The sequence below is a fragment of the Salvia splendens genome, chromosome 3 (genome assembly GCF_004379255.2).
Source record: "Salvia splendens isolate huo1 chromosome 3, SspV2, whole genome shotgun sequence".
NCBI classification, from domain to species: Eukaryota; Viridiplantae; Streptophyta; class Magnoliopsida; order Lamiales; family Lamiaceae; genus Salvia; species Salvia splendens.
Window position 1 is genome coordinate 40389364 of NC_056034.1, and position 121493 is coordinate 40510856.

General features: G+C 36.6%; 5 protein-coding genes across 15 annotated transcripts; 4 read left to right on the forward strand and 1 right to left on the reverse strand.

Annotated features, from left to right (window-relative positions):
- Nucleotides 1–3591: 3591 nt before the first annotated feature.
- Nucleotides 3592–40422, forward strand: LOC121796047. 2 transcript variants are annotated; one of them, XM_042194751.1, is made up of 63 exons: nt 3592–3841; nt 5219–5300; nt 5492–5595; nt 6438–6533; nt 6653–6700; nt 7950–8000; nt 8973–9076; nt 9187–9304; nt 9598–9699; nt 9789–9989; nt 10504–10661; nt 11693–11848; nt 12498–12590; nt 12694–13045; nt 13165–13278; nt 13431–13526; nt 13968–14035; nt 14403–14523; nt 14601–14810; nt 14900–15127; nt 15198–15307; nt 15414–15510; nt 16581–16679; nt 16775–16900; nt 17042–17110; nt 17891–18319; nt 18665–18991; nt 19115–19246; nt 19333–19446; nt 20215–20399; nt 20942–21050; nt 21122–21265; nt 22038–22313; nt 22420–23037; nt 23859–24077; nt 24378–24481; nt 25073–25368; nt 25574–25658; nt 26288–26992; nt 27085–27403; nt 27509–27667; nt 27746–27909; nt 28017–28197; nt 28283–28552; nt 28648–28854; nt 29292–29346; nt 29719–29849; nt 29931–30416; nt 30504–31310; nt 31424–31500; nt 32038–32485; nt 32579–32665; nt 34426–34578; nt 34659–34843; nt 35464–36000; nt 36167–36344; nt 36422–36564; nt 36659–36785; nt 37132–37353; nt 38070–38426; nt 39012–39164; nt 39242–39529; nt 39865–40422. In XM_042194751.1, the coding sequence occupies exons 1-63, from the start codon at nt 3827–3829 to the stop codon at nt 40006–40008; spliced, it is 12639 nt and encodes a 4212-aa protein (XP_042050685.1). In that variant the 5' UTR covers nt 3592–3826; the 3' UTR covers nt 40009–40422. The 2 variants fall into 2 exon arrangements, with proteins under 2 accessions (XP_042050685.1, XP_042050686.1); XM_042194752.1 differs by having other exon boundaries at nt 12697–13045.
- Nucleotides 40423–45848: 5426 nt separating this feature from the next.
- On the forward strand, nt 45849–52219 carry LOC121796048 (eukaryotic peptide chain release factor GTP-binding subunit ERF3A-like). Of its 9 annotated transcripts, none has more exons than XM_042194753.1 (20): nt 45849–46035; nt 46120–46161; nt 46359–46430; nt 46657–46731; nt 46852–46914; nt 47317–47409; nt 47985–48096; nt 48322–48367; nt 48463–48534; nt 48971–49033; nt 49129–49283; nt 49365–49429; nt 49535–49685; nt 49798–49903; nt 50234–50369; nt 50668–50732; nt 50832–50996; nt 51238–51310; nt 51400–51472; nt 51842–52219. In XM_042194753.1, exons 1-19 carry the CDS (start codon nt 46002–46004, stop codon nt 51453–51455), a joined length of 1644 nt encoding a protein of 547 aa, XP_042050687.1. In that variant the 5' UTR covers nt 45849–46001; the 3' UTR covers nt 51456–51472; nt 51842–52219. The 9 variants fall into 9 exon arrangements, with proteins under 9 accessions (XP_042050687.1, XP_042050690.1, XP_042050688.1 ...); XM_042194756.1 differs by having other exon boundaries at nt 46855–46914; XM_042194754.1 differs by having other exon boundaries at nt 46660–46731.
- A 1430-nt stretch (nt 52220–53649) lies between these two features.
- On the forward strand, nt 53650–56226 carry LOC121796051 (30S ribosomal protein S1, chloroplastic-like). Its single transcript, XM_042194764.1, has 7 exons — nt 53650–54053; nt 54409–54684; nt 54905–54985; nt 55188–55469; nt 55547–55657; nt 55764–55850; nt 55948–56226. Exons 1-7 carry the CDS (start codon nt 53757–53759, stop codon nt 56047–56049), a joined length of 1236 nt encoding a protein of 411 aa, XP_042050698.1. The 5' UTR covers nt 53650–53756; the 3' UTR covers nt 56050–56226.
- On the reverse strand, nt 56196–70279 carry LOC121796050 (E3 ubiquitin-protein ligase UPL6-like). Of its 2 annotated transcripts, none has more exons than XM_042194763.1 (26): nt 69997–70279; nt 67608–67705; nt 67324–67451; nt 66994–67105; nt 66545–66725; nt 65121–65300; nt 64641–64820; nt 63673–63745; nt 63404–63522; nt 62967–63268; nt 62760–62856; nt 62142–62285; nt 61904–61987; nt 61698–61784; nt 61438–61578; nt 61182–61307; nt 60631–60729; nt 60192–60259; nt 59448–59514; nt 58679–58849; nt 58427–58516; nt 58141–58221; nt 57348–57421; nt 56957–57028; nt 56773–56862; nt 56196–56687 (listed from the first exon to the last, which is right to left on the reverse strand). In XM_042194763.1, the coding sequence occupies exons 1-26, from the start codon at nt 70153–70155 to the stop codon at nt 56621–56623; spliced, it is 3090 nt and encodes a 1029-aa protein (XP_042050697.1). In that variant the 5' UTR covers nt 70156–70279; the 3' UTR covers nt 56196–56620. The 2 variants fall into 2 exon arrangements, with proteins under 2 accessions (XP_042050697.1, XP_042050696.1); XM_042194762.1 differs by having other exon boundaries at nt 63667–63745.
- Nucleotides 70280–94570: 24291 nt separating this feature from the next.
- LOC121797460 (transcription factor MYB108-like) lies at nt 94571–96258 on the forward strand. Its single transcript, XM_042196223.1, has 3 exons — nt 94571–94859; nt 95121–95250; nt 95403–96258. The coding sequence occupies exons 1-3, from the start codon at nt 94694–94696 to the stop codon at nt 95992–95994; spliced, it is 888 nt and encodes a 295-aa protein (XP_042052157.1). The 5' UTR covers nt 94571–94693; the 3' UTR covers nt 95995–96258.
- The last annotated feature ends 25235 nt before the right edge of the window (nt 96259–121493 follow it).

Here is a 121493-nt window from a genome sequence, read left to right on the forward strand (position 1 = left end):
AAGGTCGAGAATTGGTAATTGGCTATGATGAAAACAATTCTGAGCCTAGGATCGAAAAAACTGCTCTGGTGCCATGAAGAAATCGGTAATATCTTTCAATCTTATTTATCTTCCAATGTACAAAGTCATACACTTTATATAGGCTACATTCTATCAATATAAGGTAAACCTAATTTACATTTAATTGGTACACCCATTTATGGAAAGCTTATCATACCATATCAATTGTGTATTATTCTCTTGATTTGTTTTCCTACATATAGAATAAAATTTAATGCCATATATATGTCCACGTAAACATAATTAATGACTGATTAAGGAAAACACCTACTCCTACATAAGTGATTACGTCTTTTGCTAATCACGGGTCGTTGATCGCAATCATTATTTTATATAACAATGATTAATGATTGATTAAGAAGTTGTCTTTGTAAAAACACTCTTTGTTTTTTATTTTCTTACCGAATTGATATGGGTTTTCTTAACTTAAAAATTGTTGCCAATTTGCCATTTAAAATTTTTCACTTTCTTTCTGTTTTGCCTCTTCAACCTTTTAAAGAGATGTAATTGTTAGCCATTCTTTACTGATCTCTATACCGAAATCACATTCTAGATTTGAATTAATTCAACCAAATTAACACACTATAAAGTGGGGATAAAATCACCAACCTCCATCCATGCTTATTAATTTGTTGTAGGGTTGGATCCACTATTTGATGTTTCCCCTTAAGCTGCTATTGATGTTTATCATCTCCTTGACCTCAAGCCTTCTATTTGATTCCTTCAATGGATCAAGAATCAAGACCACCTTTGTATATATCTATGTATAAATATATATGTGTGTGTATAAATGCCGACTATTTGTAAGCATTTGTTGGTGTGTCTTTTTCATGCACAGACCATCTCTTTATATAGGCGAGAAGTGACTCTTCGTGAAGGGACCAACGGAGGTGTCTTTCCATTTGGAAACTATATTGATCTAATATGGAAATCGACGCACCTCTTCGGTAGAATCAGTTTTGAAACTGATTAGAATTGATTCCTCACATTACACTACTGTACGTCTATGTACATTCATGTACATGCAATACTTATACATATATTACAGTTAATTCACAATTAACTGCCATAATGCATGTACTTAATGAATGTACGACAACACATATATAATCTATTAATTTATACATACATATATTTATTCTTTTTGTATATAATATAGATATTATATTATAACATTATAATTAGAGGTAGGAGAGGAGGGTTATCAATACACCCGATTCTAATTCTTTAATCGAAACCGATCCATCACGGTGTCGTCTTTAATATTAGAATCCCATTGACACATTTGAACTTGATCTTTAATATTAAACCAATCTTTACATAGGTCACATATAAGAATAAATATTCCTACGGTAATATAATGTTACAATTGGATGGCTGAAGCAATGAATTAGATAGGTCCTATTCCATGGCACGCAATATAAAATTGGTCGTATTATAAGCAAATATTATAAAAATCATCTTGGGTCGAAATCGGAAAATTCATAGTGGGTCGAAAAATACAAGATTTATCACCCAAACTTTTAATGCTTTGCAAAAAAACAACTTTATTTTCTCTTAAAAATCCCTAATATTGTAAAAAGTTTGATTTATATACAACTTGATAGATTATAATTTGACTACGAAATATTTAGCCAACTCGTTGGAACTCTAGTTGGATTATAATTTAATTGAGATGAATTATTTTTTATTTGTTAATAGTAATATTATGTACATGTTCCTAACTTGTACAATTTTCCCTTAAAAAAAATCATATTTGAAAAAAGTTTGATTAAAGTCATTGTTGGGAACACTCACATCCATAAAAGGAAATAATATTGCAAGCTAACTCAATGGACTGCCACCAAATAATACCAAAATATTGGTAATTATTTTCTAAAAAACATTGAAAGTTGGAGGCGTAATATAAAATAAATGTTATTTGTTTGCACATACATACAAGTAGACACATTCAAGGAGTGAATGTTGGCTGTACACCCAAATCTCCTGCTTATTTGATTCACACGAGCAACACCATAACAATCATTTTCTAAGTTGTCCTTCAATAATAATGAAATAAATTAGGAATACCTAATCCAATTTGAAAAGTCACTCTATCATGAGTTTATTGATAATTGAGATTTTGATGATTGAGATTTGTCGCAGAGTAAGTAAAATTCAATCCATCCCCAAAAGGCCCATATGCCACAAGCTTTAGCAGAAAAGGCCCTCATAACAAACACAATTGTAAGTAAAAACGCAAACACAAACACAAACAACCTACATAATTTTTTTAATTAAATTATAAATTATTGATTTGTTAAAAAATATCATACATCCATTTTTCACCTTGACTGCTTGCCGGATGCTAGTGCTACCGTAAAATTTTACTAAATGACATAAGTACACTTTTTTTTTGGTAAGAAAAGAGGACGTAGTTTGATTACACACTAACGAACGTAAGAAACATCTAATATATCATAGATCAACCAAATACTAAGACCCAAGGGAGGGGACTTTAAAACATGGACACCTTTATAAAAGTTGTATGCGGAATGTGATAGAAAGTCAACAGCGAAATTTCTTTCCCTGTGCACGTGACGAAGCAGCATTGAGTCAAGCTCATGTAACAAACTCTGCACTTTCCGTACTATAGATCTGCAATTGATGGTCACTTCAAAGTTCCCCACAATTATGGACACACCAGTAAAACTATCACTCTCTACCTCCAACTTTGAATACCCATATTCTTTGCCAACTGTAGCCCATGAAATAAGCACCAAATTTCGACAGTCAAAATAGATCACACTCCAATATTAACAACAAAACCATACCTCCAAGTTCATGTAGTATCACATATGAGACCACCACTAAAACATTGTTCTGATCCTCCCTTTAGCGATGCATCAATATTGAGCTTAAGAGCTTAAGAGTATCTGGCAAAGAGGGCCGCCAACTGACAAAAGTACACTTTTAAAACAAATCAAATGAATCTAAAATCTTGACACAAACTTACAAAGTTGATAGTTTGTTTAATTAACCTCCCTCCGTCCCACCGGAGATGACCAACTTTCCTTTTTAGTTTGTCCCATCCAAGATGACTCATTACTAAAAGTAGAAACCCATTTATCTCTATTTTATTCTCTATCTTACCTTACTCTCTCCACCTAACACTCAAAATAAAATGGCATAAAATCTCGTGCCCCCAAAGAAGGGGCCATCTTCCTTGGGGCGAAGATATTTTTAACAAAACACACATATTTTAAGATTTACATAAATATTACCAAAAAAAGAACAATAGTATAAAAAATAACCCTAAATCTAAACGCAAAATAGAACATAAAAAATGAAATAAACAAAACAATACTACTACGAAATATAACACCTTGTAAAATAAAATAAAAATTATATTCGGGCCGAGCAATGAATTAGGCATAAGCCCCATGAGCCCAAATAGCAGTAACAAAATGCCGATAACGAATCGCGGGTCAGATCCGACCCGTCAGCACCGCAAATGTTTCCAAAAAGGGCCAACGCTATGCTTGGAATACACAGCACCTGGAAGACCCCACCACCGTTTTCTTCATTTTTTTCACACACAACACACACTCGGGCTCCTCTCCAATTCCTCCCCGCGTTTCGCGTAATCGTCAAGGAGAATCGATTGATTACCCAAACCAGATCGAATACTCGCCCATGGCGCTTTTCCGCCGGCGATCGTCGCTTTACGCTGGAATAATCTCCTGAAAACCGTCGCCTCAAACGATCAGCAGCTTGATATTTCAACATGTTTGAAGCACATGTGGGTTCATCCTCTCGCCATTGTTAATTTTTTTAATTTTATCTATTTAATTGCGTGGTGACCATTTGGAGCTGTCAACGTCACTGATTTTGATTTATTGTAATTTTGTGTGTTTCTATTCGCCGTGGGAACGGAATGGAATGCATGGGAGATGGTTTTGTTGCGGCGGAATGTGTGCATGGGGATAGTGTGAAATGATTATCCGAAATTTTTTGATTCAATGGCGAGTGCTGTTCTGCAATATTAGGCTGGAAATCTGTGGAAATTTGATTATACAGTGGATGAAGTATTAGTATGAACACTAATAGGTTGGAATGTGTGGAATTTGATTACACGTTGGATGGAGTCTTAGTATGAAAAATAATAGATGTAAAATGTGCGGAAATTGGATTAGACGTTGGATGAAGTCTTAGTACGACTACTATTAGGTTGGACATGTGCGGAAATTTGATTATACATGGGATGACGTCTCAGACCGAACACTAATAGGTTGGAAATGTGCACAAATATGATCAGATGTTGAATGAAGTCTTAGTAACTTGTGAAAAGTCTGGTATGGTGTAAGGTATCGTTAATCTGAACGTGTTCCACCAGATTAGGTTTCTTAGTTTATGTAAAAGCAATAAAGTATAGTAAGAAAATTGGAAAATATGTTGTGAGTCACCAATTTTTGGACTACTGAGTGATTGTGATGTCTGCCTTGAAGGATTATAATCCTTGTCCATCTAATTATAGATTAAGAGGTTTTGTAGACAATATCTTGATATACATTAGCAATTTGGGATTCATATTGGTTAAAATATTGATACTTCGCTGAATGCTGATGTTAGTAGACAGAGGAAAGGACAGTGCAAAAGGACAATGAAGATAAAAATTGCAGTGGTTTGCTGCCCCATCATAAGAGTAACATACGTTCTACCTGCAGGATGAATCTAAAAACTGCTGAGGGGATAATGCGCAATATAATTGCATCAGTTTTCACTTGCTCATTTGACACATTGAACGAACAGTGCTCTTAATCATAAAATATGATTTTTGGGGTTAAACAGGTGGAATTGTGTTTGAAGCTATCATGCTTTTAAGGCGGTTAATCTCTAAGGAGACAGACGAAACCAGAATCTCTGTATTTTATGTTATTTAGTTTATATTTGCATTGTATTTTATTTCACAAGGTAACTTGATTAATGTCCTGCATTGCATTCTCTTAGTCTTAATGTTATCCGAGTGACCATTGAGTTATTGTCATCTAGCTTTCATGTTATCAGAATGATTTTCAGAGTATGCTCCTCACATTTGTTGATATTTATTCTCTGTGATGAGTCATTTATGAAATTCTTCAAGTCATTTATGTTTATGTCTTTTTAATACTTTTTAAAGGTCTTGCATTTGCTTCGGAGATACTTGGGTGAGTATGTCCATGGGTTGTCTTCTGAGGCCTTGAGAATCAGTGTTTGGAAAGGTATGTTTTTGGTAACCAGTATGATTTACCATGTTTATCATTTAAGTTCCTTTAGCATTGTAGACTTTCAGTAGCTTATTATCTTATTTCACTTCAACTGAGGCTTCAGTTTTGATAATAAACTTTGAAGAGTTGGTTTCAAGTTTGGACACAGAGGATAACGTTCAGTATGTTTTTCTGCATTTTCTTAGGTGATGTGGTTCTTAAGGATTTGAAACTGAAATCAGAAGCATTAAACGCATTGAAGCTTCCGGTGACTGTCAAAGCTGGTTTTCTTGGTACTATAACCTTAAAGGTGATTTATGGTTTGCGGATAATTTTTTTGCTTGATCAAATAATATTGCTGCAAAATTTAGGACTTGTATGAAGTATGGACCAACTATCATTAACCTCAAGATAATAAATTCTTCATCATTTACTTGTCTAGATGACTAGATGTTTAGATGTTAATGATTTCTGTTTAGCTGGTCCATTTGGTGAATTTGTAAATATTTGGTGAATCCCTTGGTGAGGTCTAGAAGAGGATTAAAGTTGGATCCATTCCACTCTAATTAACACATTTCCCTTTTTGGGATGTCTTTTTTTGGATGTCCCACTCTGTTTGAGTTGAAACATTACTCTCTCTACTTTATTCTTTCTCCTATTAACACACTAAACACCATTGCATAAAATCCCATGCCAAACAAAAAATGTGCCTCTTTGAGTGGGATGGAGAGGAGTGCCTACTAGACTTTTGAGTAGTGTCATTTAGTTTGGCCTTTACATATATTTGGGATTCCCATCCCCTTTCCGTACTTGTTTCTTTCTTAACAAATTAAAATATCTTATTTCCTTTGAACTTGTGTTGCTCTTCTCATTTCACACAATTTGAGAATGTTCCATTGATATTATGCAACCAGTACACAAGCTTGCGAATTCAGTCTAATTCTATTATGACTTATTCCATCTCGGGAAAAGAACAAGTATCTAGAAATCATGATGCTAAGAAAAAATGTGGTGTAAACTGATCATCTTCTGGGTGACTAAGATTGTCTTAACTGAAGTCTATCAGCCTTCCCTGACGTATATGTTATGGCTCAAGAATTAGGATAATTTATTGGTGTCTTCTTTTTTTTGGTTTTCTGTTTTGATCATAAGGTACCTTGGAAAAGTCTTGGCAAGGAGCCAGTTATTGTTCTCATAGATCAAGTGTTCATTCTTGCAAATCCCGCATCTGATGGAAGGTTTCTGAAGGTTCATATTATCTCATGCCTTACCTCTTGAAAATCCGGTTACATTGATGCATGATATATGCCCAACATTTGATTTATTTTTAATTTTCTGATACACTCCTGTTTTTTGTTTTATCTAAGGAAGAAGATCGCGAAAGGCTATTTGAGGCTAAACTGCAGCAAATTGATGTGAGTAGGGCTCTTTTTCTAATGTACATATATCTTATCAGATTATGAGCTGACCGCTAAACCTGAACTGTTAAACAAATGATAAAGCTTACTCATTGAACACCTTTGATAAAGCTTACTCATTAAACCTCAGAATTGGAATCTGTTGACCTTAGAGAAATTATTGGCATCTGAGCTTGGGTGACTTATCTAATTTTCCTAATACTTCACCTTCCTATAAGTAGTTTCCATCCTAGTGAAAGGATAGGGACTGGTCTTTAGCTCCTTACATTAACTTTTTTTTTTTGTATGTGGGAATCCATTTCACGTGTTGTCCATTTAGTTACTGTTTTGAAGCTTTTGCAACGGTAGTTGTACTTGGTGAATCTGGATCTTAAATTCTGAAATTTTTATCTTCATCATCTCATATATGTTTTGTTCTGGGAATGAGCGGCTGCTTTTTTGATGCTATTTCTTTTCCCTTTTCTCCATCTAACTTACCCAACCTGCCTCATATTCATAGATTGGGATATATTAGCTAGTTATCTGAATGGTTGTGCTTGAGTATGATTTAACATGATACATTTTCTTTTGTTACTAAGAAAGCTTCTGTCTTTTCAAAACTCAGTGCGATAGATTAATCAGTAAACACATATATTCTCAAGTGATCACAATCCATCGACTATCACTTTCAAAAGTCATATTGTATATTGAGAATGAGGACTTCCTTCAAATGTTTATATTATTGCAATTATTCATTTTTGACTAAAGTCCAAAAATTGGTCCCTGCACATTTGCCCTAAAATAACTTTTTGGTCCTACACATGAAGTGTGATATCTTTTGGTCCATATTTAACGATTCTGTCGAAGAGTTATGGTCTAACAATTTTTTGACTAAATTAGTACCTTAATTGCATTTAAATTACAATTTAAAAGGTGAATAATATACTTCCATATTTTTCTTTAATATTTGTGTGTTTTTTTTTCTGAATTTAAGCATTTCTGAACTTATGTAATTAGAATGATAGAATTCACTAATTTTGTCAAAATGCTGTTGGCCGTCAACTTTTTTGACAGAAGTTAGTATGGACCAAAACATACTGTCCTAAGGACCAGAAACTATCACACTTAATGTGTAGGATCATAATGTTTTTTTGGGCACCAATTTTGAACTTTAGTCTTCATTTTTACCCCATCATTATTGAATTTCATTTTCTTTCTTGATAATTATTCTCTATGTCATTGGTGACACATTTTTCTCTTGATGTAGGAAGCAGAATCAGCAACTCTTGAAGCATTATCAAGATCGAAGCCTGGAAATGTATGACTTGCACTCTGCAACTCTTTCTTCCATGGAAATTTAGAGAAATTTTAGTGCTCATGAAGTTTATATATTTGGTTTAACCTTAAACATTTTGCTTCCACTTTCTTCTTTCACTATTTTTTCCTCTTTCTGGGGACCAGTTTTATCATTTTTGTGGGGTCATCCCTTGACTATCAGTTTTTTTTTATCTAATTAGATGAAAAAGAGGTTGGCAGAATAATGCAAAGATGCTTATTGTATATGCTTCTCTCTCCTTGTTGGTGTCTGCTTTGTCTAATTTTTTTTTGGGAAACACGTGAAGTCGTGAACCCATTTTCCTTCATCCTTTTCTCATGAAAGGTTCTAACTAAGCTTGGCTTGTTTTGTATGAACCAAAACTTGTTCAGACCTATATAATTGATTCAAAGTGGTTCTTGGGAATGAGGATAGGTGCTTTGGAGAGCCATAACGGTCATTGTTTACTTGTCCATTTAGATGGGTTTAGGAACTCAAGCAATTTTAATTATAGGAGCAATTTTGTGTTAAGAGTGTTGGAATTGAGTTCTCTTGTAATTGCTGATTAGCTCTCTTGTAATTGCAGGTTTCACTATTAATTGTTTTAGGAGGTAGATGTCTAGTTTGTTGTATGTATTTCCTCTTTAATATAATAAAATGGCTTTTTTTTCTATGAGAAAAATTCATTCCTCTAATACTTTTTTTTTATAATTATAAATAGCACATAATATGTTGAACTGTTATGATTTGTGATGCTTTTTTGTAGAAAAAGTATATTAATGCAGGTAACAGCATTATCTTGTGACAATTGATTCTTTGTAGCGTGGAAAAGATATTGAATTGAAGTTCTGCTCCCATCTTCTCAATATCTTTCATTCCATCTCAGCCTTTGCATTTGGATTATAAAGCATTACATTTTTTCAGGAATTCATGTTTTTTGGCAGTGCACTCATATATTTATTTCATATTTTGCAGTCAGCTGCTGGAAATTCTTGGCTGGGTTCACTAATATCTACAATTATTGGAAACCTTAAAATCTCTATAAGCAACGTTCACATTAGATATGAGGACTCTGTGAGGTTAGCTTTTTTAATTGGAGTTAGTAACAGCTTATCATCTTGCCAATATCCTTTCTGGGCTTGACGCTCTGTCTGCATATCTTTGGTTATTTTTCCAATTTTTCATACAGCAACCCAGGACATCCATTCTCTTGTGGCATCACCCTTGCAAAGCTTGCTGCTTTTACAATGGATGAGCATGGCAATGAAACCTTTGATACAAGTGGTGCTTTAGATAAATTGCGCAAGGTAATACTTCAACTTTTTTCTTCTATTGGTGATTTCTTTTGTATGTACTCAATTAAAGGTTAAATTTCATCTGTGAAGTAGTGCTTTGGAAAATGTTAGAAAATAATTTTGAAGATTCTGAATTAAGTGAGTGCCATTCTGGAATTACTATTGCTTATAAATGCTAGCACAATACTGAAACATTGGTTCATTTTGTTCAAGATACATAAATAATAGCATGCGTTGAGTGCTAGTGGCACATAATTTCTTGAATGTAATTGGTCTTTTTGTATTCTTGTGTGGTTCCGTTATAGTCATTGCAACTCGAAAGGCTTGCTGTGTACCATGATACCAATCGTGATCCCTGGAAGTTGAACAAGAGATGGGAGGATCTTAGCCCTAAGGAATGGGTTGAGGTAATCTCAAGCTAATTATGGTCTCTCATAAATCTATCCCGTTCCTCTTTCTCACATTATTTATCTTTTTTTCTATAATGTTCTGCTAGGTTTTCCAAGATGGCATTAACGAATCTTCAAAGAGCCGGGATCCAACATCATCTTGGGCCCAGGAACGAAACTATTTAGTTTCGCCCATTAATGGAGATCTTAAGTACCATCGTTTAGGTAACAAGGATAGAGAAGATTCAAATGTTCCATATGAAAAGGCCTCACTTGTCATTGCCGATGTCTCTTTGACAATTACAGAGGTACATATCGTGATCTAAACCTCAACCATTATTATGTACGAGGTTATCGTTACCCAACAATATCTAGTCCTCGAGAAGCTGATACACACACATATATGTTGTTTGTGATATTAAAGGGAATTGAGATTTGGTAACAAAGAGTCCTAATAAATAATTCCAATTGAATTTTATAAGCTAATAGAAATAATGTTTCCATCGATTAGCATTCTTGATTGTCTCCCACTATCTCTGGCTGCATGGCAAATGTTTTGTTCATCAGTTCATCTTAATGCCGGACTTCTACTTTTAGATTTTATTTTTGGTCTTGCTTGCACAGTATAACTAGCATCCTTGCACTTTTTATTCTATCTTTTTGGAAAAAAATCAATTTTGAGTACATTATGAACAGTTCATTTGACTTTAGGTAGCTTCATTAAATGCACAGCAAGTACTGTTGAATTTATCGCCGTGCCTAGTGGTTTGTTAGAGGTCCTAGTCTTTCTTTCATTTCATACTTTTTTTTTTCTCATTTCAGGCTCAGTATCATGATTGGATTAAACTTATGGAGGCCATATCTGCATATAGAACACGTGTAGATATATCTCATTTAAGGCCTATAGTGCCAGTTAAAGATAGTGCGGCATTGTGGTGGCGTTATGCTGCTCAAGCTGGGTTGCAGCAGAAGATGATGGGGTAAATTTGATGTTCAGATGGCCGCAAATAGCTATCTAGCAATGATTTAATACTTGAACTGAACAAGAAATGCGGGTTTTATGAGTTACCTTTTCTGGTAACATCTGGGATGGATTAATTAGAACGACTGTGATATAAAGCTAGTTCAAAATTTTAGAATAAAGATTTATTGGCATCCACTTCAGAATTGTCTTATTCTCTTTGGCTTAAAAGTAATTGATGGATTTTTAAGGACCAAGAGGAATATTTTCAGGTGGAACAGAGTTGAGATGGTTTGAGTCAAATTGAATATAAGCCTATGTTTCTGATTTAGCTAGAGCTAGGAGTTGTATTGCCTAAATAGGATGATATCTATCTTTTATGGATGACTCATCTCGTGTACTGTCTTTTTCTTTGTTGATATGATTTGTTTCTCTTTTCAGAAAAAAGGACAATATATTTTACTGTAATCAGGAATAGTCTTGAAAATCAGAATTGTATCACTAACATAGGTGTGGGTGTACTTATATATACACATGAGTTCTACGAAAAAGCCACTTTGCTCTGTGATTTGATTTTTTTGAACATATTGTATGATTGCAATTTAGAACTGAAAAACAGAACAAATGTTTCAGTTTGGTGACTATGTAGTAATTCTGAAGGGTACACATGATACTTAATTTCATGGTATATCAATTAATAATGTTATAATCTTGTTGTAATTGGTGTACTTGTAGAAATGTGATGATACGTTGATATATGGTTGGTAAACTTGGTGTATGTGTCTCAAAAAATTAAATGGTGTGCTTGCTCATCATGCTTAATAGTATTTCCATCAGAAAGTCCAGTAGTATCATGAGTTACTAAATGGCCAGGATTATCGTCAAGAACTTCCATAACTCCTCTTTGGTTACTGCTATATAGCAAAATTGTTGGGCGGTGTATATCAGTTCCTGAATTCATTTGATTTAATTTTTTGGATTTTCAACATTCTGTATTTTTTACTTTAATGTTATAAATTATAAATTTTATATGATTTTGTGTTCTGACAGTTATCGATTTTCATGGAAGCAAATCAAGCATCTATGCCATCTTCGTAGACAATATGTGCAACTCTATGCTGATTCATTGCAAGGATCAGATATAGATACAGATGAACTAAAAGAAATTGAAAAAGACCTTGATGCTAAAGTTATTCTGTTGTGGAGGTATGTACCTGAAATATCCACATATACCGATTTTCCTTCCTGGATAAAGTATAAGTTTACAGAAGAATTAATTTGTTCCCTGCTTTTAGAAGTAACTACAGCCTGTGCACATAGGAATATATGCTGAAAAAGTAAAGGGTATTTTGAGATGATAGAGAATTCAAATGAATCTCTATATTGAGAGGAACACTAATAAAAAGTCGAGAAAAACAACCTGCAAGCGAACCTTCACCAAACGTCATGCACCGATAAGGAGAGTTTCTTCCTGAAAAGCAGAAACTCTGCCCACTCAACCAAGATAATTTCCATAACATCCTAAATGACTAAACTCCAGTACATGAATAACATAAAGAATTAGTGCTCTGGAAACAAAAGCTTGGTCCATCCCTTTATTCTAACACTAATAAAGATAATAATGGACAGGTTGAGATATGCGAATGCGATCCATCGAACAAATTAACATTTATAGTAGTACTATATTTGCTGCATGAGCTTTATTGCCTTTTCTTATAATTGCTTTAGGTCATTGTTTGAATACATGCTATTTCATTTGAGATGCTTAGTTGCCTTGACTGGTTTGGTTGTTAGAGCCCTGTCCTGTAATTTTGAGCATTGATTAGAATCATTATCTTTTCTGATCATTGTTTAGGTTTCTTGCCCATGGAAAGGTTGAGTCAGTAAAATCAAAGGAAGCTGCTGAACAGCAAATGCTTAAGAAAAAAGGCTGGTTTCCGGCAAGATGGTAAGTAATGCGCTGTTATATTACATTTGTATCCCATGTTAGTGTCCTGTTCGGGCATTTCTTATATGTTTTTCCTATATATATATGATGATATTTTCTCAAGCAGGCGAAGCACTTCAGTTGATGACCCTGCTAGTGAAAATTCAAGTTTATCTGGGTCAGTGGAAGAAAAATTGACTAAAGAAGAATGGGAAGCAGTCAATAAATTGCTAAGTTTTCAACCAGATGAGGATTTGGCTCAGACAGGGAAGGATGTGCGAAATATGATACACTACATGATTATTGTATCTATCAGTAAAGCAGCGGCTAGGATAGTCAACATTGATAACACTGAGATTGTTTGTGGTAGATTTGAAAATTTGAATGTGTGTACGAAGTTGAAACAAAAGACCATACATTGTGATGTGACATTGCAATACTATGGTTTCTCTTCACCTGAAGGAACCCTTGTGCAGGTCTGTTTTCTTAATATCATTTTTATAGTTGAGTTCTTAATGTCTCTTCCACCGTTTCTTCTCAGGACTATGGTTGGTTATTCAATTTTGTTTGTGATCAATTTGGCTTATTGGAACAGAGTGTCTCCAGTGAGCGGAAGGTGAATGCTTTGCAAGCTACTTTTGTGCATGCTCCAGAAGGAGAAAATGTAGATTGGAGGCTTTCCGCAACAATATCTCCATGTCATGTCACGGTAGTTCTTCCTATCACGTGACTGGTCTTGTCCCCCTTTTTGTTAGTTAGAGCATCTTATTCTTTATATTGTGACTGGTCCTGGCCCCTATTCGTTTTTAGTAGTATTTCTGTTATATTAATGAAGTTTTGTTTACTACAAAACAATTATAGGTGATCATAGAAAGTTTTGAACGCTTTTTACATTTTATGAAGAGGAGCACTGCTGTTAGTCCTTCTGTTGCATTGGAAACCTCAACTGCCCTGCAGGTAATTTTTTCTTATAATTCATTCAATCTTACTATGAGAAGCCTGGTATCTCGAGGAGGATTTCTGGCTAAGCTTATAAGGTCCTTAAAAAGATCATAGAAGATGTCTATAAACTCCTTCATAGATTGTCATTTATTTTGAAGATTTTAACAAACATATTGCAAGCTCTCAAAAAATAGGATGTCACAAATTAATGTAACTGTTTTGAATATGTACAGAGGCTTATTCTGGGAAGTATTCATATTTTAAAACTCTATAATTTTGTACAATTGAATGATTTAACTGTTTATTTGCAGACAAAAAACATCTTATAAGCCCCTAAAGTAACTTAAAAAATCTTTTCTATAAGCTCAGCACATGCTTTCAGCTTTCTTAGTGGACTGATTGCTTTACAATGTTTTCTGGTTAAACTAACCTTTGAGCAATTACTGTACCGGACAGTATAAAATTGAAGAAGTAACTCGGAAAGCTCAGGAACAATTTCAGATGGTTTTAGAAGAGCAGAGCAGGTCAGCTTTGCATACTTATTATCTAGACAGATTTCACTCAAGTGATGCCCTTTGGCTATGCTAGTTATTTGCTGTGATTTTCATTCTCTCAAACGAAGCGATTTAAGCTGATTATAGTTGTTCAATTCAAATTGATTTTTGATGATGAATGTTTGCATTATGAGAAGGGTTGTTAATGTAAAAATAAGTTTTATATTTCAATTAAGAAGCACGATATTTATTCTTTGGCTACATCTCCATATTGTTGTGCTAATTTGTAAGTGATTGGACTGCTGTTGTATCTCCTAAATTTACTAATACAATCAATAACAGTTGATGTTATAGTTTATATGTAGATTCTTATTCTAATTCAATCTCATATCATCAGATTTGCTCTTGACATTGATCTTGATGCTCCCAAAGTTATCGTTCCTATAAACTCTCGTGGATCTAATGCAATTGACAGCCATCTTCTGTTAGATTTGGGGCATTTCACATTAAAAACCAAGGTATCCCATTTTTCTTGTTCCTGGATTTGCTTATATGTCATGTTGGAATAGTAAAAAGTATTTTATCTTCTGAACAGGAGGACGGCCAGCTCCATGACCACAGCGACAATCTATTTTCTCGTTTTTATATATCTGGAAGGGATATTGCAGCTTTTTTTGCAGATTGTGGTTCCAGTACTCAGCCTTTTGACTGGGGATCCCGACCTTCATTTCCTTCCTCTTCACAAGATGCTGACAAGTTTTATTCTCTTATTGATAGGTGTGGAATTGCTGTCATTGTTGACCAGGTATATTTCACAAACATGCTATGTAAACTTTTTATCCTGTTTTGCATCTTCAGATTATTTTTAGTATTCTAATTTCTACTACTGCTCAGATAAAGGTACCTAGACCCAATCATCCATCAAAACGTATATCTGTTCAAATCCCAAGCCTTGGCCTACACTTCTCGCCAAAACGATATTTCAGGCTCAATGAATTATTGAATTTACTCAATGGTGCAATGCATAGTGATGAGCAGCATAGAGTAGAACATCTACAAACTGGTCATGTCCCTTGGAGTCCACTAGATCTGGCAACTGAGGCGAGAATTCTAGTTTGGAGGGTATGTTGATATCTTGAGATCCTGAAATATTGTTAATTCTGTAATGTGTTTGTGACCTTATTATATGCAGGGAATTGGCTATTCAGTTGCTTCCTGGCAACCTTGTTATATTGTCTTATCTGGATTACACCTTTATGTGTTAGAATCTGAAAGTTCCCAAAGCTATCAACGGTGTACAAGGTCTACATTTTATTTTGCTTTCCCTTTAATTCATTGCCATGGATTGACATTCACTTTTGCGTTAATAAGATCCCTTTTTTCCATGTCTACCATTTCCGGACTGCAGCATGGCTGGTAAACAAGTATGTGATGTTCCTCCTACAAATGTTGGTGGTTCACTTTTTTGTATTGCTGTGAGCAGTAGAGGCATGGATATCCAAAAGGTCGGTATGCCTGCGATTTTAATAACAGTACTTGCCAGATTATCTTTTGAAACATTTTATTATTTTACTTGAGACGTATTGTACATATCGTTTAAATCTAGCATAATGAACTGATGATAGTTTCGAGACTGTCCGGTGAAAGATTGTGGCTGAAATCATTTCATGCGATTTAAGTCATTGGCTTTATACTTGCTTGTCCTTGTTTTAAAAGAATAAAATCTGATTTGTCAGTACAGTGGGATATCCTAATAAAACTATGAAAGTAAACTTGTCAATGTTATCTTTTACAGTTTGGTTGTTAGTTTTCTTTAATATTGATATTTCTCTTATCTATTTAATGGGTAGGTTCATCTGTTAGTTTCTGAGTAGTTACTTCTTGGTTTGTATGTCCATTGCATGTCTCAATCTCATTATATCCCTCCAATTATCATTTTGTTATGCTTTTATATTCGTGTTTTACATGTAATGATTTGTGATCAGTTAGCTTTATTCTAGTTTTGTAAACTAAAGCTCTCATTATGAAATTTGTGATTGGCAGTATTTAATTTTATGTAAACAAGAGGAAAGACAATTTATGAAATCCGTGCGTTATTTCTATACTTGTATTTATCTTCCCTTTTAATTTGGGGTTATCGCATGTAAACATAAACGTTCGTTCAATTCTAGTTTTTCACATGAGCTAAAAATTCTGACACTCTTATCAATTGTTTTAATTTTTCAAATGGTTATAAATTGCCCCTAAATTAACGATGTGGCGGATGTCTAAAGTTTCTAGATGGCTTAAACGACCGGTGTAGTAAACGATGTAGTTGGATGTCTACATCACTTTAGCTAGTTACGATGACATTAGTTTGCCACTTCAGCTAGCTACGTTGGCATTAATTCGTTGGTAATCGACAACCTTGTGAACGACAAGAACTATTGAAAGTTTGTGTATTTGGCGGCATACATTTTAGTTCATGTGCAAAACCAGTATTTGGTGAAAGTTCATGTATTTAGGCGCACTTACCCCTTCTTATTATGGAACCTTTTGAGACTGCTTTATATATTTTTTTTCTTATGCAAACTAGGCTCTGGAGTCTTCTGGTGCCCTGATAATAGAGTTCCCTAATGAAGAGGAAAAATCAACTTGGTTGAGAGAACTTGTGCAAAGCACCTATCGAGCATCTGTGAGATGTGAAATCATTTAACTGTTTTTTTGCAATCTTCTTTTCTCTCAGAGAAAGTGCTTGTGTTATAGTCTGACTCTGTTATTTGGATGAAGGCTATTCTCGATGGCTTAAGGGACGGACTGGTTGATTTTGCTGAATCTCGGGCCAGTAGTGATAAAGCAGCTGATCTTGTCCTCAATGGATCTGTGGTAGAAACTAAACTGTCAGTATATGGAAAGGTCAGAATTGGAATTCTGTTCCTAGATGTAGATATGAATTTTGTCATTGCTTTTCATACTTATCCCTCTATTTAGTTTTAATTGAATTTTCCCCTTATTCATGGTCTGAGAATCACCATCTTTCCCTTTCTTGCTAATTAGTTTGGAGAAGAGGAGTATGAGAGAGTACAAGAAAAACTCATTCTCGAACTTCTTGCTGGTGGAGGAAAGGTTAGTAATATTTGGTTTGCCCAATCAGGCAGAGGCAGAGCTAAATATTCTTGATATTGAATACCATTTCCATTTTTTGTGAGCGATGTAAACTAAATTATGAGCAAGTGGAGTCTAAATTTTAAACAACTTGTAACATTAATTTCACATCCCCTTGGTTATCTGTGGAAATAATCAGCAGAACCTGCCCATTGTTGGCTCTTGCCTAGCCTTCCGCTGGGAGAGTATGCCTAATCAGTCACATTCCGTATCTCAAAGAATGAACCAGTTCATTATTTGTAGTTTTCAACCAAAATGTTATAGCTTCTCATCATTGTTAGCCAGCTGTGGTAAATTGGTTTGTATGTGGTTCTGTGAACTGAATCACATCCGATGTCCTTCAGTTTGGTCAGTTGACTAGATATTGAGCTGCTTTATTCCCATAATTTGACTTGCTCCTATATCTTTCAGAACCTTGTACATTCTCAACGAGAATTGTAAGTTTTAGTTTTCACTGTAAGTTTTAGTTTTCACTTAAGCTCTGACTCTGTGCAGCTTTCAATGGACGTTGAGTGTTTAATAAACTTTAGTTGATTCAATTCAAATTTTGATGTAAGCACTCTGTCTTGTTAGACTTTCACGTGTTGATATGGTATCTTTGTTGTGTGTAAATTGGGCAAGTTAATACATAGAGTTGCTAATATTGTACTCCATATTCATTTTCTTGGGACATGATGATATTTCTTATTCCGGGGAGAATCTCTTACATGTTATTGACATTGGAATATCTGATTCTCTTAGGTGCATGTCTCAATTTGTGCAAGTGATTTGACTTTGAAAGTGAAGCTGAATTCGTTGAAGATTATGGATGAACTTCAGAGTTCTCTATATGGACATTCTCAGTATTTCGCTTGTTCAGTTAACATTCATCAGCATCCAAGTAGCAACCCTAATTTAGAACAACTGGGGAAGGACATGCTTGCAGCTGGAGTTGAGGAGGATGATATCCTCAATGATGCAGATGACGACTTCAATGATGCACTGTCCGATTTTATGATTTCACATGACAATGTTGACACTATTGTCCATGAGATGGATTCGCCTAGTTTAAACTTTGTTGCAAACGATGTTTTCTATGAGGCCTTGGGCTCTGATGATTCTGATTTTGTATCTGTCACATTCTTGAGAAGGAGCCCTGGTTCCCCTGATTATGATGGTATAGATACACAGGTAATATCTGAAAACACAATGTGATACTACCTCCATCTCTAAAAAATAGAAACTATTTCCATTTTGGGCCTTCTCTTAAAAACAGAAACTTTCTATTTTAAGAAGTAGACCCCACAATCCACTAACTCTATTTCCACTACTTTTTCTCTTCTTCTCTCTTACTCTAATTTTTTTTCTCCCCCTCTCTCTTACTTTACCAATTATTCTCTCTTATTTTACCAATTGTGCATTAAAACCTGTGCCGTTTCAAAAGGTTCTATTTTTCAAAGACGAAGGTAGTAGTAAACAAGAGTAGATACTGTGCAAGCTCGTGATAGTTTCTAAATTATGCGGTGAATGTTTCAGATGAGTGTTGAAATGGCAAAGCTGGAATTTTATTGCAACCGACCCACGCTTGTTTCTTTAATGGACTTTGGTGTTGATATGAGCTCCATAAATAGTGGAGCACGTACTGCAGACATCGAAAATCCGCCAGATGATCCTTTGGGGGAGAAAGATAAGGGAGAAGAACATGAGCCTGCACCATCCATTAAGGGACTACTGGGTTATGGAAAAGGTCGGGTTGTTTTCCATTTGAACATGAATGTTGATAGTGTCACTATGTTTCTCAATAAGGAGGATGGTTCTCAACTGGCTATGTTCGTGCAAGAAAATTTCCTTCTTGATTTTAAGGTATTTAGTAATGACTTTTGGGTGTTTGAAATATATGGATTAATGTTTTTTATGGAAACTCGTAGTGCATTATTTACTTTCTGTGACATGGTTTATGATTACAAATAATTTTTCCTCATTAAGGTTCATCCAAGTTCGCTTTCTATTGAGGGTACTTTAGGAAACTTGAGGGTTTGTGACCTATCACTTGGGCCTGATCACTGGTGGGGTTGGCTTTGTGATTTGCGCAACCAGGAAGCTGAATCCCTTGTACAGGTATATAAATGTTTTGCTTTGACGTTCCTTCTTACTTCATGTTTCCAACTAATGTTGCTTCCTTTCTTCCTTTGGCCTCTTTCCAGTTTAGCTTCACTTCTTTCAGTGTTGGAGATGATGATTATGAAGGATATGAATTCAGTTTGAGTGGCCGGATCTCTGCTGTTCGTATTGTTTTTCTTTACAGATTCGTCCAGGAGGTATATATTTTGGCTTTATAATCTTCCTCTTTGTTTGCACATAATCTATACACAACTCCATATAGGAGAGGAATTAAATGAGTCCCCTGCTTATTGTGAGCCTGTGAGTCCCCCTTTTTTAATACTGCAACGGACATATAAAATTACTGAATCTGTTGTATAATTTACTGAACTCAATTTAAAAAATAAAATTTAACTGGCTTTGAAACCTGGAGAATTTTGTTTTGTTTTTTAAGTTCAGTAAATTATATAGTGGATTCAGTAATTTAATATATACGACTCGGTAATAAGGAAATAATAACCCAAAGAAATGATATACATTTATCTTTTTTTGTAAGAAACAAATTTTATTGAATACTACCACGCACAATAAGGTAACGAGATGCACACCCAGTCTCCAAAAAAAAGAAGCTTTAATCTAAAACATTTAGCTTGAATCTCCAGTACTATCATTAACAGAAAATCCTTCGATTCTCTTAAGAGTTGGGGATTCGCGTTTGCTAGGTTTATCTTCAGCGCCATATATCCTTTTTACCAAGAGGATGAAAACCCCCACCCCACCCCCTGGTATAATCCATTTAAAGACAAAATATTCAAGGGCCTGTCTAATCCATCCTTTTGTATATCAAGAAAGTAAACAAGGCCTTATAGTGACGGACTCTTCTTGGCAACTTGGTTTGCATGAATAAAATGGAAAATAAAAGGCCAGTGCATAATGTTTTTCTTGTTTACAGAAGTTTAACCATTAATCTGAATGTTTACATGCAGATAACGGCTTACTTAATGGAACTTGCCCCTCCTCGACCTGAAGAAGCAATAAAACTTGTTGACAAAGTCGCAGGAATCGAGTGGCTGATTCAGAAATATGAGGTTGATGGAGCAGCTGCCATAAAGTTCAACCTTTTGTTGGATAATCCAATTATTTTAGTTCCACGAAATTCACTGACCAGAGAGTTAGTTTTCTTTCTTGTTATTTCTCTCTGTGTTGGACTAAGGTTATATTTTGGTTCATTTACAAAAATGAAAACTTTCTTTCTGTGGACTTTCTAACTCTTTGTAACGCAATGATTTGGTGCTTCATCAAGTTATATTGCTGCTTTGATCTGTGTGGCTGGTCATATTACTTTATCTGTGGATTTGTGTTCTCTTAAATTACCTTAGACACCTTGAGTTTCTCCCCATTTCTCCACGTTATGCAGAAGAATGAAGTGGCTTTGTACGAGTGAACTAAAACACCTTTTGTATCTCTCAGTTTTTATTATAGATTTGCACTTTCTTGCCTTTCTCGCTTTAAAATATTTCCCCTTTCCGCCAGGATATGCTAATTTTGTTCTGCACTCAAGTACTATGAATGTGCTGATGCTAGTGTTGTTGGATTGATGCCGAGTGCTTTTCTTTTGATAAGTTAAAAGACTTATTGATAGATCTTTTTTATTACTAATATATTTACTTCTGTTTTGAGTGGATATGTTAATTCAGTTTCTGTTGTCTACAGTTTCATCCAGCTTGATCTTGGCCTTCTGCGGATAAAAAATACGGCCACATGGCATGGATGTCCTGAGAAAGATCCTTCTGCTGTCCATCTTGATGTTCTTGATGCAGAGGTTAATATATTTATTCAAAGTATTGCATTTTTCCAATGGTGGCTTCCTCTGATTCTATTTCTTACAAACAGGTTTTGGGAATAAATATGGCTGTTGGAATTGATGGTTCTATTGGCAAACCAATGATAAGGGAAGGAAGAGAAGTTCACCTTTTTGTTAGGCGCAGTTTAAGAGATGTCTTTCGCAAAGTTCCGACATTTGGTTTGGAAGTTAAAGTAACCACTGTTCCAATTACTTGTTGTCCTGATTTTATGTTGTCATTAGTTCTCCATGGAAGATTATGTGATTATGAGTTTTTGTTGCTTTGATGCTTTCTTCTATTTCCTACGCTTTACACCAAAACATGATGTTTGACTGTAGCTGTCTTATAAGCCCAATTTTTTTGAATATTGATGAAACTATCAGTTACTAACAACTTAATAGCAGTAGTAAGTTGGATTTGATTTGCTGATTAATTTTTTTGTCTACTGATGAAATTCCTTGAGGAAGAAATTCGGTCTTAAATAGGCCCACCCATCTATCTTGATATAGAGGACCATCTCAATATCATCGATATTGATCTTTAATCGAGCTAATGTTCTCTCTGTAGCATTTAGGCCGAGTGACTATATAAAATTACATCGATATTTTCACCAAATGCATCCTCCTACATGTGTACATAAACAGTAGGAGTTTTATCATTTGAGGGGATGAATTTGCCTTTAATTAGAGGATGTATAATATTGCTTGGATTTTAAGGTTTTGGGATTGGGTTGAGTATAGATCAGTTCTCTTCTGTGCTAGGCCATGGGGGGTTTGCTACAGTTGCTTAGAATGTCAAGATGAATTAGAGGAGGTATTTATTTGATGAAGATCCAAATATTTATTTCATATTTGTATACTTTATCTTGCAGATTACTGTAATGGCTTTATACCCTGTTATTTTAATTCGAGATCTTACCACCTTTTCATTTACCTTGACACTAGTATCCTCATCTTGTGGAACAGGTTGGTTCATTGCATGCTGTGATGTCTGATAAAGAATATACTGTCATTCTTAATTGTGCCCTCATGAACATGAGTGAACAACCAAATCTTCCTCCTGGTTTCCGCAACAGCAACTCTTCTGCGAAGGACACAATAAAATTGCTGGCTGATAAGGTGAACATGAATAGCCAGGTCCTTTTGTCAAGGACTGTGACCGTAATGACTGTTGAAATGGACTATTTGCTGCTAGAGCTGTGCTATGGGGTTGACAAGGAATCGCCTTTGGCTCATGTCATTGTGAGTTTATTTTTTATTCTTTCTTCTGTCTATTCAGTTTCTTCTTTCTATTTTTTAATTCGATGTGTATATCTTTCTTGCTTATGAATTTGTATCTTACCTGCAGCTTGAAGGTCTATGGGTATCATACAGGATGACATCCTTATCAGAAGCAGACCTATATGTTACTTTACCTAGGTTTTCAATTTTAGATATCCGCCCCAACACGAAGGCTGAAATGAGATTGATGCTTGGTTCGTGCTCTGATGTCACAAAGCAGATGTCTCCTGAACAAAATGTTGATTTACCAAATTCAACAATGTTCTTAATGGATGGAAGATGGCGAGTCTCATCTCAATCAGTTGTAGTTCGTGTGCAGCAGCCTCGTGTTCTTGTTGTTCCAGATTTTCTTCTGGCCGTTTGTGAGTTTTTCGTGCCAGCATTGGGCACCATTACGGGCAGGGATGAAATGATGGATCCCAAGAATGATCCAATTTCTAAGAAGAACAACATAGTGCTTTCTGCTCCTTTGTATAAACAAACTGAAGATGTAGTGCAGCTATCCCCAAGTCGACAACTTGTAGCAGATTCTGTCGGGATTGATGAGTACACATATGATGGCTGTGGTAAGACAATACGCCTTGCTAGTGGGAAAGAAGAAAGTGAGTCACAATTTTTCATACATCGGCCTATTATTATCATTGGGCGGGGAAAGCATTTAAAGTTCACCAATGTGAAATTTGAGGTAATATTACTTCTTCTAATCTACATGCTTTGTCCTTATCTTGGCTATTTCTTTGTTAGTTGTATTGCTAACTGGAAACTGTGTTGCCATACATTAAATATGGATTGTGGTTTTTACCTTTTCCCGTGTTGTGATGCTTCCTCTGTTGGATTTAGGAAGCAAATAAAAAAAATTACTATTGAGATGAGGAAATGTATGATAAGGAGGCTGAACTAAATTAGGGGCTAGGAAGTATGAACACAAAGAAACTGAAAACTCTCCCTGGCTTGAGACCAGTGTGGGAAGATAGGAAGACACCAGTGTACTGACTAGCTAGTGTTAGCCTACTTCTGATATGAGTCTATTTCCTTCAGAGGAGTATATACTAAGATAGGATGCAATAAAATCCCTTATTCGAGGAGATGTTCTATAAATCAGCTCCTTTGCAACAACGATCTTTTGTGTAGTTTCTCACTGTAGTACATAGATGATTGCTCTAACCTTCTAGCTATCCTGGACAAGTATACCGAGTATGTTATTGACAGCTCCCTGTGTACAACAACACCCCACCAATAAAAAATATAAAAATAAAGAGAGGCAGAGAAAGAGGGAAATGATTATGGAATATATTTTTTCAAAACAACATTCATTCAAAAACTCTTTTGCTGGACGTGTATATTTGTAATGCTGAGGGGCTATTCACTCTGTTCAATGTTTGCCATTTTAATGTCTCAGCTGCCTCTTTAACACCTCTATCTAACTTGCCTCCTGTCAGATCCATGCTAGGAAACACAGGAAGTTTGTATAAACTAACAGTGTTATTTCTGTTTGCTAATTCTTAGAATGGCTTGCTTTTGGGGAGGTATACATACATGGGCAATGATAGCTCCTACTCAGTTTCTGCAGAAGATGAGGTTGACATTTCTTATCTAGATGATAACTCTCTGGATAAAAACCGTCAAGACTCAAGGAACTTGGAAGAATCGTCACACATCTCCCACACTTCAGGGACAATTCAATCTGAATCTAGTGCAATGCCTAGTCTAAGTTTTGAAGCACAGGTAGATTTTCATAATCTATGGATACTTATTTTTTTTATTCTAAGTTCATTGATGTTGTGTTGCTTTATGTTTTTTTGCATGCATTATAAATCGAACTTGCATCTATGCAGTTGTCTTTCTACATGATCGACAAGTGTCATATTGAGAAACACGAATAATGCATAGTCTTACATTTCCTGTTTATATTATTGTACAGTTGATGTTCTGCAGTTGGGAATGAGAACTATCAGCTCTTCTTGATGCAGTTAATTTGTTTTGTTTAGCGACCTTATCTCCATTTGTTTTTCTTTTTCTTATCAGGTTGTTTCTCCGGAATTCACCTTCTATGACAGCAGTAAGTCATTCCTCGATGATTCTTCACATGGTGAAAAGCTTCTTCGTGCAAAAACTGATGTTAGCTTCATGTAAGTGTTCGATCCTCTCTAATTTAGCTCGGTTTTATTCACATTTTTGTGTAGAGAAAGACCTCCAAAAGGGAAAATCCATATATATTCAGGAAACGTGTGATGTGTGAAACTCACTTGATAAAGTCTGAACCCCTAATTACTCTAAAAATCTTTCTCAAGAATTTAGGTCTACACCCAACCTTATGTCCTGCCCAGAAAACTCATCATCCCCACCCCTTTTGCACCCGACTGCCTTGGTCAGTGATCTACTGAACCCCAAACAAAATGAGGTAACTCTGATACCAAATGATAAGGACCAAACCCTAACTACTCTTAAAAGCTAGACTGGAGTGTAGGTTTGGACCCAACCTTTCCAGACCAGCAGACTCATCTACCCTCCATGCTGCCGGACACATCATTACTGAATCGCTATTTTGGGATATAAATTTTGTTACTGTCTGATATAGATTAGATCTATCTTCATGTTCCATATATATGGGGATTGATTCCAAGTGTCTAGAACTGATTTCATTGGTCACTGAATTTATTTCTTTCTTATTCTTCTCTTGTGATATAATATAACAATATTTCTTGTTTATTTTTTGGCAGGTTTGCATCAAAAGAAGATGATAAATGGATAAGATGCGTAGTGAAGGATTTGACAGTAGAGGCTGGTTCCGGGCTTGTTGTACTTGATCCCGTTGATGTGTCTGCGGGATATACTTCAGTGAAAGATAAAATTAACACATCGATTGCATGCACAGACATATATGTCCATCTTTCTTTGGGCGTTATTTCCCTTTTACTTAATCTTCAAAATCAAGCATCTGCAGCACTGCAATTCGGGAACACCGATCCCCTCGCCCCTTGTACAAATTTTGACCGAATGTGGTCGTCTCCAAAAGGTTGTTTATTGTGTTCCCATATTTTCCGTAGGATTGTTTTATTGCTATTTTTGTTGTTGGTATGTTATTATGTTTTTATTTGGATTTTCTCACTCTGTACTTTCTCCCTCCATTGCCATGGAAGAAGTATGTAAGGAAAAGACCAAAAATTTCCCCTGTTATGAAGTCTTATTAAACATATTATATTCTATTTATTTGCTCGCAGACAACGGGTGTCTCAGCAACCTGACATTTTGGAGGCCTAGAGCTCCATCAAACTATGTTATTTTGGGAGATTGTGTCACATCACGGTATTTCTGAAATGCATATTACTGTCGTTTAGATTTAGAGTTAATTTGACTATATTAGTTTTGGCCTGCTGGAGGAGCATGTGTTACTCTCTGTATCCATCTTTTTCCTTCCTCCTTTTTCTATTTGGGTAAGCTTTAACAAAAGACCATATCCTTGATTATGGTATTTGTGTATAGAAGCTCGTTGGGTTTGCTAAGTTTTATCTTGTACTATCTCTATGCCATTATCTCCCCTGCAGTTTGGATGAACTTTGTTGCGACTTAGAGAAAGTTTGTTTGCACTGTGAATGTTCTGTTTCTTATCTACATCCCCCTCGTCCTCTGCCCTACCTTCCCTCCATCCTTGTGAAATTAGTAATGGTTTTTGTCATGTACTATTAGAAGGCTAGTCTCTACAGTTGGCAATGTAGGAGAAGTCCTTAATATTACATATCTTATATCTCTGAAAATTATGACAATTATTGGCTCTTTATGCAACTCTTTTGGTTTGGACATGTTTTGTTTGCATATGCAGTTGTTTACACTGTCATGGTCTAGTAACTCTCATCAATACATTATTTGGTAGGTTACAGGATTTACCTCGCGGTTAGCTATCTTGACATTTATTGATTCATTTTCTTGCTTTGCAGGCCCAGTCCTCCTTCACAGTCGGTTCTGGCTGTGAGTAATGCATATGACCGTGTAAGGAAGCCCCTTGGTTTTAAGCTCATTGCTTCATTTTCAAGCATTCAAGGCCAACAGACTGGTGAAGTCCCCTCAAACATTGACAATGACTGCTCTCTTTGGCTACCTATTTCACCTCCTGGTTACTTGGCGTTGGGATGTGTTGCACATGTTGGAAGTCAACCACCTTCAAATCACATTGTTCACTGTGTTCGTTCTGATCTAGTTACGTCAACAACAGCTTTTGAATGTTTACTCAATTCTCCTGCCAATCATATGTTTGAATCTGGATTTAGCATATGGCGACTAGACAACTGTCTTGGATCATTTTATTCCCATCCATCCACTGTTTGCCCTTCAAAAGACTTTTGCTTTGATCTGAATTTTCTTCTTTTGTGGAACTCTAGCCAGCGGCAATCTTCATCAAATGAATCTCTCTTGGATTTTAATAGTAAAAAAGAATCAAGCCACCAGTCGAGTAACCATAGTGAAACTTCATCTGGCTGGGATGTTATAAGATCTGTTTCTAAACCAAGTGCATGTTATATGTCAACACCAAACTTTGAACGCATCTGGTGGGATAGGGGTGGCGACATTCGTCGACCATTCTCCATATGGAGACCTATTCCTCGCCCTGGATATACCATTCTGGGTGACTGCATAACTGAAGGGTTAGATCTTTTTATATAACTTATATGTTATGTATATCATAGTGCTAGATGTATCATTTGTTGCTTATTTTTGTCTTTGATCTGCTTCTCAGCTTGGAACCTCCTCCACTTGGCATCATTTTCAAAGTTGGTGACCCTGACATTTCTGCAAAACCCTTACATTTTACGAAAGCTGCTCATATTGGGAAGAGAGGCACAGAGGAAGTTTTCTTCTGGTACCCTGTTGCTCCTGCTGGTTATGTTTCTGTTGGATGTTTAGTAACGCTACATGATGAAGCACCCTCTCTGGAATCTGTTTGTTGCCCAATAATTGATTTGGTTAGTCAAGCTAACATACCTGAGGCGCCTCTATCAAAATCGTCAAGTTCGAAAGCACCTAATTGCTGGAGTATTTGGAAAGTTGAGAATCATGTTAGTATCAGATTTAAAAAATTGTTTAACATCCTCAGCGTTTCTGCCTAAACAGTCCATTCACTTGAAGTATTTTTCGTTTACCTTACTTGTTTCTTTTTGCAGGCCTGCACATTTCTTGCTCGTTCTGACCTTAAAAAACCAAATATCACATTAGCTTTTGCTATTGGTGATCAAATGAAGCCAAAGATAAGGGATAATGTGAACGCTGAGATGAAAATAAGATACTTTTCCCTCACTATTCTGGACAGCTTCTGTGGAATGGTAGATTAATTTCCCTTGCCATGTTAACTATTGCTTAATTTTGTTTTCCTGTTTGATCTTATACTTCTTGTTTACCAGATGACTCCTTTGTTTGACGCCACAATCACCAACATCAGGCTAGTAATTCAAGGTGGTCTTGATGCAATGAGTGCATGCCTGGTTTCTAATCTTGCCGCATCAACATTCAATGTCCATTTAGAGGCATGGGAGCCATTTGTTGAGCCATTTGAAGGAATATTCAAGTAAGAATTTTTTGTTCCCATTTTATTTTACTTTTGGTCGCAGCTCAATAACTTATATGTGAACCATCAGCAATCCTATTGCGCTAATAAATCATCCTTATTTCAAGGCTCGAAACGTGTGAAACCAATCTTATCCAACCAATAAGAATAGCCAAAAAAATTCGAGTTTCAGCAGCCAGTATACTGAATGTGAATCTTAGTGCTGCCAATGTCGATACCTTAGCACAAGCCACTGCTTCATGGCGAAAGCAAAGGGAGTTCGAGGAGAAAGCAATGAGATTGTATGAGGTCTGATGATTCCTATTTTCATCCCTGGACACTCTTTCAGAACTTACTTTTTCTCGTGTTTCTTACTGCTGGCTTGCTTGCGCAGGAAGCTGCTGGTCCTGATGAATCTGTCAAAAAACCATCCCAGTTGGCTTTGGATGAAGATGATTTTCAGACCGTGACAGTGGAAAATAAACTTGGTTGTAATGTATATCTGAAAAAGGTGGAGGATGATTCTGATACGATTAATTTATTGCCTGACAATGATCATGCCACTTTGTGGATACCGCCTCCAAGATATTCTGACAGATTAAATGTTTCGGATGAATCAAGGGAACCTCAGTGCTATGTTGGAATTCAAATAGTTGAAGCAAAGGTTGTTGGCTTACATTGTTCACAAATTGATAACTCTATTTCTTTAAACATATGAAATTGATTTAAGTTTTCGATTGTCATGGTAATTTTCTACAGGGTTTACCCCTTGTTGATGATGGAAATAGTCATCAATATTTCTGCGCTTTGCGCTTACTCGTGGAGAATCAGGAAGCTAATTCGCAAAAGGTTTTTCCTCAAAGTGCAAGAACAAAGTGTGTTAAACCAGTAACTGATAAAGTAAATGATTTTGATGAAGGCACAGCTAAGTGGAATGAACTCTTCCTCTTTGAATTTCCTAGAAAGGTATGAATATCAAATTCTCTACAGCTAATTTTAACTGTTAAAATATTTGAGGCAGAATATCCAACGATACATAATACTCCCCCCCCCCCCCCGTCCCACTTTAGGAGTCCCGGTCACTTTTGCACAAAACGGGTGCAAAAGTGACCGGTACTCCTAAAGTGGGACGGAGGGAGTAACTTAAGATGAATTTCACTTCCCACTCCTCCCAAAACCCTGCCTTTGGGTTCAGGAGCTAGAAGAGTAGGCATATGAGGCTAAGAGGCAGCAGCATTGCCTTCAGTGATGCTATGCTTTACATTTTAGTTTTTACATGCCTAAGAATAGTGGGCTCTTTTGGTTCATGAGGAGGATTATTTTGGTGGAAATAATTGGTCTGTTTTAAAATTGTCTCTATTTGGTTCGCTTCAATTACTTTAAGTTATGTATAAGTCTTGTAGGGAGTGGCTATGCTGGAGGTGGAAGTGACGAACCTTGCTGCCAAAGCCGGTAAAGGTATCAGCCAGTTCTTCTTGCAACTCTAGAAATGATTCTTTACTACTTTTTTCAATTTTGATTGACACTGTTTATGTAATCCATATATTGATGTTGATGGGTTACCTTAATGTTAAACAGTGCATTTGACGTACATTACCTTTTTCATTTTTTGTGTTTTTCTTATTAATCGACCCGATGTGCATTTTTTTTTCTTTGAAGAATTGTCCACTAGAAATAAACAATAATTATTTTCATGGTCTATAATTTAACGTTTATAGCATAGCCTACCGGGATTGTACTCTTGATTATATTATGTATCACTTGAATATATCTGGGATATGCTTGTCAGACTTCCTGTTGATCTAACGCCTCCTTTTTGGTCAATACCAGGAGAGGTGGTGGGTGCATGTTTAATTTCTGTTGGACAAAGTATGGGCATGCTGAAAAAGGTTGCTTCTGTTAAAATGCTCCATCAAACACCTGATGTTCAGAGTATTACATCATATCCACTACGGAAAAAGGTTCGTGGACCGGTATCCTATCACCTTTTGGCTTAAGTTCCTAGTATATTTTCTTCACTTCTTGACTATTTCTTTGTTCAGGGCCACAATTTCGGGGAATTGCATTCTGGTTCCAACCTTTTGGTTTCCACTTCTTTCATTGAGAAGAGCATGGTTGCTGATTTTGACAATAAACAGGGAGATACAAACGGACTAGACAGAGATATGGGTTTCTGGGTTGCACTTGGCCCAGAAGGTCCATGGGATGGCTTTCGTTCATCACTTCCTCTATCAGTGATTACCAGGAAACTAAAAGATGATTTTGTGGCTTTAGAGGTCTCTATGAAAAATGGGAAGAAGCATGCTGTTTTCAGGGGTCTTGCTATTGTGACAAATGATGCAGATATCACACTGAATATTTCAACATGCCATGCGTCAGTGATTTATGATTCTTCTAGAACTAACCGGAGCAACGTTCTCGTTGAAGAAATTTTTGAAAACCAGCAATGTCAAGCATCTGGTTGGGGTAATGATGGTGACAATTGTCCATTGCGTTGGAGTACTAGGGATTTCTCATTCTCATCAAAAGTGAGTTTATTTATAACTATTTTAAAGGTCTTGGTGTTATCGTGCAATTAATAAGTTTTTCTTACTTTGTTCTTGCTTTCCCCGAAGGAGTTCTTTGAACCTCCTCTTCCCCCTGGGTGGAAATGGGCATCAACATGGTCTATCGACAAATCCCAATTTGTTGATACAGATGGTTGGGCTTATGGGCCTGATTATCAGACTTTAAAATGGCCTCCAAGTTCTCCGAAGTCGGGGACAAAAAAAGCCTTTGATGCTGTTCGTCGAAGAAGATGGACCCGTACGAGGCAAGAAGTTGATGAACGGGCCATAAAAAACCAAAATTTTCTTGATATTACCATATGTCCAGGTGACTCTGCAGTTTTACCATGGAGAAGCACGTCCAAAGATTCTAACCAGTGTCTACAAATTCGTCCATCCACTGATCATTCTGAAATTTCCTATGCTTGGGGCCGTCCAGTATCACTTGAGAAGGATTCATCATCAGTCGATCATGCTTCACTTTCTCGTCAAAGTACCATGAAGTCTGTGAATAAGACCCAAACTTCTCCACTAAGGCTGGATCATTTAGAGAAGAAGGATCTTCTTTGGTGTTGCCCAGGGTCTAATGGTGGATTATTTTGGCTCTCTGTTGGCACAGATGCATCAGTTCTACAGTCAGATCTTAATACTCCTGTTTATGATTGGAGAGTATCAGCCAGTGCTCCATTAAGGTTGGAGAACAGACTTCCTTGTTCTGCAGAATTCAAAATATTGGAAAGACTAAAAGATGGTAAAAATATAGAAAGACAGGTTGGTTCTGTATCATCACGAGGAACTGTACAGATATACTCTGCTGACATACGGAACCAAATATATATAATGTTAACTCTTCAGTGTGGCTGGGTTATGGAAAAGGTATTTCACTTTGTTTATGTGCATGAGCATGTTTCTGAATGTGCATAATACTCTTGTTTCACAAACTTATCTGATGAATTTCTTCCTTCTGTCTCTTCACGTAATATAATCAGGACCCTGTTCTTATTTTTGATATGGCAACTGCTACTCATGTTTCATCATTTTGGATGCTTCACCAGCAGAGAAAAAGGTGCAGTCTCTGAATTCTTTGATATCTGTTTCAATATTTATATTTGCCCCTTTTTCCGTCTGCTCTTACATTTGAGAAGTTGGATTTGCCTTATTGATCACGTAGTTCATGTGAAGAATGGTGTCAGTGGCACATATACTGATTTATTTTCTTTTTATTGGACGTTATGTTCTCTATACTCCGTGTTTGTTTTACAGCCACCAACTTCTCATATTGATGTATTTGGAGGCATCCCAGCAAGAACAAGTCCTCTCATCTAGTGATCTGTTGAAAAGTGATGTTAGATTGTCTGTTAGTTTTATTTAGAAGTCCTATGTGAAACTGAAGGCCCTGAGGACTTTTATCTTAATATTAGAAGTTATGATGTGATTTATGACCCCTATAACTTAGGTACAAGTTGTGAGTGCTTAAATGATCAAATGGATTTTTTATAAAAGACCCAAGGGATAATGCCCTGCCTTAATGAGGTTTGGTAGCTGATTTTATTAGGAATTGGTTTATCTTTAGTATAATTCCTTTGCAATTCCTTTGATACAGGAGGTTACGGGTCAGCGTTGAGCGTGACTTGGGGGGGAGTACGACTGCCCCTAAAACAATAAGGTTTTTTGTTCCCTATTGGATAAGTAATGATTCCTCCCTCCCTCTAACATATAGAGTGGTGGAAACTGAACCAATTGAAACTGGGGACAAGGACTTTTTTTTGGGCACCAAATCTTTTAAAAGATCTTCATCGAGATATGCTTCAACCTCAATGAGTGGGGGACATGTTGATATGAAGAGAAATATCCAAGTATTGGAGGCTATTGAAGATACCAGTCCAATACCAAGTATGCTTTCTCCACAAGACTATGTTGGTCGTGGTGGTGTTATGTTGTTTTCAACACGAAATGATATGTATTTGTCCCCAAGGGTGGGCATAGCCGTTGCTCTTCGAAATTCTGTCAATTTCAGTCCTGGGGTATCACTTCTTGAACTGGAGAAAAAGGTGATATGGTGCCTATAATTCAAAGTTTCTTTTCTGTTGCATGATTATTTATTTGACTTACATCTGTATTTTTCCATTAATTTGTCTCTTTAGCAAAGAGTTGATGTGAGGGCACTCGGTTCTGACGGAACTTACTACAAGCTTTCAGCTGCGCTGCAGATGACATCAGACAGAACAAAGGTAGAAATGGTTAAACCCAATTATGGCATTAATTGTTAGTGTTACACTTGTGGGCTATCTGCAATTTACTTTTGTGAAGTTGAATTGATTAGTTTATTCATTGATCTACTGTCTTCTTTAACAGATCTAAAGATTTCATTCTTTTTTTTAAATTGTGGTTGAGTGAGATAGAGCATGATGAAGAGGGCATTCCAGCCTTCCAGCCTCTGTAGAAAAGCATATAAAAGATAAATTCTGGAGAGAAATATATTATTTGTATTAACCAGTAGAGACTCTCGTGTATATGTAGAGAGAGTAGAAACTAGGTTACAGCTTAATCCTAAGATAAGTAGTACTCGTACAAAAATAACTTGATGATAGCCACTTCCCTCCAACTAAAATAATCCCATGACTTAATGCATAATTGGTAAAGTAAGAGAGAGATAGAAAGGAAAAGTGATTGAAGTATTATTCAAATGGGTCTCATCTTATTAGAGTGAAAAAAGCTTCCTAAAATGGAAAGTATGGAAAGTTTCTATTTTCAAGAGACAGACCAAAATGGAAATAATTCTATTTTAAAAAGATGGAGGTAGTATTTGAGAAAAGTAGACAAGTAGTAGATATATGTCATTACTTTACAAAGCACCTATATATATTACAAGTGACTAAGCTTGACTAGGACACATAACCGATTTGAGATACTTACATATAACTATATAACAGCCTCCATTGAGCAAGGCTAAGAAGAATTACGAATGCATAGTTTCTCCTATAAATGGGCTGCTGTGGGATCTGTACTGTGGGCTAATCTACCTTGCTTAATGGGCACTTGTGTTAACCTAGGTCGTTAAATATATCTACTATATAATGTTCTGTGAATTCAATAAGATTAAGATGTATGTCCTTGATAAGGGAATTATGCTAAAGTGTGGGAAAGATGGTTGTAGTAATATGATTAACATTGAGATGCCTAATACTTTCACATTTTTCACTCTGGAGTTTATATGATAAAGAAAAAGAGTAATTATTAATTTTTTATTCAACTGCATCCACTGTCGTAATATATTATGGTGGGTATGTTAAATTGTACTAGGATGTCTATCATCCTGTATCATTATTTTTTACCTGACAGGCCAAGTGCATATTTGGCTTGTCAAACTTCATGTAGGACGTAGATCCATAACTTTTTCCGGGGTAATTTAAGAGTTTTTTAAGACAAATAAATTTTTTATTGCAGTGACAAGATACCCCATTTTTAGTTGTTTGTTTCCATCTCTATGTAAATATCTTCTGTTAAAATGTTTTATCTGCCTCACCAATGGAAGTTAATTCTAGTGCACATCGATGATGGTTCTCTTATATCTCATGTCTTTCCTGCCCACGTGATGGAAGTCCAATGTGTCATTCCGGCCCACACGTGCAGGGGCGTATTATAATGTCTTAAATTCCGTCCCACGTCGACTTGGTGAAAATCCCATCTAATCTATATAAGAGCGGATAACCCTCCCCCCTTATGAGGCCTTTAAAGGGTTCAGTGGCCCATTTCTAATATCTTCCTTATCTATGTAAATATCCCTGCCAATTTATGGGCACGTGTTAATAGTGTTCTCACATGGAAGGATGATATTTATAATTGCAACCTTCTTCAGATTCCAAGGGTTATAAGGAGAAAACTTGTGTCTATGTGCATGAAAAAAGAGAGCTCCTATCTACTGAGTGCTTTATTTTCTAGATATATTTCATAGTTTACCTTTAACAAGATAAATCAATTATCTATGCAGGTGGTACATTTTCAGCCACATACAATGTTCATGAACAGAGTTGGGTGTAGTGTATGTGTGCAACAATGCGATACTGAGTTACTGGAATGGCTTGATCCTACTGGACCTCCCAAACATTTTGGATGGCAGTCTGAAGTGCCTGAACTGATTAAGGTGTGTAGTAGTCATCCATACCCTTTATTTTTTGCTTTCCTTCGAATCCGAGTTCTAACTGTATCAATCGTTCGCTGAAGCTGCGAATGGAAGGGTACCAGTGGAGTGCACCGTTCACCGTTGGGTCTGAAGGTCTTATGTCTATATGGTTGAGAAGTGAACAAGGAAGTGAACACATGGCTCTTTCAGTTGAAGTAAGAGGTGGGGCAAAGACATGCCGCTATGAAGTTATACTGCGTCGCTGCTCTTTCTCAAGTCCTTACAGGTGATTCTCAAATCTTGCTTCCTTAAATCAACTTCATCTTCTAACTGTGGTTAATCAATGATTTCACTTGTATATGATGGAATTCATACAAAAGAAACTGCGTGCTTCTTTCTTGAGAGTTATGTCAAGAAACTCTCAATCTCTATTGAGAGTCATGTCGGCTTAATGTGTTGTGGTTATAAAGCCAATACAACCTACTTTTCGGAAGTAACACTAGTGTACTTAGGTTTTTTTCTTATTTTTCTAAACTTTCTGCAAATCAGTTTTCCTATAAGCATTAAATATGACTTTGACTAAAATGATTTCCTGTCATCATTCAACTGCAAATACAATCTTACGCAAATTTTGCTCTTATTGGAAAAAAAGAATTCCAGAGATATATTGTTTTTGCACTCTACCATTTTATGCTGCTTGTACTCTTGGCCTTCTATGGTTGCCACTTTATGTTTTCAACATATTGTCACTCTTATAGAAAAGACAATGTGTTCCCTGTGGAACTTTCATGCATATTTCCTGCAAATAATTTAAAATCCACAGTGACGGTTACTTGTTAGAGCATGAATTTAAATGTTAATTCCTGCTACTTTAGTTTCTATATTTCTGATGCAAGCCTTTTGCAGGATCGAAAACCACTCTTTCTTTCTACCAATACAATTCCGTCAGGTCAATGGTTCCAGCGACTCTTGGAGATCTTTACTTCCTAATGCTTCTGCTTCTTTTTCATGGGAAGATCTTGGTAGAGAACGATGTTTAGAACTACTGGTAGATGGAGATGATCCCTTGTCATCACAGAAGTACAACATTGATGAGATCAAAGATCATCAGCCCATCCCAGTTGCTGGAGGACCTAGGAGAAATCTAAGAGTAACCATCATCAGGGAAGAGAAGGTAAATGTGGTCAAAATCAGTGACTGGATGCCTGAAAATGAAACACCAGTTCCTCTTAACCGGAGTGCTTCATCGGTACAACAAATATGTGAAAGTAACTATCAGCTTGAGCCACCACCGTTGGTCTCAGAGAGTGAATTTCATTTCAGTCTTGATGTTTGTGAGCTTGGGTTGTCCATTGTTGACCATACACCCGAAGAGATATTATATCTGTCGCTCAAAACGTTTGTGCTGTCATATTCCACTGGACTAGGCTCGGGTATAAGTCGGTAAAATTCTCAGCCATAGCACTCCAGCTTCCTTTTGTGATATGTTCATTAGATTATTTCTGTTACTTTGTCGTTATTAGTTTTGATGAAGGATCTTCCTTTACCCTTTTTAATATTGATCACAACTTTATATGTTTCTATGCTAATTTTGGATTTTATAACTCAGGTTAAAAATGAGAATGGGGGGTATTCAGATAGATAATCACCTGCCTTTGACTCCAATGCCAGTTCTCTTCCGGACACAAAGAGTAGGAGAGGACTCTGAATATACTTTGAAGATTTCAATAACCCAACAATCTAGTGGATCCTTAGATTTGTGCATATATCCGTATATAGGTTTTCAGGTGAGTATATTAAGTATAATATGTTGCATAATCTTGATTTTCCAGTGCTAAGAAACCATGGGGAAATATTCTTTCAGGGTCCGGAAAATACTGCCTTTCTGGTCAATATTCATGAGCCAATTATCTGGCGCCTTCATGGGCTGATCCAGCAAGCTAATATATCCAGAATCTTTGATTCTGAGACCAGTTCTGTTTCAGTTGATCCCATCATTCAAATTGGGTATGCATGAAGCAACATCTTGTGCAACTTTTTATTCTTCTGTTTTCGTGATGTTTTTAAAGAATAGTTTGATCGTACTGCTCTGTGTTTACAGTGTCCTGAACATGTCCGAAGTCCGTTTTAAAGTAACCATGGTTATGTCACCAACTCAACGACCAGCAGGTGTCCTTGGATTTTGGGCTAGCTTAATGACTGCTCTTGGAAATACTGAAAATATGCCGGTCAGCATGACTTCCCTGTCTTCTTCTCTATCTTACATTTAATGTGATGTTAGTGATGCTGGTCATGAGTTCAACAACTTAGGTTTCATTTCTGAGAACTTACATTTTTCATCTTTCAGATATATGCATTACTCCCTTTGGTCGCTGTTTATTTTTTCTTTTTCTCATATGTATCTTCTTTTCCGTAGGTGGTTTCATTTGATTTGTTTCTGAACATGGTGCTTGTACATGAATCATCTAGTTATGAGGACTCGACATTTATGATTTGTTAAATTGTGGATAATCTTTCAAATTTTCATGTAGAAGTGATATTAATTGTAGTGTCTTTGATATTTGCTTTAATCAGGTCCGGGTAAATCAGAGATTTCAGGAAAATGTTTCTATGAGACACAGTGTTCTAGTCAGTAATGTTGTCTCAAATATCACAAAGGATGTACTAAGTCAGCCCCTACAGCTTCTTTCTGGGGTTGATATTTTGGGAAATGCAAGTAGTGCACTTGGACATATGAGCAAAGGGGTTGCTGCCTTATCAATGGACAAGAAGTTCATACAAAGTCGTCAAAGACAGGTCTGAATTAGTTATGCCTATTTGCTGTGACTCTGAGCTCTAGATCATTATTTTTTTAATAAAGTTACTCTTGACCAGAATGGGTAAATACCATCTAACATTCCAACGTTTGTGACTTTTTCATTTTGTGTCTCAGTGTAAGCATGTTAACAAATAAAGCTCTAACTTTTTAAACAGGTTCATAAAAATGTTCTGGCTACCGGAATCGGGCCGGTTTTGCCTAGCCGGCAAGTGGGAAATGCACGTCAGTTGCACAAATGATGTAAAAAACTGTCATTTCACATATTTTCCCTGTTATTTCACAAAACAAAAAGATATGAATTTAACCCTTAAAAAATGCATGAATTCAATAATCAAATGTCGCTTTGCTTTTTTTTTAGATTCCATGTTTGCCAACTAGTAAAAAATGACCCTAATTATAGACATAAAAGTGCCAACTAGACAAAACAGGCCTAATTTGGGTTACCAAAGTACAATTGTTAAAAAAAATGGAAAGGTTGGGATCTGATTTATTAATATGCTTACATTAGGACACAAATGTGAAAAGTCATAAACATTGGAGTGGTAAATGGTATTACCCTTTAAAGAATGCAATAGAGGTTGACTAATTTCTTATTGAACACTGATCCTTGTTTGGCATTTTGTCTTCTGATGTTTGCACATAAATAATTTGTGTTGAGTATTGTTCTTCAAATTACACATTCTTTATCTTGCAGGATAACAAAGGTGTGGAGGACATCGGCGATGTCATAAGAGAAGGTGGTGGGGCTTTAGCTAAAGGCATATTCCGTGGAGTCACTGGCATTTTAACGAAGCCTCTTGAAGGAGCAAAAGCATCTGGTGTTGAAGGCTTTGTACAGGGTGTCGGAAAAGGAATAATAGGTGCTGCAGCGCAACCTGTCAGTGGTGTTTTAGATCTTTTGTCCAAAACTACAGAAGGCGCAAATGCAATGAGAATGAAGATTGCAGCAGCCATTGCTTCTGAAGATCAGCTACTGCGCCGAAGACTACCCCGGGCTATTGGTGGTGATAATTTGCTCAGGCCTTATGATGAGTACAAAGCAAAGGGCCAGGTACATTCTCTTCTACTCAAATGATTTATGACATTTTCGATTTGGTGCTGCTTTTTGGCATGCTTGCTGCATAAACTGGCAACTTAAAAATGCTTTATCAAGATAAGATGGATGATTTGTGGTATTATGTGAGCATTTTTGGTTAATCAATAACTGGGCTGAAACACGTCGGACTTGCCAGAATTACTTTTTAGTCAATATTCTGATCAGGATCAGTTAAATGGAGTTTTTATGGTTCGTACTGTGCCTGACTATCCCCTCCATTTTTCACAGTGCTCACCTAAGACAAATTTGTTTTCTTTCCCTTGTTTCACTTTCAAACTATACATCTATGAATCTATGATATATAATCTAACTTTTGAGCGGTATAAACCCAAGATCCTATCTCTTTTGCCAATTATAGGTCAGCCTAAATATTTTACCAGAGAAGGTTGAAATGCTGATGCCTACCTTTTTTGTGTATGGTATTCGGTAAATAACTATGTCAATTTTGCATTGCCGAGTTCTATTGCAAGTTCCGCTTCTGAGCTCTCTCTGTTTCTTACTTTGGTAAGTGTGACTATATGATTCTTTTTCATGATGAAGGCGATACTGCAATTAGCGGAATCTGGATCGTTTTTGGTTGACATGTTCAAGGTCCGCGGGAAATTTGCTTTGACAGACGCCTACGAGGACCACTTTGCTCTTCCGAAAGGCAGAATTGTTATGGTCACTCACCGGAGAGTTATACTGCTTCAAGTTAGTTCGATTCTGTCAATCTGCATGTTTTTTGTCGTGTAAACCATGTTTCTGACTGTTTTGTTGTGCTGTTTCAGCAACCATCCAACCTTATTCAACAGAAAAAATTCAACCCAGCCAGAGATCCATGCTCGGTGATCTGGGACGTGGCGTGGGACAACTTAGTAACAATGGAACTGACTCATGGGAAGAAAGATCATCCCATTGCTCCACCATCACGCGTTCTTCTGTATCTGCATAGCAAATCTGCTGACACAAGGGATCAACACCGAATTATAAAGTGCAATCGTGATTCTAATCAAGCATTCGAGGTTTATTCTGCAATCGAGCTAGCAAGATCAACCTACTTGCCAGACCTGTCAACGGTTTGATTTCATTTCCAACCACTTCCTCTTTTCAATTGATACAAATAGAGAATGTATGAAGATGATTCTCATTAGAGGTAGTCTTGTGTTAAGACGTCTGGGTCAAGATCCATCCGGTACGTAGCCATATCCCAATCTAAACACAACCTAACACTAACAAATTACAATATGCACCGGATATGAGCTTAATTCCGGATATGGGTACCTGTCCCATCAGACGGTCAGACACGCGTTTTTGTTATCTCACAATGCACCACTGTAGCATTCATTCTCTGCTTGAGAGTACGTTTCTAAGCATGTATTTTTCTGCTTACACACAATTCAATCTTTTTCAGGTTTCAAAGAAAAGCAAGGTGACGAGACCCTACGCTCCAACAGTCGAACATCCAAATCTTAAAGGAGGGGGGTACATAATGTCGCCACAGATGCCTTCACCCGTATCCTCATATTCATCTCTCGGATCACTGAACAGTGACTGATACAACATAAGTAGCTCATCTACACATTCTTGAAAATTTAGTTTATCAAACTACAAACTCTATAAGGACGCTGATAATCTACAAACTCTCACTCAAAAAACAGTCCCAACCACCACAAATTTCTTGTTTCTAATCTACGATGAAATTCATGTACGTGAAATAGAAACAATCAACAACCCAAGTTTGAACCAAATTTACAAGAAATGTGGAGCGGCATATACCACCAAATAGAAAATGTTTGCAGCATAGTTTTGGTTATGTCCAAGCAGTTATTGGCTGGAAAAGTTTGAGTTTATATTTTTAGTTTGATGATAAAAGAGTGTTATATTAGTTCTTAATGTTGAATGATAACATGTTGCTTCTACTTTGTGAATCTTCATTTTCAATATATAAACTGCATCATACTTTTTTCTATGTGATGATTCCACCAATATATATACGGACTATAAAAAATTGACAACGAAGTGAGATTTTTTTTATTGACATTGTTTTATTTATGTAATAAAATGTGGATTTGCTTGATAGTAGTATTTTTTTTCTATGCAATGCAATGGCTTTGTATATCTATGTTTATAATTTCTACCTGTTTTTCAAATTTGTTCTATTTTTTTAAAAAATACTAATTTTATACTTACTTTTTAAAATATAAATAAATTTATACAAATATATTGATGGTGATTGATCAATATTCAAAGTATTGAAGAATGAAAAGCTTGTCGCAGTGGAAGTCAGAGAAAATCAAACACTTCGGATATTGCAATAACATCTATTAATCTTTTTTTCTTAAAGATAGCATTATAAATCTAATCAAATAAAAAATGTAGCAATACAAAAACACAATTCCAGTTATCAAAATCAGAAAATCCCTAGAATCAAATGAGAAGTTTAGTTTTTTTTTAAAAAAATAAAAATAAATTATGTATGGGAGGAAATAGTATCGAACACAAACAATCTTAGTTTTAACAATACCAAATAAATTTTTCTTAATTTTTATACCTTCTATAATTGAACACAATGCTTGTTGCCCCCAAAACCCTAAACTCCACCGAATTTGCATGTTTCAAGTTAAGACCTACATTTGGGTCATTTTGAATGAATAACAGGTAAAGTGTGGTCTTATATCACATATATTGTATAATTTTTTTAATTTTACGTGTTTGTTGAGTAGTGATAAAAAACGGCTTAAATATGGAAGAGGCCAAGAGCTGATGATTTGATGTTTGTGGTCGCCGAGTGTCCCAGCGGTCAACCAACAAGCCGAGTGGCCCGGTTTGGAACGCGCCTGATCGAGCAACGTAGCCGTCCACTGATCAAGGGTTAGCGAATGAGCATCTAATGGACACTCTTGCCGACAGAGACTATGATACGTGCATATCTATATGAAGATTCTCATATCTTTATTAATAAATTAATTAGCGATTTATCATATCTTTTACATATATGTTTAGGATATTTTCTTGTTCCTTAAGTTAGGGTATCCACTATTTATAATAGTGAACATTGTTATTCATTTCATTCAATTCAAGAAATATCAAATTATCTTATTTTCTCAATTTTATCGTCTTCTTTAATTTTCTGCAAACACTAGTTTTGGAGCTGATCCCGGGGAAAGCCCGTGACGTCCACCTTTATCCTTCCGGCGTCGACCGCTCGTCGTCGCCGGAATCTTGTTAAAGGAGTGCACCCTTAACAATTGGTGCTTTCATTGTGATCTCACCCCCCAGTTCCTGTCGTCATGTCCTACAACTACGCCGCCCACCACCGTATACAACCACCGCCCGATGCGGAGTTTCCCTACTGGCTAGCACAGCCACACAGCTTCCACAGCGTCGTCCAGCCATGACAGCAGTCGTACCAATTCGGTGTGCCCTTGTAGGAGGAACCGGCGCTGCACAACCAGCCGTCACGCCCCGAACACCCAACCCTGGCAGCAACCACCCGATCCGCCGGATTGGCAACACAACTCACAACCGCAACAGTTAGCTTCACAAGAGCAGGATTGTCAGTTGTTCGGAGGTCGTACGATACCCATGTGTTCCTGCCGGCGGTAACGAACCCGGTGCTGTCGTCGGTCGTCGAATCACCGCCCCTGGACCCAATTAAAGTCATGTTCGGACATATGATGACAGGTATGGCGAGATTGGAGTCGCTTATGGACGAGATTGACGGACAACAGCACGCATACCACGAACAGCCATCCTACTGGCCGGTTACAGCTGCTGCCCTGCAGTCGCCCTTCACCTACAAAGATCCATATAGTCTGCCGCCGTCCGACACTGATCCCTATAGTCAGCCGCAGTACCACACCAATCCCCACACGCAGCTGAGTCCAGCACCGCCCTCAACCGGCTGGCCGCCAACACCCCCGCAACATTCACTGTCTTGCTGGTGTCCACCGACAGCCACGCCGCTGCCCACTGCAGTTATCCCGATCTCAACCCCTGCCAGTGGGTTTGCTGAAATCCAACATTTGCCGCGTCCGCCGCAGCAGGCCCAATTTCAAATTTTTGCTGAACCTATATGCCGATCATGGAAGAGGTTCGAACAGAAGAATTGCCTCCGATTGGGGTGATAGACGAGGAGGATGGCTCAATTGAGGATGGATTTGATTATTCCACCTAGAAGATTCTTGATTCTTCTGCTGGTTTTTGTGGAGTTGAAAAGGCTGAGAAGGAGACGAAACCCACTCAGGATCACAAGTGCGAGGAGGAACAAGTTCAAGGGCAGTTTGAGTGCTCGATGCAACTAAATGCTTTTCCAATCAAGGTTCTTCACGCTAAGGTTGATTTGGGTAATTCCATGAGGTACAACACGTCAATGGAATTATTGAGTGATTCATCACATGTTAAGAATGTTGCAAATATGAATCATCGATTAACATCACTCAATGCCGGTGCCCGGTTGATTCCTCCGCAAAATGACACTCTATGCTTGAGCATTCATGGACGCATTCACAAGATTTTAGAACTGAATTATCATGTCCATAAGGGTCATCCATTTGTGATTTTTGATGGAGATGATGCAGGGAGACGCTCAACTATTCGGTGTATGTTTGACCCAGGAGGATTCCTCGACGCGCATCGTTGCTTCATGGTTCCCACCTTGAGGACAAGGCGGATTTTAACCGTGGGGGAGTTGATACGAGCATATCTTCAATAATATCCCCATATCTTTATTAATTAGTTAGTTATTGATTTGTCATGTCTTCTCATATTTATTAGGATTATTTTCTTGTTCCTTAAGTTAGGGTATCCACTATTATAAATAGTGGACATTGTTATTCATTTCAATCAATCAAGAAATAACATATTTTCCCAATTTTATCGTCTTCTTTAATTTTCCGCAAACACTAGTTTTGGAGCTGATCCCGGGGAAAGCCCGTGACGTCCACCTTTATCCTTCCGTCGTCGACCGCTCGTCGTCACCGGAATCTTGTTAAGGGAGTGCACCCTTAACAGACTATGCCTTCCAAGTACCTGCATGAGCATTCAATGGCCACTCTGAGTATAACTGTGAACTTTTGGGAATTATATGATGTAGGCGGCAAATAAGATCTACTGAAAGTGTTTAGAGGGAGGTGGTAAGAAATACACATTGGAGGAAGGGGCACGTCCCATCCAGAGAAATGAGGTGATGGAGGAAGGGGCACGTCCCATCCAGAGAAATGAGGTGATGGATGAGAGGGTGAAAGAAATAGATAAGAGGCATAGTGAAATTGAAAATGAAGATGACACAAAACTTAGATAAAAATATAATTGAAATCAACAAAAAGAATTTAAAAATAGGTTGTTCAAAATGGTTTGTCATGCAAACTGTTTTATGTGCTAAACCGGAACAGACAACCTGCTGGTTTGCGGCTGAATTGATCGAACCATCCGGTCAGTTTTTTAAACATTAGTGTCATATTTTGTTAAATAGACTGAAATAGCCCACAAGGAATAAAATGAAAATGGCAAAAATGTCTCAAAACAATTATAGTTCTATCTTCTATCAATGAATTATCTTGAAAATCCTTGAGCAATATTGAAAAATGATTTTATATATAATTCCGTCAATCAATCGCCTAATACTCCCCCGGTCTCACTGCAGCGAGTCACATTCTTTTTTGGATTGTATCATTGGAGTTGAATCATTTTCCTCTTTGATAAAAATTACGCATTTAGTCTATACTACTATAACTCTATTATATCATTATATACTTTCCCTTCAATCATACTTTATCTACTTTATACTCAGTCATATAATTAACTAAAGGGTCACGGTAACATACATATAGTACTCCAATCCACAACTAAGACCAGTCATACACCATTAGATTTTAAAATGAGTGGATGAGATTAAAGCTCACAGGTTTCAATAAATAGTAGATAAAATATCAACAAAAGGGTAAAACAGTCAATCTGTTACTCCCCGTTCCATAGTAGTGGAGTCATTTTGTCATTTTGGTACATCCATATATAGTAGTGGAGTCATTTCCCTTTTTAGTAAAAGGCAACACATTTCTTATCACTTACTTTATTCTTTCTTACTTTATTCTTTCTTCATCTCTCTACCTTTTCATTTCCTATCTTAATTTTATGTTTACTTAACTCACTTAACACAATTTTTTCTTAAATCACGTGCCGAAAAGAAACACATCCACTACCGCAGAACGGAGGAAGTATAATATAACATTTTTCATGGTTTTTTTATATAAACACAATGACATGAGAATTCAACACAAGTACCCGAAAATATCAACACAGTTTTATTGATATTGTACATGCATTATATTGAATTTTTTTGATGCATTTATTGATATAAATATACTTATCAACATATACGAAAGCTGAAATACTCCACCCGTCCTTGAAAAGTATGAATATTTGATTCGGCATAGATTTTAATGAATAACTGGTAAAGTAATAAAATTGTTGATGCTTTCCAGGGACGGATGGAGTAAAAATTATAAAATTTAATCATCCGATCATCGTCGGAACATATGCAATTAAGATCTCGTTAGAATCCTTATAAAATTCCCTTCAGTTTGATACATTTTTTATGAAAAAATAATTGATATTAAGAGAGTTATACAAATTTAAAATTCTAAGAAGATTTTGAGGAGATAGTAATTAGTAAGTGGTTAGTTTTAATTACTCCCCCCATCCCATTAAAGATGACTTACTTTTCTTTTTGGTTTGTCCCAACCAAGATGATCCATTACTAAAAACGGAAACACTTTTCTCTCTACTTTATTCCCTCTTTCTTACTCTACTCTCTCCACTTCACCCACAAAATAAAATTACATAAATTTCTGTGCCGTCCAAGGAAGGGGTCATCTTCCTTGGGACGGAGGGAGTACCATTTATAAGAATTGACATTAATGCTAGTAATTATTTAAATTTAAAATATAATTCATTTAACATTATTTCAACCACTAAATCTCCTAAATTCATTCACTAAATATACAAGAATTGACATTAATACTCTAAAAGTTTATTTAATAATTATTTAAATTTAAAATATAATTTATTTAACATTATTTCAACCACTAAATCTCCTAAATTTATTCACTAAATATATAAGAATTGGAATTAATATCATATAAATTTATTTAATAACTATTTAAATTTAAACTATAATCTTTTTAACATTATTTCAACCACTAAATCTCCTAAACTCATCCTCCGCTAAATACTCGTTCCTTAATTTTTGTATCCAACAAAATGCCTTAAATCGATGAGACAAGGGTGAGTTTAGTTATTTGGGCCTCAATAATTAAAAAGGAAAGCCCACTAACAAATTTGGGCCTTAGAAACCCTACCCGCTACCCCTCCCCACCCCCTTACCCAAATCACGAACTAGTTTACTCCCTTCTGAATCATCATCAACACCTCCACCGCCCCACCCCCAAAAAATCTCCGTTCCGCAGCCTTCTGTTTCTACTCAATCGAATTTGGTTCACTTTCCTACTTTCGAACTTACTGCGATTTCGTATCACTTTTCCACCAGCCATGTCGGAATCGGCCACCACACATCCGACGCAGGGTCCGATAGCTTATCCAATTACGCTTTGTTGCTGAATTCGATTTGTTCTTTTTTTTTTCGCTGATTGATTTGTGCATTTTGTAGATATCGCGGATGATATCAAGGCTCTGCAACTCGATTCAGCTGGTATGTTACTTTTTATTGAAAAACAATTTGTTCCTTTTTCTGGATAGTTCTTCTAGCATACGATCTGTCTGTGTATTCAATTTCTGTAACTTGCTTTACGATGCGTATGACGAACTGTTCTTGTTGCTGTTATTAATTTGTAAAGGTTAACACTCATGATGCCGCTTGTTTTTTTGTGAATTCTGGTTGAATTTTAGCAGAGGATACTGTGATGGCTAACACAGAAGACTGGAAGCATGACATAGTTGTAAATCCCGATACCGGCGGAGGTAGATAGTGACGAACATGATTTTGTGGTGTGAAGAATACTGTTAAAATTAATGAGTTATTTGCACCAGGCATTGCTTGCTACCGAATCTATTATTTTAAATATATGTGGCTTAATAACAACCTTCTTTGATACTCTTTTTGGTAACTGGCTGTGACATGCAAATTACGTGTGTAACTTGATTTCACTTTTTGTTTTTTCTTTTGGGGCTCATTGGTGATTGCTAGCAGAGGATACTGTGATGGCTAATACAGAAGCTTGGAAGCCTGATACATCTGTAAATCATGACAAGACGGATGTAGGTATGAATTAACAAGTCGCAATTGAGCTATGTGGACCTAGGGTAGTTTGATATATATCAATCTTGTTGGTGTCTTACTATCTCTCGCTTTATGTTTCTCAAATTTTGTTGATTGCTGCAGAAGATGCTGTGATGGCTACTTCAGAAGATGGGAAGCGTGATACACCTGATAAAACAGATGGAGGTAGGTGGACCTGCTAGTGTATAATTGGTTTGCTAGTATATAATTGGTTGTATTCTGACTAAGTTATATGCACTGTCCCTATCTGATTAGCTTACATACTTAAAGATTCTGTAAGTGCATTTTTTTTGGCACACATGGGATTATTTCCTACAACTCTTTGGTTCAGCCTATGTCGAATTAAGACTCGTCATGGTAGTTTGTTGATAATTCGTAAGTTATAGCATGTTGTAATGTATTTCTGTATTCCACTAATTTATGTTTTTATCCCACCTACCTCAAAAATTATGTACTGCTAATATCATACGAATTAATCTCATCAGTCCTCATGAACTTGTTACTTGTTTTGTTTTCTTTCTTAATGCTTTTGTTTATGGATTTGTTTTTCCACTTTCTTTTATCCAGTGAAAGAGAAGGAAAGCATTCCTTTGGATGATGTCGAGGATGGTGATGAGCAGACAAAGAGACACTTAAATGTTGTATTCATTGGTCATGTTGGTAAGAGGATTTCCTTAAAAGTCGCAATTTATAATCCTTTCCCCCATAACTGAATGCTATCGTATCGAGTTCTACATTTCAAGAAAGAAAAATCAAGTTTACATCTAAAATGCATCCATGCATCATACTTAAATGTAAGTATTCTGATTGATTAGAACTATTTTAGGGAAAATAACATTGATGATGTATCTGTAGTTCCTTGTAGATATATAATGTATGGTCAGAACTATAATACTCCCTTAAGTAATTGGGCTGTCCTGTCAGTTCTGTAAACTTGGCGTTCTTTGTGGACATCCTTCTATGATAAGGAGTTTTCCATTGGTTTCCACTAATCTTCACAAGAGATTATTCAGTATATATTCATTATTTTTTAACTTTCATTTCCCATGAGCTATATCAATAACGTGTTGTATGGGAAAACTAGATGCTTGTTTTCCTCTTTTCCTAGATTGAGGATCTGAAACAAAAAATAAAATATTAAAGTAAGGATAAAGAATCTGAATATGAAAGTTCATGTAGATCCACTTTAGATATCATGTGGCAGTATCTTATTAGAAGTCTTATTTTTTCTGCAGATGCTGGGAAGTCCACAATTGGAGGGCAAATTCTTTATCTCAGTGGGCAAGTTGATGAACGCACAATACAAAAGTATGAGAAAGAAGCTAAGGACAAAAGTAGGGAGAGTTGGTAAGTAACTTCAGTCGAATCAATTTAAACCAGTGCACTGTCTCACATATGTGCTTGTATTTTGTTTTGATGCTGAGAGATGTCACTCGTGAATCCTTTTGATAAAAAATGCATGTGTATTATTTGTGTTATCATTTTTTCTGGTCATGGACGTTGATGGTTTCACTCAAAAATCATAACTTGTTTGGTCATTCGCTACTAAGCATTTTGTTGTAAACGTATCAGGTATATGGCATATATCATGGACACAAACGAAGAAGAGAGGGTTAAGGTATGTATCTGTGGTTTAGGCTGTTTTAGACTATTCCACTTACCCTTGCAGCCATGTATTTTTTAAAATAACTCATATTTTTTCCCAATATATAGGGGAAAACTGTTGAAGTCGGAAGAGCTCACTTTGAGACAGAAACCACAAGGTTTACAATATTGGATGCCCCGGTAACTCCTAAAGTCTCATAATTATTACTCTTTTTCTTAAAAAATGTGAAATATCTAGATGATATTGACACAAGCAATGATCAATCATATATGTTACATCTCTTTGGTGTTACCTATCCTTTGAAATTGATGTGCTCAGAAATAGGGCCTTTTTATGCTGATAATGCGTAGTGATGCCTATAAATTCAGTGAACAAGTTGGAATTATGCATACTGTTCAAATTGGTTTTGATGAAATATCTTAATTTTTTCTTCTTACCGCCAACTTTAGATAAAGCTATTTCCCCATTTCATTCATTATTGCACAGTAAAGCAACAGTGTATAATGTTTTTTGCTTGGAAGTACAATATTAGCTATTGGATCAATTTGGAAGGCAGCCCTTTGTTTCTGGTATTCTGCTGCCTCAGCAAGAGGTCTTTTAACACTTAATTTCCAGGGACACAAAAGCTATGTGCCGAACATGATCAGCGGAGCATCTCAAGCAGATATAGGTGTACTAGTAAGTAGTGCTTCATCATTTTGTTATACTAGATGGTATATGTGATTCTGTGTAGTCTCTATTACTGATACATGTCGTCTCATCTACACTCCTAGGTGATTTCAGCTCGAAAGGGAGAATTTGAAACTGGTTATGAGAGAGGTGGACAGACACGTGAACATGTCCAGCTAGCAAAAACCTTGGGAGTTTCTAAGCTTCTTGTCGTTGTCAATAAAATGGATGAGCCTACTGTGAAGTGGTCAAAAGAGAGGTGATTTAGTGGTTTTGATGATTCTCTTGTTTGTCAGATATTATTTTTGTATGTAATTTTCTTATGTATTTTATCTTTCAGATTTGATGAGATTGAGTCAAAAATGTCTCTATTTTTGAAATCCTCGGGTTATAATGTGAAAAAAGGTAATTTTCCTTTGAAAGTTTATGTGGTTTCAAGTGTGCTTCTCATTTGCAATTTTCGTTTCTCCACTTAATTTACGTTTGTTTGGGTAAAATATAATTTTGCAGATGTTCAGTTTCTCCCAATATCTGGTCTTATGGGCACAAATATGAAGAGTAGAATGGGCAAAGATATATGTCCATGGTGGAACGGTACATGTCTTTTTGAAGCTCTTGATGCTATCGAAATTCCACCACGTGATCCTCAAGGTCCTTTCAGGTGAAATATGAGTTTTTTGTTACTCTCCACTCACTTTCTTATTGCACACAACTTGACCTTTAAATCTAGATGAACTGGTACTTTTGTCTATATAAGCTTTCTTCTTTGGCAGAATGCCTATTATTGACAAATTTAAGGACATGGGAACTGTTGTCATGGGGAAAATAGAATCTGGAACCATCCGTGATGGGGACACTATGGTAGTCATGCCTAATAAGGTGCCTTTTCAAATGCATATCTTCATGTTCTGGTACATAAGATATACTCCATCCGCCCACAAGAAGTACGCAACATTTACTATGTTGGGTGTCCACGAGAAGTATGCAAGTTTCCTTTTTCGGATATGATCCCACACTCTACTTAATATTTTGACATTAGAAACTTCTTAAACCAAACTTTTTCCACAATGGGACCCATAGTTATACCCTACCAATCATTTTCTTGAAACCTATGCCCATCAAATGCTGCGTACTATTTGTGTATGGAGGGAGTATGATAATTTTCTTTAGTTTGTAGCTATTAGCTAACATTATAATATATTGTGCCAGGTACAAGTTAAAGTTCTTGCCATTTTCTGTGATGAAAATAGAGTGAGGCGAGCTGGACCTGGTGAAAACTTGCGTGTCAGGTTGTCGGGGATTGAAGAAGAGGATATTATCGGCGGGTTTGTTTTAAGTAGCGTTGGTGAGTTTCTTGGTTTGGCTTTCTGTCATTCTCTTCCTTTTCAGTCTTGTTTATATCAGGTGTTCTTTTTCTTCACCAAGCACCAATATCCTAATCTAATTTTGATTGGTTTAGACATCTTGATTCAGACCTGCAGCAAGCTTATTCTAATGTGAAGAATTGATTTTGTGGATATAAATTTATGCTTGAATGCAATTATCACATTTACAAGAATTCGATTGTATTGATTAATTAAAGCAATGAAGTTCGGTGTTGATCTGTGCTTAGGTTATACTAAAAACATTTTATGCTTTTGCAGCAAGACCAGTAGCTGCTGTATCAGAGTTTCTTGCTCAGCTGTCAATTTTGGAGTTACTCGACAATGTAAAGCTTAAAATTTATTCACTCGCTTCTCTTCTCTTATTTCCGTTTTTTGTTTTCATGATCTTTGGTAACTGTACTTGCTGTCCCTTCCATCCTCAGGCAATTTTTTGTGCTGGGTACAAGGCTGTTCTACACATCCATTCTGTTGTGGAAGAATGTGAGATTGTTGAGTTGACACAGCAAATTGATCCAAAAACCAGAAAACGTTTGAAAAAGAAACCACTTTTTGTTAAAAAAGGTGCTGTTGTGGAATGCCGCGTTCAGGTATTACATTTGCAGCTCGGGTTACTAATTATATCCATGTGTCCTTTTCTGGCACATACTTAATTTGCACAATATAGAATTTATATTATCTTGTTATTTGTAGTGACTATAAAATATAGAATTTTGAGGAGTATAACTAATTGACAAGATAATCTCCTTCTAAAATATTTATGTTGTAGCTTTATGGATGACATCTGTGTATTCACTACCAAAATATTCTTTTGATTCATTCCCTGTATAGGTGAACAACATGATTTGCATTGAGAAGTACTCGGACTTTCCACAGCTTGGGCGGTTTACTCTCCGCACTGAAGGTTAGTGTGGCATTATGTACTGCTTCTACTGGATTGGAACTGTTTCTCCAAGAAAATTATAAGTTACCACTCTTAACAATTTTTCACAGGGAAAACTGTTGCTGTGGGAAAAGTAACTGGGCTGACTTCAAGTGAGAGCGCCTAACAATTTTGTCCTGAGAGGTGGTTATTTCTGACTTGTTAAATGTCATATTACACTGCAGCTTCATGTTTGCTGATACTGCCATATTATGTTGAAGTTATAAGATAGTTTGGGGCTTGCAGCTCCGACATCTTCCGTTGTCAACAAACCGTTCATATTTGGAATTATGAAAGTGTATTTGGGACATTCTTGTTAGCTCAAGAGGACTGGCTATGTGGCTAGATTGTTTTTTTTTTACTTACATTAGACTATTTAAAAGGCCATTATTAGATATTCATGAGCTGTAGTGACACTATTGCTTAAATACGATACCTTGGTGTGCATAAAAATGCTATCGTAATATTTTGCAAGACATAACTATTTCTTTTTCTTTCTTTCTTTCTGGTTAGCTGGCTGATTTCTGAGCTTTGTGGTGAAAAGAGGCAACATGACGGCACCTGGTTCTAGTATCGTCTCCTTCGAATGAATTTGAGGGTGATTGGAATGAGATTGTTTAGTTGCTCTTTTCGGTGGTTTGTTATTAATTTGGTTGAGAGTGTAAGATGTGGCTCAGTTGTAAGCTTGTGCGGTTCTTATTTATCCTAGAGTCCTCTCCATAGACAGTTTCGATATATACAGATTATGTGGTCGTATTTATTATGAACTTGCTCCATGTTTCCTCTTTTGGGCTTTGCTCAAAATTGGACTTAGATGTTTATTTTGGTGTCGGAATTAGTGAAATAAATGTGTTCTGGTTGGAATATTGAAATATATTACTATTATGTTAATTTGTTAGGTTGATACCAATGTAGATGTTACAATATTGTATTAATCCCGTTACTCACGGATTTAATTCTTTTCGGATTAGGATTAGTATGTTCGTGTTGATTGAAAATTTCCTAGTTTAAGGTGGGCATTTGATGCCTACTTTATCGGGTGGGTTTTGTGACATTATTTACTTTGTCCATCGTGTGACGTAACATGCGAATATGGGAATAAGAGGCATTTTAATCTTAAATTCATTTCAATGACAATAATCTGTGTTATTGATGGCAATCCTAATCCACTACTTATTATCATTACTAGGATTTTGACGATTCAGTTGATAAACCTAGTTAGCTTAGCATAATTGAATTTTTTTGAATGGCATTGTGATTATTTAAACAAATTTGTTAATAGCCAACCGTTGCTAGTTATGCTCATTGTTAATACAACACGAGCACAAAGATGTTAAGAAATACTTCATCTGTCCCACAATAATTGTGACAATAATTGTGGGACGGATGGATGGAGTAGTATTATTTCCTTTATAGTCCGTCCCACAACAATATGCACTTTCTAAATTTGGATATTTTTCTCTCTCTAATGAGGTGATACTTATTCTCCACTAACAATACTTTAATTACTTTGTATTTCTACTTCTATCTTATTTTATCCATTGTGCATTAAAATTTATGCCCAATCCAAAGTGTATATTTTTGTGGAATGGAGGGAATAGTAAATATATTTTTCTCAAACCGTAAACTTTCTTCACAATTTCGAAAGATATAACTAAAAGGAAAAATGGTAACATCCACCTCTCATGAATCGACTAAACTATAATGCTGGTGCAGTTTCATTTAAATATTTACTATACTCCCTCTTCCCTCTGTCCCACCATAAGCCATACACATATTCGGACATAAAATTTGAAAAAAAATGAAACTTGAAGAGAATTAAAGAGTGAATAAAGTAGTGAAGAGTATAATATTAATTTTTTTTTGGTAAAAACCAAATGACTTATTTTTTATGTGATGTCTTAAAAATATTCCATCCGTCCTACTTTAGAAGTTCCGGTTGACCATTTTTGGGTGTCCCATTTTAAGAGTCTCAATTGGAATATTCCATACACTAACTTTTTTCAATCACATTTTATTATAAAACTAATATATAAAAAGTAGGATCCATATTTCACTATTTTTTTTACCAATTTTCCTTTACGTATATTAAAAATCCGTGGCGAACTCAAATAAGACTCCTAAAGTGGGGAGGAAGTAATACTACTCCTTTTGGGTATACATTAATACATCCCTTTCAAGCATTCAAATGGTCCAGATATTCCTGCATGGGCCAAGATCGTACCGGGCCCATTATATTGAGCCCGCTTATTTTCAAAGTTCAGAACAAGAGTGGGCCCCACACGCTCTCCTCCTCCTTCCTCACCTTATCTCACCTTAGCATTTCATAATCCAGAAATTACATTTCAATTTTCTCTCTCACACACACAGTCGAGCATTCTCCGCTTCTCCTAATCACGAGGAATCAAATTTGAGCGCCGCGACAAGCATGGCATCTCTGGCGCAGCAAATTGGCGGTCTGAAGTGCCCGCCGTTTTTAGCAGGTAGGAAGAGTAGCAAATTCTTATCCAACTCGAAGTCGGTGCTTCCGAGGAGGAGAAGCGTGATTACAGCGGCTTCAGTCATTGCTAACGCCCAGACGAGAGAGAGAATGAAGTTGAAGGAGATGTTCGAGGACGCCTACGAGCGCTGCCGCACCGCGCCAATGGAAGGCGTCTCCTTCACCGTCCAAGACTTCAATGACGCCCTAGAGAAATACGATTTCACCTCGGAAATTGGCGCCAAGGTCTCAATTCTGTACCTTCTTCATTCAATTTGTGGATTCTGTGTTTGTGGTAGCTACTCTATTGACCGTTCCCGTCATGTTTGTAGTTTATAGGATTGAGGTGACCTAGTTAGCATTTCAATTTCGACTAGGAACTCGATACATTTGGTTTTCTGCCATCAAATTTTCTAGCCCTCAGTTGTTAGGCTGAAGCTTCAAGTTATGCTGATAACCACAAGTTTCACATGTAGCAATCTAATTTCGTCTTTCTGAGTTGGTGTGAAAGTAGCTATTGGCTATCATATGGAGAGAGAGAGAGAGAGAGAGAGAGGGAGAGGTTGATTCATCTTGTTTGATTTTGGGTTTGGATTTTCAGGTAAAAGGAAAGGTTTACAATACAGACTCAAATGGAGCATTGGTAGACATAACTGCAAAGTCGTCAGCATACTTGCCTCTAAGAGAGGCATCCATCTATAATATCAAACACATAGAAGAGGCCGGCATTGTTGCTGGTGTAGTTGAAGAATTTGTGATTATTGGAGAGAACGAGGCTGATGATAGTTTGATATTGAGTCTTCGTTCGATTCAGTACGACCTTGCGTGGGAACGCATCAGACAGCTTCAAGCTGAAGATGTTGTTGTGAAGGGTAAGGTGAGTAAATTTTACAATTCTACCAATTAGAGTTTTTCTTTGGTGTTCTCTGTTAATCTTATTATTCAATATTATATATATAATCCATTTGCTGTCATTTTGATCCTTCCTGTTCAACACTTCCAACTTTTCTGATAGCTTGCTATAATCTGCGCTTACTTCCTGCAAAAAAGTTATGACATCATTTCACTCACCTTTTCTCTTTGGCTTCAATGAACAGGTAGTTGGTGCTAACAAAGGTGGTATTGTGGCACTAGTGGAGGGTCTTCGTGGTTTTGTTCCATTTTCACAAATATCAACAGTTAAATTCTCTTCCGTCCTTGTGATTCTTTATCATGGTCAAATGTTGTTATTTGGTTGCTGTAAATTTTTTATCCGATCACCTTATTTTGATATCCCATGTTTATCAGTTTTCAGTGATCATCACAAAAGTATCAATTCAGGTTTATATTTAGCTCATTCTATGCTTAGATAAAGGTTAACGTTTCTTGATATTGCATCAGAAATCGGTTGCAGAGGATCTTCTAGAAAAAGAACTTCCTCTTAAGTTTGTGGAGGTTGATGAGGAACAGTCGAGGCTAGTCCTCAGTAACCGCAAGGCCATGGCTGATAGCCAGGCACAGCTTGGAATTGGTTCTGTAGTAGTCGGCACTGTTCAGAGCTTGAAACCTTATGGTGCCTTCATTGACATTGGGGGAATTAACGGCCTTTTGCATGTCAGCCAGATAAGTCACGATCGTGTCTCAGATATAGCTACAGTTCTTCAGCCTGGTGACTCTTTGAAGGTGCATATCGCCATTTTTATGTCCCTGCAACATAGTCCCAAGAGTTTTATATTCAACTCTCACATCTTTCTTTGTAGGTTATGATTCTTAGCCATGACCGGGAGAGAGGTCGCGTGAGCCTATCAACTAAGAAGTTGGAGCCTACTCCTGGTGACATGATTCGCAACCCCAAGCTGGTTTTTGAAAAGGTTAGATTCACATGGCTTGTCCTGCAAAATATTCTGCAGCATAAGCTTATTGTTGTGCCTTGGATACTATTGTCGTGTGCATGAGTATTGTGGTTTGTGCTGACAGGCCGAAGAGATGGCTCAGACATTCAGGCAACGAATAGCACAAGCAGAAGCCATGGCTCGTGCTGATATGCTAAGATTCCAACCTGAGGTAATGGGCGTTCTTCCTTGGGTTTGTGACATGGGATAGGTTTGGTATGTTTCCTAAATAGTGCATGTCATGTTTAAGCTAACCCCTCTCTCTCCAGAGCGGATTGTCTCTGAGCTCTGAAGGGATCTTAGGACCTCTGACTTCAGAGCTGCCAGAAGACGGTATGGACTTAAGCGACATCCCCCCAGCGTTAGATTAAAGAACGACGACCTCATCTTATTCGTTTTCTTCTACTTCCTATTATTTATTGAAGGGGTTTTAACCTTTCAAATATGTAAATCGATCTACCATCTTCTAAATTGCATTGTTGTTTCAACTTTAACTTTATTCAAAGATTTGGCAAAATTCAATAAAGCATCTGCTGGTATTGAACAAATTGTTCATGTTTGCATATAATAACATGGTTCACTGTGTAGATGGATACCAAATTGAAATTACTTACACTAAAAACAGTTTACAAACAGGACCACTTGCGCAGGTCCTGCTGCAATACCCAAAATATACACAACTGATGCTCCCCCAGCCATATTTATACAATCATGGTAGTGTCTACAACGTCTCGCTAAAATTGCAATCAATCCCCACCTGCAAACGCGTGTGGTTGAGCTCTACAGGACTGTTGTAGCAGAGCGTGACTCATTACCTTGAGTCGGAGTTGTGTGGCTGTCTCCACGGAAAACTGTCTCTTCTGTTGGACAGTTTACAGTGAGTCGAGAACATGTTAGGATAGCTTGAAAGCAATCTTTTTGCTGGATGGTAATCTGCCTCGATCAACTCAAGTCGAAGCCAGCATCAGAGTTTATAGCATATACTAGTTTCTGCTCCATTTGCTCTTTACTGAACAAACAAAATAACCATTAAACAAGACCCCTTGTCATTAGCAATAACAACTTAGCAGAGAGGCGGCTGAACTTATACAAACCTTCTATATGGAGGAAGTTTGAGAAGATTCATGCAAGTAGCAGAAGTTGGCAACCGGTCGAGAGCCTCCTCAGATGCATTACCAGCAGTCCTGTTGGAGAAAAGAGGGGAACATATGCATATGTATAAGAAAATTGTACATAAAAAGATGGAGTAATTATAGGAAAAATGTATTATGGTGCCACCTCTGTATGCAAAATGTAGGTTCCAAGTATTTAAATCCAAGCAAAGGCCCGCGAGAACATCCGGTTGCGAATCTGAGAGCAGAGATGAAGAAAAAGTGTTACTAATACCACAACATGGATGCAGCAAGTATAATTACATGGTCACTGACCAATGGAATCCACCACAACTTGCAGTAGTCAAATTTCAACCATTAAAGTTCGATATTTAAGATAGAAACTTAAATAAGAATTACAGGATAACATTTCTTCACATTTTGTACAAAAAGGAAGTAAACAATCATTACCAGGATTATGCACTCTCATATACACTGACAACATAAAATTACATCCGACTTTACAGAATAGCAAACGTTAAATAATGCTTCTAAACTGGATCAGATGAAAGACTTACTTCAAAAGTTTTCTCCGATTTTCCAAGCTAAGGTTCTGAATCACTTCCCAGAACATTTCGATAACATAGTGGTCCTGACAATAATAATTTTGAAGTACGTAGTTAGACAGTTAAACAGACAACGAACAAATATAAAGGCCAGCAGACACAAACACTAATCTTTAGAGTGAATTCGCCCATCAGGAATGGGAATAGAGCAGAGCGTATTTGGGAACTACTTTAAAAAGTGTGTATGTGTGTATATATCTGTAGATGAAATTGGTTGTTAAAAGAGGAAATATAGGTATAACACAAGATTTGGAAGAACAGTAGGTACTATTCCTATGAATACAACAACAAACATGAGTAAAACTCAAATTGAAGAACACAAATCTCAAAGAAAACAATACTCACTCCATCCCACAAAATAGTTCACCTTAGTGTGTTTTGTGAGTAAAAAAATGGTCCGACTTTGTTGTCTTTTATGTTAGTAAATGTAGATAATGGTGGGCCATGTTTGTTTTGTTTTTTTGTAAATAGGTATGCAAAATGAGGGTAAAGATTGAAGGAAAGGTGTCGAGAAAATGAAAGTTAAGAAGTGTGCACTATTTTGTGGGACATCCCAAGAGGGAAAAGTGTGCATCATTTTCTGTGACGGATGGAGCAATAACTATCAACATTCTTTGCATAAACTCAACACCCAAGAAGACAAAATAACAGCAGGGGGATTTCATTTGCAGTTTGCAGAATTAAATGACAAGGTAAACACAATGAGAGAATCAAAATAGTTGAAGTGGAACCAGAAAAAACTTACTTCATGATAGCCTCCAGTGTAATTAGTGTGAGCTCGAAGATCTTCCACATCGAATCCATCTACTGAACCAGATATTAGAAGCTACAACAACAACAACAACAAACACGCATTTAGGGAAGCTATGATGAAATTTCCTACTGAATAATATTGTGACCAATGAAAAATACATTTTTTTTCTCTAGAATGGAAAATCAGCAAGAAACCAATTAAACCAAAGCTAAACAATTTTCCGATGAATACGGAACAACCCTATTGTCAACTTAAGCAATACATAAACTCAGTTTACCTGAAGTTCATGCTCATTAAATATGTCAATCCACTCTTTTGGTATTAACTGTTGGAATCCTTTCAAAAAATGTGAACTTTGTTGACGTATCTGCACAACAGTCCCAAGAATGGAAGAAATTGATATCAAGACGAGCTTTAAACAATTTGATCTTATTGTTCTGGAAATATTTCGTAATTTCCCCTTTTACTTTTGGACGGCTTGACATGAATATGAATACAGAGCTATAGACCAAATCCAAGAAGCATCTACCTGAAAGTTCAACCGATGGTTGGCTACCAGATGAATGAAAGTAATGACATTCTCATTCGATACTCGTTTGCTTTTTCCTTCTGGAAGCAGCTCTTCTTCTGTTTGCTCACCATATTCGTTGTTATCGATTACAAAGTACAATTCTAACTGCGTTTTGTCACCCCCATAGTTCTGCAAGTCATCATAAAACATGAAATTATAAAAAACATAAATAAGACTGAATTTGATACAAAACCCTACACATGTACAAGCTTAAGGGAATACGTCCTTGCATATCCATCACCAGGGATTTTGTGCGTTTCAAGAGATTTTTTCTTATAATGTGATTTTAACTTCCATTATTTGTAAAAGCAGCTGAAGTACAAGAAGCATACAGTGGAGGCCACTGGAAGCCTATATTCTATCTCTACTTTAGCATCTCTTAATAAAATTTCCGCTACCCCTCGTCATATTTGGAGTCAGTTTATATAAAATAGCCATTTTGCAAATCTTCCAAGCTTTATGATTAGTTCCAGCTAGAATAGTGCAACTATCATTCAGACAAAGTCTTCAAAGATCAGATGATTACATCTTTTCCCTGTTGTCTAAGACTTGATTTGGGTAGGCTTAGCAGCATAATTTTAATTTTAAAATAGTAACTTGAACTACTAGGTACAAAAGATAGGGTATGTTTTTGAAGGAGAAAGAGCATGTGAACTCATTGGTACTAGAAATGCATGAGGTGATACATCATGATATTTATTAGTAAAGGAGGTGTTAAGGAAATTACCTTCAGGAAAATCAAGTGGCGATACAATTCTGGATCCAAGGAAGGCAAGTCATTTAGGTAGTTATACCTGAAAAAAATGAGCTACTCAATATATTGAACCACACACCAAAGAGTAATTTTCCCGATAAAAAGTTCAGAGACTATGAATCCACATTTCAAGAGTGGAATACGAAAAAATTGCAAAAAGATGTTAGCAGTCACTATTAACCTACCAAAATTGTGCTATGAAGGTGCAGGACAATATAGTTGCTGTTAATGGGCCCCAATAAAGCCAGTATTTCTTATCTCATGACAGCAGAAGCCAATTATTAGCCCAGATCTAAGAACCACATGTTTGCAATTATATACATACCCTTTTATATCAAAGACATGCACACCCTCATGCTAATAAAGTTACAACCTCAGTACAGATGGTAAGCTTTAAACCTACTGCTAAAACACTCGAACAGAGATTTAGAGCCTAATAATAAAGCAACTGAAGAGTAAAAATGCTGCAGGATATCTGACAGCAAAGTGCTTTAACCGGATTTAGAACAAGGGAACATCCAAATGCTACATATTTAGAAGGTTCAACCTTCGATCACAAATGCCCTACTTCCCTATATTTTTGGATTTCTTTCCAGGGAAATTGTCTTTTCGTACATTCATGACTCATGAATCCACATCAATTAGAACTAAAGCATAGCTATTAAGTATGTAGAACAAGTATATTGCATATATACTAATTCTACAGCAGGAACTTACTTTTGCTTCAATTTGCTCAAGAAGAATGTTGCAAATGGTATATCAACCAGAATGCCCTCGAACATTGCCTAAAAGCAATTTTGTATCAGCATATCGCCAAAACACAAGTGAAAGTAAATCTACTCACTGGAACACTGATGAGCATTTTGCCAGGTAAGTTAGGTAACTAATCGAATACATACAAAAATAAAAGTAAGTTACATAAAATAAAAGACAACAGGAAAAGACATCAATATTGATGAAGAAAGAAAGCAATGACAAGTAGAAAGCAGAAGAACATCAATTCTCCGTCAACTTTAGTTTAGGCATCACAACTTGAGCGTGTAAAGTAACTCCTCAACTCAATTCTTATATTTCAGTAAAAATCATGACGTTGTTAACGACAATCAGGAAATACTAAGTGAGATGTTAGCAATCCAAGCCATGAAACCATTAATACCTTAGCAAGAATAGTTCCGAGAAAGTGAAAATACTCAAGATGCTGTTCATGTACCAGTCCAGATCCAGGATTTGGGTACAGGAGGTGATCCGCAGTTTCCTGAACATGCAAGCCAGCTCAATACGGAAAAAAGAGAATAGAAAGTACCACATAATACAAGACCATGTCATATAAAAGGGGGGGAATGTAAGAAAAAATAAGAAAAAATAAAAGCAAGCAAAGGCACATCAATTTCTCAGACTGGTTAGCTTAAGAATTTATACTTCATGTGTTACATCTTCGTAGGGCCAAGATAAGCATAACTCTGATTAAATATGTAAGGAAACAATAGGGTACAGAGGACTTTCTGGTTAATTGTTATCACTCATTCACTACTGCCACTTCAGGCAATCATAAGTGTTATTACTTGGTAAGTAGTCAAATCGCATCTTAGTATAGCATAAGTACAAAAGTTGGGCTGCTAAATTCATACATTGACGTATACAGAATACAAGCACATCAAAATAGTAACATAGATGAAAAAAATCTCTCAATCATGAATAATTCACAACCTTAAACAGTCCATACTGGATATCAAAAGCTGCCCGAGTAATGTTTTCCATGAAATCTTTGAAAATGCCTCCACCATCAATACCAGCCTCCTCAACTCCAAGTTCATTAACAAAAGTTATACGGATCTGGATGAAAAGAACAGGAAGATTATATAGGAAAGGGCATTAGATCACACAATAATGCAAAAGTTAATAATGTTGAGCATATGTTGCCGAGAGAAACAGGCACAACATGCAGAGATATATAGAGACTTACCACTCCCCGAAGATCATCTTCAGCCAACGCATTTAATTGGCTGAAGGAATCCTCTAATATATGATCTCTTCTTATTTTGAATCTGTTTCTGGTAAAAATTGAATGAGCACTATTTCTCTCTTTCATAGTTGCTAGCTGTGACTGCAGGAAGTCAATATCAAGTGGTGGATTAAAACAGACATAGTTCTACAATATTTATCAACATCTATCAAAGCTACATTAAAGCTAAAAAGGAAACATAGCACAACTTAAACACTCACATGAAATATTTTAGCTCTGCTTGTAAAAGGTACCAAGAAAGGAGCCTGTTTAAGAATGTCATTTGCCCGTGTATTCTCCGTCAGTGCCTGAGATGATTGATCGTAATATTGGTCAGTCAGTAAGTAGTTGTGGAGGAGATGGTAGCAATAAAAATAAAATACTAATGATTTTAATATTGTATCCAACATCATTGACAGACTATCACCTGAGACATAAATAAATCACTGGGAACATCTGCATTGAAGTCGCTAGGGGAGGTAAATTCCCGTCTGTTATTCCAGTCTTGCAACTGTAAACAATTTCGGTTCAGAATCACTATATGGAGCACAATATAATTACACATGCACAACAACAGTAAGATATATCTAACAGAAACACTCAAGTAATACTTAAGATAAAAAATCCTAAAATCTGTAAAACTCTGAGCATGAAACCTAATGTACCTGTGACATGAGCTCAGAAGCAACCACACAAACCCTGTGTTGAAGAAATTCTATGGGCTGCCTCTTCATAGCAGAAGGACCATCACCAGACTTTGAGAAATCAGGTGTTACCACTGGATTAAGCCAAAGAATCTGCCACAAGGCCTATACAAAGGAAGGAATATTGAGTTAACTTTAGTAACAAATGAAATAAGAATATTAAAGCACCAAACTATACTATAGAACCACACGACTCATGACTGATGAGTGATTATTTTTCTTTAAAAATATTAGTCTACTAAGGCTCCAAAAGCCTCCAGAAAAATGATCAAATAAGCAGAAACTAAATTTTCTATGGACTATGAAACTAATAACTATTAAGGCTCAGAAATTCCAGAGTATGGAAGTTTCTGCCCTCACTGATCTGTTTGTCTCCTTTCATAGTATCATGGCTCATATAGCAAGAACAACTGTTTATCGAGTCAGGACATAGTTCTAAAGTGACATTACTGGTCACTATTCCTACGTACTATCTTAGTTAAGCAACATGATATGTAGAAGTTTGAGTTAACAAGCTAGACGACTTAGAAACTTAAATGAAGCTTTGTACGGAAAAAAAATAGATGGTACAGCATTTACCTGTCTCAAGATGACGATTAACAATCTAATATCCTTCAACGACAGTGGCTTCTCTTGTTCATAAAACTCCTCATTGTCAACAATCGTTAGCATGTGCCTAATCCACAAGCAATAAGTTATCAACTTAACTTAAATAATAAGCCAAATATAATTGGGTGCATATTATGCATTGCAGAATTTTTGGAATCAACAAAAATGAATGCATACTTGTAGACAGGGCAGAAAACTGCTAATGGCAGTAGCCAACCAGGAGCATTGGCAGGCATATAAGCTGACCGTCCAGACAAAGAAGACCATGAATTATTCTCATTCAATCTCTTCATGAAATTCCATAGGATGGGAACCAGCTCTGTCCTATAAGCTAGCACAGTCATAATCCGCTCAAGGGGCAAAGTGTTGAAAGTCACGTGCAGAAAAGAACAAGCCGCATCAACAGCAGCCACCTCTTTGTCATCAGGCCTGCCTTTACGTGAATTTGTAGGAACAAGCGCACCCAATAAGGCATTAATCTGTGTGGTGTAGGACAAAAGAGAGGGTGAGAACGAGAGATGGAGGGAGAAACAGAAAGTAAACATGTTATCTAAACAAAAGCAAAAATAATATTATTGTATCTGACCATACACAAGATAAAACATCTTGCGTACCAATTGTAGAAGAAATCGAGAATCTAAAGCATTAAATATCTGCTGTTCCAGGTCCCTGTTCAAAGTAATTTGTGACAGCTCATCACCAACCAGCATTTCATCTTCATTCATGGAAGAATCTGAATTATGGAGAAAAATGTTATAATGGACCAGTTCATTTATATAAGAAAAACAAATGTAACTTAAATAGAATAACGACTAAAGTACTACTGTACTAGTATCTTGTATAAAAGGTTAAACTCTGCCAAGCAAATAGAACAGACCTGTACCTCCTTGATTTGGTGTTCGGAGAGGAGGAAGTGCTTGGACTAAGTATGTTGAAACGGTAGCAAAATCTATAGCCTGACAGATAGAGATCGAAAGCCATGAATTCAGAGCCACATGTGCAAGTCAACCACAGAAATGAGGGATGGGGTTAAAAACAAATCAGAGCAATCAACTTCCATCAGCTAGAAAGAAGGTAATGACACAGAATTCTAAGCAAAATGACAGTCAAACTATGGCAGATGTAAATGTATGGCTCCAACTCACAAGGTGGTGGCAAGAACAACAAAATTGTTGATCGGTGATTTATAAGAAAAAATAGTTCAGGACAAGTCCACCCCCTCTGATTCGCAACCTCCTGTCTGTAACAAAGTTACATAGGCTATTGAGTTGAAGAAAATGGAGCTGTCATCGTCTGTTACAGGGACTGTTACTAAGTGTAGTTAACACTGGCAATTTTTAAATGGTAGAGGAAGTGGCATCATGCTATCTTTATTTCATAATTATTGCATTTGCTTCTATAAGTACTCCTTGAGGTTAGAAGAGGAGTTTATGTTTCGTCAAGTATTGTATTGAATGCACTATCCGGACTTCCAATGAGAAAAGAGTCACATTGTTATTACTTTTCCTCACAAACACTGTCTGACTGTCGACAACAGATTTGTCTCCATTGCTTCTTTTCTCTAACACCCTCCCCCCAAGTGATCATTATAAGAATGGGTCATTTGAGAATTATGTATACAATAAACAGAGGTAAAACACAGGAGGAATTTTGTGTGCAGAATATTTTATGAGCAGAGGAAAGCATACAGAGTTCCCATAACAAATGCAGCAATGCCACCAATGGTTATAAAAGATTCAGAGATTCAACACTTAATAGCAGCTGACAATATTACGTACTGAAAAACATCTATTAAAGCTTGTAGCATTGAGGTGAAGAGGGAATCCACTAAGTAATAGAAAGTTACTTTACCCAAGCAAATGAACCATGCTGAGCAATAGCAACCCCAGCAACTTCCAACAGATTTCCTAGAAGACAAGCATAACTGGGAAAATCACTTGATATATCACCAGGCAGAACATTGGTATGATCTTTCACACATGATACCATTTGATGAAGATAATGTTGACTCAAATGTGGTGCAGCAAAAATCTGAATATGTAAGATAAGTTAGCCAAATAGTCATAAAAAACACACATAAGAAATGTAACTATAATTTAACTGCACAGATAGAAAACATATGCAATGTGAAAACAACTGTTAAAAGTTACTTTACTAAACCAAGTATAAAGCAAGAGGTTGATATCTCCAGAGCCAGAGAGCCACTAGACTTGGCCCTGAAACACATTCACCTAAATACTGACTGCATGTAACTCGGTGAATCATGTCTCCGATGGATAAGGAAGTACTAGCGAAAAATCAAAACTAAGAGGTAAAGAAGGTAGAAACTACCTCTTTCAAGTGTGGGAACAGCCGCCACAAAAAAGGAACCACAAGTATCTGGGATGAGAAGCTCCTTCGAGGATCACTACTTGAACATGTACAAGATGCTTGATCAACATGGGAAAGTATAAGGGCAAGAAGGCTCTCCAATGAAGAGATAGTCCCCGTAGAGCCTTGCAAATTTTTTTTCTACAAAAATTAAAGCTTGTCATTGTTGCTTATTGGTATGCACTCAAGACATAAAATCTGTATGGTACATGTATATGTAACCAACTATTCATGCAGCAAATAGTCAAAAAAATGCCAGGCACCTTGCCATGTCTATATAATGAGATGATAACGTACACTTATATAAGTTTCATCGCCAGCACAACAAAAGCTAGTGGAATCAATTCAACTAAAATTAAGTTTTCCTTAGCCATTCAATTCCATGTATGTAATAACAGAGTTCAGCTACCACTAAGTGGAAAGCTTTGAACTTCAGCGAAGTATGGCCCAACTTATAAATTTTTATTTACAATAATGGAATTCAGCTTTGACTCAACTTGAAAAAAGTTTACCAAATGTAAGCATGAATTGAATTATAGAATAGTATTCAAAAGTTGGCATCGATATATACAGATCCAACTATGTAAATTAAGATTTTTTTTCTAATATATTTACCTTTTAAGGAATTAAATATTTAATTTTGAAGAAGTACTTACATAATGACTATTTCCCATTTTTACCCGGGTAAGGAAATTTTTAGTTCTATAAATGATAAGGAACATCTTTGCATATATCCAAAAGAATGAAGTTATGAACAAAGTCCAGAATATTTTTTTGGAAATTATTGGACATAAACTTTGAACCTAATCAAATTTTACTCCGCCAACAAGAAGAGGCACACATGATATTGATATATTAATGTAATTATTATCTAGGCTATATACAAATTCATGGAGATTAAGCTTATGGGACATCTCAAATGCTTCTATTCTGCATAATGAAAAGATCATACTTCTGTAGAGTGAACAAGAATCCTTTTCAATTTACTGCAGTTCTAAACTCTTGTTACTCTTCAAGTGGTAAACCATTTGCCACAATAGGTGACTTAATGAAAAGTTGTTGGTGCAGGACTGCATAGTTCTCTTCTTAAAATAAATAATTATTTTATTAAAAAAGGTCACACATTCTAAGTTGGTCAATAAATTTATAATCCCAAACCCACATTACAGTAAGAAACAAATGCGCAGACTTCATCAACGAACCTCTACATTACACAAATTTGCTTACAAGTGGCAAAAGAAAGCACCCGCACAACCAAAAAAGAATAGATATCAAATTACTTGTGTTTGTAAAGATTAATTGACCGAAAGGTAGGATAAACCACATAAAGCAAAACCTACACCACATGTACTCAATTAAAGAACAGAAAAATTCATGCTGATTACCTTCTCCAGCAGGAAAATTTCTCTGAGCATGGAGAACATGTTTCTATCTGACAAATAGCATAATATGTTACATGCCCAAGGTAGCTTTGGATCAATCAATGAAATAACAGCATCCAGTAATACATTCGCTGATTGATTGGACTTCTCAGGTGCGGAAAATAACTGATCTTTCAAACGATCCCTATTCAGATCAAAAGGATAGACTCATTAATAAAGGTAGATAAGCCAATAGCCTAATTTAACATCTTGTGATTCATAAAAGACCTGAAAATGTGATTTTCACCAATTAGGTAATAATTCTGGTTGACTTACACATAAACTAACGTCATTAATGCTTGAGACAGAAGGATGAGAATATAGGACGCTCATATATTTGACAAAATGGGAAGAGTTCAAGAGTCGATACAAACTGCTGTGTGAAAGAATTAAAAGGACTCCTAGTAACAAACCTATTTTCGTAGATCGCACGAAGGCAAGCATAAGCAAGATTTTTAACCCTGTACTCCACCAGAGCATGCTTGGATGAGTAATCCATGCCAGCAAAGAGGCTCACTGCATCACCTACAGTAAGAACAGGCAGACTAAGTAGGCAAAATCAAGCTATTAACTGAAAATAGCAAAACCAACCTCAAAACACAAATGCAAAACTGAAAATCAGTACAATTCATGAAAAACAAGGAGTTGCATGAACACCAAAACTAGGTACTAAACAAGCAAATAAGCATTTAATTTACAACAGAGAATCAAGAATGATGTGTGAGGATAAGAAGAAAACACACCACTATCACAAACAAATTCTAGAAGCAATCGGCATATCTCCACAAGGGCGGAAAAATCAGCTACATATCTCGGGTTAAAGAAGAAAAGAAACTGGTAGATAAAATCTGAATCTGGCCCAAAGCACTGCCTGAAAAGATTGATAAGCAAAATAAGAGACGGACATAGGATGAATGCAACAGAAGAACAAGAAACATTAACGGTTAGATAACACTTGAACTGAAAATAACACTGAATTAATACTCAGGACAGACATTCAAGGCAAAGATTTAATACAATTCTGCACCTGTTAACATCTTGACAATACTGCCCATAGTTCAGGAAAAAATTATGACGGACTTTGGAACGTTCACCCTCGACCACCCGTCTTCCTCTGAAGCATTTCTGTGGGTAACAATTAGTCAATATCCATAAAACTCTTGGACTTTACAGTCACAAGAACTCATTTCAAACAAGAATTTGAATACACTAACATTGATCTCCATCAAATGAGAAGACAGATACAAGTAAAATCATAATTGATAAATTGAAACAGAATTAGCAGAAACAAGTCTCGAACTTTATTAGTATAAACATCAGAAGAAATAATAATGTTCACTAATTGGTAAGGAAGGAAGAAAACTAACTCTGCAGAAAAAGGTTGAGAAATAACCTTTCACGCACCTAGCTCTTTGTAATTACATCCAATCTCCAGAACTAAATTAGATATTGCTATACATCACTATTTTATCTAGTTATACAACAATATCTAGCTCTTTGTAATTACATCCAATCTCCAGAATTGAATTAGATACTGCTATACATCACTATTTTATATAGTTATACAACAATAGCCACACTTTTCTTCTTTCTGTCTTTTGTAAATCATAAATGATAGAAGCTGTATAATATGTGAGCATTATTTAAGTAATTATGGTAAGAGAATGCATGTGAGGGATTATACATTAAAATAGAAAATAAGAACAGTAATTTGGATGGGACCACAAAATTTTACAGTCCATTATAAGAACAGTATATACTAATACGAATGGCATTCCACTCAAGGACTTTATAACTCGTTCAGCTAGCAACCACATATTCATTCTTAAGGTTTCTCCATCGGAAACACCACTAACACCATATCAATTTTTTTTGATAACGTATTTGAATAACCAAAGAGAAAAGTATTATCATGAAGAACTTTGCAGCAGAAACTAATGATAGTCATGGTTTGTGTTTCAGTGTGACATGTATTAAAGAGAGATGACTATAACCCTAAGGTAAGATAAGAACTGACGTCTATGTCTGATAACTAATTACATGCAGCTTGTTGTATATTGATGTAAATCACTAAAATTACACATCACGTACACTGGACATAAAAATTATACGTACTGTTAAGGCTGTTGTACTATTAGCCTAACAAGAAATAATTGAAGTACTATTATTTTATTCTTTTCAGTTTGAAAAGTACTCAAGACTCGGGCATGAGTGATGAGAAGGGGATTTGCAATAGTTTACAGACACCATTAGAAGAGCAGAGGGTCTTCTGAGTAAAAGCTAAATTTTAGCCCAGGCCCTAGGTCACGTACAAACATCACAAAGACAATTATATCACTTTGTAATGCAATGAACCTTCACAAGGAACTAAACATATCTTAAGGAAATAAACCTTTTACCACATTTATGTCAGATTCTCTCAGGAGAAGACAAATTCGATTATGAAAGCGCAAAATGCACATGCCTGCTTATATAATGGAAAATATTTATAACAATGACAAGGACAATATAAACCTTACCTAGGAAAATACTAGCTTCTTTCCCAATGAATAGACTGAAGCACAAAAGGTGATCCATCATTCTTTATGAGGAGTCACTAGACTCTCTACTATATTCGGTTCGAAATAATTTCAAACGAGACTAGAATAATCAAGGAAAATTAGAACCAGTGCCTCTAACAAGAGCTCCTAATGTTAGTTTTCTTAAAAAGGCTGCATTCGCTCATAAATTGTTGAAAGCTATAATGTATCAACGGTATGGAAGTTCTCATGGCTGTGATCCTAATTCCAGTTGTGAATTTCAAATATGTCAAACATATAGGAATAATAGCATTAATCCTACCTCACAAACTCAACATCACATAAGCACCCCGTATTCAATATTTTGAGGTTGGAAAGTTGGAATTACTCGCAATCAATTACTGAAGCCAAACAAAACGCCACATTTCGCCCATGCAAGCCAACAGTCAGCTCACACATCCATGAACAATCAAACATAACAAAACCATCTGCTTCTGCTACAAACTGTTGAAAGCTATAATGCATTGAATCAGTAAGGAAGTTCTCATGATCACGTTCCTTGTTCCAGATTTCCAGTTGTGAAGTTCAATTCCGACAAACATAAAGGAACAATTGCACCAATCCTACAACATAAAGTCGGCCCCTACGCTCACAAACCTTAATATTTCAATATTTTCTAGTCCAGATGGTTCAAACTCAAAACATCACAGAAGCACCTCATATTCAATCGTCTGACATTCTAATTCTCGCAATTAATCACTAAATTCGAACAAAACCACATATCCCCCACACAATTCGAAAAAAAGGTACCAATTGCGCCAACAGTCAGCTCACTCGCCCACGAACAATCAAACAGCACCAAAAATTATATTAAAAATAAATAATTATAAGAAAAACCTGAATTATCAGAGCAGCCGAATTCTGCTGGCGCAACCATAGGCGTTTGTTCCTCTCCAATCGCGTCTGCTCCAGAAGCTTCTGTCGGTCTCGCTCTTTGGAGCTCCGACCGCCCAAATCCACCCGTTTCCGCGTCGTCGGATCACCGCTGAAAAACATATTTTCCTCCTCTTCCAAATTCAGGGATCCGCCAATCCAAAACCCTAATTCACAAGGCACAAGCTAGACTTGTTGATGAAGAAATCAAGCGGAAGTCTCCTAGTCCGAAGAAAGGTATAGAGAAAAACGTGGAGTAGTTTACAGTGATTCAACAGTAACAAATTTATATATATACATAAACATTGTTTTCATTTTCCTAGAAAAGTAGCATTTTAAACTGTAGCATTTAATTGTTGCTTTTAATAAGCCCATCAAATGTTAGATTTAGTCTATCCTCTTCTGTATGGGCCTATTAATATTTTAATGGGCCCAATAAGTTTTTTGGTCCAATATCAGTGAAGCCCAAAATTAATGGTAATGGAGTAGTTAATTTATTGTACGTTTTTAAGTTAGGATGTTAATCCCGCTCGACGATCTCAATGGCCCATTTAGTATAAAAGGTTATTATGTTGTAACTTTCTTACTCGATTATAAGTTCAATCCAATTAGCCTGCAATCAGAGTAGGACTTATCTAACACTCTAATTTAAAATATTTAAATTATTTATCACGGATATTTAAATTTACTCTATCAAACATGTTAACAAAGTATCACAATCAAATTTTTTGCCACACGTTATCACATCCTATGAGTTGTAGACTGATATACACTCTCATCTCTTTTATTAAAACAAAAAAAAGGTTGTCTATTGGAGAAACCTTTGAGTATTTTTATTTTTAATCTTTTAGCGTGGATGAACAAAATTCAAAACTAAATAAATAAATATTGTTGATAACAAAGCAAATGATGGAAAGCAACCATGATACAAAGTGGAGTTAAGCCCACCCGTTGAATGTCAAATTGTAATTAGGTTTTCTTGCAAAAGAAAATTGTATTTCTATAACATGCTGCGCCATGAATAAATTTTCAATATTCATAGAAAAATATATGCATATATACATAATATGATGTCAAAATATATGACTATATTATTAGCTTTCCACAACAAACTCCTAGGTTTTGTTGTGAGTTGTTGACCATAAACAAAATTGGCAAAATGGAAAGCCAATGAGATTTGGTTTGACATTGCAATTGACCCTTTGAATTTTGTTATAATAATGGGGTTGTAGAGGAATTGAGAGTGACCATCTTAGCATGCATTATGCCTCAACTTGCACATAACTTTTTGAATATAAATATCTCATTCAAACTAAATCTAATTCCACGTTCTTCTTATTCAGTACTCCCTCCGTTCCCTTATAGTTGAGTCATTTTTCCATTTCGGGAAGTTCCCTCATAGTTGAGTCGTTTCCATATGCAGTAACATTTTTCTCATTCTTACTTTATACTCTCTCTTACTTTATTTTCTATACTTTATTCACTTTTACTTTATTCTCTCTACTTTTTTTCATTTCTTACTTTTTTATCTATTTATTTAACACACTCAACATCTCTTTTTTACGCTCCGTGCCAAAAAGTTTTGCATCAACTATGAAGGAACGGAGGGAGTACTCCATTTATCCAATGAAAATTTATTTTCATAAATTTATTGGTTTTTATTTAGACGTACTTCAATAAATATTGTACAAAACTATTCATTGTGTACGAGTTATTAGTCGTATAATATATGTATGGCATCCTAATATCTTGTTTGACCTAAACTACACAATTTATTATAAACCAAAAGCCTTAAATTAAATAACATACGAATAATGTGATACATACCACCTCCAGTTGATCATATATCTAATACAAACCATAATGTATCAAATCTATCAATTAATTTTGTTGGGTTACAAACCCATCCCACATCGGATGAGTAGGGGAAGTTGGAAGGTGTATATAATTCCTATCCAACCCCAATTAGTTTGAGGCCTTTTGGGAGTGACCCAAAAATAAATCCGTGCGGGCTTGACCCAAAGCGGACAATATCAAACTAATGTTGCAGTCGACGATCCTAACAAGTGGTATCAGAGCCCAGGTGGCTATGGGTCGTGCCTGGATGAGCCCCGGTTAGGGTCGGGCCCTGAAGGACTCAAAGCTAGAGTCGGGCCCAGGATGACCCAGGGGCTTGGGCTGGAACGACCCATGTTCGTGTCGACTGCGTTCCCGATGTGGTCTCGGTTTGAGGGGATGTTTGTTGGGTTACAAACCCATCCCACATCGGATGAGTAGGGGAAGTTGGAAGGTGTATATAATTCCTATCCAACCCGTTCCCGATGTGGTCTCGGTTTGAGGGGATGTTTGTTGGGTTACAAACCCATCCCACATCGGATGAGTAGGGGAAGTTGGAAGGTGTATATAATTCCTATCCAACCCCAATTAGTTTGAGGCCTTTTGGGAGTGACCCAAAAACAAATCCGTGCGGGCATGACCCAAAGCGGACAATATCAAACTAATGTTGCAGTCAACGATTCTAACAAATTTGATTTCAATATATCCTACCGACAAACTATGATAATGATATGTTATTTAATAGTAAAAGATATTAAAGTTAAATGTATCACACTTTATCTAATACTAATGGTTTCCAAACAAGTCGTCTATTCTACGTAATCTTGTGGTCAATTTAGAATATCAGGAATAATTAAAGTGACTTTCCATGGTCTCGAGAACTTAGTGACGGCTTAAATCATGAATTAGAAAGTGGTGCACGAAATTTCCCCTCTCAACATAACCATTAATGGAGATGATTGGAGGGAAATAAGAGAGTCGAAAAGAAGTTGATGTCGGATCTCTCGATATGACCGGATTATTTGTAGTGTCTTGGTGTCATCTTTGTTGTCCGGAAAGGTCTCAAACTATCAATTTTAGGTGTTGCATAGGAGCTTTAATGTTTGATATAATTATTTTGGACTAGCTTGTTCTCTCTTGGTTTTATTTTTAAAAGAAAGAGAGTCATTTGTACATTTGTAAAGAATAAAACAAGTAAATAAAATTTGAGAATTCAAAAGAAAATGTATGTATTTATGAAATTTGAATAGTCATTAAACCGTCCACTCTACTGTTTATAAAATGTGAGGATTCAAAAGAAAATGTATGTATTTATGAAATTTGAATAGTCATCAAACCGCCCACTCTACTATTCAAATCACCTCAAGAAATCAACTAATTATGCAAGCTGATTATAATACTAAAGCACTAATCGATACTTTGGTTATAGCCCATTTGAGAAATCTATTCATTATTAATTTAATGAAGTTGAATTATCTCTTGTCAAAGAAGGAAATGCTTAAGGAATTTTTTTTCAGTCTCCATACACGTTTGGTCAATTACATGGTGTCGTTGACATGGTAGACCTGCATGCTTAAGTGATTCATAATTAAACACAAACATATTAAAATGTAATTAATATATGTTACAAACTTTCGAATTAATTAAATCTTAATGGTCAGGCAACTTGGCTTAAGCTGCCAATATAATAAAATTAAAGTAAAATTAGACCCGCAATGTTAAATGATTAAGAAAGTAAACTAATCCAAACATTCTAGAACTATAACACTACATCTTAAGTAGTTTAATATTAGTGACATAGATATTAATTAAAAATAGTACAACACTAATTAGTTTTATACTATCCAAAATGCAACTGTGAATCAGCTTACATTTTTGTGTACCAACTTTTTGCCTACAGTTTGTCTCAATTGTGAAGAACGCCGATTTTTGGTTGTTGAGTTCATACATAGGATTTTTAGCTTTTTGGCAACTTTTCCACCATTTATTTTCTTGACAATTATTTCTAATCCAATTTTAGGAACTTTTTGAACATAAGTGGGACAAGCTTTAACACACAGCATGCACATAAAATTTATATATGATTGCTTTTTCTTTCTTTTTTTGTTCGAAAAATGGTCGGTGTTTTCGTTTATGCTCACTATTTTGCTCGAAAGTTTGCTAGCACAATGGCGTGCTCACAAAAAAGTGGCCGCAAATGGCCGGGTTTTTTTTGTAGTGGCTGATCTAGATAAATCTCATTCATGTACAACAGCAATTTATATACCAATGCATTTCTATTGTTTTTATGAGTATTGAAATTCTGAAAAACAAAATATTGCTATATTACCTACCGATTTAAATGTGCAAAAATTTGTAGCCATTTTCTTTGAGGTGCCAAAAGTTTGACTTATATATATTGGCCCTCTCATCAACTCCATCATGTGTGTAAAATCTTCTTAGGTAGCATATTATACGTCACTACTAGAAAATTGGCTTGTAATGACACTTAAAATTGTCACTAGAAAATTACTGTGCTGACACTTCATCTATAATGGCACTTATGCAAGTGCAGCACCGGGTACCTGTAGTAAGAGGTAGTGTGTAGATAGTACATCTATGATGGCACTTTTTACGTTGAAGTGCAGTAACAATATATTATAAAGTGCAGTGAAAAGCTAGTGTGTAGATAGTACATCTATGCTGGCACTTTTTATAAAGTGTGATAAAAAAAGTGTAGTGAAAAGCAATTTTTCTAGTAGTGCGTGTATTTTATATTGATGATGACATCATTGTATTTTATTTGTTATTGTGTATATCATATTCATATGGATGTGTTAGTTAATGACGTGGTAGATATTGGTGATCTTTAGTTATTTAATTTGTAATACTTTCCTAATAAATTAAGTGTTATTTTTGGATAATTAAAAAGCACAAACCATCTTAGGATGCGAGCAAAGAGTGCAAGTAGTTTAGACATCAATTTATAGTCTAATTACAAAGGTACGAGAACAAACATTTCTTCTCTTTCTCCTTGTTGGATTGTAGCTCTTGGGATATTGCTTTATCACGAATATCTTAAATGAACCACGCTATAACATATACTCTTTCTATTCCCTAAAAATAGACTAATTTATTTGGTTGACCCTTAGGATCATACCACTTCAATATAAGAAAATATTTTTCTTTCCAATGAGGTGGGTCTCATTAACTCACAAAACAATACTGTATAAAATCTCAAACCAGAAACCAAATATTTCATATTTATTGGGACGGAGTGAGTGCATATTAAAATTCATTTCGTTTCAAAATTGGTCTATTTTTAGGTGACAAAGGAGTAGAATATATATATCATAACTCTTTATCAAACATTCGAGCATCCAACAAATTTAGGAAGCACGTCTCCATGTCTTTAGGGAGACAAATGGAAATACTTCAACATTCACAATTATAGTACCAAATACTGCTAAATCCTTCGCAATAGTATGTGTTTGATGGTCTCTAGTTCTTCTTTGCAAAACACACATCTACGCTCACTGGCGGATCTAGGGGGCAAGAGGGGGCGGTCGCCCCCTCCCGGCCATTCGGAGAGCCTAAACTTTCCCTTGAATCAAGCCGAAAATAGCATATCCGCCCCCTCCGTAGCTCCGTGTAGTGTAGAAATGTACTTTGTTTCCAATAAATGTCATATAAAATGTAGTAGTCTAATGGTTTGGTTGTTTTTTTTTAACTAAGAGGTTAGGGTTCAACCCTCAACAAGAACATATTTTATCCAATTTTTTCTTTTTTTATTTCAACAATTCATATTTCTTCTTATTATCAAAATAATACCTTTAAATACTTTATGAAATGTAAACTTTTGCTAATTTGCATATATTATGTTGTTATATTTATTCTTTAGTTAAAATCATTTTTAATCTTGTGTTAATATTTCTTAGTCCTTAAGTATTAATAATTTGTGAATTCTCGTAACAAAATAAACATTTTAAATATTTTTGAAATCTAAATATTTACAATATTTTATATTTTTAAATGAATAATACATATATACAAGCTAATGCATGTTTATATTTTATTAACGAAGCTAGTGCTACTTAAATATTAATATAATATTATTTATTTTATTATTAAAAATAATATAAATTAAATATTTAATATTTAAATAATAAATTCCGCCCCCGCCATTTTCGGAGTTTGGATCCGCCACTGTCTACGCTCTCCTATTTTCGCTACACCAAGTCTAAAGAGTCTTTCATTAGTATTCAGTCATCCAATGTCACGCCCGCCCGCCCACCCCAGGGGTGTTACAAACGAGGCGATCGTGACCAAGGGACAAACATTAACAATAGCATTTAAAGATAACAGTTCATAAGAAAGGCTCAATTAGCTTAAAAGAATAATATATATCAGAGTGTATGATACACAGAGTGCAAACTCGACTTTAGCTCCAAACAAATGGGAAAAGCTCGAATAAAATAAGAGTGTCTTTTCAACAATCAGCAACTCGAGATAAAATTTTCGAGCACAATACTTGGCAAAAGAAACCATATTCAGCGGAAGCATTTCGAGAGTAGAATAATGTCATGTATGAAGACACAACATATTCTGAAACTTTCATAGACATCTTCTTCACTTTTATGCTCAACATCGCCCGCCGTCATCACTGCTCAACCTGCACATTTTTAAAACAAATGCAGGGCTGAGTACTTGGTGTACTCAGTGGACACGTGCCGAAAATATATTTATAAAAACAGATTTTGTCAAGCCACTCTTTGAGTGAACTCGGGATTTTAGGAAAAGTCCGAGAACACTAAACATTTTTCTTTTCCTTTTTCAAAAGCGATCTTTCGATCTATTTTCCTGGAACATATGCCGTATCTGACAAACCCGATTTCACTATCTCTTGTCCATTCATCATTCATCGTTCCTTTCATCATTCATCATATCTTAACATTCAAGTGCCGGGGAAGTGGTTACCTCCCACGGTCTCCCATCAATCCATTCCATTCATTGTTGCAGTCAGATAGGCATAGTTCCAAAACAAAATATGGCTTGACATAATCTTTTCAACTTTATTTTCCACAAAACGTTTTTGAAACATAAATCATTTTTCTGCATAGGTCGAGCATCATCTCACATCACATCAACGAGTCGAGCAAATCACAAATCACTCGATATATCAACACATATTTCACGTAACATCACTTTCACTTTGATCACATATAACATGATGCTTCGAAAGCCCACGTAAAAACTTCTCGTAAAAACTGTACGGTAACTAGAAAGCCCACGTAAAAACTTCTCGTAAAAACTGTACGGTAACTAGAAAGCCCACCTCGTTCGTTTAAAGCCTTCACGCTGTGCTCCTTTCTTTCTCCTCTTCTCTTTCTCGGCTACGCTCACGCCGCCACCACGCTACCGCCACCGCTGCTGTATGCGCGGCGGCTCGCCGTCGCGGTCCGCCCCAGCCACCGTCGCCGAGGATCTCCCCCAGCCGCCGACGCCGTTCCCGACAGGTAGGTGGTCGGAAATTCGTTCCTCCATCCCCTCTCTTCTCTCTCTCGGATTTCTCTCGATTGTGAAGTAAAGAAATGAAAAGGATGGAGGTTGTATATATAGAAATTTTTTTTCATAAAAGACAAAATTTTACGTCTTTTCGTTTCGATGCGACGAGTAATTAATGCGGCCGTCGTTGGAAAACGTGCCTGATGCGATGTGGTTCTTATCCAACTTTTCGTCTTGATGTGACGCGGTTCTTATCCAACTTTTCGTCTTGATTTGTTGTTGAAAGTGTATTTGATACGTGGTCTATTCTTTCGTGTATGTATCATTTTGGGCTCGTAACAATTGGGTTTCAAATTGGGCTAGGAAAGAATAATTTACTTCTCTCGATAAAAGAAACAAGGTCGAAAAAATTTTAAAGTGTACAAACAACGGTTCTTTCAAGAACAAAATAAAAAGGTAGAAAAAGTCGGGGTGTTACATCCAAGGTATTTAGTCTTCCTTGGATGACAAATCTACTTGAAGTTATGCTTAGCTGATGCGAGATGATAATGTAAAGAATATTTCGAGCTACTCTGTATGGGTAAAGATTTGCATCCATTTTATTCAATAATGAGAAGAATTAAAATGTCAACACGATACATTAAAATATCAATACATAGTGTCAACCAGTATACTGAAATGTCAACAAAATTATGTGTTGACATTTTAATGTTATCGTATTAACATTTTAATACATTGCATTGATAAATTGACAAAGTTAGCAACTTAAGAAAATTAGCAATTGATCACACATCTGTGCTACCCAAAATTACCTTTAATCAGTTTTTAAAACAAAAGGAAAGCTCTTTTTAAACTCCAACTAAATAAATTGTGAGTATTACTAGTTTAATTAATTTTTGAGCTGTAGCTTTGGATAAAACAGCAACTATGAAACGTGTCGGTGCCCGGTTAGTCTCTCACCGTTATAAAATAATCCATACTATGGAGCCCACATGGAATGTGCAATTTGATCAAGTTACAGTAATGTTGATAATTTTATCATGATTTTTCGTTTGTCTAATTATAATTTATATATTAATGCGAAGTACATTATGCCAATTTGACGAGCCACCTCAACTTTTCAAAGCCATATTATAATAATATGGCTTCAAAAGATATTTTTTATAGTAATTTAACTGAACATATATACCAAAATAGTTTAGAATTTAAATGATAATCTTTTATAGTAGTATTTATATATACATGTGTGATAAAAAAAAATTGTAATCCGTAGTGTACTTGTGAACTCTATAGTACATTTGGGGTATTCGGTTTGCAAGATTGTATTCGGGATTAAATTTGTAATGTGTTTGGTTCATAAGATTCAACCGCATAACTCAATCCTAGATGGATAATCATAGGATAATTAGTCATAGTTAACCCCCTACAACTAAAATAATCTCACAACTCAATCCTAGATTGTATCTAGATATTATTTTATCTTGGAAACCGAACACGGCCTTGGAGTATAACAAAGACATGTTTGCATGATTTGATTGGGTCATACTATATAATTATATTCATATCTAAAGCATTGCAAATCTTAATGAGACGTCGTTTCAAAGCGTGGACTAGGAAAAAAACATCAATCCAAAACATGTAGCACTGAATCTGGATAGTTTGCATCTAATCTGAATGTTGAATTCTAGTCCATCAACTTCAAAAAATCTGTTTGTTTTATCATCAAATATTGCCAAGCTGTATTATCTGAATTAGGTAAATATTAAATGAAAAATGTATGTGTCAGTCACGTGTTTATTGATTTTTAGGTCTAGTAAATTTGATGCTGCAACGAGTTAAATCTTGACCTTAGCATATTCTATTTGCCCTTGAAGATCCAAATTTTCATTAGGACAATCTTGGACTAGATTTATTGGTTGAGGTTACCTCTTCTCCCTTGACTAGCTTGGTCTATAAGATTTGCTATAGTCTACGTGTCCATGTGCAATTTATTAAAACGATAATGGATACTTATCACGCTAACTGGAATAAAGGGAGTATTATTTTAAACGTCGTTGATTCTTTATATATTTTTATAATCATCAATTGGTGAGATTTTCACAGAATAAAATTTGCTACGTAAAGAGAAATGGTCGATGTTAAATTGAGAATTTTATAGAATATGATTTGCTATGTGAAAAAAAACAGTTTAATTTGGAAGAAAATGGAAATAATTGAGTAGGAAGCATTTGTTATTTTATTGGTCATATTTTTTCTCTTGAGATAGAAGAGCAAAAAGAAAAATACTCCCTCCGTCCCACAAGAGGAGTCGCATTTAGTGTGGACATGGATTTTAAGAAATGTAAAGAATAGTGGGTTGGAAAAATTAGTAGAATATGTGGTCCACTTTTTTATATTGATTTTATAATAAAATGTAAGTGAAGTGAGTTAGTAGAATGTGAGACCTACTTATCATATATGGTAAAAATGAAATGTGACTTTTATTGTGGGATGGACTGAAATGACAAAATGTGACTCTTATTGTGGGACGGAGGGAATATCTCTTTAGCCCAAACTCACGAGTCGGCAATGACCTTCTTTAGATGACGAGTTTTGGCCCTCTTAATTTTGTTTTCTAGATCTATCAATGCAATAGAGTAATTCGTCAGATATTTGAAACAGTGTAGTCAAACTAAATCTCGAACCCGACCAAGACCCTATTCGATCTAACTCGACGATATCCACGCGTAACTCAAATCCAAACAACACGTCAGCAAGGATATCATCGTGCTTGATGTAAATTCAAGTATCCGATCAAACAGTGTGGTTGCTGTTGGCAACCCTTACTCGTCATTGTTTCATATTTGACTATGATTATGGCATAAAACATGTACATTTACCACATCCTTTTCATTATCACTAGCGAAAAATGACACGATTTCATAATTAAATGTGATTATGTGTATATAAATATTAGTTGGCTTTTGGTCCCCTCTCTCTGTTTGCAATCCAAATGTCACAAAATTGGGGGTTTGGACAATGTAAATCAACTTAATAGTCCAGATTTAGTGGATTATCAGATAGATTTTCTTATCACCTACTCAGATATCTTCCTTGTTGACTTAGAGTTTTGCAGAAACTAAACCAAATTCGAATGATTTATGTATGTGTGTGTATAATTAATTATGCGTTCAAGAAAAAAAAAACAGAGCAGGTAAAATGCATAAAAATCAAACCTACAATAATATAATCATGATGACTTCTCAATTTTCATGAGATGAGACAAATTGAAACATAAAATTTAATTTATATACGTCAACGGGGTCGTAATAAGTTGAGAACTATATATAAGGAACTTACCAATTTGCTAATTCATTCATACCAGTTGGCATTATAAAATACTCCATCTGTCCAATAATAAGAATCGCATTTTGTCAATTCGGTCCGTCTCACAATAAAAGTCACATTTTACTTTTATCATAAATGGTAAGTAGCTAGGTTCCACATTAATTCACTAACTCACATTCTATTATAAAACTAATATAAAAAAGTGGATCTCGTATTCCACTAACTTTTCCTACTCACTATTCTTTATATTTCTTAAATCTACTGTCCACACCAAATGTGACTCTTATTATGAGACGGATGAGTAAAGTATATTCATTTCTGAATCATTATCGGTTTGCTGATTCATGAATGTCAGTCATATTTTATACTGTCAACTGGCAACCGATACAAAAGAATCAGCAAACTGATAATTAATTCCCATGTTCTCATTTGAATTTACTGTTCTCAATTGATAACAACTATGGCATCAATGTATATATCTAAAATCATCTTACAATGCACATTTCTATTATTTGGTATTGTATAGAAAACAACTAGTGAATCAAGAACAAGTGCAGATGATGCAAGATTAACGATGGATTGAGGAATAAAATAAAGTTAAAACTAAAAATATGGCCATTCGGACTCAAATTGCTTTGTTTGTCAATAATTCATTGATGTGATATATACGAACATCTTAGATGAGGACATCTCATCTAGTTATATATGTTGAATCACATACAGTATAATAAATATGAAGCACCTAAATGGTGTAGTTAGTAATCATAAGGTCGATTGTAAAAACTTTTGTCCTAATTAAAATCTCGTGTTTGAAAAGCTTTTTGAAGCATGCATGATTGCATTTTAAAGACATGTAAATAATATAGGAAAATATTTGAAACTCGATCGGTTGGAGTGAGGACAAATTGTACATGTATGAAAACACCAATATTTTATAAAAAAAAGAAAAAGATAAAAAAGGGGGGCGAAATTAATTGTAAGAAAACTAATTAAGACAGCTACATGGCTACGCGCATAGTTGAAAAATGTAGAATATTTTTCAATGCAAAAGATAGAAAAAAACAGCCAATTAATATTGTTAATTAGACGAGACAATAATAATGTCGCCTTGGCCTTTTGATGGCTGTTCTTTTTTCATATTTAGCTGCGCCAACAATGCTTATAATTAAGGTAACTTCACACATTTTTATGCTTTAAAAATTTGGTTGTAAACTAGTTCATACGTATAATATTAATTTTCACTAAAAGTAGAGCTACTTCTAATTTACTTTAATATGATGAGATAGAGAAAGTCCATTCGTGCAACCACTTGAGTTCTTTTTTTTTTGGTCATAATTTGGGGTGGGGTTGGGTGGAGTGAACTCGGAGAGAATTGATATCGAATCGAGTGTATGCTTTCGTTTCCCATTTTTGCATAATTTATTTCTGTTAGTTAATTAGATTTGATTTCAGTTAGATAATAAGATTTGTACTCCATTAAATTGTTTACGGACTGTGCGGTTGTCTCATGCTCCGTCCCGGATTAGTTGTCACATTTGGGAAGATTTTATAAGATAGTAGTACTATTATTATTTAATAGTTTCTTCGTTCTATACTAGTTAATGTATTTCTTTTGAACATGAAATTTAAGTAAAATTGATGTTTAAAAGTTCATTGGAAAGAGAATAAGAGATGGAAGAGAATAATTGAAGTACGAGAGAGAAAGAGAGTAAAAAAATTAAGTTTTTGCCCCAAAAAAAAAAGAGAAGTGGAGCAAATGGCTTAAGATGGAGGAAAGGGAATGTAACTGAATTAATGATTGAGAAAAATGTAACTGAAGTAATAGTAATTAAGAAAGAGAAAGATAGTTGAATGTGTTAATGATAGTTTAATGAAAGTGTGACATTAGTCCATAACATATTAAATAAATTTTCTTTTTTGGTAGACTAGTTTTCTTGAATGTATTTTTTATTTATTTATAATATTAAAATGAATATATTGAACGACGCCTACACTTTATTGCATTAAATGTAGAAGTATAAGTAATTCTCATAATTCTAACCATATTTTCATTTGAACCACACCATGTATTCTTTGTGCGTATGCGATGGCTTTTGAATTTATTTTGTTGTCATAAGTTGAGATTTTTGACCATTTTATACTAATTAGTTAGCCATTTTTAAAAATACAGAGTTTGGTAAATATTCACAAGACGAAATTATTATACTACATGACATCAATTTGCCTATGTAATATGATAGGAAGTCAATAGTTTAGCCAATGTAGAAATGATAATAGAATTTAATTCATATGACTGAAACATAAAAGGTTCATGTATTCTTAGAATTTCATGTATGATTCCGATGGATGTACATACTCCATTTCAGCCACTAGTCTTTTGTATTTTATGGTCGTGTACACACAAAAAAAATATGCATAAATTACGTTTGGCTATTAAAAAAATTCTAAACCGTTAACCTTTCAACAAAATTGTCTTGGGATATGTGTTGAAATGTCTTGGATTAAGGGTATTAATTACTCCATCCGTCCACCACCGTTTAAAGAGTCATTTTGACTGGACACGGATTTTAAGCAATTGTTTGACTTTGTGAAGAAAATGAAAGAGAGAAAGTGAGTGGAATTTGGGAACCATTTAAAGTATTAGTTTTATATTGGATTGTGAGTGTAAAAAAGTTGGTGGGGTGTAAGGTCTGCATACTAAAAGTGGAATAAAGTAAATGTTTCTATAAATTGTGGACAAATCAAAATGGTAAAATGATTCTTTAAATGGTGGACGGAGGGATTAGTTGCTATTGGATGCACGACCTATTTTTAAACTAATTTAAGTATAATTTAGTTAAAAATTTAACGATATATAGCTAGTGCAGAAACCTATAATTACAGGTTATTAGGGCGTTGGCATTATTTTTCATTTTGTTATTTAATTTGGATTCTAATGCTATTTTCAATTTAGATTTATATGGTAAGACTTTTAACCGCTTGTTACAAAACCTGACATATGCAAGTTCGAGCTTTTTTCTCTAAATCAAAACTAAACTCTATAACCAATAATTCAATTAAAATGTTTTGTTTAGAATTTGAATTATAATGTTATCTTAAAAACAATATCCAAATACGCATGCTTTTGAGGTCAAAAAGATTATAAAAGAAAATTAAAGTATATAGTTTAACACAATGTGACAGTCTGCATTTGGGTCAAAGACGCCTCTTGACAAGACAGTTTCACAAGCATAACTTTCACATAATTAAACCTATTCAATCGTATCAACTATGGTATAATGAGTTTTAAATACTACTACTAGTATAATAAAGTGTTAATCTTGTCTTAAAGCTAGATAAAAGGGCAAGAAATTAACACTTTACGGAATATAATTTAACTCAATATTTTAAATATTTTTATGGATGGTAATTGGTAATGCTAGTGAAGTACTCCTTTCGTCCGCTATTAATTGTCATAAGATGATCATTCTCAGGTTATAAAAAATGTGAAAGAAAATGGATGAGAAAGTTAGTAAAATTTGGTCCATACTCTCACTTTTATATATTAGTTTTATGGAGTAATAAAATATAAATGCAACGAGTTATGGAATTAATCTAAGTTCATTACTAAAAAAAATAGTACTACTATTAAAAAATGAGTGCGGCAATATTGACAGATAGATCAAAAAGAAAACCAATAACAAGTAACGATGGACAGAGGAAATTTATTGAGAATGGATTTCATTTAATTTTGGTTATGTTCGACTGTCGTAAACAACCAAAATATTTAAATACAGAAATCTTGAGGATAAGATGGAATTAGTATAGCTAACAGTCTACAGTAAAAGTCAAAAGCCCAAAATCAGGCTAATCTTTTGACCCAATTAAGAGATTCACTGCATGGTCTCTTTTTCCATATTATATGCATAATTGAAGATTAAATACAATGTGAGTGTTTAATAATACGAGGAAAATTATAGAATCGATAGTGTTTTTTAATCTCACTGTCTCTTTATTTTTCTAGTGCTATAAACACATACTGCATTTTTTTAGTCGTCACTCGTTAGCTAATTAATACATTTTGGTGAAAATAGTTAAATAGTACTGCTATGAACATATATTAAATATTTTTATTGAGAAATTTGTAAAGTAAAAGAGAAAATGAAAAAAAGTGGATAAAGTATGATAGAAATTTTACTTTTAGAAATAAAATTATTTTTTAAATATCTTAAAAGTCAAAATAGTAATATAAGACTTTTTTTTTTTATAAACTGGGGAGTAAATATAATACACTGCTGTAAGTTAAACAAAATAAAGTAAAGAAATTAAAATTTTCAAGAATGCCATGAGTAAGAAAACGACAAAATGAGAAAGAAATTTAGTGTTGTGATGGTGATTACAATATTATGACTGATTAAAATTTGCAAGACTCTGTTGAAATTAAGACAGCGAATCAAAACCCACAGAGATTAGACTAACTGACAAAATCAAGTCTGCTTGATATTTTAATGGCTAATACTGTTCAAGATATTTACTAATCTTTGGAAAAAACTATTCCTGCTTTATGTTATATAGTTAATTATGCTGTTAGATAAATTATCATTACTGTAGTATAAGTTTTTGTCAATAATTAGCTTGTGTGTGGACGAATGCAACTCTTAATTAGGGAGTATTATAATTACTTTAGTTGAGATTTACTATTAGTTCATTTAAAGTTTGTTGCTTTTAAAAAAATTGGAATTTATCATTAATTTAATTATATATTTTCTCTCAAATAAAACAGAGTCTCAACTCTCATGAGTCATGAAGAGAAAATGTAAAAAAAGAAACAAAACAAAATTTAAGCTACTCTTGTCCTAATTTGTGCAAGAATCAATCATATAAGCGTTCCCGAGTAAAGAAATACTAAAATAAATTGACTAATTTATGATCCAACTTTGCATCAAAGTCAATATAATTAAAAGTATATTAGAAAATGATTGATGAAATGTGACAAAAATAAATTAATACTACAACTAGACTTACTGGTGACCAGATATGATAAAAAAAAAGGGCTAATTAAAAAAGAATTGGTGAAGGGTTTCGGAGAGAGTTTGAGCCTTGTAAGGAAAGAATTTGGGTTGATGGGCCACGTGTACATTCATATAAACATATATTTATCATATTATATAATGTACAAAAATATAATATTCTTGATTTACTTTTCACCTTTCCTTCTTTAAGAGAAGTCATTATTATTTGGAATCCCTCTAGAACCCCATTTCGGCCATATTTATATACATATCCTTTCACACTCTCCTTTTAATTTTGTTTTATGGTAATTTTAACATTTCGGATACAAAAGTTAATTACACTATAAATTATTTTCATATGTTTTTAGTGAATAAAATTGTTCAAAAGTTAGAAATTGGTGAGCATCATTTATCTAGAATAGTGATAATCTAAACAGTAATAAAATCAACACTAACGGATTGAGCTTTGAAAAATAGGTTGGATTGAATTAATTATGAGCACAACTACTTGAAATTGTTTAATTTCAACTTGTAGAGAAGTATCTAATGCATTGTGCCTCGAATTATCATACTAATACTTTAGCTGTGAGGTTATGAGTTCGAGCCCTGCAAATGGCAGTCTCTTGGCCTCCTGAGCTGTGAGCCTGTCAGCTATGGGCAACCTAGGCTGGTTTAACCGTTCTGTGTGGTTTGCAGGCTTTTGCACATGACCGGGGGTTTACCCAGTGCGCCCCTAAGGGTAGCGGCTGCGGGTTCCCACGTTATCAAAAAAAAAAAAAAAAATTAGCTGGTTAAAAAAGTGTAAAATTGATATGCCTAAATCAAATGAATCTAATTGAACGATTAGAGCTTTTAATCTTCAATAGTTGTGGAAGATACTAGCAAAAGAATATGAATCCCAGTAGAATCACTTTAGAGCTAATAATCAATGCAGAGAATATAATTGACAACAATTTAGTATAGTTAACTATTCTTACGATGTGCCACACATTTTCCTAGACGGTGCCTTTTTCTTTTACATGGTTTTGCTTATTTATACAATTAATTATGCTTAGGCATCAATAATTAAGCTTACGTCGCGCACGAATAACCATTTTCAGTCATTCGATTATGAATTAAATGCATAAACGTGGAATCTATGTTCGAATCATAATTAAGAGGGCAAAAGTTTCATTTTTGTGATGTGTAATTAATTTAATTGCTAATATAATAATTTGCAAGACCATCCACTACGGGTCTCGCGTCTCGTCCCGGCGAGACGGGACACCGGCGCGACGCGTTGCAGCCTCCATCTCGTCCCGTCTCGTCCCGCGTCTCGTCCCGGCGAGCCACGAGACGGGCTGTCTCGCCACGCGCCGAGGCGACGTGGAGCAACCCGGCGTCGTGCGTGACGCCCGCGAGTGGGCGTCGTCACGTGCTGACACAATAAATATTTTTTTAAAAAAAATTCGAATTTAAATTAAAAAAAAAATTGTAACGGTAATAATACCGTTTTTTTGTTTTTTTTATATATTTTTTTATTTTTTATTAATTTTTTTACTCTATAAATACTCCTAAACTCATCCCCATTTCACACACAACTACACATCTATTCTTCCTATCATCTAAATTTTCTCTCAAATTTTCTCTCAAATTTTCATAAACCAACTCAAGATGTCCGGCGACGGCGACGGCAACTACAGCGGTTCCGGCTCCGGCGGGTGGGATCTCAACGCGTTCGGCGATTGGGAGACCATGATCAACACATTGGGTGGTTCCGGTTCGTCAACCCATGGGACTCAGGGTTCGGCGACGCCAGGGGGGTACCAACCACCCAATTTTGACCTTGATGCATATGTCCGTCCCTCCGCCACGCGGTATTCGCAGGGATTATCCCAGATCCGGGAGGATTTTCCCGGTGGCACTGGCGGTGGAGGTGGCCGAGGCGGTGGAGGTGGCATTGGCGGTGTACAACCCCAGGCGGGCGAGGATGAGGAGGAAGAAGAAGAAGAGGATCTTGGTCGGCATCCCTACAGCAACTTCGAAACGATGGCGGTGTACAACGCCTGGATCACGGTCTCGTACGATCCCATCGTCGGGAATCAACAAACCCGGAAGTGTTTCTGGGAAAAGGTCTGCGAGGTCTACCACCAGATAAAGCCGAAAGGCTCCCGCAAGCTCAAAGTTAAAATGCTCCGCTCTCACTTTAACCGAGTCGACCGACAGATCAAAAAATTCTGCGGCATCTACTCGACTGAAAGAGGCGCGCTACCAAAGCGGCGCCACGGCCACCGATATTTTGACGTCCGCTTTGCGCGCCTACTACCAGGACGCGGGTCATCAATTCAGATTTGTTGATGTTTGGCAGGCCGTCAAGGACGAGGAACGGTGGGCCGGAGGTTTCCGCTCCAGCTCGGGTTCAACCTCGAAGCGCACGAAGCATACGACGAGTGGCCAATACTCGTCTGGTAGTGCGTCTGGTGGTGACACCGATGGCATCAACCAACCTGAAGCTGAATCCCGGGAGTTTGCGGGTACGGTCGGCGATGCTGGAGGATCCGCGCGTGGGCGCCGTCGGCCGCAAGGGACGAAGGCGGCGAAAGCGGCTAGAGCAAGGAAGGGCCGAGGCGAATCAAGCCAGCCGGCCTCGGGCTCGCGGGGAGGCTAGGACACACTTATGGTGGCGTACATGACCGCTACAATGGCGGACACTTCCCACTTCTCGTACGCCCAATTCACGGCCTGGTGGAACGGAATTGTTGCTATGGCAGCACAACTTGACCTTCCGACACCCCCTAAACCTCGACCGCCTCCAGAGGATGATTCGCCGGCGGAGTAGTTTTTTTTTATTTTGTGTGTTTTTTTATTTTGTGTCTTTTTATTTTGTGTGTTTATTTAGTTTGTGTGTTTTTTAATAAAGTGTGGTTTTTAATAAAGTGTGTTTGTTTAAATTGAATTGGGTAGAAAAAAAATTCTAAATGAAATTGAATGAATAGTAATTAAGGGACGGTATAGAGACGGTTAAGAGACGGAGCGTTGCAGGTTCCGTCCCTTAGTTAAGGGATGGAGGAAAAAAGGACAGTGGGGCCCTCAAATAGTGCTCAAATAGTAGTTAAGAGACGGTTTAAGGGACGGTATAGAGACATAGTAGTGAATGGCCTAAGAAATATTTTGAAAAAGCACATCATTGGAAAGTCTAATTTTGAATGATATTTTTCCGTGTCTAGTGAAACACTATCATAGGAAATCATATGTGTGATTATATTATATGTGGCACAAAAAAAAAAGATGTCGCCTACTATAGGAGATACACACGTACTATACAATATTTTATATAATTAATAGTAATAGCTTTTTGAAAGACAATTTTTAGTAAAAATAAATAAATTTTGCACGCGCATCATCGACATACCCCTTAGTATAATTTTTTCACTCTTCCCATGATTTAATGTCACCCTTACCTTGATTTAACATGAATTTTAAGAAATATTGTACTAATTTTATTTTTGTAAAATTTGCATTTTATATATTAATTTTATAGCAAAATATATATCTTATAGTGTAGATTTATCAACCTTTGAAAAAATTTCACGCATGTTCATTCTATTTACAAACAACTGCCCCATTTAGCCGGAGGGAAATCTTTTGCATGCGTGTAACTAAAATGAAGAATTATATGATTACTAGCTAATAGCAAGAATACATGCAAAAGAGTTCATTATTTATGTAAAACTTTATAGCCTAAAAATTCAAGATACCAGTTGCAACAAGGAAGTTTAATGTCATGGCATACAAATTTCCGTAGCAAACTAATTACTGAAAATTTGTTTTTGAAATCAACCGATACGTTTTAATTAAGTCAAAATGTTATTTATTTACGCATTAATTAACTGTGATATTGCGAAATTCATGCAAAATGTCGTTTCATATAAATAATAGTAGTATATAGAATGTCAACTAGTTGAATTTCATTCTTTCACCAACTAATATTATATAGTATTCTATCGAGGATTCTCGACAAATATTATAATTTACGTTAAAATAAAATTGAACGTCCGGTTGAGTTGTTCTTATCTTCGGAAAGCCAAAAATTTATTGAGAAAAAGGTGCATCTATTGTTGTGTAAATAATTAAGGCGTTCTTGGATAAATATTTTAAAATTTAACTGCACAGGGACTGAGAATATCTTCATACGGAGTATACGTAACAAATTATCAATTATATATTAAAATCCGTGACGAAATAAATGTTCATACTTTTTAAGGGCGAATATATATTAAAATCCGTGACAAAACAAATGCTAATACTTTTTAAGGGCGAAGAGATATTATACATAGTTCAATAAGTCTTTTAAGTATGTGTTGACTAAAGAGGAGATTATACACTGTAAAAATTGAGCAGACAATGGAGAACAAACACGACCTATGAGAACAAAGCACACATCATTTGTTCACCCTTGGGTATTCTTATTAATTTAATTTTGGGAAAATGATCAAATAATTTTATATTATTTAAAATGCTCGAACTTTTAGAAAGACGAGTTGCAGAGTACAAAGAGAAACATAAACAACCAAGACCAAGCCAAAAATGAGAACATTTAAATTAAATGTAACAGCTTATATTTACTGGTGTATTATCAAGTTTACAAGTTAATTAAGGCCATCAGCAACGCATCCCTTAGCCGTCTCTTATCTCGTCCCGGAGAGACGAGATGGATAAGAGACGGCGTTGCAGCCTTCCGTTTCCATCCCGTCTCGGAGAGACGCCCGTCCCGGAGGGACAGCTCGTGAGACGTCTCGCCACGCGCGTTGGCGACGTGGCGAGCTCCGGTTAATCCGTGACGCCCACTCGCCGGCCCGCAAGTGGGCGTCGTTTTTATCCGAAAAAATGTTTTTTTTTTTGTTTTTTTTTTAAATTCAGGAAAAATAAAAAAATAAAAAAATCCCAAAAAATATGCTAGCCGTTTATAGACGTTTTTTGTAAATTTTTATTTTTTTTTAAATTTTTTTAAGCCTCCAATCACTTCTATAAATATCAAATCATTCCCACAAATTAATTCACCATAAAAAATATGTTTTTTTATTTAAATTATGTATTTTTAATTTTTTTAGGATTTTATTAATGAGGTTTTTAATTTTTTTAGAATTTTAAGTTGTAATTTTATTTTATTTAATGAAGTGTGTTTTTATTAATTGAATTTGTTGGAAATAAAAATAAAAAATGAAATTGAATGAATAGTTAAGGGATGAGATGGTTAAGAGACGGATAAGAGATGAAGGGTTGCAGATGTTGTCTCTTAGTTAAGAGATGGAGTAAAAAGTATAGTGGGGCCCATGAATTGTTAAGAGATGAGACGGTTAAGAGACGGATAAGAGACAGCGTTACGGATGGCCTAACATGAATTTCTTATGCATTATGATACTAATAAACAAATTTTATATTATTCGTGTAGTCTAGCATTAAGACTTTCATATTATATATTATGTATAATTAACACATTTAATACTTTCACCAAGGATTAATGTAAGGGCATTCACAGTGGGGCGGACGATAGGTCGCCCGATGCCTCGGGCGCGCCATCGTCCGCCACTGTGGGTGCGCGGACGATGGACGATGCGTCGTCCTCGCCCTAAGCTTAGTCCTCGGATGAAGCGCGGACGATAGGGCATCGTCCGCCCACTATGGGCGACGCGGACGATGGCGCGGACGATGCTAACACGTTTTTTTTTAATTCGAAAATTGTGTTTATATAAATACCCCTACCCCACAATTCATTTGTAATCTTTCGATTCAGTTTTCCACTCTCAACTTAGGCTATAAAATGGATTCCGGTAAATACTCAAGTCCCAATAGCCCGATGTTTGGAGACGGTGCACGTTGGTCGGGTACACAACCTGACGAATATCGGTCGTTCGACCCCAACACGCAGTACGATCCCAATTTCAGTACGAATTCGTATGGTCTCTCTGACATGGAGCCGTCTCCAACTCGCCCTGCCGCCCCTTCCCGTCGCGCCGCCTCGGCCGCCGCCCCCTCCGCCGCTACCGCCCCCGCCAGAAATAAGCGGACCAAGTACAGGGCGTACAAGTTGGCACCTCCGGCAACGAATGAAGAGTACGCCCCCGGAAGTACAAACTACCAACCGGATGAAACCCTCGTCTTGGCGAGGTGTTGGGTGGATATATCGGAGGATCCGATATTCGCGAACAACCAAAAGCAGCTCGCGTACTGGGAGCGCATCGCGAACGCTACAATGAGGCGAAGCCGCCGACCACGTATAAGCGCCATAGGGAGCAGCTCCGCAAGCACTGGGATCAGGTGAAGAAGCTAGTCAACCTATTTGCGGCGGAGTACGAGAAGTGCTCGAGGCAGCAGGGAAGCGGCGAGAGCTTGAGCGATGTGCGCGATAGAGCGCTGTTGTCATACCAGTCCTGTACGGTGACTTCAAGCATTTCAGCATCTGGGCGCTCTTGAGTGACAAGCAAAAGTTCCAAGGCGGGATTCTGCACACCGGTGCGACGAAGAGGATGAAGACCACCGACGCTGGTGGTTACACGAGCAGTGAAAGTGGAACTCGTCCGGTGGACCTCAACCGGACGTACACGGAGGAAGGGAGGTCCGGCACACCGATGTCCTCCCGGCGTCTCATAGGCGTCAAGGCTGCGAAGAACAAGGGAAAGGCGAAGGCGACATCCTCCTCACAAGCCGCCTCCCCATCGCCAATCCCGACCCCCGACCTCGGCTGCACTTGCCTACTCGGAGTTGGCAACGACCTCGATGGCGCGGACGTTGTTGGACATGCACAACGCCCTCATGAAGTGTACGGATCCGGTCATAGCCAAATACCTCTAGGGGTTGATCGATGAGCTGCGACGGAAGTCGGGAATTTTGTAGAGTATAACTTTTTTTTTATTTCTAACTCGTGTTACTTTTTTTTAATCAATGTTGTATTTGCCGTTTTTTATTTAATTGTTGTATTTTTTAATTAGTTTGCATTTATATATTTGAAAACATTTAAATTAATTAACAAAACAATAGCAAAACCTATAGGGCGCGCCTTAGGGCGCCCCACTGTAGGTGGAAGAGTAGGAGGATAAAATACTGATGTGGCGGTGCATAGGGCGGGTTTTAGAGCGTTCCACTGCTTATGCCCTAAAGTAAAAAAGAGCATTTGACAATTGAACTCGCCTGAGGTGTGACACGATTTAAAAGAAATATATATATATATGAATAAGTAAAAAAGAGCATTTGACAATTGAACTCCCCTGGGGTATTTAAAAGAAATAGATATATATGAATAATTCCGTCTATGTTATATAGGCTCCAGATCCTAGTTTAAGAGTCCAGCTACAATTGAAGTTCAATTAATCAGGGATAAATGTGCCTTCTATATATATTAATTCGTGAAGACAGAGTAATAAATTCAATAAGCGAAAACTCGTGCAATCTTTTTCAAATATGATTTAATTCCCAAAATTTAACAGTACCAAAGACTTACATTCCATAACTATCAAACATTTAATAGGACTAATAGCTTTTATTTTGAATTTCTAAGCTAGCTACAAATTCATCAAATTCAATGAATAAATATAAATCACGTAAGTTATTTTTAGAAAATGTGTAAACGAAGTACTTTTTTTTCTTATAGAAATACACGCTGAAAATTTTTACTTTCTTACATAGGGAGTATGTTATATTATCACAACCTTAATTATTAAACCTTTGCAACACAATAATTAAATAAAAGGGGTTGGTTGAAGTATATAAATATACATATAGCTGTGTGTTAACATTAAAATGCCGACGATTAATTTATTACGATATTTATTATTATATTCCTAATATTTATACACCTCGTTAATTAGTAGGTTGATCTATTAACCATATGATGTGTATAATATATATTAAATATATAAATTACTCTTTCCCGTCCCATAAAAATAGAGACATTTTTGTATTTGGCATGTCCAATAAAAATAACTTACTTATATTTTTGTTAATTTCTTTCTTTTGAAAGAGATGAACACCATTTTCTACTAACATATTTACATAATTTTAATGATGTCCCAGATATCTCTATTTTTATGTGACAGAGTGAATATTAATTACTCCACTAATGAATAGAAACATATAGTAAATGTTATTAATTCAATATATATACATCGAAAATGCAAATTAACAATATTAGGCCGGTATAGTATTGACTATTGCCCAAATAATTAAAATTTTCAATATTTAATTTGTGATAGGAAAATATCACTAATTAAATGTCGTTATTATTTCACCAAGGCCTCCACAATAATATTTTCTAATGCCATGATAAAATCAACTTGTCAAATATATGTTTTCTTTTTGTACTTTAAAGGTGACACAAGTTTACCTTTAAATAAGTATATAAATCACAACACTATTCATTGTCCAAATGGAACCATCAAAAACCCAAATCCAAGACTTGAAAACAGTATATCACACACCAACAATTAACGATAATCGCATTATTTATAATTAATAACCATTCTACATGCCATAGCTCCTAAATAATTAAATCTAGCTATTGCACCAACACATTCTCCGTTGTGGAAATATACAAGACAAGTGACACAGTCAAATTTCAATGCAACTTGATCCGAATATACACACTTATAAAAATAAATATAAATAAAATAACACACTAATTTAAAAAATAGCCATTTTCCACACAAGAGAAATAAGCCTAAGTCAAACAGTCAACTTTCAAAGCCATCACTCGCTTAACTAAATACCAATATTTTATTACTTCCGATCCCATTTTTGAGAAAGAGAGATTAAACTAATTAGCCAACAATTAGCAATATAATTAACCATCCCCCTCTCTCTCTTACTCTCTCACATGCCACCATTTTCAAACCCTCTTCTATTCCATCTATATAAAGCCCCTACCTCTTTATCCTCATCCACATCAACACAACCCCACTTCAACTCCTCTCTCTCTCTCTCTTTCAATACCATATATCCATCACCAGCTTTTCTTGAGCAATTTCTAGAGAGAGAAAATAGGTAGCAACATGGATCAAGAAGGTACAAAATCATCATCAAGAAATTACCACCAAAGTGAAGAAGATTTGTTGGAGCTAAGAAGAGGGCCTTGGACAGTTGATGAAGATTTCACTCTCATCAACTACATAGCCCACCATGGCGAAGGCCGTTGGAATTCCCTAGCTCGCTCTGCAGGTAAATATATAAGTATTTATTTTCATTTAAAAAAAATTCATTTAAATTGATTTGAGATATGCATATGTATAAAGATCTATGTCCGTACAAGCAAAGAATTCGAGTCTAAAATCCACTAAAAAAACCCATACAAAAGGTCCAAGAATTTACGTGTGAAACTTTACCAATTATAGCTTGTTTGCTATTTTTTCCCTTCTCTTCTTTAATTATATATCTAAAATTACAATTAACTAATTAAGTAATTTATTGATTTATTTTAAGGTTTGAAGAGAACCGGAAAGAGCTGCAGATTGCGGTGGTTGAACTACTTGCGCCCGGACGTCCGCCGCGGCAACATCACACTCGAGGAGCAGCTGCTCATTCTCGAACTCCATTCTCGCTGGGGCAATAGGTACTTTTCATTTCATTTTCTCGTAAAATATACACGTGATCAGTGACCGATGCAGAAAAAAAAAATCAATCACTGGTATTCTCGAATAAAAACTTAGAAAATATAAAAAATATTTATGAGAAACTAAATTTATTTAAAATTTGAATTTCTAGATGGTCGAAAATTGCACAACATCTGCCAGGGAGGACAGACAATGAGATCAAGAACTACTGGCGCACACGTGTGCAAAAGCATGCGAAGCAGCTGAAATGTGACGTGAACAGCAAGCAATTCAAGGACACCATGCGCTACCTTTGGATGCCGAGATTGGTCGAGCGCATCCAAGCCTCGGCCGCGGCCCCCTCCGCCCCCGCCCCTTCTTACAAGGCGAATCCCGATGTGGGCCCTGCCCAAATCGCGCCCACTTACCCATCCATTGGCTGGGCCGGGGCCGGGTTCACTCGGGAAAACTCGAGCACGGCCGCCTCCTCCGACTCGTTTGGGACGCCGGCGTCGGACTTAACCGATTGCTACAATAATTATCCGGTGAGTCAGGGCGGCAATCAGGATGGCTATGATCCGGCGAATTGCAATAATAATCAATTTAGCTATGGAGATCAGTCTTTAACTAGCCCGAGTGGATTCTTCAATCAAGGGCTCGATTTCGCCGGAGAGTGGGCGATGAACGGCGGAGATGCGACGGAGAGTTTGTGGAGTGCTGATGATTTGTGGTTCTTGCAGCAGCAGTTCAATGGGAATGCTTGAGATTGATTATATATAAAAATATAAATATGTATGTAGTTAATTAATTAATCAACATTTTATCACAAAGGATACATAAACCCTAGAAATTAAAATAGGTTCATGTCTTCATAGTATTTGTGGAGAGGGGACAAGGTCTATCATGTTTGATGATATATAGTTTTTATGCTTGTAATTCTTTTTTATTTTGTTTGTGGGGGATAAATGAAAGGAAATTGTAACTTCATCATGGTGGACTGATATTCACTACAAGTGTCTAATTATTTATTTTCTTTTGTTTATTGATTTAGCTTTCATATCTTTCTTTCTATTTTTGTTTTCCAAATATTTTCATAGCGTTTTACTATTTCTGAATATGACTTTCTAGAAGGAAGTCGTATGGGCACACTTAACTTTAGAGTTCTGACGAGTATGACAAAACTAATCTAACATAAACTAAAATGATTATGTATAGCTTTCCTATTTTCTTTTTTTAAGAATAAATGATAATTTTCATATATCGTGGGTCTGAAATAGGAATACGCTTAACTTCAGAGTTCTAATGAGGGGACGACATAAGCAATCCAAGTGGAGCTAAAATGATATGTTGAGGGAAGGATGGAAAAGAAGGGGGGGGGGGGGGGGGAGAGAAGGAGGTGAAGGGGTAAGGAGTTTGGAGATGAACATGTAGCATAAGATTTGGGATTAAATGAATAATTTAAAAAGATAGTTGTAGGTGTGCATAATTGATTCCACTATCTTTATAAACATAAATGTCTTTGTTGCTTGTTATTTTAATCAATTTATTCTGTTTGTGGAATTTTGGGAACATAGCCATTGGGGCCTGAACCAGATGAGAAGCCCCCCATGCTTTTTAAGTTGTCTAGATTAAGGAAAAAAGCAATCCAATAATGATTTAAGGCTATAGAATATTCTGCAATTTTATATGCCAAATATCCCAATATTGTTATAAAATAAGACATCCAATTACTATGATCTTATCATGTCATTGAAAAAATGCCACGTGAGTGGCTTACAAGTATACACATTTAAGCATATTATAATAATCAAACCACATTATTAGTACGGACAAAGGTTCATTTTGGATGTTACAAACTTGCTTAATACTAGTGTCAATATGTGTTTATCACATAGGATTATGATACAACAAATATGTAATTAATTATGAGTTCTATTAGAAAGATTTGTTATGGTAAATCTTTTCATTTTTTAAAAACATAACCCCACACAAAGTAAACTCTATTCCCATATAGTCTATTTTTTGGGAGGGGAACTTACTTTTATTCTATGGTGTCACACATGTAAACTTCGCACAAATACAGAACATTAAGGGATAAATAATATGAAAAATATCCTAAATATAGTGATAGGATGTGAGATCCTATCGTTGATGGAGAGTGACGGAAAAGAGATCGCAGCCCTAGTTGGAGTGCTAGGGTTTGTAGAGAATTATGGTTGAGACAATAAGGTAAAATTTTATTACTTATTTCTCAAGACTCGATCTATGGGAATTCTATAATTTATAGAATTCCCCCTGCTTGATTCGGACTTACGATTCGGGAAAGAATCAAGAAGAAAACCCGAAAAGATTGACTCTATCTAGCTAAACAAATACAACGGTAATTGGGGAAAACAAATATTCTTCGAGCAAAAATAAAGCCACTAATCTAGGAGACTATTTTGGAACAAAATCCTTGTACTTGCTGGGCCGCTGCACATTGCGTTTGGGTCGCGCCTTCGTTGGCTGGGCTGGCTTCTTTCGGTCCTTGGGTTTGTTGTTGGGCTGCTCGACCTGCTCCGTGCTAGCTGTTGGTACATCGTCTATCCCATGTTCCTCTTCATGCTCGAGCGTCAGGCGTGTTTCTTCACTTGGCGTTGGGTTCCTATCAACTCCCCCATCGACGAAGGCCACCTTGTCCACAAGGTGAAGATCTGGGAAGTGTTTCTTTAGCATGGCAGTGGACTCCCAAGAGGGATGTGCACCCCCGTCCGAAGCCCATCCCACTGACCACTGCTCCTGCGGGACGCCGTCGACCAGCACCGTGCGTGATGCCGTGGCTGTAATCGGGTAGTCGTAGGGATCGCTGCGGCGGAAAGAGGTCGGGAGATCCTTCATCGCCGAAATAAACGGCACGAACTTCTTCAACAACGAAACATGGAAAACGTTGTGGATCCTACTATCCGCCGGCAAAAGGAGGCGATATGCAACTTTACCCACCCGCTCTATAATTTCATAAGGTCCAAAATAACGACGAGCCAACTTGTTGGAACTCGGCTTGCTTACAGAAATCTGACGGTATGGCTGGAGTTTCAGCAAAACGCGTTCCCCCACGCTAAACTCAACATCGCGACGATGGCGATTCGCATACTCTGCCATAGATTGCTGAGATCGTGCAATGCGCTGCTTCAAGACGCGCAGCGTCTCTTGTCGCTCCGTCAGTAGCTCCTCCACCGCTGCATTGTGAGATGGGCGGGGATACGTCGCGAAGAGGTTTGGGGGTTCTCTGCCATAAAGAGCCTGAAAAGGCGACATCCCGATGCTGGCGTTGACGCTGCAATTGAGCGCTAATTCAGCCCAAGGCAGCAATGCGAACCAGCGGGAGGGACGATCAAAAGTGAAAGCGCGCAAATATTGCTCCAATGCGCGATTAGTAACCTCTGACTGGCCGTCCGTCTGCGGATGATAGGCCTTCGTGAACTGCAGTTTCGTACCACTGAGCTTCAACAATTCCTCCCAAAAGTCGCTCATAAAGATGGAGTCTCGATCTGACAAAAGCTTGGCGGGGAACCCATGTAGCTTCACCACAGTGTCCACAAAAAGGCGGGCCACCCGGGGGGCATCAAAACCCGGTTTCAAGGCCCCGAAATGTGCGTACTTCGATAAGCGGTCCACAACCACCATGACAGCCGTGTATCCTTGTGACGGAGGGAGCCCTACAATGAAATCCATGGACGCCGCTTCCCAAACCATACCCGGGATAGGCAATGGTTGAATAAGGCCGTTGGGTTTGTCGCGGACATATTTCGTTGACTGACACGTGAAGCAAGCAGCCACATAGTCGTGGACGTCCCGACGTAAACCTGGCCAGTAGAATACCGCGGCCACACGAGCTAGTGTACGGCGCTCTCCGGGGTGGCCCGCCGTCGGCGAATCATGGCACTCTCCGAGAATGGATTGCCTGGTAAGTGAGTCGCGACTGACATACACCCGACGCTTGAAATAAAGCAAGCCGTCGGAGACCGATATGTGCGGCGGAGACTCACCTGATGCCACCGCCTGGTGTAAGGCCAGAAGATCAGGCAGTTGGGCATTCTCACGCCGAATGGTGTCGATCACAGCGGGGATCGGTCGTGCAAACAGAGCGAACAGCTTGGGCGCCGTATCAGGCCCGTCATCATCCCTGCGCGATAGGGCGTCAGCCACCTTATTTGAAGCTCCAGATTTATACTCGATCGTAAACTTGAATCCCATTAATTTCCGGACATAGAACTGTTGGTCCGGGGTTTGCACCACTTGTGAGAGCAGATCTTTCAAGCTCCGTTGGTCGGTTCGGATTATGAACTCCCGCCCCAAAAGGTATTGCCGCCATTTCTGCACTGCTTCCACGATGGCGTAGAGCTCTTTATGGTAAGTTGAGGCGACTCGGCGGCGCGGGCCGAGCTTCTTGCTAAAGTAGGCAATCGGGTGCCCTTGTTGCATGAGTACCGCACCAACCCCAAAGTCGGATGCGTCCGTCTCAATCACGAAAGGAAGGGAAAAATCCGGCAAGCGGAGCACCGGGGTGGAACTCATCGCCTCCTTAAGGGCGACGAAACTTGCTGCCGCGGCATCATTCCAAATAAAGGAGTCCTTCTTGAGCAATTCTGTCAGTGGGGCGGCTATAACCGAGTAGTTTTGCACGAACCTGCGATAGTAGCCTGTGAGGCCTAGGAATCCCCGTAGCCGTTTGAGATTAGTGGGGATGGGCCAGATTAGCATAGCCTCGATTTTGGCGGGGTCAACCTTCAACTCCCCTGCCGAAATGATGTGACCGAGATAGTCGATAGTCGACACTCCAAACGCGCATTTAGATTTCTTGATGAAGAAGGCGTTGGACTGAAGAATAAGCAATACTTCGCGGAGGTGGGATAGATGCTCCTCGGCAGAGTTGCTGTAGACCAGGATATCGTCAAAAAACACAATGACGAAACGCCGCAGAAATGGCTTGAAAATCCCGTTCATCGCTGCCTGGAATGTGGATGGGGCGTTTGTTAAACCAAACGGCATGACGAGGAACTCGAAGTGCCCATCGTGAGTACGAAAAGCCGTTTTGTGGATGTCGTTTACGTGCATCCGAATCTGGTGATATCCCGAACGAAGATCCAGTTTCGAGAATATGACCGCGGCGTGCAGCTCGTCAAACAACTCATCTGCAGTTGGAATAGGAAAATGATCCGGGGTTGTCGCCGCATTCAGGGCCCGGTAGTCTACACAGAACCGAAACGAGCCGTCCTTTTTGCGGACCAACAAGACAGGCGAGGAGAATGGGCTCGTGCTGTGTTGAATGACTCCCTGAGAGAGCATTTCCTGGACTTGGCGTTCAATTTCTGCTTTCTGAAAGTGGGGATAGCGGTAGGGCCGGACGTTGACCGGTTTGCAGGATTGTGGAAGGTGAATCCGGTGGTCCCAGCAGCGGACAGGAGGCAGGCCCGTAGGGGTTTCAAACACCCCAGCAAATTCGTCGATTACCGAGGATAGGACCGGATCCACATCAGCCTGTGGATCTTGAATAGTAGGCGAGTCGGGGCTCAGGCTAACGATCTCAAATATTTCAGACTCTCGATTCTGGCCAATAAGGGAGAAAAGATTGTTGTAGGAAATCCTTTTTGGTGGCCTGTCCTCGCCCTTCAACTTGACTGGTGATTGCTTCCAATTAAATTCCATGGTCAGATCACGAAAATCCAACAACACCTTGCCCAGATCCTGTAGCCACTGGACGCCGAGGATGACGTCCGGACCTTCCACCTGGAGTAGAAATAGGTCTATGTCGAAGCGAGTCCCCTGTAAATAAATAGGAGTGTTGAGACTCACATAATCACAGCGTAACGAAGCGCCATTGCCAACGAATACTCGAAAAGGAGATATAGTATGAATCGAAAGACTTAGCTGTTCAGCGACGGTGGGTTTGATAAAATTATGGGTGCTGCCGCCGTCAATCAACACAGATACCGGAGCATCATAAATCATACCAGTAACTCGGATAGAGCGCGGTCTGAGCTTCGGGCCGATGATGAGGACGCGGGAGACATCTCCCGAAATCACCATGTTCTCGGCCTCCTCGTCGATACTCGGATCCTCCTCATCACAAGGATTATCACTCTCATCGTCGTCGCCCATTAGGGCATAAAACTTCTTGCTACACACATGGGACCGTGAGTACGGTTCCGGACAATACCAACATAGACCCCGTTTTGTGCGGTCTGCTCGCTCCGCCGCTGATACGCGGACAACAGGGTAATCAGTAGGGACCGACGACTCCCGCTGCTGGCGAGGTTGAGAAGAAGGCAGGCGAGTGGTGTCGGCCGGTTTCGGGGCTGGATTTGTAGTCCTCTGTTGCTGCCTGGAGTCGCGAGGGTGCCAAGTCGATCGCGCGCGCGGCGATTGGCCCGTGTTTGAAGCCACGTGACACGCCGCTAGTTGCTGAGCGAGTGCAATTGCATCGCTGAGAGAGGCTGGACGTCGGATCAGCAATTCATGCTTGAGGGAGCTTGATAATCCAGCGATGAATAACGACGTCAAAGTGTCGTCGCCAACGTGTGATACCTTCCTCAAGACGGGCTCGAATTCGGTGAGATATGCCTCCAAAGACCCGGTCTGGCGTAGGGTTGCTAGACGCCCCACGTAATCCTCATACAAATCCGGATCGAATCGCCGTTTAATGTCGAGCAAAAATTCGTCCCAATCCCGATTGGTGTTGTTAGATTCCCTCCATTCGAACCATTCCTCCGCAGCCTCGTCCAATAGAAACTCAGTTAAATATAAACGGTCCGATAGTGGAGTGAAACTATGATTGTAGAACTTCTGGATCTTTTTTATCCACATCACCACCCCCTCGCCATTGAATCGGGGTGGATCCATCTTTAATTTCGGCCAAGAGTCTTGGTTGAACCCAACCGGTCTGATCGTGGTCGAAGGCGGGATCTTCCAGCCACGTGGGGTCGCCGCTGATGCCGATGGAGTTGCTGCTTCAGGAGGTTTCTTGCCCAAGTTTTCGACCGCCTTTATCAAACGGGTCATATGATCATCCATGCTCTTGTTCCACTGCGTTTGCTGCCGCTCAAACGCCTCCTGCGCGAAGCGATTCGATTGGATCTTCTTCTCATCGCCGGCGATGCGAACCTTGATATCAAACATGCTTTGGCCCAGTTCTTGAAGGGTGTAGCCGAGGTTATCGTCTCCACCGGTGACGACGTCGTCGGACGCCATGGCTGGCAGAAGTCCTGTTGTAAGGGGTAGCGGGGGAAGAGAAGGTCAATGAAGCACCAGTTGATAGGATGTGAGATCCTATCGTTGATGGAGAGTGACGGAAAAGAGATCGCAGCCCTAGTTGGAGTGCTAGGGTTTGTAGAGAATTATGGTTGAGACAATAAGGTAAAATTTTATTACTTATTTCTCAAGACTCGATCTATGGGAATTCTATAATTTATAGAATTCCCCCTGCTTGATTCGGACTTACGATTCGGGAAAGAATCAAGAAGAAAACCCGAAAAGATTGACTCTATCTAGCTAAACAAATACAACGGTAATTGGGGAAAACAAATATTCTTCGAGCAAAAATAAAGCCACTAATCTAGGAGACTATTTTGGAACAAAATCCTTGTACTTGCTGGGCCGCTGCACATTGCGTTTGGGTCGCGCCTTCGTTGGCTGGGCTGGCTTCTTTCGGTCCTTGGGTTTGTTGTTGGGCTGCTCGACCTGCTCCGTGCTAGCTGTTGGTACATCGTCTATCCCATGTTCCTCTTCATGCTCGAGCGTCAGGCGTGTTTCTTCACTTGGCGTTGGGTTCCTATCATATAGATTTAGCTAAAATAGTAAGTATAAATCTATATCATTATCAATCGAATCTAAAAAACTCAAAAGAAAGTGATTCAGCAATTTATACTTGATTTTTCGTATCAACTGATTCCAATAAAAAAGTTTTTTTATTAAACAAACTTTTGTTAAATTAATACTTTTATTTCATATGGATTTCCGAAAGGAGAGCGGTTTCCTTGATTAGACGACTTTTTCCTATTTAATGTACAATAAATTTTGGATCTACAATTAAAGTGGAATATATTTGATAACTCGAATTCAACTGAGTTGTACTCACTTAATGATGCTAAATTAACTTAATTCAAAGCTTTCATTAATTGTACTAGTAGCTGATCAAGTAGCATTTTAAAAAAAATGTCTAGTGGTTATAAAATGTTTGTCTAGTTAGTAGCTATATATGACTTTCAATTAACTTATTAGCAATTAAAATTGTCGGTAACTTTTACTCTACACCACGAGGTATTTATATTTAAGGCAACATAATTCTAAAGTGTATATATGTTTAGTTAATTGTCTCGTGTTTCAACCATTTATAAAAAAATTATAATAATATATTCCAAATAAAATTCTCATATCCAATTTTACGTGCATTTTAATTATGGAGTATTTATTTATGTATAAATAAATAAAAATAGTGTGTATTTCAATTCTGTGGCTAGAAAGAGAGAGAAAGCGTTGGCGGCGGGAATGTTCATAGGCCGCGTGCCGTTTAGAGAGAGAGAAGCCACCGGAAGTGGTCCCAGTGGAGGAGGTGTTAATGAGCTTCCACGTGTCCACGTCAACTTTCTAAATTTTAATTCATTCGAATTGAAAATAAGTAGATAGAAGTATTATTTAATTGCCAAAATTGGGCTTCCTAGACGGAAGCACTATGTAGCCGCAACCCTTGAAATAAAAAGCCACCAAACTAGATGCCGATTTCCTTTTCCTAGCCACGTGTGGAATAACCATCCTAATTATTTAAATTATCATCATAATTAAAAGATTATTTGATCTCAAAATTTAATTAATTTTTATGTGTACCTCATATTGATCGACAACTTCAAACATTTCGAATTGTATAATTATTTAATAACTCCTACTCTTTGGTTTAAAGCTATGTGTATGTAGAGTACCTTTCCTTATCCATCACACGATACTATGTAGTACTCCCTAGAGTTACTTTGATTCATTTTCATTGTTAAGAGATTCAAGACCATTATTTTTTTATGCATATAATTAAAAGATATTGTGAAATTTGAACGAAACTCGTATTTTTCATAAAATAGGCTTTCTGTTGATTAGGTTTGATCACATAGAGTTGATATTAGGAATGACTAATGAGTGCTCGAGAGTTTTTACAACTCAACTTTTTTATTTTAATTTATTTAATAAATACTCCTATGTAATAACAAAAAAAGTTGTGTAAGATCGTCTTTAAGATCAAGATTTATTGTGCATATAGACAAACAGCATGATTCAAGATCATATTTATGATACATTTCATTTTTTCTTGGCTTTCCATAAAATTTGAATTCGTTTCATTACACATGACCTCGTTTTAAAAATCTAAAATAATTTTCTGCTATTCGAAATTACTATTTAAGATTGAGTTAACATGATATGGACAAATTAGAACTCCTAAGACAAGACTATTCTCACGGGCATTATCCCAAAACTAAGTACAAAGACTCATACATAAAAAACTAAACACATATGATAAATTTGTATGTGTATATGTTGAATGCATCAAAATTTAATGTACCTAGCGATGAATGTATGATCAAGTGGAGTCCACCACCACAGTTGTGGATCTTTGAATTTTCTTTTCAATATTTTGTTGATATTTCAACTGTAGAAATAGGTAATATTATTGCTTAATTATTCACCATGGTATAATACAAAATATATAGGCTAGAATATCACTATACAAGGTAAGATATTAACTCAATTAAATCTTCCTAATTATGCGGTAGAGATACTCCGTAATCTTCTCATTCAATGTGTGATCTTCTCCTTGATTTTGTAGATGTTCCGGATCTCTTTCCAACACTCTTTCCAACACTCCCCCTCAAGTTAAGTGACGGGATCTCCAAAACTTAACTTTCCCAGTACTTCTTGAAAATTCTTTGCGGAGACAGCCTTAGTCGGGATGTCTGCTAGTTGATCTTCAGATTTCACATATGGGATCTCCACTATCTTCTCTTCGAGGTTTTCCTTTATGAAATGTCGATCAATTTCGACGTGTTTCGTTCTGTCATGCTGCACTGGATTCTCTGAAATGCTGATTGCAGCTTTATTATCGCATAGCAGCTTGCAAGTCTTCTGTGACTCCAAGTCCAATTCTCTCATCAACCTTCTAAGCCACGGTATTTCGGTCAATTCACTTCGAATACCTCGGAACTCAGCTTCGGCACTTGAGAGTGCCACGACCTTCTGCTTTTTACTTCTCCAAGTTACCAAGTTCCCACCAACAAAGGTGAAGTATCCTCCAGTGGATCGTCTGTCCATCAGGTTCCCTGCCCAGTCTGCATCAGTATATCCGTGGATGTCTAGGTGCTCATTTTTCCGAAATAGCACTCCATGTCCGGCAGTTCCTTTCAAGTATCGTACCACCCTAAGCGCTACTTCCCAATGTTCTTCTTGAGGACTGTGCATAAATTGACTGAGGACTCCTACCGCATAGGCAATGTCTGGTCCCGTATGTGATAAGTAGATGAGTTTCCCAACGAGTCTCTGGTATCTTCCCCGATCAGTAGGTTCCTTTTGTGATTTGAAGCCCATGATTCTGAACTATAGGAGTGTCTGCTGGCCTACAGTCCAACATTCATATCTCTGCCAAGAGGTCCAGTATATACTTGCGTTGACTGATAAAGATCCCTTTTTCAGACCTAAGTACTTCGATCCCGAGAAAGTACTTGAGGTCACCCAGATTCTTCATTTCAAATTCCGCTGCAAGATGTCCCTTTAGTCGCTCTATCTCGGCGTCATCATCTCCAGTGATAATCATGTCATCCACATAAATGATCAAACAAGTGATTTTCTCGCCTTCTCGTTTGATGAAGAGGGTGTGATCATAGCTGCTTTGTTAATACCCATATTTCTTCATTACTTCTGTGAATCTGCCGAACCATGCTCTTGGGGATTGTTTTAACCCGTATAGGGTTTTGTTCAACTTACATACCTTTTCTCGCCCGAACTCCTCTGAAAAACCTGGTGGAGCTTCCATGTAAATCGGGTCTTTCAATTCTCCATGAAGGAAAGCGTTAGTGACATCATACTGATGGAGAGGCCAGTCTTTATTTGCCGCTATAGATAGAAGTACTCTTACAGTGTTCATTTTTGCAACTGGAGAGAAAGTCTCAGAATAGTCAATACCTTGAGTTTGAGTGTATCCTTTCGCCACCAGTCGAGCTTTATACCATTCAATACTTCCATCTGGTCTCCTCTTGATGGTGAAGACCCATCTGCACCCTACGGTATGCTTCCCTTCGGGTAGGGAACTGATCTCCCATGTGTGATTTCTCTGCAAGGCCTTCATCTCAACTAGCATCGCTTCCTTCCAATTTTTGATTTTCATGGCTTCTTCAAACGTTCTAGGTATCTCCTCCTCGTATAGTGCAGTCTGGAATGCCCTCGCCATTTTGGAGATATTAGCTTAAGCAAAGCTTGCTATTGAGTATCTACTTCTTCTTCCTATCCTCTCTGGAAAGTCTCCCCTTGTACTGCGCGGCGGAAGTACATATTGTCCTGTGTCTTGATCAATGGTCGCATCTTCCTCTGTATCAGGGGGGTTATAAATAATAGTCGTATCCTCAAAAGGTGTGCCAGAGATTACCTCGGATTCCGGTACGGTTGGATCAGAGGGGTGTGGCGGAAGCGCTGAAGGGCTCGTTTCTGTAGGCAAATTCGACTCATGGATGGTACCAACTTGCTCTGGTGGTCCCATATCAAAGTGACTTGGCACATGCTACCAAAGGGAGTCGCTTTCTTGGGTCTCCCCCTGTCTCTCACTAGTACTCCCTAGAGTTACTTTGATTCATTTTCATTGTTAAGAGATTCAAGACCATTATTTTTTATGCATATAATTAAAAGATATTGTGAAATTTGAACGAAACTCTTATTTTTCATAAAATAGGCTTTCTGTTGATTAGGTTTGATCACATAGAGTTGATATTAGGAATGACTAATGAGTGCTCGAGAGTTTTTACAACTCAACTTTTTTTATTTTAGAGTGAACTACATAAAAGACCCCTAACTTTTCACCTTGTAACAGCAGACACCCCTAACATTTAAAAATCACTACACAGGTATCTAACAAAATATATAATCACAAACAGTGCATATTTTGCCATTTTTGGGACGAAAATGCCCAAATGGGCTGAAGGGTATTATAGTCCATTTGGCTGCATAGCTTCTGACTCTATCTGCACATCTTGACTGATTTCTCAGAGCTGTCTCGTCAAACATCAATTCTCTATTTTCCATGTTCTTTGACCTTTCCTTCTCTAAATGATTTCATTATTTCCCTCATTCCACTTCCTTACATTTCATCTTTCCCTCGTCCCACTTCGTTACAGTTCATTTTCCCTCGTTCCTCTTCCTTACAATTCATCGTTCCCTCGTTTCATTCCTTTGGTTTTTGTGAAGTTGCCTCTGTAAACATAACCGTGGGTCCGAACTTGTGTTTGTTTTATGTAAGTTCTAAAGGGTAATTTGCACAAGTGGTTTGTTCGGCAAAGGTTTGTGGCTGTAGGGTTACAGTGGTATTAACATTTTAGGGGATTCCATTTGTTCGGTATATGGAATTTAGTGGAATTCATCTGGAATTTAGGAAATTTAGGGTATACCACAAGGGTTTAGGGTTTAGGCGATTTCATCTGGATTTTGATTTTGCAATACTTGGTCGAATTTTGCAATTCTTGGATGAAGTTTAGGTGAAATTGCATTGCTGATTTGAATTTTATATTGTTGAATTCAATGCAGGTCGTGTTGCAATGTCTTCTTCTTCTTCTCAATCTTTCGGTTCAAGCTTCAACTGGAATTGGCCTCGACCCGAAATTGTGAATTGTAATCACGAGCTTGAGGCTGAGCTTGTGACTTCGAGGACGGCTGCTAACCCGGGTAGACGGTACTATCGCTGCCCAATATGGAAGGTTAAAATCATGTGTTTTTGGTCGTTGAATAATTTTGTACGCAGAAAGTTTTAGGAAAAAGTTTTATGCAGGAAGATGATTGCAAGTTTTTTCGATGGTTTGATGCGAGTCTATCCCCAAGCCAAGACAGTTACTTTCAGAGAGTGAAACTTGAGCGTGACCAATTCGAATCTGACCTTCGAGCCAAATCGCTACTTGAGAGTGTTCTTCAAGAGAAATTGCTCCTGAAAACTGTGGAGTTTGAAGCCTTGAAGTTACAACTTGGCATGAAAACTGAAGAGTGTGAAGCATTGACGCAAACCATTGCTAAAACGGCAACAACTGTCCGAAAGTTAAAAATCACACTCTTGTTGTTATGCATTGTAATTTTTCTACTTTTGGTATAACAAAGCTATGTCCTGTTGACTTCGATAACGTCTCTTTTGATGTTATTTGAATTTGAATACGTTGTGTTTGCATTCATTTGTTATCACAAATGAATGTGTTAAGACATTCAAATATGCCATAAATCACGAATGAAGTTTACTCCTCTATGCCTGTAATCACGAATGAAGTTACTCAACTATGACTGAAATCACAAAATATGTTCCCATTTATGCCTGCAATCACGAATGAAGTTAAGCAACTATGACTGAAATCACAAACTGTGTACACATCACATGAAAACCAAACCGACGATTTACTGTATCATTTGCCACCCAAATACACTAGAGTAGTTTGTTACAAATCAGTCTGTAACAAAACTCCGATAACGTACATATCATATCATGTTTTCCACAAAATATAAACCAAAATATTGACCAAACAAACACAAGGCCAGTCAATCTTGATCACCGCGCCGCCACATCTCTGAGGCTGAGTCCTGGTTCGAGTCCTGGTTCGCGTGCTAGGTCCCCGGTCCGAAACATTAGGCTGCAACAATTAATAGTATATTAAGTATATATGAAAATATAGGTACAGATGCTCATTGAATAGTACCTCATGGCGTCGGCGATTGTTTGATGATTCAGGCAAAGTATTCTCTTCAGTCTCACGTGCCCCGTTGTGCTGCGAATTCTCCCCAACCTGAGAACGAGCATCTGTCCGAGGATCATTGTTGCATGTCCTCCTATTATGACCTTCTTGACCGCACCGGTGACATTTCATCACGAATGTTCGGCGCAATGACTCACTTCCGTCAGCATGAAGACGAACCTGTGGCTCCTCACGCCTCAATTTCTTCGGCCTACCACGCTGTCTCTTTGACCTTGGGGGCGCCAGCTCCAACACACCATCAGAAGTATGCTTGGGCCAATTGTCTACCCCATTGATTGGGTAAAGGACATTCTCGTACAACATGACCATTGTTGCCTTCAAATAATAGCGGGAGACGTGCCGCGCGACATCATCACCATTCTTGTTGATTGTGGCGATAGCATGAGTGCACGGGATTCCGGTTATCTGCCACAATCTGCATGAACATGTAAAATCGCGCATGTTGACAACATATTGGCCAGCCGGCCCTGATACTTGGTACGAACACTGTCTGTTCCATGTAGCCCTCCATGATGAAGCCAGCGCGTACCACTTATCCAAAAGGTCCTTGATAACAGGAGGGACTGCTTGATCGTAGCTTTTGATCCACTGGCCTCTGATCTGAATCCTTTCCATTTGACTTGTTCGAATGTCCTCCAACATGCTGATAATTGCTTTCTCTCGTGCCAATGCAATTTTCGAATTGAACGTCTCACAAATGTTGTTCAGGAGCACATCACAACAAGTATGTGGAGAGAAAAATGCCTTCACCCACTTTTCTTTGGGAGCAACTCCAGAAAGCCACTGATGTGCTTGTGGATACTCGGCCTTGAGAGCATCCATCTTACAAATGAATTGTTCGAGTGTGGTACTCGAGGCAATCTCCCACAACCGTTCTTTGAAATTTTCACCAACAAATCTCTTCTTGAAATTGTTGTATATGTGTTGCACACAGAAGCGATGCTCGCTCTGTGGAAATTCATCAACTATCAACTTTGCAAGGCCCTGGTGTAACACAACAAAACAATAAGTATCACAAAATCACAATTCCAGTACGTAATGTATTGATCAAAACACAGATGATAATAAATCACATACTGAGTACATTAAGTAATACTGAAATCACGGAAGCCATACCTTTTGTTGGTCAGACATAAACACGTATCGTGGTCCATTTGCATGCAAGTTAAGGTCATCAGCCAAGTACTCTAAGAACCACTTCCACTGGGCATAACTCTCAGCCTCAGTCACAGCCCAAGCAATCGGCCACCAGCCATTATTGGGATCAATTCCCATTGCTGAAATGAGTTGTCCTTTATACATTCCTCGCAAGAAACACGCGTCCAAAAAGATAATTGGCCGACAAAACTGCATCCATCCTTTCTTCAATGGTCCTAGACAGCAGTAGAACCGGAGGAATCTCGGACCCACGGCACCAGAATCTCTCGTATTCTCATAATGTATATGTATGCTGGAATCAGGGTGCGTCCGCTCCAATTCGGCTTTGTAGGTGAACAAGAGCCTATATTGGGTTGCTGCAGATCCGAATATGCCGTCCAGTGCGTGCTCTCTAGCCCAATATGCCTTCATCCTGCCTATCTTCAGCCCAAAATCTTCATCGACACACTGCCTAATAGCTGCCAGTGGTATGTGAGGGTTGGCTTTGATCTTCTCTATGTAACGCTCACCTAACCACTTTGCCGTTAGCCACTTCGAATCCAAAACTTGAGAGCATGTGTGCGCGTGATCGCGGTGCATATTCATCACCACATAATCCTGACCGTTGTGTGTTTCGAGCTTCCTTAAGTACACATACCACTCACAGCCTTGCCCTTTACAAATCACACGAAGTTTGTCGCCGTCATTTCTCCTCACTAAAACCCGTCTTCTGGTCATTATTGCATACTGCCTCAACACGTCATAGAAAAAATCTCGATTCTTAAACACATCACCAGGGTTCCACAACGGTAGCACATCAGGCATGAGCTTGAACGGAGTAAACTTTAACCCACTCTTCTTCAAACCCTCCAAATCGTCAAGGTCGTCCTTATCTTGTAGCTCGTCCACCAATTCTTCCTCGAAGAGTGGGTTATCTGTCATGTTCGGCTTTTCCACATAAGGTGAATACCTCCTCCGCCGTTTATCCCCTGACCCCCCTGACTCCCTTGTAGCCGCTACGCCGTCACATGACCCCCCCATCCCCGGCTGGGCTTCGCCGTCACCTGGCTGGTCTACATTGTCGGGGTCCTGATTCACAGGTTGTTGCTGGAAAATGGATTCGTAATATGAAGTAAACAACTGCTCATCTCGGCACATGTGTGCCAACGAGATAAAATGGTCCATCTCCTCATCTTCATCATCAGTCGGGACTCCCTCGTTATGGAGATGACAGCCGTCCGGAACGTACTCAAACGATGGAATGTATACCTCCCCTTGAGGATCTACCTCCGACACATTAGCATTTACAAATGATCCACACTGTACTTCGGGTCCAGCTTGTACTTCCGGTACAGCCTGCACTTCAGGTCCAGCTTGTACTTCAGGTCCATAATGTTCAGACTGTTCGATTCCGAACATTAGCATTTCATCCGCAATCTCCTCGATAATGGGATCATCAGACTGCAGTTGACATTGATGTCCTTCTGAAAAATCTAGCGTTGGGTTGTACACATTTGCGGGAACATGTTGACAGTCTTGGCTATGACTTGATTGCCCCTTCTGATTGAAACATAAAATCACAAATGACACCATACATACAAACTTAAATCACAAATGACGTACAACGGTGTGCACTAACCTCTGCCACGCGAGCAGGTTCTTCAAGTGCCTCATCGTCATGCTGTACTTCTTGGTGGGAGTGATTTAATTGTCCAATCTGACAAAAAAGATTTATCACATTTGCAAACCAAACATAAATCTGAAATCCCAAACAAAATCCCAAGTGATGTACTAACCTCTGAATGGTCGTCTACTGATTCGCATGCATTGACCTCTCCTTGTCCAACAACTTCGTCTACTGCATCATTATGTTCCACCTCAACCTCTTCATCAACCACAACAGGTGCGTATTGTGCTCCTTCTGTACTACATGATGCAAATGCATCCAACAGATTCTTACGTGCTGCCTCCTCTTCCATCTTCCATTCCCGACGTTTGTCTTCTAAACTGCTGGTCAAATACGCTTCAAACTCTACATCCCTAGGGTACCACTCAAGCATCAATAATGGTGGTGCCGATGGGTTCCTCTGTTTCTCGGGCTGATGTTTTTTTCGTTTTCGGTTTATGCTTCGGCACAACAACTGGTTCTCCTGAGTCTATTTCTTCAATGACCACCTTGCTTTTTTTACAAGATTTGACAAAGTCTAGAAACTCCTGCGCTTCTTCCTTTCGCTTCTTCAGTAGGGCTGCCGCCTCCGTTAACTCCACCACATAAATGTGAACTAGCTTTGTGCTAGTTGCAGCGACTTCCAGAAAAGGTTCCAGATGTTGATCGTCAATCATGGGCAGCAATGGCCCTCCTATGTCCACGCCGGTACAGTCAGGACTGTACTTTGGATGAACATAATAGAACTCACAAACGGTTTTCCTAGGATACCCCACCCGCAACACCATACTGGACAGATCTAAGAGCTCAAATTGGAGAATATTGCAAAAGTCAAAGAATGTCACTTGCCCCCCAACATACTTCTTCTTTCCATTGAGTTCGAAGAGTGACCCTCGATGATGAAAACCAACAGAAAACATCCCGATTTTGTCCTCTGTTAGGGTTTGTTTAGAGTTAGAAAAAGTCCAAATTTAAACCAACAAAACAATTTCACACAAATCAATTTCACAAAACACACAATTTTGGTATCCTTAAATCACACTCAACATCACATGCTTGCAATTTTAAATTTCAACTTACTATATTCATCTTCCGGGACAAAGAAATCCAACATAGGATCGCGGATGCTCCATGTTTCTGGGTCTGCATCGACTATCTGCGGTCCGCGGCCGTATCTAGGTGATGCCGGAGGTGACGGTGATGATGCCGCAGACGGTGGCGATTTGGAGGCATTGATGAGAAATGGTGCGTAAGATGAGAGAGGGGAGGGAAAATGATGAAATGAATGAAAGTGAAATGGAGGGAAATAGAAGAGAAAGAAAGAGCTATAATATCAATTCTGAGTTTAATTAACCAAAATCGTGCACGATTTTAAAAACAAAACATTAAATTTCAATGCAGGCCCATGCCTTTTCACAGCAAAAACTAAAATTTCAAATGAGGGCGTCCCTCTACATTCTAGGGAAGAGAAGTGAGATGACATGTGAAATGATGTTCAATGTCACAGCAACACAGGCGGCGTGTACATGCAGCAGAAGAAATGAGTCAAATGTCGCATTTGCCCTTTTAAGCCTTGAGGGCACTATGGTCCGAAAAAATCTCATTCGTGATTATATATTTTGTTAGATACCTGTGTAGTGATTTTTAAATGTTAGGGGTGTCTGCTGTTACAAGGAGAAAAGTTAGGGGTCTTTTATGTAGTTCACTCTTTATTTTAATTTATTTAATAAATACTCCTATGTAATAACAAAAAAAGTTGTGTAAGATCGTCTTTAAGATCAAGATTTATTGAGCATATAGACGAACAGCATGATTCAAGATCATATTTATGATACATTTCATTTTTTCTTGGCTTTCCATAAAATTTGAATTCGTTTCATTACACATGACCTCGTTTTAAAAATCTATAATAATTTTATGCTATTCGAAATTACTATTTCAGATTGAATTAACATGATATGGACAAATTAGAACTCCTAAGACAAGACTATTCTCACGGGCATTATCCCAAAACTAAAGTATAAAGACTACTCGTATATAAAAAACTAAACACATATGATAAATTTGTATGTGTATGATAAATGCATCAAATTTTAATGTACCTAGCGATGAATGTATGATCAAGTGGAGTCCACTACCACAGTTGTGGATCTTTGAATTTTCTTTTCAATATTTTGTTGATATTTCAACGACTTATAAACAAGCCATAAGACTTGGGAATAGTGCCACGTGAAGACTCGTGATTGGGCTGAAGTAGTTAACGGGCCCATTAGAATTCGTCTTGGGCCCACATAAAGATGGCTACATAGAGGCAGCTGAAAAGTGTTTGGTTACTATCAATCAAATCAACACACACACACACTTGATATCATTTCATACATAGTTCACCAATCAAATCCTCAAATATGTGCACATACATATATGAGTCAATCAACTTATGTGATGGAACTCATTTTCGAGTGTCACACTTGCTAGTAATTTGTCCCTATCAATTTAAAGAGGGAAAAGAATTTATGGTGCTACTTGAAGATTGTGATATATATTATGTCATGAGTCATGACACATGTTATTACCAAAGACAGCAATTTGAATCGACTTCAAATACACAGAGAATGAACTGTTTAAGGTTGCACTTATTGGACAAATATTGTGATCAAAGTTACCTAATTGCATCTTATGTCATGGCATATTCTATGATGGGGAAAAAATATACCTACTATCAATGTTTTAAAAATCGGACCGGACCGGCCGATTCAACCGGTCCAACCGCGAACCGGTAGGCAGTCCGGTCCGGTTAAGTCCTAAAAGCCGCCACCAAGTTCAACCGGTGTTAACCAGTGAAATCGGATGGCCGAACCGGTAACTGGCTTTTTTCATTTTCAAAATATTCTATCAAAATTTGTCCCTAAGAGAATTCAAACCCATGACCTCTTCTCCAAATATCAACCCCTTATCTACTCCACCACAAGGCCTTCAAGCAATATAATGAACATTGATTATTTTTATCCATACATGAAAGTTTATTCACCCAATTACCCAAACTAATAAAATAATTCATTTTAATTATATATTCTATAAATAATTTTTAATAACCATTTTCACTTCGTCTTCTCTTCTAAAATCTTTTCATTTCCCTCCACTATTACATGACCCAAAAAATCTTTTCGTCTTCAAAACCTTTTTGATTTCTACTTGCGAAGTTATTACAATCACAAATATATATTAAATTGTAATTATTAAATCTTAAATTTTAATCATACTTATTAGTAACTAAATTTTATTATTACTTTTATAAGATATAGTATAATTCATACTTTTGTACATATTAAAGTTATAGTTTACTATTTATTAAATATTATTTTTTTAGAGTATATTTTTATTTAAACTACCTAATAATTTTTTTAAAATAATTTTATAATATTACTTTGTCACATACAATTTTTTTGAAATAACATGAACTTTATCTACTTTTATACATATAATATTATATTTTCATCTGCACTAAATAATAATTATGTATTTAATTATATTTACTGATAAAAAATATTCAATTTTAATATTTGAATACTATTTTTTTATTTATATTATATCTATAACTAATTATTTACAAGGTTTTATGAATTATATTTTTATCATTTATTATATTTCGGTGTATTATATATTTAATTTAATATATTTATAATAGTAGTTAAACCATGAACCAGTAGCTTCGCCGGTTCGTTCACCGGTCCGATTTTTAAAACATTGTCTAATATCGTAGCATAAGTTGTCGAATGTAGATAGGATATAAATCTTTATTTGACGTAGCTTTTCGATAGAATTGATCTTATCAATAAGAATTCAATGTGTTTTTATTCTTAATTGTTCTTGAGATTTAATCAATGCTGATCGCATGAAAAAATAATCGATCCCTTAGAAATCAATTTGGCGAGCAATAAAATAGATTCAAAATTTGAGGAATTTTTTTATAACGTGAATGGTCTTTGCTCTCTACAGTGAAGTATTGAAATATACCGTCTTTGAGTTCCTTTCTAGCTTCTGTTATTCTATATATAAGTTGAATTATCGCTATAGGGAAGTACGCTTTTGAGTGGAAAACAAAAATATTACTATCAATTTATAAAAGTTTTCATTTAATAAACTTTCATAAAAGGTCGACATGAAATTATATATTTTCGAAAAAAGAAAGAGATTTTTTCTATAAATTTGACGTAGGATATGATAAAGAATTCATGTGTAACATGTCTACACAATTAGTAGTAGGAGAATGTTATATTACTAACTCAATACTTAATAGCTAACTATAATTAAATAATAGTCATTTGATATTTAAATCAAGAGCCTAGATCATCAGCCCAAAAATGACAATACGATAAAAAAACGTTAGTAAGGGTATTAAGGTCAATTTACAACAAATTAGTTGTAGCTAACTTTTGAAAAATATCTCATAACTTTAAAACGCATATAACTTTCTCGATTTAAATTATTTTTTCACACAACATATATCAAATTAAAGATAATTTCATAAGGATTCTAACGAAATCTCACTTGCATATGTTCCGATGTCAAAATTTGAAAAAAAATTCAAAATTTTTTAATTTTTTGTACAGCAACAAATGTCAACATAGTATATAAAATATGTCAACATAATACATGTAGAATGTCAATTGTCATTCTTAAAGCAATGTGTTGTTATTCTCAAAGCATTGTATTGATATTTTCAAAACACTATATTGACATTTTCATCCAAAACCCTAATTTGGTAGTTTTTTTATCTTTTTCAATTTAATTAATAAAAATGAAAATTACAGGTGGCAAATTTTAGACTACTAGATTTCTAAAATCTTATGGTTTTAAATTAGTTATATTTAGCAATTAAGGAGTGAGTTAGCAATTGATCACACCCCATTAGTAGTATATGGCAAAATTTATTAATTGCATACATTTCTTAATTTAACGGATAAGAAATCATCTAAAACTATACTACTCCCTCCGTTTCCTAAAAATCAGAACTTTGGAATCGAGGTTTTAATTCAAAATTGGTAAAGTAAGAGAGACGAAAGAGAAAAATGGGTAAAATAAGACAGAGGAAGAGAAAAGGTAGTGGAATTAGTGTTAGTGGATTGTGGGGTTCATTTACTAAAATGGATCGTTATCATTTTAAGGAAACACACTAAAAAGAAAGAATTTCTGTTTTTAGGAAACGGATGGAGTTTCTTTCATTTGAGCAATATGGTATCTGGACCTTGTAATCATCTGGAGCTAAAAAAAATCACATCCAACTGTTGTGGTTTGGATATAATCTAAATTGTAATTGGAGACTACTATAAATCATAAATTGCCGAATAAGATTAGCCAATTTTTAGTCAATCTTGTAGGATTTAAAAATAATCAATTAAAATTTTATAATTTTCTCAATTATCTCATGAAAAAAAATCCAACAACTTACTTGTCTTTGTTTTTTTAAATATAGATGTGAATTGTAATTATATGTAGTGAGTGCCACATAATAAAGACAAAAACTAAACTCTTAATCGTATTTTATAAAAGTCGGGACTCGTAATTTGATTTTGAAACGTGTAATAATGAAATGATAATTCAAGCATTATTTTCGATCATTTATCGATCAATTGATATATGTAAACCAGAATAATATGAATCTCGTCGCCAAATAAAACTTTATAAACAAGAGTTTATATTTTGATATTTGTGGTAATTAAATTGAATTTTGTTTGGTTAAGTTGAGTAACTTATTAAACTTTTATATATTTAAATCAATTACTTTGCGATCAGTAAAATCTACACATTTGACACTATATAAGTAGTTATCAAACCAAATCAATCTTAAACATATACGCTACAACAAAAAAAATAATTAAGGACATTTTTTATTACAATTAAATACGTTCATTTATGTTTCTAAATATAACACTAATGCTTCAAAAGACGTCTTTGTTGTTGGTGTCCGAACTAAAATTATATGACGTAAATGGAAGCGTCCTTAGAAAAGAAAAAGATTAATTAATTTGTTTTTCATTTATAAACGTTTTTTTAATCATAAATTGCTGTTATTTTTAAAAATTTTCCAATAATATGTCTCAACTTTTGATCCTTAAAAAACAAGTTTTTTTTGTAGTGATAACCGACTAATATTTGCAAACCTAATCACATGCTTAGATACTTAGTAACCAATCAAAATCCCATTTAGAAATATTAAGTTTTATGTCAAATTAATGCAAGTGATGTGCTCCCTTAATAATGACATCATTTCCCACATTACTCATTTTGCTTTACGTGATGGCATTGTAGTGAAAATGAGATTTCAAGTTATGCAATCATGGTATTGGAGCACTATTAGCCACAAATTCTTAGTTGATATCATTCATTCCAAAACTTTGGATGTCACCTATATTTGTAGAGAATTTTTTGCCAATGGGGAACTAATTCGAGATTCTTATTTATGATATTCCATCAAATGTACTTGGGTAAGAAATATTGATGACTTAACATAGGAGACTCGGACAAGGATATTTTTTATCACAACGAATTTCAATCACATATTCATATATATAAATCAAGAATTTAGAACAATTTTATGTATAAAGATTAAGATTATCATTTTTAGGACTTAATTAACTTAGGCGTAATTGTAGACATAATATAAAATGCAAATGATAGTAACAAAAAAACTTGAAATCCATATTAATTTGAAGTTTTAGAGAAACAAAAAAGGAGAGTCAAAACAATTTTTATTTCTTTTCCTTTTCTCCCATCAATTACATATAAAAAATGGATGTTTAGCAAAGTGATCGATTTAAGAAATAATAAATAGGATTGATACTATAAATGTGACCTATATTTTTCCACCTGCATTTTATTTTTGGCATTGCATGTGAAATATAAATTTGTTTTGGAAGTGCCTGCAAGGTTTATTAGAATTGACATTACGTATTTAAACAAAATAAAAATTCACAATATATTGTCGGCACTCGGCAGAGGCCAATATACTAAAAAAATAAAAAGAACATAACCTAAGTATAATGTCGGCATAGGCTATCTAAGTATAGTATATATATATATATATAGTTTAAAAGTCTGTTTGGTGCATTTAACAGATTAAAATAAATATTTTAATCACACAGTTAACCAACTAATAAAACATTGCACCAAAATTAAGGATTAGTTTAATCAAGTGGACTTGAAATTAAGACATGTGACCGCGTGAAGCTAATAAGGTTTACCACTATTTAGCATTATAATTTATAACTCTCTCACTCGTTGCACACTCGAACACTGTTAGAAATTCTTTTCCGACGCCACAACCAAGACTTGTAATGATCACATGATATTAATGATTAGGTTAATCAATTGGACTTGAAATTTAATCATGTTACCGCGTGAAGCTACTTTAAGAAATTCTTTTCCGACGCCATAGTAATTGAGCACATAATATTTTTAAAATTAATGCACGTTCTTAACGATATAGTTGGACACACTAGAAGTCTTTGTTAGGTACAAACTACAAACCCATCTCATATCGGATGATTGAAGAAAGTTGGAAAGTGTATATAATTCATGTACAAATTCAATTAGTTTGAGGTCTTTTTGAGAGTGAACCAAAAACAAATCTGTGCTGGCTTGACCCAAAACGGACAATATCAAACTAATATTGCAGTCGACGATCCTAACATCCTAACCACACAATTTTACTTTTTTAAGATTAAATATTCATTTTAAATACAATTGGATAAATAACATTAATCATATTTTAATCTTATTTACCTAATACCATATTGTAATTAACTTAGATTTATTCAATCAAAACACAATATAAAATTCAATACTAATTTAATTTTAGATAAGATTCATTTTTTAGCCTATCTTATACACTAATAGATCTCATTACTCCTTTCGTCCCCCATTAAGTGTTCATTTCCTTTTCGGCACCGATTTTAAAAACTATAATGGAAAGCGGATTAAAAAAAGTTAGTAGAATATGAGTCTCACTTTTATATATTACTAGTATTATCATAAAATATGACTAGAATGAGTTAGTAAAAAACGAGGCATATTTATCATTTATGTTAAAATGTGAAAGTGGACTCTTAATGAAGGATAGACCAAAATAGGAAAAGTGGACACTTATTCAAAGACAAATGTTATACTTAAATCTCAACGGGTTTAATAATCTACCCTATGCTCATAAGATTCGATTCATGAAAATCTAAAAAGATCGAAATAATTATTTCCTGTTGTTGACTCTCTAAATGACACTAGTAACCAAATTCAACACAAAGACAAGTTGCACCATTGTAATACTCGAGCGCTTTAATATGTTAGGAAAATAGTTTGAAAGTTGAAACCCATGTTTTGTAGTCTTCTCTAATCTCTAGTCTTCAAAATATATATTGTGGATTTCATCTTGTATCAATTATGCATAAAGTTATTCTACATTAAATTAAAGGATATTTTATCAAGAATTCACATGACCCACCAAATATATGTTTGCATTTCCTCTGGAAATTGAAGTGAAAGACTAGTGATTATTATCATTTGTGGACTATCCAATTGCAAGAACATAGAAGTCTTCCAACTCTGATACAATTCTAAATTCCTATTTCTGCAAACTAATACAACAAAGAAATAGTAATAATTAAATAATAAACATGATTTCGACAGTAAGAAATATAATAATTAAATTATTAGTAGGAAAATTTAGATGATTATATTAACAGCCATATCTCACGGAAATTAATTAGAATTTGTTGAACAGAACAAGTGGTCAATGATGAGAGAAGTACTTAATTACTGTAAATGACAACTGCGATTAGTGGAATATTGTCTCAGTAGTGGTATCACTGCTTACGTGATCTATTAACTAAACTAGACTATATTAGACCATTAATTTCTGTATTTTATTTCACTTTTCTAGTACTTTATTTAACCTCTGTTTTAGGGCAAGAAAAATATCTTAGCTGTCAGGAGAATCTTCTTCATCCTGGAAATTCTCTTCTTTCCCACCTAGCTGGTTTTGCTTATTTTATATACAGTAGTTAGGAGTACTGTTTATTATGTGAAAATTTTGAAGAAATATTCGTCGTGGAGTATTTAAACAGCCTCGTTTAAAATAGGTGGACAAAACGTCCTTTCGAACTTAATTAGATATTGGATTTTGGACAAATGCCGATTTGTCCACGTATTTTAAACCGGCTGCCATGCCACATCAGCTCGTAAATTATCATAAAAAAATGGAATAATTGTAAAAATATCAAATTTCATGATTTATTTTTCAGATTTTGAAAAGTATACGGAATATAATTTGATCACCTTATAATTTATTTGGCAATTGCCCCCTAATAAAATATAAAAAAAATGGTATAAATACAATCGACCCTTCAGCAAATTCCATGTCTTGGTACTACTAAAGGAAGATAACATCCCTTCAATAACTATA

Coding starts and splice junctions, on each gene's coding strand:
- LOC121796047 (XM_042194751.1), top strand. Junction 5,301..5,491: donor GAGAATCAGTGTTTGGAAAG/GTATGTTTTTGG, acceptor GCATTTTCTTAG/GTGATGTGGTTCTTAAGGAT. Junction 28,553..28,647: donor TTCAAATAGTTGAAGCAAAG/GTTGTTGGCTTA, acceptor AATTTTCTACAG/GGTTTACCCCTTGTTGATGA.
- LOC121796048 (XM_042194753.1), top strand. CDS start 46,002: ATGTCGGAATCGGCCACCACACATCCGACGCAGG. Junction 48,368..48,462: donor ACGAAGAAGAGAGGGTTAAG/GTATGTATCTGT, acceptor CCCAATATATAG/GGGAAAACTGTTGAAGTCGG. Junction 50,370..50,667: donor GTTTGTTTTAAGTAGCGTTG/GTGAGTTTCTTG, acceptor ATGCTTTTGCAG/CAAGACCAGTAGCTGCTGTA.
- LOC121796051 (XM_042194764.1), top strand. CDS start 53,757: ATGGCATCTCTGGCGCAGCAAATTGGCGGTCTGAAGTGCCCGCCGTTT. Junction 54,986..55,187: donor CATTTTCACAAATATCAACA/GTTAAATTCTCT, acceptor ATATTGCATCAG/AAATCGGTTGCAGAGGATCT. Junction 55,851..55,947: donor TGCTAAGATTCCAACCTGAG/GTAATGGGCGTT, acceptor CTCTCTCTCCAG/AGCGGATTGTCTCTGAGCTC.
- LOC121796050 (XM_042194762.1), bottom strand. CDS start 70,155: ATGTTTTTCAGCGGTGATCCGACGACGCGGAAACGGGTGGATTTGGGC. Junction 57,029..57,347: donor AATCGGAGAAAACTTTTGAA/GTAAGTCTTTCA, acceptor CTCTGCTCTCAG/ATTCGCAACCGGATGTTCTC. Junction 56,688..56,772: donor AAACTTCCTCCATATAGAAG/GTTTGTATAAGT, acceptor TTGTTTGTTCAG/TAAAGAGCAAATGGAGCAGA.
- LOC121797460 (XM_042196223.1), top strand. CDS start 94,694: ATGGATCAAGAAGGTACAAAATCATCATCAAGAAATTACCACCAAAGT. Junction 94,860..95,120: donor TTCCCTAGCTCGCTCTGCAG/GTAAATATATAA, acceptor ATTTATTTTAAG/GTTTGAAGAGAACCGGAAAG. Junction 95,251..95,402: donor CATTCTCGCTGGGGCAATAG/GTACTTTTCATT, acceptor TTGAATTTCTAG/ATGGTCGAAAATTGCACAAC.